The sequence below is a fragment of the Saccopteryx bilineata genome, chromosome 7, assembly GCF_036850765.1.
Source record: "Saccopteryx bilineata isolate mSacBil1 chromosome 7, mSacBil1_pri_phased_curated, whole genome shotgun sequence".
Classification (NCBI taxonomy): Eukaryota; Metazoa; Chordata; class Mammalia; order Chiroptera; family Emballonuridae; genus Saccopteryx; species Saccopteryx bilineata.
The window spans coordinates 98,717,837-98,861,544 of record NC_089496.1 but is presented as its reverse complement, the minus strand read 5'-3'; the positions used below and the strand labels follow the sequence as shown (position 1 = coordinate 98,861,544).

The window sequence follows — 143,708 nt, the reverse complement described above, 5'->3', positions numbered from 1 at the left end:
ATGTTTCTGAGTTTTGGGGATATATACCCAGTAGAGGGATTGCTGGGTCATAAGGTAGTTCTATTTTCAGCTTTTTGAGGAACCACCATACTTTCTTCCATAATGGTTGTACTACTTTACATTCCCACCAACAGTGTATGAGGGTTCCTTTTTCTCCACAGCCTCTCCAACATTTGCTATTACCTGACTTGCTAATAACAGCTAATCGAACAGGTATGAGGTGGTATCTCATTGCCGTTTTGATTTGCATTTCTCTAATAGCTAAAGAAGATGAGCATCTTTTCATATATCTGTTGGCCATTTGTATTTCTTCCTGGGAGAAGTGTCTATTCATATCCTCTTCCCATTTTTTTATTGGATTGTTTGTTTGTTTGTTGTTGAGTTTTATGAGTTCTTTGTATATTTTGGATATTAGGCCCTTATCTGAGCTGTTGTTTGAAAATATCATTTCCCATTTAGTTGGCTTTCTGTTTATTTTGTTATCAGTTTCTCTTGCTGAGCAAAAACTTCTTAGTCTGATGTAGTCCCATTCATTAATTTTTGCCTTCACTTCTCTTGCCTGTGGAGTCAAATTCATAAAATGCTCTTTAAAACCCAGGTCCATGAGTTGAGTACCTATGTCTTCTTCTATGTACTTAATTGTTTCAGGTCTTATGTTTAGATCTTTGATCCATTTTGAGTTAATTTTTGTACAGGGGGAGAGACTGTAGTCCAGTTTTATTCTTTTGCATGTGGCTTTCCAGTTTTCCCAGCACCATTTATTGAAGAGGCTTTCTTTTCTCCATTGTGTGTTGTTGGCTCCTTTATCAAAAATTATTTGACTGTATATATGTGGTTTTATTTCTGGACTTTCTATTCTGTTCCATTGGTCTGAGTGTCTATTTTTCTGCCAATACCATGCTGTTTTGATTGTCGTGGCCCTATAATAGAGTTTGAAGTCAGGTATTGTTATGCCCCCAGCTTCATTCTTTTTCTTTAGGATTGCTTTGGCTATTCGGGGTTTTTTATAGTTCCATATAAATCTGATGATTTTTTGCTCTATTTCTTTAAAAAATGTCATTGGAAGTTTGATGGGAATTGCATTAAATTTGTATATTGCTTTGGGTAATATAGCCATCTTGATTATATTTATTCTTCCTAGCCAAGAACAAGGTATATTCTTCCATCTCATTATATCTTTTTCGATTTCCCTTAACAATGGTTTATAGTTTTCATTATATAAGTCCTTTACATTCTTTGTTATGTTTATTCCTAAGTATTTTATTTTTTTTGTTGCAATCGTGAAGGGGATTATTCTTTTGAGTTCCTTCTCAGTTGTTTCATTGTTAAAAACTTGTTCTTACTATAGAAAATAATACTTGCTCATTGCAGAGTATCTAGAGAGTTTATAACATCTTTAAAAAAACAGAGTAAAACGCATAATGACATCCCTTTGAGGCAACCACGAAGACTGTGACCTAGTTCCTTTCCTTTGTTGTTGTTGTTACTGTTTTTTAACTTTTTAACTATACATTTGAAAACATCACCGAGAGCCTACTGCTCATGAGATTTTGGTATCCAGCCAACCCCCATTTCTGATTGCACCATAGTAGGACCTTGATGATCTCTAGGGATAGATCTCAGGACCTTGTTGAAGCTCCATATTTGCTGACATTTATTGGAACACAATTTTTTTTTTCCTGTATTTTTCTGAAGCCGGAAATGGGGAGAGACAGTCAGACAGACTCCCGCATGCGCCCGACTGGGATCCACCTGGCACGCCCACCAGGGGGCGACGCTCTGCCCACCAGGGGGCGATGCTCTGCCCCTCCGGGGCGTCACTCCGCCATGACCAGAGCCACTCTAGCGCCTGGGGCAGAGGCCAAGGAGCCATCCCCAGCGCCCAGGCCACCTTTGCTCCAATGGAGCCTTGGCTGCGGGAGGGGAAGAGAGAGACAGAGAGGAAGGAGGGGGGGGTGGTTGAGAAGCAAATGGGCGCCTCTCCCATGTGCCCTGGCCGGGAATCGAACCCGGGTCCCCCGCACGCCAGGCCGATGCTCTACCGCTGAGCCAACCGGCCAGGGCCAGAACACAATTTCTCCACTAAAACTTCTTTCCCTATCTCACCAGCAGTTGACTCCTGGTTCAGGGTTCCTTCCTGCTACTTTCTATGAGCTAGTACCTGGCTGGTAATAACTGCATTGTACCGTGTGGCCTGTTGACTGAACTCCATCACTAACTCTGAGACCTCATCCTGTAACCCAGTCTTCTGCTGCTTGAAATTCAACTTCACATGACCAAAAAGGACATATGACTCCATGTCTTGGATTTTCAGGATCAGCTGTGCACAGTTTAAACCTCAAATATTCAACTGTGACTGCCAAGGGTGTCCTGATCCCCGGGCTGCTGAGTCAGAGGAGCAGTCCAAGATTCTGTTTCTTGTCTATCCTTCTAATCTCCCCGGTGGAGTTTGAAGAATTGGAGCCTCAGAGAATCACCTCATGTAGCTTCATTGCCATCCATCCGGGGAGGGGTGACCTAGAGCAGAAGTCTCTATTTTCCAGCTGGTGAAAAGGATCAAGATGGGGATAACAGCAAGATGATCTTAAGACGCCCACCAGAACCTCTTATCAGGCCCAGTAAAAGTTCCCTATCCAATGGCCCCTGAAAAAATGAAACATGCAAATGTGACCTCTCCGCTCTCTACTTGAGCTTGTTCTGGGTGGAGCTGGAATTCTCTCTTCGATCTCACTCCAATCCATGACTTCACGCCAGGGCCTCCTTTTCCGAGCACACTGAAACCATTATCCTGTTGGGCAATCCTTGTATTTTTACGCTTGTGATTTCAAGGGCGCTGATAGCGTCATCCCTGTGGAGTGGCCGCATTGTCTCAGGCCTTTCGGAACCCATATTAAGTAACTTCACGGTGGCCTGTTAGAGGCCGCTTACGCATTGCAAGTGAGAGTGACAAGAAAGTGGCTTTAGGAAAAAAAGAACAAAGTCAAATCAGAGAGTCAGACAAGCAGATCTGGGCTTGGGTTTCAGCTGTCCCAGTACCACAAAAGGGCTGCTGCTGTCTTCATTGCTCCTCTATTGACTGTCGTCTACTAGTTTAGTTACAGGGAGGGACGTGGTTTCATCCTTAAGAAAAAGAACATGGACTAGTGGCTAATACTATATTTTGTAAAATCCACAGCCGTGTGTCAGTCACATGTCACTCCCTTGCTCAAACATATTTAATGGCTCCCTGTTAATTTAAGGATAAAATCAAATCCTCAGACATCAGTATTAGGGTCCTTCACTGATCTCCCTTAGGCTGTGCTTCCGGTTGGATTTCCTTCTGCTCCATCCATTTCTTTCCATTGTTTTTTTTTTTTTCTTTTTTTTTTTTAATAATTTTATTTTTTTAATGGGGTGACATCAATAAATCAGGATACATATATTCAAAGATAACAAGTCCAGGTTATCTTGTCGTTCAATTATGTTGCATACCCACCACCCAAAGTCAGATTGTCATCTGTCACCTTCTATCTTGTTTTCTTTGTGCCCCTCCCCACCCCCTATCCCTCTCCCATTCCCCCCTCCCCCCCCCCCCCGTAACCACCACACTCTTATCAATGTCTCTTAGTTTCACTATTATGTCCCACCTACGTATGGAATAATACAGTTCCTGTTTTTTTCTGATTTACTTATTTCGCTTAGTATCATGTTATCAAGATCCCACCATTTTGCATTTCCATCCATTTCTTTAGTAGATCAATCACAATGTCTCCATTGTGTTTCACTGATTAACAACAACTCTTGCTCAAGCCTTTCCACTCTGCTGATAATGGCTTTCTTCCTCCCTTCCTACTTCTAAGGTCATTTTTCAGTACTAACCTAATCTGTAACTATTGTATATTTACAAAAGAACATTCCCTTTGATCAAAAGTTATGAAGAGGCAGGTCACAGGCTGATTCAACCAGAAGGCAGTGTGACTTGTTTGGCCCCCACAGGGCCTGACGAATCCAGTCCATCATTTGAAAATTGGGAGATTTCACATAACGATTTAGCTTTCAGCTTAACCTGAAGAATAATCAGCTGTGGCAATACTGTGCCCACATTTCTGCACAATGGTAGCTGTGGTTGCAGAGTAACCCTGGTCCCCCGACAGGTCACACACTCGCCAGTTGTCACCGTCCCTACCACTCAGAGTTTGTATGTATGCTTCCACTGACTTCCGCTTCTCATATTCATAGTCTTGGTCTGGACTCTGGAGGCATTTGCGTTTGCAACTCCTGCTTTAAATAAAACAATAATAATTTAAAAACCAGAAACAAAACACAGACGCACAAAGTCTAAACACAAAACAAACTCAAGCGTTACCTAGAAAATGACAGTGCCAAGTAGGAGGGGATGTCTGGCTTGTGATCTTCTGGTAGAAACAAAGGGCCCCACCCAGGTCGGATTTCATCAGCACTTACATGAGCAGATAGTGAAGAATGAGAGGGGAGGGGTGGGGAGACAGAGAGAACTCAAGGATAATGACCAGGCTTTTCATTCTGAAATTAGGAGAATGGAGTTGCCACTTGCCAACATAGGGAAGATCATAGGAAAAATGAGCTAGGAGGAAACTCCTGAGCTTGGTTTCAAGCCTGTTAGATTTAATGTCTTTATTAGACATCTTTTGTGAGTTGAACTGTATCCCCAAGAAAGATATCTTGACATGCTAACCCCCAGTACTGCAGAATGTGACTTTATTTAGAAATAGAGTCCTTGAAGATGTCATTAGTTAGGACGAGGGCTCCTGATCCTACCTTTCTTTCTCTCTGTGCAGAATTAGTTCTAACCTCCCCCTCCCCCACTGGGGGTGAACCAGGGAAATCCCCAGGGCCTTCCTCCTACCCCACCCCCACCCCCACCCCCACCGCCCTCCAGTTTCCAGTGCTTTCCACAGCTACATGTTAGCAGGGTTTACGTGGGCTGTCTCATGAAAGGAAGAAATGTCACAGCGCGTCAACATGCTGCCCAAGTGGATTATGAATGTGAGTGTTTGGAGCAGGAGGCAGATGTCAGAGATGAAGACTTGGGGGTTCAGGGGAGGCGTGGAGAGCAAGGCTGCATCAGGCACTGCAGAGCCCTAAGCTCCCAAAAGTTCATGCTGTCCCCTCTCCTATTTGTCATTTAAAATAGAAATATAAAACAACACAGCAGATAGCAGGAATCCAAGGTAATTCTGAATTTTTAATGCTCTTTTCAAGTTATAAAATAAAAAATTTTAAAACTCTCTCTCTTGGGTTGGTGGGGGGGGCTGCTCGTGAATTCCTGGGGTCTCATCACAGCCCTGGCCTCCCCAACAGTTGGTGAGGAGGCCACCTTCCTTTCCTGGTCACGTACGTCCACGTGTGACCTAGGGCAGGCCACCTCTGTCTAAGTGTCAGGTGTCTCCTTTGTAAAACAAGCGGTTTGGCATGAAGTTTCTCTAAAGATGCTTCATAAAGCTGACATTTTATAAGTTTGCAAATAGAGCTGGTGCTTGGGTTTGTTTTTATACGCCTATCTATCCAGGAGCCTGGGCTAGTTCTTCCCGAAGACAAGCTAACAAACGCAGGCTAAAAACCCTGTAGTGTTTTGCATGAGAAACAAGCCTCACCAACCGGCTCCAGGTTTGGCGGATTGTAGACCAGGAAGTGTAGTGAACAGTGATACTCTCTGGTGCTTCCTCCCTCCTGCAAATGGATACACTTTTAGGGCAGAAATGTGTGAGATTATATGGAACATTCCATTCTGGTATCATCTGGCTCCTGTCCCAATATTATTAGAGGGATCTTGTTAACAGTGAAAGCATTGTTCCAAGAGGCTTTTTGCTGCCTTTTCAAAAAGTCTCCTTTTAATCTCCAAAGGTGGTGGTAGAGAGAAGGGCCCTGGGGGAGACCCCGACAGGTCTGGCTTGTTCCCTTGTCTCGCTCCAGCCAGCCCTCTCCCCGCCCCCTGCTTCTCAAGGCCAAAGTAGAGGTAGGTCTGCATTGACTTCCAACAGAAAAGCTCTTTTCAGGGCTGGGTGGGAGGGCAGGGGAGATTCAGGGGAAAAGTGGCCACTTTCCAGCTTCTGAAACAGCCCCTGTGTTAGGAGAAAACATGAGAAACTAGAAGGAAGAAAAATGGGATTTTTCTCGGATGTATAAAAGCAGCGGAGAGGTGGGGGAGGTGCAGAAATAGGGAAGCTGGAACAGCGTGAGGGCACCAGGCTGGCTTAGAAGCCCCGTGTACTGTATACAGACTTCTCCGTTGTCAGGGAGGCGGCAGGGGGCTGGAAGAAGCAGGGAGCTGTTGAGTTGGTTCAGTCACGGGAGTGTTGTCCTTGGGGAAAGCTCCGTGGCATGGTGAGAGTGACAGCTTCTCATTTCTTATAGATGACCCCATCCTAAGGCACTCTCTGGCTCCACCCTGCTGCCCAGGGGTAGTGGCTGCCCTCCCTCAGATGGTTGATTCTGGGGCTTTGAAAACTTCCAAGAAGAGTCTCTCTCCTTACTAGTTGGAAATAAAACCAAATGGTGTCTTTTTTTTTTTTTCCTCTAAAAGCAGAGTATGGCTGGGTATTTCTGGAGACCTTTGAGAAGGCATAGATCCCTGGTCGGCAAACTGCGGCTCACGAGCCACATGCAGCTTTTTGGCCCCTTGAGTGTGGCTCTTCCACAAAATACCATGTGCGGGCACTACCTCGATAAGGAGTGTATCTACCTATATATAGTTTAAGTTTAAAAAATTTGGCTCTCAAAAGAAATTTCAGTCGTTGTACTGTTGATATTTGGCTCTGTTGACTCATGAGTTTGCCGGCCACTGGCCTAGATCATGACTGGTGCTTGCTTGTCCCTAGTCTCACGCCCCCGGCCCAAGGCCTACTTGCCCCTTTGGAATCTACTGCAAGGACCTCCTCCTGGATCTGGGTGGAAGGCGCAAGGTCACCCTATGGGTCTGTGACTGTCTAGCCTGAGCTTATGGAGGGCAGAGAATCCATTCCCACAGATACCTCTTCTTCAAGGGAGGGCCTGATTGTCAAATATGGCCTGAAGCTTCTAGTGAAATCCTTTGCCAAGTCCCACCCAGTAACTGATAGAATTCTGGTGAGATTCCTGGTGTGACTTGAGTATAAATCCACTTTTGAAATTTGCTTGGATTTGCTTCTTCCTTCTAGAATACAGTGGTACCTTGAGATGTGAGCAGGCCAACATTTTTTTTAAGATACAAGCTGCGACTCGGTCTGTATTTTTGTTCGAGATCTGAGCAAAATTCCGAGATACGAGTCGTGATTCGGGAAGCTGCCACTAGTTGGCGCGTTGGCGCACGGGTCCAGTATCAGCAGTTTGATATACGAGTTGACTGACTTACGAGCTAGGTTACAGAACTAATTAAATTCGTATCTCAAGGTACCACTTTGTAATGGATATATCCATCCTCCTTTGTCAAGAGGCTTACTGATTGCAACTGCCTTGGGGAAGTTTGGGATTACATGGGCAAAAATGCTTCCACCAGAAGTCACTTCTAAGTGTTGCTAGTTGTGAAACAATGTCAGAGGCACTTGGCAGCCATCATCTCATGAATTTTTCAAAGCAATCCAGTGAAATAGTAGTCCTATCGTCCTCATTGCCCAGATGAAGAAACTAAGGCTTAAGAGTTTAGGCTGGTGGGTAGTAGAGCTAAGATTATGGGCTCAGAGAAGACTGACTTCAAAGTCTCTGCTTTTACCACTGTTGCATTTTCCCTAGTGACTAAATGGATTAAATGCTCTGTGTAGTTGGAAGGGACTGGACAGACCAGTGGGCCCAGCAGACTCCCTTTATTGAAGAAGATACGGAGATGGTCAGATTTCACGGTGGTTAAGAGGACGCCTGGGTTTCTGCCCTCATGAATGGTATTCATGCCCAGAGAGCTCTCTCAACCTTCACAGTGAGACAGTGGCTGTCTGTAAACCATGAAGTGGCCCATAACTTGACATCGAATGTGCTGAAGCCTTGATCTTGGACTTCCCAGCCTCCAGAACTGTCAGTACAGGCCAAGGGATAATTATGAGGCTGTCCAGATCCTCTTGGTCTGGACACACAGCCAGTGGCCCCTTCTCCGGAGCCTTGCAAACTTTCCAGGGGTTGCAAGCTGATCCAGGATAACTGGGTTGCACACAAGTCTTCTGACTCTCTTTCTCCTCCCCCATGACTGCACACTTTTTAGCAGAATGTAGTGGGAAGAGCAGAGGCTTGATCCAAAGTCACAGGATCAAGTTCAGGTCCTACCAACCTAACAGTGATCTTGGACAATTCCTGTCCCTCTCCTGAGCCTTGCTTTCCTTATGTGCAGTGTTACAGGGTTGAAGAGATAGCATGTACATTTCCCCCAAAAGTCCACTGGCCCTCTTGTCCTTGTGGGTGGAGCTTCTTCCAGCATCCACACAGAAGCTAGGCCATTTCGTATGCCAGATGATCACCACCATGCTTCCCCTCTCGGCCCCACCCCACTCCACCCCACTTACAGCAAACTTGAGGCTTCTCTAACACACTAAGGATGTTCCCATTTCAGTCTTTGCATGTTCTGTTTCTCTGCATGGAACGCTCTTCTAGATATATCCAGGGCTAGCTCCCTCATTTCCCTTGTTTTTTTTTGTTTTGTTTGTTTGTTTGTTTGTTTTTTTACAGAGACAGAGAGAGAGTCAGAGAGAGGGATAGGTAGGGACAGACAGACAGAAACGGAGAGAGATGAAAAGCATCAATCATTAGTTTTTCGTTGCGACACCTTAGTTCATTTGATTGCTTTCTCATATGTGCCTTGACTGCGGGCCTTCAGCAGACCGAGTAACCCCTTGCTCAAGCCAGCGACCTTGGGTCCAAGCTGGTGAGTTTGTTGTTGTTTTTATTTTTCTCAAACTAGATGAGCCCGCGCTCAAGCTGGCAACCTCGGGGTCTTGAACCTGGGTCCTCCGCATCCCAGTTCAACGCTCTATCCACTGAGCCACTGCCTGGTCAGACGGTCAGACTTTCCCTTGGTTTTGATGAGAACTTTCCTCCTCCATGAAGCCCTCTTTGGCTTGCCCAATCAGCACTCCTACTCCTCTTTCACTTACCACCCACTACATTTGTCTCCTTCCCTGACTTAGACTTCCTTCCAACACTTATCACATCCCACATCTGGTGTTTTTCCTAATCATCTGTCTACCCCCTCCCAATATCAGCCACATAAGAACAGATTTGGACCCGTGAGTTTGCTATTACAGTCTTAGCCCACAGAACACTTTAAAAGGTTTTTGGAATGAATGAATGAATGAAGATGGGGGTGGCTATATTTTCCAGCTCATATTCACTGTCTGCTCTCTGGGCTCCACCCCGGAGGGGATTTCCTATCTGGGGACTTTCCAGCCTCGGGGCCTCCAGTTTCCCCTCCCCTTCACCTCGTTCCTGCTTCTAGACTTGTATATGTTTCATCATTTACTTCTGCACAGAAATTCAGCGCCTTTGAATTTGCTTCGCATGAGGAGGTTGGTCAAAAATAGGGCCAAGAGTTTAAAAATCTTTTTTTTCCCTACCCTGTTCTGCATAAAGTGCTTCTCAGAGGCCTGATCGGAAGTGCATGTAGGTAAGTGCGCTGTGCCGCCTGCACACAGTAGGTGCTCAGGTGCCCGCTGAGGGGAACCACCACGACACTTCAGATGCAGAGTTCAAGATCACAGGAAGGAGGTACGATTCAAATGTCAGTCTCAGAATCTGAACATGCCCACTCCACCTTTTCTTAGTTACGGAAGCTAGTCAGCAAAGGGCGATATAGAGTCAGGAGGAATTGGGATGCATGCAGGGGCCGTGGGTCACTGCCTACCCATCGTCACTCCAGGCCAAACCCTGCGGTTTGTTTATACCGTGCAAGGGGTGGACCAGAGGTGCTGACACAACACAGGGTGACGGCTCTGTCATTTTCTACACTTGGCACCATTGCTAAGGTGACATAACTGAAGATGCTCCATCTATTTGGGGCCTGAGCAGCAAGTGGTCTAAGAAATCGGGAATGTTTGTGCCCAACTCTCTACTCTCCTGAGACTTGCTGTGTGTCCTTGAATAACATTCTTAGCCTCTCTGAGCCTTTGGATTATCCTACACAAAGATGGCACCAGCAAATTAAAATACCAAGTCATTTTCAAAAGTTGAGCTGCTGCTCCATTACAAATGAGATCCCCTGGATGTGGAGGCCTTTGTGTACAGTGTGCTGAGACTTAAAGTAGAAGTGAGAAACAGCTGCATGTCTGCTTGTCAAGTTCTCAGTAAAGATGTGGGCATCTTTCAGCAAGGCTCCGGGTGCCGACAGTTTCCCATGGGTATTTTAGATCTGAATGCACAGCTCGGCTGGGCTCGCCAGTTTTCATTTCTGTCTTGAAATGGGGATCTGAGGTCTCGTGTGGGGAAGCTGGACTCTAGTCTTGACTCTATTCTTTATCCTTATGTCTAATTAGCACTTTGTAGCATTTCCATGTCTTAATTTGCCTCGTAAGCCACTTGTCTCCATTCCCCCACACCCTTAGTCTAGTGCCCGCTGCCCACTCCTCCTGGTTCCTGCAATAGCTCCTAGCTTGTATCCTCCCTGGATTGCAGAGCGGCTAGGGGGATATTTGAGCTAGACTAGGATCACTCCCTCCCCTGCATGAGCCCTTTGAAGCCTCTCTACTGCCGTCTGGCAAAGTCCAAGCTCCTCTCATGGCTCCTACTGCCCTCTCAGATCACCTCTCCAGCCCACTCAGCCACCTGCCTTTTATAACCCTGGCCATATGGAACCACCTGACCCCCTTTCCCAACCTCCAGTCCTTCGCTCTGGCTGCCCTCCTGGCCAGAAGTACCGTCTTTACCATCTTCACTTTGGTAACTCCTCCTCAGTCTTTCAGTCTCTCCGTTTCCCTGGCCCACTGTCTCTGTCTGAGGCTGAGTCCCCCTGCTGTGCTAACTCTGCTTACTGGGAGGCATCTGTCTGGAATGTTTATTAGAGAAGGCTTTCGAGACCAAGGTTAGTGGGAAAGAGCAGTGCATGGTTAAAGATGTTTGCAACAGTGCACGGTTAAAGATGTTTGCAATGGTGCACGGTTAAAGGTGTTTGCAGTGGTGCATGGTTAAAGATGTTTGCAGTGGTGCATGGTTAAAGGTGTTTGCAGTGGTGCATGGTTAAAGATGTTTGCAATGGTGCATGGTTAAAGATGTTTGCAGTGGTGCATGGTTAAAGATGTTTGCAGTGGTGCATGGTTAAAGATGTTTGCAATGGTGCATGGTTAAAGGTGTTTGCAATGGTGCATGGTTAAAGGTGTTTGCAGTGGTGCATGGTTAAAGATGTTTGCAATGGTGCATGGTTAAAGATGTTTGCAGTGGTGCATGGTTAAAGATGTTTGCAGTGGTGCATGGTTAAAGATGTTTGCAGTGGTGCATGGTTAAAGGTGTTTGCAATGGTGCACAGTTAAAGGTGTTTTTGCAATGGTGCACAGTTAAAGGTGTTTTTGCAATGGTGCACAGTTAAAGGTGTTTTTGCAATGGTGCAGTTAAAGGTGTTTGCAATGGTACAGTTAAAGGTGTTTGCAATAGTGCAGTTAAAGGTGATTGCAATGGTGCACAGTTAAAGGTGTTTGCAATAGGAGGAGTGGGTATGTGGAGTGTGTCCTGTGCCATCCTAGGTCTGGCCCTTGCTTCCCCGTACAATCCTCTGACTGCTTCTGCTCACACTCGATCACACTCCCAATGCCTTTGTGTAGAATCACAACCACACAACTTAGCCCTGAATTTGTCGTCATTGTGTGTTAGGAGTGGTTTCTGTCTCCTGGCCTAGACTGGACACTCTTAGAAAAGAAGATTTTAATTAAATCCTCTATGTCCTCACTCAGCTAATGGCAGGATGGCTGCCCGCCCCCTTTGCTCTGGCTCCCTAGTACCTTGTGGATTTATGGCCACTTGTCCCCCTCCCTAGAGCCCTTGAGAGTCCATCCTTCTACCTCTGACCTCGTCTCCTGCTATTGCCTGTGGACACCGTGCTGGAGCTCCCTGCTGCCTATTAGTCAAGTCTCAGGTCACGGGTCTCCTCCTGGAAGACTCTTTCCTGGCTACCCACCCTGCTCCCCTGTGACTTTCTAGAACCTTACTCTGCTTTATACTTTTTGTGTTATGTGCCTGCTTTTTGAAAGTGTTTGTTGATTTTTTTTTCTTATTCTGTGACTACCCCCCCCCCCAGTATAAGCACCTTGAAGGCTGCATTTATTTTAGACTGTTGTTCTCACTGTATCCCCCAGCAAGTCACTGTAGCTAAATGCATAGATGAACAAGGGAATGAGTGAGTGAGTGAATGAATGAATGAATGAATGCCCAAGAAATGGGCTGTCTCTCTCTGAGACTGATCATGAGAACCCTTTCACAGGACTGTTCATTTCCTAGGCCTTTGGGGTGACAGCTCTAGTTCTGCAAATTGAGGAGAGTTGTAGAGAGCCTTTTGCTTTCTGGGGGAAAGGAGAGTGTTGATAGGAAAGAAATTTTTTTAAAAGCTACAAACAAACAAACAAACAAACAAACAAGAAGCAAGAGAAGGTGAATGGCTGCTGAATTGTACGTGGACAGAGCCACCTGGAAGGCCAAGGGACCACTGAGCGGCTCTCCAGCCTCCCGGAAAGAAGGGAGGCTGTGAACGCCCCTTCCAGGGGCCATATTGGCCAGAAAAACAACGGGCCATGTTTCACAGCTGACTCACCAGAAAGGAACAAATACCCCTCTATGGGGCTCGGAGCCTCAGACTTGAGAATCCCCTAAAGAATGCTAAGGGGGTTTAATGTTTCTCAGCTTTTGGGGAAAGGAAATAGGGAGTGAGGGGAGCATTTTCCTGTATTCTTTCTGGTTTTAACAAACAAGGCCTGTTCCTCAGTAGAATGCCCTGTGGTTGTTGGTTTTTTTTTTTCTAAAATTTTTATTCTCCAAGCCTGTTGTTCAGTTTATGCTCAAAAGCTGACTTTCCTCCCAGTCCAGGTGGAAAACTGCTTCCCCTGAGATTGCTATTGATTTCTATCAATAATATATTTTTTTACTGTGATCAACTTGGAAAATATAAAGTAGTAGAAGGAAGACAATTAAAACAGTCTCTATCCCTTGTACTAAAGGGGCAACTCTTCCAGCTTTTATTTCTCTCATACATCTATTGTTTACTTCTGTCATCAAGAACAATCAAGAACATTCTTATAGAAGAAAAATCTTTTGTTTTCTTATTACAAAAGCATACACTTTTGTTATAGAAAACTAGAAAACAAAATGAAATAGACAACATAGTACAGAGAAATAAAAAATACCTGCAATTTCACCAGAGATAATCACTAAAAATATATATCTAATTATTCTTTAAAAACATACTTTTAAAATATAATTATATTTTTAAGCCTTTTTTTTTTTTTAAATTTTTTATAATTTTATTTTTTTAATGGGATGACATCAATAAATCAGGATACATATATTCAAAGATAACAAGTCCAGGTTATCTTGTCGTTCAATTATGTTGCATACCCACCACCCAAAGTCAGATTGTCCTCTGTCACCTTCTATCTTGTTTTCTTTGTGCCCCTCCCACCCCCTATCCCTCTCCCATTCCCCCCTCCCCCCCGTAACCACCACACTCTTATCAATGTCTCTTAGTTTCACTATTATGTCCCACCTACGTATGGAATAATACAGTTCCTGTTTTTTTCTGATTTACTTATTTCGCTTCGTATCATGTTATCAAGATCCCACCATTTTGCTGTAAATGTTCCGATGTCATCATTTCTTATGGCTGAGTAGTATTCCATAGTGTATATGTGCCACATCTTCTTTATCCAGTCATCTATTGATGGGCTTTTTGGTTGTTTCCATGTCCTGGCCACTGTGAACAATGCTGCAATAAACATGGGGCTGCATGTGTCTTTACGTATCAATGTTTCTGAGTTTTGGGGATATATACCCAGTAGAGGAATTGCTGGGTCATAAGGTAGTTCTATTTTCAGTTTTTTGAGGAACCACCATACTTTCTTCCATAATGGTTGTACTACTTTACATTCCCACCAACAGTGTATGAGGGTTCCTTTTTCTCCACAGCCTCTCCAACATTTGCTATTACCTGACTTGCTAATAACAGCTAATCGAACAGGTGTGAGGTGGTATCTCATTGCCGTTTTGATTTGCATTTCTCTAATATTAAGCCTTTTTTTTAAAGATAAAAATAAGGTTATATTGTACATTCAGGGAGGACAAAGAGATAGTCTCTTATAATATGACTATTTGAAATCAAGTATACTTTATACAAGATTAGTATGTGATAAGTATATGGCTGATGCTGTTGGTCTAGTGAAATTTATTTAAATCAGCTTTCCCTTCCCTTTCTCTACTATGGAGCCTAGAAAATGAAAAATACCCAGCATCCCTTGCAGCTAGGAGCATGGCAATATGATTTGTTCTGGCCAATGAGATGAAGGCAGATACCAGGGAAAGCTGCTGTTCCCAAGTAAAAATACAGTAATTAAAAAAGAGAAGCCTGACCTGTGGTGGTGCAGTGGATAAAGCGTCGACCTGGAAATGCTGAGGTCACCAGTTCAAAACCCTGGGCTTGCCTGGTCAAGGCACATATGGGAGTTAATGCTTCCAGCTCCTCCCCCTTCTCTCTCTCTCTCTGTCTCTCTCTCCTCTCTCTCCCTCTCTGTCTCTCTCTCTTTCCTCTCTAAAAATGAATAAATAAAATAAAATAAATTAATTTAAAAATTTTAAAAAAAAGAGAAGATTTTGCTCTTCACACTTTTTTCTTTTTCCTTCGTGGGATGTGGACAACATGCACAAGGAGAGGACAGCAGAGCAGATAAATAGGAGCAACTATTGATGATTTGCATGACAAGCTCTTCAGCTCTGAGCTGTCTACTGTTGGAATTCATACTGAGTGAGAAAAATATGTCCCAAACTTGTTTAAGCCAGTATTTGTGAGTTTTATGTCACTTGGAGCTGAATGTTCTCGTAATGATTCAAGATGTGTGATATTTTATAAAGCCAGGGTTATTCATGTCTGTTCTGTATTTATTTCTGCTCTATGTAAAGTTACTAACTCATAACAGAGTTTGATGGGGCCATGTGCACAATTAATATGCCTAATCCAGGAAGGTACCTCTTTCACATGTCCATTTCAGTGGGACTTTATAACATCCAGCTATTTTTGCTCAATTATTTTTACATAGGTTTATAAATTTTCTTTCCTCAAACACTCTTCAGTGACCAGATAACCATTCCCAAGTCTAGGGCTAAGCTTCAGAATTTTGCATGTCAATCCATAGCATAGTGCTTTGAAAATAAATATTAGTGCTTTGGTTGTTTAATTTTAACTCTTTGCTTCCTTACAGAATGTTTAAAAATTTCTGAAACTATTGATGTAGACATTTTTACAAAAACTGCAAACACAAAATGTTTTTTAAAATGCTAAGCAAAGAGGTCAAAATGACACTGTTGTACTTTTTGGAGTGAGGAATATGTATAGCTGCCCATCATCCATTACTTAATTAGGGTCACTAGCAACATATCTTAACACAGTGGTAAAATAACACCTTTGAAAGAAAGGCTGTGTTTGGAAAGACCCAGAAATGCTTAGTGAGGAGGCTATGATTCTGTTCATGCTGTCTCATCATGATTGCAAATGGGATGTGGGTCAATTACCTGAACTGTTCTTAGTGCATCCCAGAACTTTGTAATCAAGGAGCTGCTGTTCTTGCTTGTCTGAGCAGGTGGTGGTCAGCAGGCAGCCTCATGGCCAGGCAGACAGAGAGAGAAGAGGGCAGTGTGGTTGCCCAATGAGCCTTTGGAACAAATTGATCCAGGCTGTTTATACTTCCCAAACCCACTATTTGTCAGATAGTTCTCCTTGGTGTGCAACTGGGCAATGGTTAAGGGTGGGGACAGAAACCTTGACCTCTGCCTATCCACTTGCAGCGGTAAGATGAGAGCTGATTGCTTAATGAGTGTCTTCAGCTCATGTATTCATTGCCTGGCTTAATCAGTCTTCTTTAGCCATGGGGACCAGCTTAATGGGGAAGACAAATCACTTAAGAGGCTTTTGGGCTCTGGCCTCACAGCCAATCAGATGAGAATCACTTGAGTAAGAGAAAAACCAGAACAAACAATGATAGGACTCTAGGATGGAGAGGTGCCAGAGGGCAGAGTGGAGCAGGAGAGAGGGCTAGAAGGGTAGCTGGAAAGAATGGAATAAAGAAACCACTGAACTCTGTTGTGACCCTTCATCCTTCAAACTGGTTTTCTTTAAGAAGTAAAAGTATAGGTTTAATGGGTCCTCCTCTATGCAATGACGACACTTATGGAAACACTGTAATCATTTTCTATACTGCTCACAAAAATTAGGGGATATTTCAAAATGAATATGAAGCGGTAAAATATCCCCTAATTTCTGTGAGCAGTGTGTAAGAAAGAGGTTCACAGGAGTAACGGAGGAAGATGCTGTGTGAATTAGAAAGAATCATAAACATTTGCACATAAAGAGATTTGGAGGTCATTTAGGCCACCAGTGGCCTTTTCTGATATGGAAACTTTCAAAAGGAGGAAAGTGCTGAGCCTAAGATCATATGGGTCCAGGAGAACAGCCTGGCTTCTTTACTCTGGGGCTGCTGATCCTTCCCACATCTTTTCTTTCCAATGGGAAATAGCTCCCCCCTCCCTTTCAACTTCTGGGTCTGATTGCCATGCTCTGTAAGTCCTTCCTATGTTCCTTCCCATCTTCTGTCCATTAATGACCTTCCTTTGAAGGGGAAGACCCACTTGGTTCCAGAAAAGCATGTATCATGTGACTTGGGCAATATCATATGATATTCCAATGTCAAAGTGATATGAACACATATCACCAGGTGCTCAGGCAGGCCTTGGACCATGACACAGGTGTGAGCCCTGTGGAAGGGAAAGGAGGAGGGTTGGGTAGGAAGAGCCCCAGACCACAGTGCAGCTGTGAGAACATCTCTGCTGGGCTGATGGAAGAATGCCATGTGGGGCAAGAGGGGACTTGCTCTAGTGCCCACATCATGCCCAGCCATTGGCCAGAGCAGCCTGGGGGAAGGGTGGCCTTGTAGAAAAGTGTGGTAGATCCAAAGGGGCCAAACTCAGAGGCTGACAGTCACCAATGTTCCTGCAGCAAGTTCTCTTGAAGGGAAGCTGAGCGATGTTCCGCTATGGCCAAGTGACATGCGCCATTGGCCTGCACACCTTGTACCTGGCCTTGTGCTAAGCCTGGGGCTACAGAGACCTGAGGAACATTGTTCCCATCCCCCGCAGCTCATCGTCAGGCTGGGAAGACCAAACGTGCACACCTGAACAAGCAAGTACGTGTGAAATAATGGCAAAGGCAATCTTCAAAGGAGAGTGATGGAACAATCCGACATTGGCAGTAACACCGTGTGCTGAAGATTCAAAGAGGGGTCCCTGGAGGCAGGTTTGGAATGTCCCCGTTGGGCATTGTGACAGGCGTCTGTGCTTGGGGTTCTGAGTCAGTTCAGCCTTCCACACTCCCACATGTTGCCTCCACCCGTTCGGCACCCACAGAGTACTTACCAAGTACTAGGTTCTACGCCTGGTGGTGATTACGTGGGTTGCTGGCTTATGATATTGAGGGGTCTTATTGACCGATAAATCATTTAAAAAAACAAATCTATAGTAGGTATGTGTCTATGTGGAACTCCTAATGACTGGAATCCCGCTAATATTCATGGTGCAGCACCCATGTACAAAACCATTCATATGGCTCCCATGTAATTGTTAAACTCAGAAATTCATAATGCAGTAATCAGAAGAAAGTCTTTCCATTTCACTCATTGTGAAACAATAGAAAGATTATAGAAAACAGGTGAATCATTTCAAAATCCCCACATTATGTAATTTTACTGATGAGTATTTTAGTATGTATTTCTGAGTAATAGGGTACTGTTTTTCTTTTAAAGCATATCCACAGTACTACTGTCAGACATTTGAACTTCCTGAGCCTCACTCAATGTTCTTATGTATAAAATGGGCATAATGATATCTATTCTGCAAGGTTATTAGCTACATTTTATATACAATGCTTAGCCCGGCCCAGCAGCTAGACAGAGCCATGGTCACATTATAATGTGTGTAATCTATGCTAGGCATTGGGGAGGATAAGAAAAGAACCTCAAAGCATGATTCTGCCCCCAATCTTTTCTGTTGAATTAGAAAATATAAGAAACGTTTAACCTGTGTGAGTTTTCTGCTTTCACAGAGCACTTGGCATGGGAAATGTATTTGGTGAACTGGATATCTTGCTATAACACAGAGTGACATCTTCATATGCTCAGAATCTATATCAAGGTAGAAATACTTAATTATCCTCAAAAGCAAAGGACTAAAGAAATTTTAATTCTCAAATTGCTTAATTATATTCCTTTTGGGTAGGAATAAATGACAATTACCTGAATTATTTTTAACACACACATAGATTCTTTCCTCCTTACACACATCTACACATAAACACCACACAAACATACAAAATCTGGCTCATACACACACGTCAGGCATTCTTTTCTGTGCTTTTGGTTGGGAGATGGCTAAGGCTTTTATAAGTTCCAATTATTGGCTTTTTGAGTTTAATTCTGTCAGTCTCATCAGTTCCTATTATTCCTAATGAGTTTATGCCTCAAGATCTGTGTTAATTCCCTCAGAGTATTAGCCATTTATATAAAATTCCTTGGACATCTATTCATCAACAAGGAGTGTTTTTGGCAAACACTATTTCATGCTAATACCATGGTCTCCAGGGTTTATACAAAGATGCATTTGAATCCAATAACTTGGCCTTTCCTTTCCTTTTCTGAGTGCAATTTTAAAAAGTGCCTCCACCCCCGCCAATATAAACCCTTTGGAAAACAAGCATTTTTACTCTCAGAATATTACCAGGCTTCAAATATTATGGATTATGGGGGTCAGTGCTTTAGAATTATGATGTAAACTCAAAGACAGGAACAAAAACAAACAACCTGACTTAAAAATGGGCAGAAAGCTTGAATAGACACTTCTCTAAAGAAGATATACAAGTGGCCAATAAGCACAGGGAAGGATGTATCAACACTAATCATTAGGAAAATGCAAATTGAAATCACAATGAGATACCACCTCACACCAATTAAGATGGCTATCATAGAAAAATAACAAATGTTGGCGAGAATGTAGAGGAAATAGAACCCTTATACATTGTTGAGGGGAACGTAAAATGGTGCAGCTGCTACGGAAAACAGGACAGCATTTCCTCAAAAAATTAAAAATAGAATTACTGTATGATCTAGCCATTCTCCTTCTGGAAATATACCCAAAAGAATGGAAAGCAGGAAGTCAAAGTGATACTTCTGCATTATGTTTGATCCTTCTGCACTATGTCTGATGTAGCATTATTCACAATATCCAAAAGGTGGAAGCCCCCCAAGGTTCCATGGATGGATACATGGATAGAGAAAATGTGGTGTGTGTGTACACTACTGTCCAGTCTTAAAGAGGAAGGAAGTTCTAACACATGCTATGATATGGATAAACCTTAAAGACCTTAATGCTAAGTGAAATAAGCCAGTTACAAAGGGACAAATACTGCATGATTCCACTTATATGAGGCACCTGGAGCAATCAAACTCGTAGAAGCAGAAAGGAGAATGATGGTTGCCAGCGGCTGTAGAGAGGGGAAGTGAGCTGTTGTTTAATGGGCACAGTTTCAGCTTTGCAAGACAGAGGATGTCCTGGGTCCGATGGCAGCACAACAATGTGAATGTACTTCATGGCACTGAACTGTGCACTTAAAATGGTTTCGCCGGCAAATTTTTTTTTTTTTTTTTTTTTCTGAAGCTGGAAATGGGGAGAGACAGACAGACTCCTGCATGTGCCCAACTGGGATCCACCCGGCACGCCCACCAGGTGCGACGCTCTGCCCACCAGGGGGCGATGTTCTGCCCCTCCGGGGTGTTGCTCTGCCGCGACCAGAGCCACTCTAGGGGCAGAGGCCAAGGAGCCATCCCCAGCGCCTGGGCCATCTTTGCTCCAATGGAGCCTTGGTTGCGGGAGGGGAAGAGAGAGACAGAGAGGAAGGAGGGGGGGTGGAGAAGCAAATGGGCGCTTCTCCTATGTGCCTTGGCCGGGAATCGAACCCGGGTCCCCCGCACGCCAGGCCGATGCTCTACCGCTGAGCCAACCGGCCAGGGTCTCGCCGGCAAATTTTATGTTGTGTGTATGTTACCACAGATAAAAATTTAAATATTCTGTAGTAAAAAAAAAAAATCACAATGATAATGCTAATATATATATAGCCCTTAAATATGCCAGAAGTTATTCTGAGAACTTCACATATTTGTTAACACTTTTGAGCCTCACAATAAGCACTATTCTTAGTTCCATTTTGCAGGTGAGAAAGCTGAGGCACAACAAGGTAGAGCAGTATGACCATGGTCACACAGCTTGTAAGTGGCAGTGCTGGGATTTGAAGACAGGCCATCTGGCTCCAGAATCTGTGTGTTCGGGGACCTGATTCCAGAGCAAGGACAAACCAATTAGGCACAAAAAGTTCATTTTAAAGGCAGGACCATTTAATCAACTGTTGAAATGCTAAGAGGCATTAAAATCATAGCGCAAACTCACTGATGTGAACAGAGAGTCTTCGGAAGTTGTTAAGTTGTTTGATCCCTTTCAGTGAAAAGCAGTTGACAATTGCTGGCCCTGGCAAGTTTGTCCACAGAGAAAACAAATAAGAAAGGACTTTGGAAACTAGGTCAACCTACCCAAATGGGGGCTGACATTTGTCTTTCTCTGGCTCCGGGCTCAGTCAGAAGTCCCGGAATCTTCTGATCTCCTCTCATATTTTTAAAATTCTATTTTGAGAACCTTCAGTCTGAGTGTTAGGTTCAGAGACCCTTCGGAATGCCCTCAGATAGTAACAAAACTATGTATTTAGGAAGATCATGAACAGTCAGTCCAGGCTGGGCTGGGGGGGGGGGATGGCAGGTGGGCAGCTGGTGCTGGGGGCCAAACTCTTGCGCCAATAGTTAGCCCCACTTCGAGGCCATACCTCCTCTGCCATTGCTGAAATGTGACCGTTCCATGAGATTCTAATGGCTGTGGGAAGCCTGCCTCCACAATGAGGCTGGAAAAGTGAGGCCTTCGGGCCATGGGAGTTCATGTCATAGAGTTCTGGCCGATGAGGTGTAAGCAGAAATCTGCTGGGGGTAGGGGAGGGATAGAGGTGTTGGGGGTCTGGGGTCGGTCTATAGCAGGGGTCCCCAAACTATAGCCCGCAGGCTGCATGCGGCCCCCTGAGGCCATTTATCCGGCCCCCACCGCACTTCCGGAAGGGGCACCTCTTTCATTGGTGGTCAGTGAAAGGAGCATAGTTCCCATAGAAATACTGGTCAGTTTGTTGATTTAAATTTACTTGTTCTTTATTTAAAATATTGTATTTGTTCCCGTTCTGTTTTTTTTACTTTAAAATAAGATATATGCAGTGTGCATAGGGATTTGTTCATAGTTTTCTTTATAGTCCAGCCCTCCAACAGTCTGAGGGACAGTGAACTGGCCCCCTGTGTAAAAAGTTTGGGGACCCCTGGTCTATAGGAATGCTTTTGCAGATGACAGGGACAGGAGCCTGGCACTGACTCTATTTATTCCTCGTCCCTCTCTTCTTTTTCTCGAACGTGGATGTGCTGTGTGAAATGGTGACAATCATCTTGCAAGCCTGAGGCCATGGGGTGATCATTAGTGCTATTTGCCAAATATGTTCAATGGTCCTTCTTGGGGTTGTAGAATAGAACTGTCTTTTCCCACCCCCTTCGAAAATAGGTTTGGTGGAGTGACGTCAGAGAAATGGCGCCGTGAGGAGCACTACCGATAAATCTCCCCAAAATTTCAACAAGTTCTTCAACCAGAGATAGAAAAATCTATCCTTGGAGCGTCTGGAAGTCCCATACACTGAAAATGAAGATATGATCGAGCGAAAAATTGACTAAATATATAATCAACCCTGTAGGAAAATAGGTTTGGTCATGTGACTATGTGGGCCAATGAACTCTGTGTATCTATCTGTCCTAAGTAAAAAACAATCACATCCATCTTTTTGTGCACCACAAACCCTTTCTCTCCTGCTTCAGGAACCGTGGAAACACGGGGCAAACTGGGGTGAGCGTCACTCTGGGTCTCTGAGTAACTATCAATGAGCAGAGATCTTCTGCGAATACGTGATGGACATGTGGCATGTATGGGAATTAAAAAAAAATCTCTGAAATTTGGGGGGTTGTTGCTGCAGCACAACTGAGCTTGTCCTAACTATGAAGACAATACATAAGAATAGAAGAATAGAAAGGTGTTGGGTTAACTAATCCAACGCCAGTAACTTCCTACCTCAAGACCTGTTATGTGAGAAAAAATAACTGTGTCATTATTTAAGCCAGACATCGAATGTACTTGCAAGTAAGAATCTTCTTCAGTATGAAGGTTGCTTAATGAAAACTTCTATTTTCTCTCAATCGCAATACTTCTGATATTAGATATGCTGTGCTTTTTTTTTTTTTAGATTTTATTTATCCTCTTTAGAGAGAGGAGACAGAGAAAGAGAGAAAGAAAGAGAGGGAAGGGGGGAGGAGCAGGAAGCATCAACTCCCATATGTGTTTTGATCAGACAAGCCCGGGGTTTCGAACCAGGAACCTCAGCATTCCAGGTCGACACTTTACCCACTGTGCCACAACAGGTCAGTCTGTGTGCTTACTTCTAACACCCACCAATTCTCTAACACCAGCTGGGTGCCCTGCCATTCAATTCAGTTCTGACACTGGAGTTAGCATCCCATCTGACAGGGTAAGGGCTCAGCCCCACAAGCCTGCCCCTCACATCAGAAGCCAACTGCAGATCCAGGCCCCTAGTGCTGCTGAGTGACCAGCCATACCCTGGGGCTTCCCATAACCCCTTCCTCGGGTTTAAGAATTGGCTAGAGAGGCTCACAGAACTACGAAAAACAGTTTACTCACCAGAGGACCAGTTTATTCTAAAGAATCCAACCCAGGAGGAGCCAGACGGAAGAGGTACCTAGGTCTGGGGAGGTGTGGGGAAGGGACAGGGAGCTTCTCTGCCTTCCCTGGGCGCGTCACCCTCCCAACATCTCCATGTGCTCCGCGATCAGGAGTCTTTCCTAATTATTTCGGTTAAGTCATTCATTCATTCATTCATTCATTCATTCATTCATTCATTCATTCAATGGAAGCTCCATTTCCTGGGCATGGATGATTAAATCATTGGTCATTGGTGATTAACTCAACCTCTGGGGTGGGGTGTGTGTGATGCAGCTGAAATTCCAACCTCTAATCACCTGGTTGGTTCCAGTGTCAACCAGCCCCATGCAAGTACTAGTCATCTCATTAGCATACAAAAAGACACTTGTCACCTGGGAGAGTCAAGGATTTTAGGAGCTGTGTGCCAGGAAAAGGGGACAAAGATCAAGTATAGGGTTCTTCTGACGTCACAGCCACCAGTACTGTGAGTTTCCCCACTCTCTAGCTCAGATTTCCTGTTTTTAAATTTCAGTTTTACTACAGTCACCTTTTGTGGCAGAAAGATCCATTTGATTCTGTATTTGCACAACTACTTCCCTCTTTGTTTTGATTGGCAGGAATTCAGGCACAAGAAGACTTACGGTACATTTTACCCACTTTGTTCAGGCTTACTTGTCCCAACAAGAAAATTATCTTCAGAATGCAGGGCAAGAGAGAAGCTATGTTTAAGAGGAAACCAGTGAGAACATATATGGTCCCACCTTGCATCTCAGAATTACCGAGGATCCTGTTAAAATGCAGATTCCTGGGTTCTGTCCCTAGGGCCTCTGTTGCCTAGAAGTCTGTGTTTAGTACGACCTTGGAGACTTCTAATGCAGAGGTCTTGTGACCACACCTTAATGTCTCTAAACTTGGGGAAGAAGAGAGAAAAACCCACAAGCCACTTGGAGGACTGGCCCTTACGTCTAGAACCTCTGGTCACCATGTTAGAGTTAGTAAGTACATGTATGTAAATGCATATTTTGCCTATAGTAGTGGCCAAATCTGACTGCCCATGGACTGAATTTATCTTGCACATTTGTATGGACTTTTTGGACTGAACAGTATTTGATTTTTTTGAATAGTTACCAATTTTTAAAGCATTTTACAGATTTCACATTAAATCTGTACTTCCAGATAAAAAGATCTGACAGCTGTGAGCCCACATTTCTCATGGCACTATTTGGCCAGAGTGATCGATGTCCTTAGAAGGGATACACACACAAGCCATTGGACCAACCACAGTCCCCAGTATTCCCTATCGTTACACCTAACCAAATTTTCTCATTAACGAATGAGAGGTATCAGAGATCAATATGTAAAGGACCTGAAGGAGAACCCTTTTGTTCCTGCTGGCGTGAAGATGCTTTTGAATTTGAGTTTGTGATGTATCAGATGGTATTCCCAATCAATTGACAGTGTGTGTGTGTGTGTGTGTGTGTGTGTGTGTGTGTGTGTGTGTTCTGTCCTTGGGCAGTGTGGATCAAGCCCAAATCAAAGAAGGTTTTTGATTATGACACAGACAGCCATGGTCCTCATCAATGGATACTTCCAGTAATGGAAGTTTGTACAGCTCTTCTGTGGGAGGGAAGACCCAGCCCGGGACGAGGTCCTCGAAGATGGCTGCAGTCGGGAAGCTGCCTGGCCACAGGAGCCAGCTTTTCTGCTCTCAGGTGCTGCTCCACCTGGCCTGTGCTCTTTGTTGGGGCTGGACAGGTGATGAGAACCTCGAGTGCTGTGGCCACACTCGCTGTCCCTGGCTGATGTTTTCCCACACTGTTCCACCCAGAACATCTGTTTCTATTGCTCATCAAGTGGCTGTTCTTACTGTTTATCAAATGACCTCAGTGATTTGGATGAAACATTCCTGGCCATGGGACAAACTGGGAAGTTGGCCAACCTTTCAACTGAACTCTTCCCCACGTTCTCTCTGTTTTCTTTCCTGCTCATCTTCTCTTCATAGCCATTTCCCCCCACTGTGCATCAGCAGACTTTCATGTTCCCCAGCTCCCTTCCATACCCCCTGCTGTGTACGGTGGCTTCTTCATTGAGACCTACGCTGCCTTGCAGTGCCCCCTGCAAGGCTACCCTTCCTCCCGCTGAACACCCAAGACCCCCGCTGTTCTCAGTTAGATGTTAGGAAGAACGCAGGCTGTGTTTGGGAACCACAGATCTGCCTTGAAATTGTCAATGGCTGCTTTACTGGATCTATGCCTTTATCTTGTTTTTATTTTTCAATTACAGTTGATATTCAATATTATTTTGTATTAGTTTCAGGTGTGCGGCATCGTGGTTAGACAAGCATGTACTTTGCAAAGTGCTTCCCCTGATATTTCTAGCATCCCCCTGGCCCCATATGTAGTTATTACAGCATTAGTGACTATATTCCCTTTGCTGTACTTTACATCCCCAATAGCTCTGTGCCTTTAGATAAGATATTTAATCTTTCTGAGCCTTATGTATAAGTTTTTAAAATGCAGACAATCACAACTATTTGTTGCCCTCATTGTCATGTTCTCTATAAATAACAATGAAGCTTCTTTTTTTTATTCTTTCCTCCCTTCCCTCCATGAACTATGCATCTTAGAAACCAAGACTGAGTATGTAAGGCAAGAATAAAGACCTGTTTTGTGTGTGGAGAGCCGGAGTAGAAAACACACAGGACTTAATTCTGGCTTTGCTTCTTGGCTGGGTGACTATTGGTGAGTTACTCAAACTTTCTTATTTCTTATGATCTCATCTTTAAAATGGCAATAAAAATAATACCTCCCTTATGCACAGGGTTGTAGGGTTACGTGAGAGGGAGTGTGTGACAGAGATTTCTGTATTGTGAAAACCTTCAAATACCATCCTCAGCCGTGGCTATGGTATTCTAGCTCCTGGCTGGAGAGAAGCCCTTCCAAGGCTGTTCTATCCTCTGCTCTGTTTCCTTCCTGTTTTCCTGCAATGGGCTGTAATTTTGTGCATAAAAGGGAGTGGACATTTGTACATGAATTTCATAGAAGCATTATTCATAGCCCCCAAAACATGGAAATGCAGCGGTAGAGCGTCGGCCTAGCGTGCGGAGGACCTGGGTTCGATTCCCAGCCAGGGCACACAGGAGAAGCGCCCATTTGCTTCTCCACCCCTCCACCGCGCTTTCCTCTCTGTCTCTCTCTTCCCCTCCCGCAGCCAAGGCTCCATTGGAGCAAAGATGGCCCGGGCGCTGGGGATGGCTCTGTGGCCTCTGCCCCAGGCGCTAGAGTGGCTCTGGTCACAACATGGTGATGCCCAGGATGGGCAAAGCATTGCCCCCTGGTAGGCAGAGTGTCGCCCCTGGTGGGCATGCCAGATGGATCCCGGTCGGGTGCATGCGGGAGTCTGTCTGACTGTCTCTCCCTGTTTCCAGCTTCAGAAAAATGAAAAAACAAAACAAAACATGGAAATGATCTAAATTTCCATCAATAGATAAATGGATACACAAATTATGGCATAATTCATACAATGGAATATTATTCAGCAATGAAAAAGGAATAAAGGGAACCTTGGAAACATTATGCTAACTGAAAGAAGCAAGTCACAAAGGCCACATAGTGTGTGACTCTATCTACACGACCTGTCCAGTGCAGGCAGAGCCACGGGACACGAAGTAGACTGGTGACTGCCTAGAGCTGGCAGAGGTGGGCTGGGGGTGGGGAATGGCTGCTAATGGGAAGGGGTTTCTTTTGGGGGGTGAGAAAATGTCCTAAAATTGATTCTGCTGATGGCTAAGTGTTACATCACAAAAGGGTTCTCCTTAAGGTCCTTTACATATTGACCTCTGATACCTCCATGCCGTGTACAGGTTTGTCTCCATCTCCTCAGGGCCTGTAATAACCTACTAACTAATAGCCTAATAGGGACGCCCAGAGTCCTTCCTTCTAATGCTTGTCGCAACTCGGAGAGGAAGGGGCTAAATGACATGTTCAAAGTCACAGGGCTAAGAGCACAGAGGGCCATTGTTCATTGCCAGATCTGTATAGCCCCTAGAACCCACCCTTTTTATGACCCTCCTGTGGCCCAGCAGCACTGATAGCATTGGAGGGGAGGGTGGCCGGAAAGATGAAGGATATAGAGAGGTTCGAGGACACTGCCAATTAAGGACCCATAGGAATATGTGTTAGGCATCTCCAACACGTGAGAGCAAGTCACTAGGGGCTCCACAACCTCTTCAGGGTCACAGTCAGTGAGTTGCACTTCGGGTGTCAGATGTGCTCACCCTCTGGTGACCCAGCCCTGCTCGGCCCCACTCAGGCCTGGCTTCCCGGCAGCAGCAAGAACTCTGGGCAAAGTGGAAGCCCCCGGGCTAAAAGCTGGGTGCCCCGTGGGATCACCCAGGATGCCCAGCTGTAGCCCCTGGGCCCTGCGTCTCCGCTGAGAACGAGATTCTTGAGCTCTGAGCCTCACTCCTCTGATAAGAAAGTCCCCACCATGCGCCGCCAGGAAGACACCACCTGCAGCAGCTGCATCATTAAATTCTAACAAGCCCTGAAACTCACTCCAGAAGCCTGCGTCTGTTTGTCCCTGCAGTCGGAAGGAAGCATGTGATTGGCTGGCTGAGCTCGGCCTAGCAGGCCTTATCTCTGGCTGGTTATTATTTGATTAAAGAGGCATCCTCCTGCCGGGATGTTTCAAAACTGACCTGGGAGAGTTCACTGCCGCCTAGGGGATTCTTGGGTGGTTGCTGCCAAGTACCCGGAGTCCTTGAGCCTGTGGCCACACCAACGGGCAGCCGGCGGGCTTGGGCTTTCCTCCCACGCGGCTGGGGCTGCCTTCGCCAGAGTTTGGAGCAGCTTTGCTACGCAACCAGTTGGAAATAGTTCCTCAGACACCACGGAGTCAAAGATACAGGTATTAAAAAAAAAAAACTTGGCTTGTTTGTTTGGAGGCTAATCAATTTCTTAGGATGTCCTGACATTAGAAACGGGTAGAGGGTAGGGGAGATTGGAGTAGCAAAGTGAAAAGCAGGAGAGGGAAAGAACGTGGAGGGAAGAAGTGGATGGAAGGAGAACTTAGAATCTTGGAATCCTTCAGAAAGACCAAGCCAAGGCATGAGTCATTTGCAGCTGCGAAGAGGCATAAGCTTGGCTTGTGGTGTGGTCATGTCTGCGTGCTTCTCCCGGTGAAACCCTTCCTGACGTCTAGCTAGTCTCTTGGCTGCCCTGGCGTCTTTCCCTCTGGCTCGGATCCCCCAAATCTGCAGAGGGTTTTGGACACTTTATGAGAAATCCAGCAGCTTTAGTTTGAAATGTCCTCAAGCCTGATTTGCAAGTGGGACATGGCCTTCAAAGGCTCTGCTTGGTGGCACCAAGCCTTGTGTTGTTGGATGCAGAGAAAGAAGTGAGTCCGGCACCTCCTTTGTGAGGAGCTGTTCCCACTTCGGCATCTGTGTTTGGTGAGCCTTGTTTGTTGGCACTCCTGTCATGTTCCCAACTCAGAGGTGGTGTCCGGGTTGGGCCTGAGCAGGCAGAGCGTATGTCCAAGGACTCCCTCACTGCAGAGGAGAGCTGGGACTCAGGGGTACCAGCAGGCTCAGACCTCCCGGAGTGCAGGTGCGATGAAGGGATGACCCTCGCCCTCTCTGCTTGTTAAGTTTGGCTGGAGGTGGCCAAGGAAGGAAGGACTTGATGCAAAAACAAGGACGACAGTTTCATTTTGATGTTAAATGGAAAAAAAATGCTTTTACGGCAAATCGGTATTCTTTAAACTGACCTTTCCCTGTGCATTTTAGGTTAAGAAATAACCATGTCCAACTGTATTTCCTTTCTCTAGTCTTAGTGGGTGTCTTAATTCCCAACGTTTCCAATCATATTGTTTTCATCCTCTAGTGCAGGGGTCTCAAACTCGCAGCCCACAGGCCGCATGCAGCCTGCCGAACAATTTTGTGCGGCCCGCAGACTAATCCACGAAGTTCAAAATATTTTGGATAAAATTAAGTAAGCCTAGGGGCCTACTTGTATTTTTCATTTCTCTAGCATCCTAGCTAGATATTAGCTTAGTTAATAGCAGTTGTGATGCGAATTACAGTTTCTGGTCGTTTTGTGACACTGAGTAAACTGCATGTACAATTGTGCTTGTTGTACTGATTTTTTTTTGTTTTCAACTGCAGTGAGAAAAGTGTTGCGTAACAGTTGCCTTTTGTAGACCTAGTGCGGCCCGCCGAACGGCTGTGATCTTGCTCTGTGGCCCACATGCTGAGTTGAGTTTGAGACCCCTGCTCTAGTGTTTGACTAAATCCTAGAACTGAGTCGCTCATTTCTGGTGTTTATGATTCTCTCTCTCTTTCTCTCTTTTTTATGATGTTCTTGACTCACAACAAGACAGAGCCAGATTAAACAAGGGCCTCCTGACTCGCTGTCCAGTGCTCTTCTTCCCAGTTGTCTCCATTGATGGCAAGAGGCCAAGGGCAGAATTGGCCGAGCCTGTCTTGCAGAACCCAGGAGTGTCCAGTACCTCCTTCCTGCCCTTCAGCCCAGCATCCTCATTCCCCGGGGGCCACTCTTCCCAAATGAAGGTCCCTGAGCCAGGGACTGAGGACAGAAAAGAGATTTCTCCGTGTCCTGATCCCCATGTCTAGCTTGGATGACTAGCCCTGTTGGGGGCAGTATTCTCTTTTTGTGAAATTCCAAGAGCAGGCAGGCTGGGCGGGGAGCAGGGAGCTGATCTGGGAATGAGGCCATTGTCTTCCTTGGCTGCCCATGAATGTGCCCAAGGCTGCCCCCTTCCCCACCCACCGGGCCTCCCGCAGGAGCACCATGTTCCTTTTGCGTTGCACTCAGTGTCTTTTGTGAGTTCTGGCCAAGATGTGCTAGTTAGCATTTTCCCAGACTAAGCCCAAAGCCTGGGAAGTGCTGAGGTGATGAGCAGGCTAGGCCCAAGGAGAACAGGGACAGACAGTGATCAGCCGCAAGGCTCTGAAAGCCTAGTGGTGCCAGCATCTCCAGTCCCCTCCCTCCGTCCTCTGTGGGTGACCCTGTCCCCTTGACCTCCATCTTTGTCTCTTCCTGTCCTTGTTCCTGCCTGGGCTCACTCTTGCCTTTAGCTGTTCTTGAGCCAATTCTCACCTGTGGCTTACTGGCCAGAGTGCTTAGTAGAACCTCCCAGGGACTACTGTCTTAGTCACTGGCTTAGTATCTTAGCCAGTGACTCCGAAGGGAGCGATCATGGGGGCGGGGGAGACAGTAAGATTGATGCTTCAAGGCACCTAACTGTCTTCACATGAGCTCAGGACTGAAAACCTCTGTTTGGTGGCAGAACCCTGGAGGACTGGAAGTTGAGAAAGGAACGGAGATTCCATGCAGTAAATAATACATTAGACCAAGAGCATTTCCAAAGAGAATTTGAATAACAAGTTAGGACCCTGGGCAAATTCCCCTAACAGCTCATAAGAGGAAAAATGAAAAGATATTTACAATGGGAAGCCCACCCTCACCATTCAGTTCCCAGAACCCGCAGCCTTGCTCACTCCACCAATGTGGAGCTGGTTGAGTAGCACTTCAGATACCTTACAGGGCTTCCCGTTGCACGCTAAGCCACTGCTAATGAAAACAGCCCATCATCGCTCCTGGGCTCAGAGCAGCATGGGGGGAGAACCGTGTCCCCGCTCATTCTCCCTGCCTCAGTGCACTTGCTCAGTGAGCTTTGCGTTTGACCTCCGCCCAGTGCCTGCTGGGGCTGGTGAGAAGTTTAGCTGAGACTGGCTCTATGGATTGGGCTTCAGCATTCGGCCAGAAATCAGGTTGGCTTAAAAAAAAAAGAAAAATTCCAAAATGAGTCTTGAAAGAAAGCGACATCCACTTCCCTGTGGTCTGGACTTTCTCTGCAGGGAGGGGCTGTGCTGTGGAACTTACCCCCGGCACTGCTGCTAACAGAGTGGATGGTGTTTTCTTTGAGTCAGTTCCAAAAAGTGACTCTGCGGAACAAGGGCCTGGGAAAACTGAAAACCTTGGACTGAGAGCTCTTGTCAGAGTTGGCAATGGGAAGACCAAAGGGGGTCAATCAGCAGGCGGGCAGGAGTCTGGCTGCTCCCCAGCCCAGCCCTGCTCCTGCTGGGACAGCCCCGGGAACCACAGGAGAGGAGCGGAGCCTTTGCTCAGCTGTCCCCTGGCACGTCCCCGGTACAGCAGCAGTCCTGACCCCATCACGCTCTCCTTGGGACACATTTTAGTTATCCTGTGGTATAATGGTCAGGGTGGGTCTGCCAGGTAGGATGGAGGTGGAGCCCCGTTCCCTACACCAGCCAGAAATGGTAGGCATGATTAGATAAAACCAAATGTGCCTTCTACTCCTCAGATTGCATGGGTTCAGGAAACAAGACTGTGTGTCCCTGGTGCTTTGCCATTGCCCCTTCAAATGTCTATGCCGCCATCCCCACCCCGCATCTAATTAGCTCCATGACTCAGGGCAACAGGGCACTTCTCTCAAGGAACTCAAAGCCCAGTGGAAGAGATGGATAATTGAACAAGCTACTCGGTGTAGCTTTACAGTGTGGAAAGTGCCACCACAGGGCAAAGAAGCTTCTTCTCGGGGCAACTCCTGTCCCCCCACTGCTGTCCCCTCCCCCATCCCTGTCCTTGCCCTGGGATACTTTCTGGGCCTCAAACCTAATTGTTTTCCAGGAGGCTGCAGTGGCTACTCACAGTGTCCACCTTCCAGACTGCACATGGGTGCCAGTCTATGATATGTTCTCCGGTCTGGGGTAATGTAAGAACTAGAACAAAGTAGCAAAGTCTTGAATCTACCTGTCTGTATTCGATTTTGAAGAACTTCCCTTTGTTCTGAGAGTCAATCTTTCCCACTTCTCGAAATGTTAAAGCCTTCTTTCTTTTATCAAATGATGGCGTTTTTGTTTTGTTTTGTTTTTTGATTGCCAGTGGAGCTTTAATTTTAGTATTATGGTTGGGCAGAATTAAAAAGTTAGCATCCCTTAGTCGACTGCACTGTGATAGCTCAAAGCATGGGAAGCGTTGCCCAACAAGCTGCTTGTCACCAAGGTTAACACCCATGTCCAAACCCAAGCGGGAGCCCCCAGGGTGTCTTTCTGAGTGTCTGGTTTCCCGGTCTGCAGCTGAGTGGCAGAGCTGATATATTCAAATTCCACTTACTTACCCAGGACACTAAGCCGGCTGTGGCAGCCAAATCCTTAAATAGACACTACTGTTTTCTTGGCGTCCCCAGCTCCTGTATGTTTAATGCCTTGAGTATCTGATTTCTGGGCCAAACTCATGAAAATCTAAAGGGGAATTATCCGTCTCAGAAAGCAGTTGCAGTGGAAATAAAAGCCATTAGTACTCAGTGTTATCAGGATGTTTAATTTTCCATTGAAATTTCAAGATAAAAGTCAATCTTCAGAGTTATGTTAACCCAGATCTCTGGCTTCTACTTAGATGCAGCCCAGAGGCCGCTGGCCTAGGCTAGCCCTTCAGGGGCCTCCATCCACCTGCTCAAGTTAAGGGATTTTGGGGTCAAATAATCTGCTATAATTCAATGAAGTCCCATATTGCAGTTGGTTATCCTGTCATTTTAGATATGGCCCAGGGCATTGGAGGTCCCCTAGGAAGCTTAATGGATAGGAAAGAAACATGGCCATCAGGCAGGCCACATCCCAATGAGACACGTGAGAAAGTCCAGATTCTTGGGCTGCGGTAAAGTATTTCTGTGTTCAAAGTTGTTTAAAATAAGAGAGTTGTGCCACACCTAGCTGTCCAGCTGCAAGGGGAGGTGGTTCCTACCCATGTTGCAATGTTGGCTTTGCTCTGGGATGTTCATCACAAAGGAGACTCTCACGTCTGAACTGAGTGCTTCTTGAGGTCAAGGGTCCTCTTCTCCCTCTACCCGTCTATTCCCTGGGACCCAACACTTCTCTCGGCACCTAGGCTGCCTAAATTTGTCATTGATGACAAGGATCGTGCAAATACTGCATATATTTTGGAATCAGCTGCTAGCCATTTCTTACCTTGACTGAATATGACCGCATGAGCATTCATATTTTTACTTTGCCTATTTAATTAGTAAAAGAAAGTTCTTTCCTTGACTCAATGATTGTGGTCATTGATTTGCAACCCAAAGAAAAGGAAAGAGTAGGAGTTCAGGGAACCTGGGGGCAGCCAAGGTCTCTAGGTGAGCCCTCTCAGCTCCAAAGGTTGGTCTCCTTATTTTCTGGGACCACCCTGGGCTGCTTATTGAGAAGATGACCAAACTGAGAAACAACAGGCTTGGTTCACTTGAATCCACCTAGTTATGTTCCGTTTGTCTGGGCTGTTGTGCCAACACTGTCTCTTCCACTGGACCTAGCTTTCTTGTTTGGTTTTTTTTTTTTTTTTTTCATTTTTCTGAAGCTGGAAACAGGGAGAGACAGTCAGACAGACTCCCGCATGCGCCCGACCGGGATCCACCCGGCACGCCCACCAGGGGCGACGCTCTGCCCACCAGGGGGTGATGCTCTGCCCATCCTGGGCGTCGCCATGTTGCGACCAGAGCCACTCTAGCGCCTGAGGCAGAGGCCACAGAGCCATTCCCAGCGCCCGGGCCATCTTTGCTCCAATGAAGCCTTGGCTGCGGGAGGGGAAGAGAGAGACAGAGAGGAAAGCGTGGCGGAGGGGTGGAGAAGCAAATGGGCGCTTCTCCTATGTGCCCTGGCCGGAATCGAACCCGGGTCCTCCACACGCTAGGCCGACGCTCTACCGCTGAGCCAACTGGCCAGGGTGGACCTAGCTTTCTTGTAGCAGGCAGCCCCCTGGCTGGCCAGGAGCCTGAGGTCTGGCAAGAACATTGCAGAAGGTTTCAGGGGATGTTTCTCATCACTGCTGTGCCATCCATCAATCAGTTGTATGGGTCTGGGAATATAAGTCTCTTTATCTCTCAGGGTCATAGTTGCCTTCCTCATCCGTAAGACATGTCGGTTTATCAGCATTGCTCAACCTCAGCACTATTGAGATTATGGGTCAGCTCCTTGCTTGTGTGGCTCTGTCCTGCTCATTGCTGAATGTTTAGTGGCATCCTGGCCTCTACCCACTAGATGCCAGCAGTAACCCTCCCTTCTTTTGTAGCAACTAAAAGTATCTGCAGACATTTCTAAAAGTTCCCTGTGGTGCAAAATCAACCCTAGTTGAGAACTATTGGATCAGGTGATATAGACCCACTTTGAAAAACCGGCATTATTAGTTGTTAATCCGTCCTGTTATACTGTGCTCCTACTATGTGCTAGGCACTGTATTAGGTTTAGCAGTCTAAATATTTTATCACAAACATTCAATTGAGAAAAAGCCATTTACATCATGAAAATCTGAGTTAGAGCTAGCCTGCTGTCTACACAAGCATTGAAGTAGAATGGAAAAAAAAAGAGATAGAATCCCTGTTTAGATTTTTTCCTAGCATCATCTGTAAAATGTCAACATTACCTGTTGTAAGCATGACCTAATGTCCAGTGTAAATAAAAGCACCTTGCTCATAGTAGACATTCAATAATTAAACTCATTCCCCTTCTTCTTGCCCCCATCCCTGAGAGAATCAGATCCATGCAAAACAATGTCATCAGCCTGGCTCTACTATATCTAGGAATCTACCTTTATCCCACCAGGAGTCTCCAAACCTCTCTCTGATCAGGCCAGCACTGATATGCCTTCTTAAAAATCTTGGTTTGTTTTAAGGAGAGCCCCCAGGATCTCTTGTATCTCCAGATTGTTGACTCAGTTCATCCTTAAAGGGATTGCCTCACCCTAGCAAAGAAAAAAGAATCTCCAATAACCAGAGAGTTGCAGATGCCATTGTTTCGTGTTTGCTAGTGCACAAAATGACAGTAGAAAAGAATCAAGGTTGAGGGAACTCAGACTCTGTGTATTATTGGCATTGCTCCTCCCAGGTCACTGATTGTGCAGTGGGTTTCTCTTGGGTTTTCAAGGGCAAAGACCATGAGACATCCATGGCAACTCCTGCACCACCTCTTCCAGTACAGCATCTTGGTACTGGGTAGCCTGATGTGATGGAGGCATCATGGAGTTCAAGACATGGAATCTGCATTTTCCTCGTGGTCAAACATTGACCAGCAGCTACAGGGTACATGAAGACGTGTAGTTCTTCTTCATTTCTTTTTTTAATTTTATGTATTCATTTTATTTATTTATTTATTTATTTTGTATTTTTCTGAAGCTGGAAACGGGGAGAGACAGTCAGACAGACTCCCGCATGTGCACGACCGGGATCCACCCGGCACGCCCACCAGGGGCGACGCTCTGCCCACCAGGGGGCGATGCTCTGCCCCTCCGGGGCGTCGCTCTGCCGCGACCAGAGCCACTCTAGCGCCTTGGGCAGAGGCCAAGGAGCCATCCCCAGCGCCCGGGCCATCTTTGCTCCAATGGAGCCTTGGCTGCGGGAGGGGAAGAGAGAGACAGAGAGGAAGGAGGGGGGGGTGGAGAAGCAAATGGGCGCTTCTCCTATGTGCCCTGGCCGGGAATCGAACCCTGGTCTCCCACACGCCAGGCCAACGCTCTACCGCTGAGCCAACTGGCCAGGGCCTATGTATTCATTTTAGAGAGGCAAAGGAGTAGAAAGCAACAGAGAGAGAGAGAGAGATTGAGAGAGAGAGAGAGAAGGGGGGAGAAGCAGGAAGGATCAACTCCCATATGTGCCTTGGCTGGGCAAGCCTGGGGTTTTGAACCAGTGACCTCAGTGTTCCAGGTGGATGCTCCATCCACTGCACCACCACAGGTCAGGCAACAGTGTAGTTCTTAAAAAGGAAAAAAAGGAAGGAAGAAAAGAAGAAAGGAAAGAAGGAAGGAAGGAAGGGAAGGAGGGAGGGAGGAAGGAAGGGAAAGAAGAAGGAAGGAAGGAAGGGAGGAAAGATGGATAGGAGGGAGGGAAGGAAGGAAGGAAGGAAAGAAGAGAGGGAGAGAAGAAAGAGAGAAAGAGAAAGATGGGGGGTTCAGGCTCAAATCCCAGCTCTGCCACTTACTCTCTGACCTTGGGAAAATTATATCACCTACCTGAACCCAGCTGACCTGTCTGTGAAGTCTGCGATCACAGGGTCCTTCCTCACAGGGAGAGTGTGAGAATTAAGTACTAGGGCACACAGAAAGCCTATGACACAATCCAGGTAAACATTAAGTGCTCAATAGAAATCCATTTTTATTAATAACACGAATCATCTTCAGTAGTAACTAGGAACAATTAGAAATATAACATATTAAACAGATCACAAAAAGATGAAAAAGGATAGATGTCTGGGTGGATGAGAAAGCACGAGATTGACTCATTCCTTTACGGTTAAGAAAACAGGTTCAGAAAGGGGAGGCCAGGGGACGGGGTGCCCAGGACGTCAATGCCGGTGAACGCGGGGCTGGGACAGGTCTTGCATCTCTCGATTTCCCTTTGGATGCTGGTTCTTCTGTGCTGGGGCTGCTTTACTGTGCTAGAGAAAAAAAGTTCAGCAATACTTGTTAGAGGTGGTAAGGCTGACTTTATTCAGAGCAATCACAATATGGTAGGAACCACCACCGTGGGACTTTATGGTCGGGGAGAGAGAATGGGTTCAAACACAAATATAGCATGAACGAGTGGGAGTAGATAGCCAAGGAGCAGGTGGGGAGGGTCAGTGGATGGAGAATTACTGAGAGGTAACCTTAGGGACAAGGGGATTCTGGCTAAACTGACCTAACAGGTTTCTTTGCTGAAGACCAGCTGGAGGGATCAGACGTCACCTGCGGGGATGGCAGAGAAGGAGGATCCTCATTAAACAGAGAAGGTGGCAGTTCCTGTTAAGCTGACTTAGCAGGGTTTTGCCAAAACTGGATGTGACAAGTACATAGTCCAAGTGCACAGATGGGCCTGGGAGCAGGTTCAGGAGCTGAACCAAAGTTTAATTTTTGTCACCTGCTCAAACATTTAGAGCCCATGTTTAGACAATTATCTATACATTGAGGAAATAACGCCAGTTGGCTTAAGAACCTTGTGCTGTTTCCAGAGGGGCTCTTTCTTCAGGGTACAAGAGAAATGAATGTTTTGTCTACTGTGTTTCTAATGACCTGGGAGAGAAAAACAGAGTGCCCAGAGGAAGCCACGCCCCCACAAGGCTCCAGCCCACAGCCTGTCACTTATACACAGACAAGCACCACAGACACTGTCGCCTTTGTCCCTGTCTCCCACCTTCTAATAGGGCTCAGCCTTGGCCTCCCAACCCAAACCCTAGGGACTGGGAGTTGATCTTTTGCTTTGGTTCTGATATTCATTGTCAAGAGCCACGCTGAATGACGGAGCAGCTGAACCCAACAGCGGTCACCTTCCAAGGGAGGCTGCAGGGATTTCTCCCACCTGTGATCCATATCTTGCCTTTTACCTCTTGCCAATAACTCATATGTTTGCTTGAGAAAGAAAGGCAACTTTTCAGGCTCAAAGTTTGAAAGAGGAAGCAACTAAGCAGTCAGAGTGACTTGGTATACTTTGTCCTTCAGCAGTGAGCCTTTGGGGCCTGCTGGGTGTGCAAGGTTGTGCACATCTGTGTAAGTGTTGGCGTGTCAAAGCATGTGTAATCACAACACGAATGGAACCTTGATTAAAACGGAATACCTTGTTTGAATTAAACTCTACCATGGTCCTAAGTGATGGTTATTATTCAGTCGAGAAGTTGAATCAGTAGAGTCAAAATTCCTACCAGAATCTGATTGCCGATTTTGCCTTTTTTTTTTTTTTTTTAATTTTTTCTGAAGCTGGAAACAGGGAGAGACAGACTCCCGCATGCGCCCGACCGGGATCCACCCGGCACGCCCACCAGGGGCGACGCTCTGCCCACCAGGGGCTATGCTCTGCCCACCAGGGGGTGATGCTCTGCCCATCCTGGGCGTCGCCATGTTGCGACCAGAGCCACTCTAGCGCCTGGGGCAGAGGCCTCAGAGCCATCCCCAGCGCCTGGGCCATCTTTGCTCCAATGGAGCCTTGGCTGTGGGAGGGGAAGAGAGAGACAGAGAGGAAAGTGCGGCGGAGGGGTGGAGAAGCAAATGGGCGCTTCTCCTGTGTGCCCTGGCTGGGAATCGAACCCGGGTTTCGCACGCTAGGCCGACGCTCTACCGCTGAGCCAACCGGCCAGGGCTGATTTTGCCTTTTTAAGCTTAGTTTATCCATCTCTGGCCTTCTTATCCACAGAGGGCTCACTAGGCGTCGAGCACATATTTTAATGCTTTTTTTGTTTTTACTCCCCTTATCCTTTTTTTAAAAAAAACACTCCTTTTAGTATGGCATATAGAATAATGATGAAAACCAGGGATCTGCTAATTATGGTCCCTGCGTCACATCCTGCCAACCACATTTTGTAAATAAAGTTTTATTGGCACATAGCCACACCCATGTGTTTACGTATTGTCTAAGGCTGCTTTCATAACACAGCAGAATCGTGTGGTTGCTACATGGAGAACCATATGGCCTGTGAAGCTTTAAACAGTTACTACCCTGTTTCTCCGAAAATAAGACATCCTCCGAAAATAAGACCTAGTGCAATTTTTTTCAAGCTTAGAAATATAAGGCCTCCCCTGAAAATAAGACCTAGCGCATCTTTAGGAGCAAAAATTAATATAAGACACTGTCTTAGTTTTGGGGAAACCGGGTAGATTGTTGTACATGGAAATAGAGTCACAAGAAATTCTTGATGGAGTTCAGTGTTTGGCTGGTTATGCTGTTGTTTGTGATGACATGACTACAGTATATTAATAAATGTTGATTTCTTGTTCAACAATAAATGTGAATTCTTTGTTCATGGAACAAATTCTTTGTTTATGGAAAAATAAGACATCCTTGAAAATAAGACATAGTGCGTCTTTAGGAGCAAAAATTAATATCATATAAGACACTATTTTATTTTCGGGGAAACACTGTATCTGGTCCTTTCTAGAAAAAGTGTGCTGTTCCCTGATTAAGAGCATGAGTGTTTCAGTCAAACATGCCTGGGTTTAAATCAGGTCCTGGTTACTTTCTAGCTTGCAGCAAGCTAGCTTTGACATTGGAAAAGCTGCAAAACCTCTCTGCAACCTAATCTGTATCGCAAGGACAACAGGTACAAACCTATCTTGGAGGGTCCCTGTGAGAATTCTGTGGGATATTATTTAGAAAAACCTACAGCTTTGTGCTGGGCACAGACTAAGTCAGGGGTCCCCAAACTACGGCGGGCCCCATGTGGCCCCCTGAGGCAATTTATCCAGCCCCCGCCGCACTTCCGGAAGGGGCACCTCTTTCATTGGTGGTCAGTGAAAGGAGCACAGGATGCGGATGCTGCAAAGCGTGGTGTTGCTCACATACAGTACTACTTCCGATTACGTGGGATGCACGCCTCACGGCTCCGGAAGCACGTCATATCACTTGTTATGGCTAGCAGTGACAAATATGGAACTGGACATTGACCATCTCATTAGCCAAAAGCAGGCCCATAGTTTCCATTGAAATACTGGGTCAGTTTGTTGATTTAAATTTACTTGTTCTTTATTTTAAATATTGTATTTGTTCCTGTTTTGTTTTTTTACTTTAAAATATGTGCAGTGTGCATAGGGATTTGTTCATAGTTTTTTTTATAGTCCGGCCCTCCAACGGTCTGAGGGACAGTATAAAAAGTTTTACACAGGACTGGTCCCCTGTGTAAAAAGTTTGGGGACCCCTGGACTAAGTGCTTAATAAATAGTAGCCATTATGGCCATCATTCATTCCTTTTATCCAACAGATGTATATCAGGTGCTTTCTTTGTGCTAAGCCTGGGGCTTACAGTAGTGATCAAGGCATAGAAGGTGCCTCCTCTTGGGAGCTTACACACTAATGGAGAATATCAACAACGTGAGGAAAACAAACCAAGAGATTATTTTCAGAGAGTGATAAGTGCTATAAATAAAATGAAATAGAATGATATGGAAGGATGTGACAAGGCAGGGGATAGAAAATTGCTAACTGAGCTAATACCGGAACCTAAGGAGCAGCCAGCCTTGCGAATATCTAGAGAAGAAGTGCTCCTGGCAGAGGGACAATAAATACAGAGCCTTTGCATCAGAGATGGACTTGGGATGGTCCAAGAACAGAGAGATGGCCTTGGACCTGGCGGCAGAGTGAGGGAGGGGAGATGCGGAGGATGAGGCCCCAGAGGGTAGTACGAGTCAGAGCATGTCGACACTTGCAGACCCTGAGAAGATGTCTGGCTCTTAGAGGCTGGGGTGCCATCCGAGGCCATAATGGGGCAGAAATGTAACTGGGTCCTTGGCCTCATCCTATGACAGTTATTGTAAATATGTTATTCTTCCTCTTTGGTCTCTGGCACTGGTGACTGTCAGAAACCGATGGTGAGTAGGGGTCTGGTGAGCCCCAATTATATAGATGACAACTTTTGATGCCAGCAAGCACATCACACCACCCTGGCCAGACACGGCCACCTCCGTTGGGCTCTTCTCCTCACAGGACCCCTGACTCACCCAAAAGATCTTCTGGCTGATGTCGTTACTTCTCTGAAATCAGTCCTTATCAGGAGCCTTTAATGCTTCTCCAGGTGGAGCACTTAAGGTGAAAATCAGTTAATATAATCTTACAACCCTCTAATAAATTTCCAGCAACATAAGACCACCAGATAATCATTTGGTCCCGAGGGTCACTCAGAATTCACAGCTCAGTTCCCATAATTAACATTTCTTTTGTGCCTGAATCCTTGAACAGGCGTGAAGAGCCCCAGTGATAATATTTTACCTGTTTGAGGTTGAAAAGAAAGCTTTAGATACAATCAGTTACTCGAACTGCCTCCAGAGTTGCTATAATAACAGCCGTCCAGTGCTCCCAGTTTGAAAGCTGTATACTTGGCTCACTCGGAGGTAAAAGTACACCTTTGGTTTACCCACCTTTTTCCATTGTGAAGGGCTCCTCCTCCTCCTCTTATTCCCTCCTTCATTCTCCTCCTCCTTCATCATCATCGAAACCCTTTATTGGAAAAGTACTTAGCTGGCTGAGAGTAATTCATACTTCCTTTACAATGTGCAAATATGTGTTTCTGTCTCATCTTTCTGTAGACCTTGTGAAAAGAACAAGACTCAGTTTGGCCATCTTTTAAGTCATGCTTTCCAACTAGGATTTTTAATCTGGGGTCCATAAATGACCTCAGAGGGACATTATGAACCCCCTGAACCTGAAGGTAAACTTTTACATGCACATCCTTCCCCACTCAGGAGAGAGTCTCGAGTTTTATCCGATTCCCTGACTCCAAAAAGTTAGGAGCTACTGCTTAAAAGGTTTTACTGATTAAATCAAGGTTTAGATGCTGCTCAACAGACGATGGGGTTACATTCTGATAAACGTATGGCGAGTAAAAATTGCATTGAATACACCTAACTTACTAAGCATCATAGTCCAGCCAGCCTACCTTAAACCTGTGCAGAATGCAATATCCAGAGAATGCTGGCGACACAGTGCACTGCAGAGCACTGGTTGTTTACCCTTGTGACCTCCTGCTTGTGGGCTGTGGCTTCCTGCCACAGCCCCATGTCATGGGAGAGTATCATACCACATACCGCTAGCCTGGAAAAAGAGCAACATTCAAACTCAAAGTATGGTTTCAACTGAATGCATATTGCTTTCCCAGCATCAAAAAGTCAAAATATTTTAAGTTGGACCATTGTAAATCTGGAACCATCTGTACAGTTATCAAAAGAAAATCACACAAATTTGTAACTAGAAAAGGAAAGCTTGTCGGTATTTGGAACTGAGGAAGCCTGTGGTTCTAAAATAATGCATTTATTGATTATGACCTGTGAAAGCAAGAAGGATCAATACCTGGATCAAATAAATAAAGGCTTCCTTTTCTAGGACTGGACGTTTTCCTAGGAACGCTTAGGATACCTGCAAACATTGCATAGTGCCCATCATGCGCCAGGCACTGTCCCAGTGCCTTAAGTATTTTAACTCTTAATCCTCACAACAACCCTATAAAGCAGATATTATTATTAGTCTTGTTTTACAGATGAGGAAAATGAGGCACAGAGAGATTAAAACCATAGATTAAGCTCACATGCACATAGTCCAAGACCCTTTAATAGTTCTGGGTAATATAGTTTATAAAGCTGTAATTAATGATTCAGAATAACTATCATTTTGGATGTGTCTGTGTGGCGGCCATGATTACAACATGGTGGCCTAGTTAATAACAGGATTCCTGTACATGCTGCCTCTGGTTTTGTAAATAGAAGCAGATTGCAGGTCACACTTAGAGGAGATGATTATGCTTAATTATAATTTGGCTGAGCCACTGTGGTTTATGGAATGGGGTTACTGACCAAGTGGAGAAGTTTATTATTATAACTATTACCACCATTATAAAATTCACACTCTATGTAATAAGACATATCATAGCCCTATAGAGTTTAACTAAACCTTATCTCTGGGAAGTTAAAATTCATTCATTCCAGGATTTGATCAATTGATGGGATGTTAGATATTATTCACCCTCTACCTAGATTATATTTATTTCATAGTTAATGACCAGGTGACCTAGAAATCTAGATAGACAATCCTCTAAAAATGTTATTTTGTAAATAGCCTAGAGAAAAGCCAACATTATGGATAGTAAGGTTTATTTAATCCCATCTTTACCTCTAGTGGTGACTAGGAATTCTACCATTCATGTATGTGTGTTAAATTTACATATGTGTTCCTGGGATAAATTAGGAACCCTGGATCAGAACAGAGAGCCTCTGGAAAAAGTAACAAATAATTATACAACAGGGACAGATGTTTTGCCATCTAAGCAGAAATGAATGTGCAACAGGAATAAGTCAAATATAAGTCACTCTGATTGACAGGTCAGGCTCCACGACCCACCCAATCAGCTGTATAACAAAGTAGGGTTACTTTGAGGGGAGTAGACCCTGTGACCCCAATGATGGAGAGCTTTTTATCCCATATCTTACTTTCATTCTGGAGGTCATCATTATAATAGATTTTAAATGCATGGAATAATATGATGACTGTCAGAAGATATTTGGTTAAAACCACAGTCAGTTGGGTTATACTTATTCAGGTTTTGCTTTATACCAGATAATTTAGACAAGTGCTAACTGGGTGGATAACACTCTTCACTTTGGAAACCTCTTCTTCGGAGAAATCTGTAAGTTATAGCCAAAGACAGTTATAAGGCGTATGTTTAGAACATCCAAGAAAATACATTTTCCAAAAGAAAATTTTAGCGCTCTGTGTCCTCAATAATGCTAACTATTTTTAAAAGTATTCTAAAAACTAGTCTTAACTGAACTTAGATTGAGTCTCCTCCCAATTAGACTATTAAATTGTAGCTTACTTGAAACTCATTAGGAAAAGGATAATCCAAATGCAAAGTAGGTTTGCTTTACTTTGTCCTTTTCATCAAATAACTTTTTGTTTTTTTAATTCTGAGGGAGGAAAAATAAACGTGAATCTGTCCCCAGCCATGGCTAGCTTTCCCTTCCAAGTATTTCCATACTCATTCCTTCAAACGCACTGGGCACGTGTGTGATTGCCTCCCAGCCCCTGCTCTGCCTTGTTCCCAATAGTGGCATTCAGTTCCACACTGGGCCACCGTCACCGCTGGAGAGCTGGGCCCCGAGTCTCCCTTGTTCCTTATGTTGCCCCCTTACTCTGGTCCAGAGAGTGTCCTGGGTGTCCTGTGGGTGGGGGATGGGTAATCTGCTTGTCCCTCTCTACCAAGCTTGCATACATGGCTCCCCCATGACCTACAGAGCCTAGGTAGATTGAAAGAAACCCAGGAGGGCATGGAGTTGTGAAAGCAAGAAGAGGCCCTGATCCTTCACACCAACAGCATGAACTTGCTCAACAAGCCGTCGGTACCCAATAATCTGGCATCAGTTTCCACAACAGTGGAAAGGCTCTGGATAACAGCAGGCATGCACTCTCTGGTTACACTCTGGTTCTGGTTAGGATCCCTCTTCCAGTAGACAGGAGGCTTCATTTCCAGCCAACATCTCAGCTCTGCAGAACATCTTGGACGATATCTTCCAAGAACCAACAGTGATTGTCAGGGACACGGTCTTACGCGATATTCAGGAACAAAAGTTTCTCCTAAAAGACCCATGCTGTCTGCAGAGATGCAGTTCTGGGTATGATAGAGACAGACTGTGGAGTGTCCTGCAGGGTGGTCCGGCCTGTTAGAAGGAACTAAACCTCTTCACTCCGTAGTGGGACTTTTGCTTTTTCCAGCCTCACCGGAAGGTTCATTGAGGTTGTCATGGGGGTTGTTCGGAAATGTTTAGCTATCTCGTTTGGAGCACATGATAGGATTATCCTTCTTCATCCACTTGCTTTAAATGGCACCTTAGCTGATGAAACAGGCATAGGAGTGATGTATAAATTAAGAGCCAGGGTGTGGCTCAGTGAATGCATGGTTCCCAGCCTCAGGAATTGTGGAAGCACGGGTCATGAGGGAGTTCTCCATCAGTGACCTTTATGAGCAGGGCCCCTAATAACTTCCACCAGAGATAAGAAATAAACTTTGTTGTCTTAAGACAATGAGACATTTGTTATTATTTGGTAACTTAGCTCATCATGACTGACTCAGAAACATTGGGACTTTAAGGGTTCTTATGAGTTCGAAAGATTTGGGGACAAGTTCTTTACCAGGATTCAAGCTCAAAGGCATAGGATCTCTCTTTTGTCCTCAGAGTCTCTGCAAAAAGAGGCTAACAACAATGACAGTAGCTCTTAGTAAATCTTACCATGTGGCAGGCATGTTGCTTATTGTTTTTTATACATTATTCCACTTTACTTCATAATAATGCAATAAGTAAGTGGATATTAGCAAATCCATTTTTAAAATGAGAGAATTAGGGCCCAGAGAGGTTAAATTACTTGCCCAGGGTCACACAGCCAGTATGTGAGAGAACCAAGGTTGGAACCCAGGGCATAGCCCTGATATATTCTGCTGAAAGGACTCAGGGTTATATCTACTGATATCCCGAGGAGTAACTCAGTTCTTAAGCCAACACCATCTGAGTACTTTATAGAACGGAGTTGAACAAAAACATGCTTTTTTGGACCTGGGATATGGTGGCCCAGTCCTAATTATCAGGCTAACATAAGCTGCCTGAAAAACTAATCAGTTGTGTGCCTCACTTTTCCCATGTGAGAAATGGGGTGAATGCCAGTTCCTAGCTCTTGGCGCTGTACAGAGGGTGGTGCCTTCCTTCCTGGTTTCCCCTCAGACCCACTCCCCATCCTTCCCTGCCCTACTTGCTGTTCTGTGGATGGGAGTGCCTAACCCATTTTTCAGGCTACCTTGTGGTTTGTTTTGGCAGGTGACTGGTTGGCAGGAAGAGGGAAAAGCCCGGGAGGGTGTCTTCTGTCTCAGGGACATCTCCAGCAGTGACAGTTCTGTCTCTCCAGCGCCTTCTAGGCAGCCCCCTCTCCCGGGTCCCAGCTGTCAGCTAGGCGCTCTGGCTCCTGGCTCTCTTAACAAGCTGACTTGTCACTCCAGCCCGACTGGAGGGTAGTGACCCCACTACTCCAGGGAGGCCGGTGATCTTCCAACCTGGCTCATCTCAGGGCTCCCTCACCATTCCCTTTCGTTCTTTCAGCTCTCACCAGACGTTCCTAAGGAGGTCTCAGAAATAAAATCTACTCCTGGCTGCCTGGCATGGGCTATGTTTTCTAGATTGTGGCAGGGACGATACAGAAGCTTGCTTAAGACGATGCCTATGAAGTACTTAGAACAGTGCATGGCACATAGTAAGTGCTCACTAAATGGTGGCTTATGAAATGGCTTACTTCACCTCAATCCTCTGCAGCCAATTGGTCTTAGGCAGGCCCCTGCCCACATCAGAGTTCCCAAGTCACTGCCCATTCCTCCTCAAGCCCACAGGCCTGAGCCTCTGTTTACACTCACCCATCTCTAATATTTACAGGGTAGAAGGCCTCTGAATTCCTCCACGGCATTTATGATACATGTCAGTTTATTGTTAATTTTCCAGACTTCTTACTCTAGCTTAAAAGCCCTCCTTTCTCTGGCCCCTCTGGCTTCCCTCTGGCTTCCCACCCTTCCCCCTGCCACTTGCTGCCTCCCCCACCTCAGCCCTCACCGTGAGCTTCTCTCTGCCAGCCTCTGTGCCCCCTCTGGACTTCTTCTATGGCAGGTGCATCTCACACCCCAGCCTCCACACACCTGCTTCTTTCTCCCTTAGTGAGCCCCTTCCCCCCACCACCTTCTCGAAGTCGGTCATCCTGTCTTATTCTCTGACAGATGAGGTTTGGATTGTCATTGTGCTTTTCATAATTTTTCGTAATTTCATATACTTGTCTATTACTTTCTCCCTACTGTCTCCCTCCCAGCGTGCCATAGGTCATTAGACTATTAATTCCCAAGTGCAGGATCTACGTGTGACATCTTCATCTATGTATTTTTAGTTCCAAAAAAGGTGCTCGGCACAAAACAGGCTATCAGTTCATAGTGCTCCATGAATCAGCCTCTAAGCTGCTCACGTCATGGGCCCTTAGAAGGTAGTCAGGCACCTGTTATAAAAGCAGAAACTCTGATATCTTGAAATACCACCCTGAAAACAAAAGGCAACTAGTTTGGGCAAAGCAAAAACTAAATTACTATATGCAGAACTTGTGGTGACATCACTTTTCTCATTCCCCATTATTGGTAATGTGTGTCTTCTCTCTCTCTCTCTTTTTTTAATCTTATTGATCTGGCTAGAGGTCTGTCAATGTTACTGATCTTTTCAGAGAACCAGCATTCAGTTTCAATAATTTTTTCTCTACTACTTTTCTATTTTATTGATTTCTGTCTTTTATTACTTTTTATTCTTGTTTTTGCTTACTTTGGGTTTTATTTGCTACTTTTTGAAGGTTAAAGCCGAGATCAGTGATTTGAGGCCTCTTCTGATATAGGTGTTTTACTTCTATAAATTTCTAAGTATTGCGTTAGCCCTCCCTCAACTTTTGATGCGTGTTTGTAATATTCAGTTTATACTACTTTCTCATTTCTTGTATTTCTTTTAACTTGTTATTCTAAATTATTTTCTTAGATTTTTAAAATTCATTTTTATAGAGAGGAGAGAGAGAGAGAGAGAGAGAGAGAACGAGAACAGGGGAGGAGCAGGAAGCAACAACTCCCATAAGTGCCTTGACCAGGCAAGCCCAGGGTGTTGAACCAGCGACATCAGTGCTCCAGGTCCACACTTTATCCCACTCCGCCACCACAGGCAAACCCATGTTATTTTTAGAAGTGTGCTTGTTGCCAAATATATGGATATTTTTCGGATACCCTTAAGTTATTGATTTCTAATTTCTATTGTGGTCAGGATATAAGTTTTATATGATTTGAATTCTTCGAAATCTACTGAGGCGTGTTTATAGCCCAGAATATGGTCTGTCTTGGGAAATGTTCTGTGCGCAGTTGAAAAGAAAGATACTCTCCTGTTGTTGGGCGCAGTGTTCCTATAGTGCACTGTACATTTATACTGTGTGGTATAGTGTTCTTAATGTCAATTAGGGAAAATTGGTTGACAAAATTGTGCCACTACTCTTGGACATCTTTACTGATTTTTGTCTACTTGCTCTGTCAGTTACTGAGAGAGGGGTATTGAAATTGCTGTTTATAATCATTATTGTTTTCTATTTCTCTTTGCAATTCTGCCAGTTTTAGATTCATTTATATGGAAGCTCTGTATTAGAGACATGAATGTTTAGAATTGGTTTTCCTTTTACAGATTGACTCCTTTATCATTATAAAAGGATCCCCTTTATTTCTTTTTTTTTTCTTTTCCAAGTGAGAAGAGGGGAGATAGACAGACTCTGCCTGTGCCCCGACCAGGATCCACCTGGCAACCCCCATTGAGGGCCGATGCTCTGCCCATCTTAGGCTATGCTCGTAAGTGAGCCATTTTTAGTGCCTTAGGTGGAGGATCCATGGAGCCATTCTCAGTGCCCAGGACCAACATGCTCAAATCAATCGAGCTGTGGCTGCAGAGGAAGAGAGAGAGAGAGAGAGAGAGAGAGAGAGAAAGAGAGAGAGAGAGAAAGATGAGGGGGGAGGAGTGAGAAGCAGATGGTCTCTTCTGTATGCCCTGACAGGGAATTGAACTGGGGACATCCACATACTGGGCCAATGCTCTACCTCTGAGCCAACTGGCCAGGGCCTGCGATAAAGTTTTTGTATTGAAATTTACTTTGTATGATATTCATATAACCACTTATATTTCTTTTTATTTGTTTGTTTGTTTTTATTTTTGTATTTTTCTGAAGGTGGAAACGGGGAGGCAGTCAGACAGACTCCTGCATGCGCCCCGGCACGCCCACCAGGGGGCGATGCTCTGCCCATCCGGGGCGTCACTCTGTTGAGACCAGCGCCTGGGGCAGAGGCCATGGAGCCATCCCCAGCGCCTGGGCCATCTTTGCTCCAATGGAGCCTTGGCTGCGGGAGGGGAAGAGAGAGACAGAGAGGAAGGAGAGGGGGAGGGGTGGAGAAGCAGATGGGCGCCTCTCCTGTGTGCTCTGGCCGGGAATCGAACCCGGGACTCCCGCACACCAGGCTGACGCTCTACCACTGAGCCAACCGGCCAGGGCTATATTTCTTTTAATTAACATTAGCATGGTACATTGGTTTTCAATCTTTGACTTTTATTCGCCTTTATATTTAAAGCAGTTTTTAAAATATGTAGGCAGCATAGAGTTGGTTCTTGCTTTTATTTTAATCTGCCTTTTAGTTGGGGTGATTGCTTATATGCTTGGATTTAAACCTACCATCTTGCTGTGTGTTTTCTATGTAACCCATATATTCTTTCTTTCCTTTATCCTTATTTACTCCCTTCTTTTAGATTCACGCAAGCCCTTTAAAAAATAATTCTGCTTTATTTTTTCTTTGCTGATGTATGACCTCTAGCTCTTTGTTTTGCTTTTATAGTAGCTGCTATAGGAGTTAGTGTGTACATCTTAACTTATCACAGTTTACCTTCAAGTACATTGGATCCTATTATGCTTAGTATAAGAATATTACAACAGAATATTTCCCCCTTTCTGGATGCTGTGCTGTTGTCATATACATTTTATTTCTACATATATATTATCAATTCCACAAAACACTGTTTTTATTTTTGCATCAAGCAGTTACCTTTTAAAAGATGTTTTTAAAGGAAGAAAAACTTTTCTTTGCATATGATTTCTTGAGATCTTAATTCTTTTGTGTAGAGCCAGATTTTTATTTGATTGTATTTTCTTTCTACTTAAAAGATTTTCTTTTAACATTTACTTTAGGAAGTGTCTGCTGATGGTGAATTCTTTCAGCTGTCATATGTCAGAATATGTCTTTATTTTGTCATTTTTGAAAAATGTATATTTGAAGGAAGAATTCTAGATTGAGTTTTTTTCCGGTACTTTAATACTGCTGCTTCACTGTATACTTATTTGCAACTTTCTAATGAGAAGTCTGATGTCATTCTCATCTTTGCTCCTTTGCACAGTAATGTCCATCCCCCCATGACTGCTTTTAAGATTTTCATTTTATCATTGGTTTTACAAAATGTAATTGTGATGTTTCTTGGTGTAGTTTTCTTCATGTTTCTATCGTATTTAGAGTTTGTTGAGTTTCTTGGATTTGTGAGTTTATAGTTTTTACTAAATTTGAAAAGCTTTCAGCCATTATTTCTAGAAATACTTTTTCCACCCTCCCTGAACTCTCATCACAGTCATATTTCTCCTTTACTGCAGGAACTCCAATTGCGTGTTTATTAAGCTCACTGATACTGTTTACTTTTACTTTTATTCTTTTCATCCCCTCTCTGTTTTATTTCGAATAGTTTCTATTGCAATATTTACAGGTTCTTTAGTGTTTTTATCAGTAGTGTTTAATCTGTTGTTAGTCCCCATAGTAGTGGGGTTTGTGTTTGTTAAAAACCTCAGGTGATGGCTTTATAATCTCTAGATGTTTGGTTTGGATCTTTTTAAAGATTTTCCACTTCTCTACTTAATATGCTCAGTTTTTCCTGTACTTTCTTGGACATATAGAATATAATTGTTTTTCAATGTTTTTGTTTACTAATTCTAGCACTTCAATCATTTCTGCATCTCTTTCAATTGATTTTTCTCCCCATTATGGGCCATTCTTTCCTGCTTCTCTTTTACATGCCTCATAATCTTTGATGGGATGTTAGGCGTTGTGAATTTTACCTTGTTGGGTGCTGGATATATTTGATTTCCTCTAAGTATTCTTGGGCTTTGTTTTGGGATGTTTTATTCTCGGAAAGGGTTTGATCCTTTTGGTACTGACTTTAAGATGTGTTAGGTAGGTTCAGAATAGCAAGACCTTCTGAGTCAGGAACTATGAGGTTTTCCAGTCTCGGTGCCAGGGTCAGGCTCTAGTCCTTGTCCTGTGTAATTACGCTGTACTTCTCCTCTGTTCTGTACTTTTTACTCTGGCTTGTTGGAACAGGAACAATTCCCTGCCTCCTGCAAGCTTTGGTGCTTTCCTCTCTCTATAGAGGCACTGCTTGCCCTGGCCTTGGGTACCTTCCTCACATTCCTCAGCTAATCAGCTGAAGACTGGAGCAAGACCTTCTGCAGGTCTCCAGAGCTCCCTCTTTCTCTGGCTAGTTCTTCTCTCTTGGGTCCTCTTCCCCAGCTTCATTTGCTCTGGCCTTCCTGGTCTCCTATTTCTATCCCCTCAACTCAGGGAGTCTGCCTAGTTCTTCTTGGATTCCCCCTCTTTGCATGCCATCCTGGCGACTCTCTCTCTAGACCAGGGGTCCCCAAACTTTTTACACAGGGGGCCAGTTCACTGTCCCTCAGACCGTTGGAAGGCCGGACTATTAAAAAAACTATGAACAAATTCCTATGCACACTGCACATATCTTATTTTAAAGTAAAAAAACAAAACGGAAACAAATACAATATTTAAAATAAAGAACAAGTAAATTTAAATCAACAAACTGACCAGTATTTCAATGGGAACTATGCTCCTCTCACTGACCACCAATGAAAGAGGTACCCTTCCAGAAGTGTGGCGGGGCCGGATAAATGGCCTCAGGGGGCCGCATGTGGCCCTCGGGCCGTAGTTTGGGGACCCCTGCTCTAGACGGTAAGCTGAACCAAGCATGATGCTCATCTCATTGGTTTCCTCCCCTAATGAATGAGTCTCCTGCACTGATGCCTGTTTTATTTATTTTGTCTGGTTTATTTTAGTTGTCTTAGCAGGAAAGAAAATTCAGTCCTTGTTACTCCATCTTGGCTGGCTGGACTGGGTTACTTGAAGTTATTGTGTTTATGTTGATAAGACAGATTGCCACCAAGGGTGTCCCTTGTTTCCAAAACAATTCTCATTAAGTAACCTGAAGATGTGCAATCCACATCTCCTGCAAGCAGAGTAAACCCTTGTGCAATGGGTGTTACAAAAGAGACCTACAAAGGAATGTCATGTAACAATCTAATTTTCCCCTCTGGTTTACCTTGTAATTCCTGTAATGTTTTCTCTGCTTCATTTCTCATTACTTTCTCTTTAGCAGAGACTCAAACCCTGAGGCTTTGCCTCACCCTCCCTTTTCTCTTTTCATTTTTTGGTCAGGTACCAGTAATCTGTACATAAAATTTAATGAAGTTTTGAGATTACAATTCATCTTATTCTAGTCAACATAGACCTTGAGTACTGAGGTATGTGCTTGGAGCTCAGGTGCACATGAATTGATAAAAACTGGGTCTTTAACTTCAAAAGGCATATAACCACAACCACTGTTTGGCCTTGTTTTAAAAAAGAGCTACACCTGCATTTTGGGATAAATGTGTAAACAGAAATAAAAAGTTCAACAGAAGGAATTCCTGTTTTTTTCTTGTTTCTCAGCTTCAACAAGTATTAATTGATTGTTTAATAGACTAGTACTGTGCTGCGACCTAAGAGCCTGAGGCAAGTCACCGACATTGATGATGGCTTCATTATCTTGTGGGAAAATGACACAATGGATAAAGACCCAAGGTGTGGTACCACGGTAAATCTGTGAGATTTTACAGGAGAGTAGGGTTATTGAGGGCAGGAGAGATTAAGGAAGGTTTGGAGACTTAGTTCAGGAAGGAGTGACATAATTCAGGGGAAAGTGGTGGAACGAGTACAGTTAGGAGTATGAGTGTCCCTGGCGTGGCTAGGGACAGTTGGAGAGGTTGAAGTAAGGGACTCCTGCTGGAGAAGGGTGGGGAAAGTGGTGGGTTCTCAGTGGATGGCTCATGTGCCAGGCTCAGGCATTTGGACTGTTAGGGATCTCTGGATGGTTTTTGATGGGTGGACATGAACAAAGATTTGTTTTGAGGAGAGGGTTGGGGTTAATGTGTGCACAGGAAATGAGGACTAGACTGGTGGCAAAGGTGTGTGGGCAGGGACTATTTCTTAATCATCTTTGTATTCCCACTTGCTAGTTCATACTTAATGCTTGCTGCTTTAGTGAATGTAAAAGGTTATCTTTTTCCAAGTTACTAATGTTCGGGATAACTACTGGCCTTGTCAACAGTACGACAAATATTGTGAAAGAACTCCTTTGTGCCCAGAGTTACTTTGAATGGCCGGAAGTAGACAAATTTGGGTACAGAGTCTTCCGAGCCTTATTTTTTTTTCTAAAAAACTGATTTGAGAGAGAGAGAGAGTGGAAGGGAGGGAGAGAGAAAGGGAGAAAGGCAAGGGGGAAGGAGAGGGGGTGAGAGAGAGAGAGAGATTTTGTTGTTCCACTCACTTATGCATTCACTGGTTGATTATGTGCCCTGACCGGGAATGCAATCCGCCACCTTGGCTTGTGGGAAGGACGCTTAGTCTAACCAACTGCTACCCGGCCAGGGCTCAAGCCTTGTTTCTTTTGTAATTCCTCATTTTCTTCAAGGAAAAGGCAGTCAGCCACTGTTACAGAAATTACACAACAGTGCCATTCCCCATTCCCACCTCCCCCATTACTAATAAACTCGACCGTCTTACAAATCTCGTGGCAAGGCAGACCCCACATGCACACGGAAACCCACGCCGTACACGCGCCTGGTGAAGATACAAACTCGCAGATGAACCGTTTACACAATGCAAACTCAGGCACACGCGCGCCCACGTGACTCAGGATAACCATTTGTGTGGGCACTCACACACCGCTTAGCCAGAGACCCACACGTGCGTGCACACATTCTACCCCGATCCACACGCGGTGCGCCAGGCCCCAAGCCGCCGGGAGCCGGCAGCTGCGTCATTCCCCGGCGCCGGTTGCGTCATCGGGCCGCGACATTGCAGCAAGCACTGGCGGAGACTTGGAAGTGCCGGCAGCTGCAGCCCCGAAGCCCGCGGAGCTGCGAGTGCGAGCCGCCGGGGCGGGAGCGGGCTGCGGGAGGTACTCCGGCCCGGAGCGCCGGGACAGGTGCGTGGTCACCCTCCGCGCTGCAGCCGGCGTGACTCCTGCAAGTTGTGTCCCCCGGCCCCTCCCGCGAGTTCCGGGGACCCCCTGAGAAGTGGGTTCCGCCCGGTGCCGGGGAGGGGGTCGGGATTGTGCTCTTCCGGGAGACCAGGTGGAGGCCGGGCTTCCTCTGTGTCCACAGTCCCCTGCGCCCCTGTATGGGACATGGGGGCGTTGGCTTTGGCATCGAGGCAGCGGGGGTGCTCTGAGAGCAGCTGGTGCTGGGGTATTCCGATGACGGACGACTACTGATTGATTGGACTGAGCGCTCGGTGTGTGTCAGACACTGTGCCAGGCGCTTTAGGGGTATTTTCCAGTCCTCCCAGCATCCGGGAGGTAAGAGCTATCATCCTGCACATTTTCCGGACGGAGAAACCAAGGCATAGAAGTTAACCAACTTGTCCAAAGTTTCATAAGACGGGGGTTGGGGGGATTTGAACTCGGGTGTGTTGGACTTCAGAGCTGCCTCCCTGCCTCCGTCCCTTTCAGAACCCCACGGTTGGCTCCCTTCAGCCCAGTCTGGCACCATCGGATTTTTTTTTTTTTTAAATTTCTCGACCTTGGATGAGCGGTAGGGAGGAGCGAAGCATGAACTTCCTATTGGCACAGGACTCTCTCTCTGGGGCCAGCGTGTTTTCATTTTCTTAGGGAGGCAACGGGCTCCCCCTGTTGTGGCTACAATTCTGCACCTGAAACCGAGAGCTGAGTTTTGTTCTGTAATACTGAACAGCTTTCATGCCACGTGCATTGCTTTACTGTTCTCCCCTCTTGCCTATTGCGTTAGATTGTTACTTATGTTAAATTGTTAAGGACGCGTGTAGTAATTATGCGGAGGATAAGCTACAGCAACAAACCCATGTGGAGACTGTGAAGAAATCAGAGAATGATCTCCAAGAAACACTGTTAACCTGGTATTGACATTTCAGGGTTTGAAAGGAATAATTTAAGGCCAGGTGAGATATAATAGTCTCAAAATAATTTGAAAGTTATGATAGAAAGTTTCTATGTTTCAGGTTAATATCTATTTTCTTAGCAGTTAGTTCACTGTTAGTAAACATTTTCCCTTAGGGTGGGAAAAGTCTTGTTGAAAAGGTTGAAAACTTAAAAGTCAGATATTTCAAATGGGGTGGTTTGTGTTTTAGAGCTTTGTGGATGTACTAAAATTGTCAATATTTTGTTTAAGTTATCACAAGAAAATTAAGAGCTGAATTTAGTTTAAGTAGGAACCTTTAGAGGTGCCCATTGCCTTTACCCTTTCCGCCTTATTGCACAGTATGTTGACCTAAAATTCCCAGCACGTAATTAAAAAAATTATCTTCTTGTATGTATACATGTAACGTTAATTAATTAAATAAACACATACTTCATCCTCTGAGGAACTATTCAATTATTAACACAGACAAAATAATCTGTTGTCCCGTACCTAGAATAAGATATTATTTAATCTTACAAATTCACAGCTATTTTGTTTAGGAAGTCTAAAGATACAAAGATTGGTTATTTTTAAATCAAGGCTTACTGAGTTCATATAAACAAAGTGCATTTTTATACTTTGAACTCGGTGGAAGTTGGTTAGTAGCCCATTTGATATTCTATTATGGAGCAAAATCATGTAGAAGTCAGAATTTTGAGTTCTGGTATTTACTCTCTGGATTTCTGATTAATTTAAGTGGTATATATTTTTTTCTAGCACATGATTAAGGAGTTACCTCTGTGACATGGATGAATCTGCACTGACCCTTGGCACGATAGATGTATCTTATCTGCCAAATTCATCAGAATATAATGTTGGCCAATGTAAGCATGCAAATGAGGAATGGGTAAGTGTAAGATTAAGATGTGGGTTAAAGTGGTCAGCCTAAAGATGTTCATTTCATTGTTGTTTATGAAGGTGGAAATGCTGGAGCCAACTTAATATCAATAACTGGAAAGAAAATATTGGGTAAGAAATTTAACTACAGATATTATGTTACAAAAGAAAAACAAAATACTTTTGCATAGAAAATAACCTACTAGGAGTTGTTTTGGTTGGTGTAATTATAAAGATAGTTTGAAAATGTTCCTGTTTCTATTTTTCATAATTATATTTAATTAAGTGTAAATTTTGTAATGGAAAAAAAGTTTATCTAAAAAGTTAAAAATAGAAAATAAATTTTAGTATGAACCCAATCTAAAGGGCATACATTATTTTGTATTGCTTTTCTTATTTCAATGTAACATGACATGTTTAAAATATTTATTGGACCCTAATGTGCTTTATATAAAAAATGATGAAGGACTTTTTTTTTTTTTTTTGAGAATGCTGTGTTAGTGGAATTTGAGCAACCAGTGAACTCAAAGTTAAAAGAAAAATGTTTAGAACAGAAGAGCAGAGTTTGACCCTAATTGTACGGTACAGCAATAATTTCAGTTTCAGCCTTTACACTCTCTTATTAGGATAAAGGAATGTTCTGTAAGTGTACCTTGTTTGTTATTTAAAGCAACATATTTTGAGTTATATTATAACCACATGCTTGCTATGTAAGGCCATGGTAGCTTTTTTTGTGGGTGTATGTGATTTAAGAGAGAGTAAATTACTTTTTCTTAAGGTAGGGATCCAGGAATCTGGTTTTATTCGTCCTGCTACTGTCAGAGGCTGTTTGACCTTTTCCAACTTTGTTTTAAACCTTGAATGCTGATTTGAGCGTACAGTAGTCTTTGCCAGCTATTACTATTCTTAGGTGCACAGCTTTTGCTCATGTTGCAAGTGTTGATCACGGAGGGAATACCCCGAATGACAATCCCTCTGAGAAACACATAATTATGCTACTACCCAAGGAAAAATATGTCCTAAGTTTCTCGTCTGTCTGAAATCTCTTAGTTTTAGCGATCATGTGGACAAGTATAATTTTCTTGCCATTTAGTGACCACTTTTTCCTTAATATTTATTAGGGTGAGTGTGGTTTCAGACCTACTGTCTTCAGATCTGCAACCTTAAAATGGAAAGAAAGCCTAATGAGCCGGAAAAGGCCATTTGTCGGAAGATGTTGTTATTCCTGTACTCCCCAGAGCTGGGTAAGAATGTTACAGCTTGTTGACCTTTAATAAACCCTTGAAATATGTGACATAGATTTCCAGTGTTGTGTGAATTTGGACTTCATTCATTTTTTAGAATTTAAAGCTATGCTTATCAACCAAATATTCCAAGTAAAGATGTTGATTGAGTTTTTCTTTCCATTCATGTATTCAGTAAATGTTGGTCGAGTAGTTGATAACTTGGCAAGAATTGAGTTGTTCAGTAGTTTTGGTATGACCTTAGGAGAAGAGTAGATCTTACTTTCAGCTAACTCTTTCAAAGAGCTGGTGGGAACCTTCATGTAGCTTCTAGATGTTCAACTTCAGCTCTGTGGCTTTGCTGTATACTCTTGCTAAGTTTCTGTTTTTAGGGGTGATGGGGGAAGGGTGTCTGTCGACTCCGGGATGGTGAAGAATGGTCACTAAAAGCGTAGGTGGTGACTTAAAAAGAAATGTGTACGGGCTTGTGTTTTGGTGGAAAAACACAAGCCACGCCCAGTCTTCCACATTACGGTGTCAGTGTGGATGCGTGAGAAGGGTTGATTGGATGAGAAGTATGCTTCTGATGGCTGCTTGCCAGAGGGATGAGTTAGCACAGGATAGTATAATCTAACGTGGCTGTGTCCTCACGCTGTAGAGTCACCTATTTAAAGTTATACCTGGATGTTAAGCTCTCTCTGAGATGGGTCAGTTATCAGGACATAGAAATTTTGCCATTCAAGGGCCTATCATTTATGGAGGTTGCTTATAACCTGTACAAATAGCTAACTGTGCTGTGTGAATTTTCTGCTCAGGGTTGGCTTGTAGGAAGTAGAATTTTGAGTCTTGAATAAAGGGATTTCTAGCCTGGGAGAGATTTGTGAGACCCAAGCCATTTATGTTAACTGTTCAGGTCTGCTGAAGAATGTTTTGATGTAAATACTGTCCCTTTCAAATAGTAAGTGCCTTGTTGTAAGAATTGGGTAGCATTGCTGAATCATGGAAATTTCTAGTCCAGAAGTAAGGCCAATTCAAGTAGTCCAATACGAATAAAGATTTAAATAGAAGGTCACGTGTCTTTTTTTAGATCTGGCATCTCATGCGGGGACTCTGCCTCACTATCTCCCCTCCTCTCACCTAGAAAAAGAAAAAAAAGAAATCTCTAGTATTTCTCTCAATGACTTAACTATTTGTAGCTTCAACTCTTTTGGGTTGGAGGGTGGGGAGTAGGGCAGGAGAGGGAGAGGCGCTGTTTCCTTTGCAAGATGTTAAGGGTTGAGACAGACAGAGAAGGACAATAGGGACAAACAGGAAGGGAGAGAGATGAGAAGCATCAGTTGTTTGTTGAGGCACCTTAGTTGTTCATTGATTGCTTTCTCATATGTGTCTTGGCGGGGGGGGGGGGGGCTATAGCAGAGCTGGAGACCCTGGGCTCAAGCTGTTGAGCCTTACTCAAATCAGATGAGCCCACTCTTAAGCTGGCGACCTCAGGGCCTCGAACCTGGGTCTTCTGCATCCCAGTCTGATGCTCTATCCACTGCACTACCGCCTGGTCAGGCTATGACCTTCTTTAAAGGCTAAAGGTACTTCTCAACAAAATGTAATTTTTCTTCATCACTTTAATTTTTGAAGCAATTTGTAACTTTATGATTGAATTTTGAAAGTTATCAAGTACTAGCCATGTGAGCCCTTCACAAGCAATCCAGTTGTATATTTATGTCTGTGTTTATTTTGTTTTGTTTTATGTAGGATAAATTTTTCAACCCCAGTATCCCGTCTCTGGGTTTACGGAATGTTATTTATATCAATGAAACTCACACAAGGTAAAAAGAAATTTCTTGTACTTCTACTATATCTCAGAAGAAAAACTATAATTATTACTGCGCTTTAAGATGAATCTCATTATATTTTTGAGAGTTAATAGACTATGAGCTTGTGATACAAGTGGCTTTATTTAAAATTAGGAAACAATATAGCCACTTGAGAGACCTATTATTAATACCATTGCTGTAATTATATAATAAATATTTTCTCTAAATTGTAGATATCACATAAAGCTTTCTCTTACTCATGTATTCATTTTGCATCTGAAATGTTCCAAATTGTGATAAAGATTTATCTGAGGAGAGGGGTAGGTTTGAATGTCTTATGATCTATTATGACTATTTTAGACTAAAAAAAAACGTATAGGTAATCTAGAGTTTTAGAAGATATTTTCCTCTATTGAACAAAACGTTCTTTGATTTATTATTAGCTTAAGCCTTTTCTTAGAATTCTTACTTCCAAATTCTAGGCAAATGGGGATAGTCTATTAGGCACCAGAGTGAGAGAAAAGAGGCTTTGTTTTATGTTAATCTAGGTTAGGCTACGAGGAAGGAGGGTAGGAGGGTTGTGTGAATGTCTTTGAGTCATGAGGGAAGGGCAGCCCAAAATGCTACCAGCTCTTACAATTCTAAGTGAAATGCCTAGAGTAGGGAAGCGCTAAGCTTAGGGGAGAAGTAACTACTTGAATTTCTATGAAAAACTGATCCAGTAAGTCAAATACTGTATTTCCCCATGTATAACATGCTCCCGTGTATAAAAGATGCACCTTAATTTTGGGGCCCAAAATTTGAAAAAAAACAATGTATTACATAAAGTCTTGAACTCAAGTTTTATTCATCATGAAATTCATACAGCTCCTCATCTGTGCAAAAGAGCGGGAAATGCAAGTAAAAATATCTACAAGCTGTATAAGACGCACCCAGTTTTGAGACCCTGAATTTTTTGAAAAAGGATACATTTTTATACATGGGGAAATATGGTAAATTTTAAGTCTTCCTGAATTACTGCTCATATTTTGATGCTGAGGTCATAAACTAGCATGACAATATCTGCACATGTATTAGCTAAGATATTTGTTTAAATAGAGCTGAAATCAAGGGATGTATTTTTCTCTGTTCCCATACTACTATTTCCTTTTCCTCTCTCCCTCCTTCCTTTCTTCCTCCACCTCTCTTAAGTTTAAAGGTGAGAGGAGAGATTCTGGTTTATTGATTTTTTTCCTTTTTCCTTGGTTGACATAATTAAGATCTTAGATAGAGAGAGATCTCATAGGGTCTCTTTATGTAAGTGCACATTTGATGTCTAAAGCCGAGGGGCCCGTTTGTTTCCCTCGATTGCTGGCAGGGCAGAGAAAAACGCTGTATTGGCAAGACAGAAGGAAACTATTCAATGTGCTAAGCTGCCTGTGCAGTTGAGTTGGCTATTTAGCTCTTCTGCGTGTTACATGAAACAAAGCCTAAACATTTTTATATATACACACACACACACACACACACACATACTTGTGCACGCGTACACAGCTTTCAGTCCATTGCAAAGGGATTTCCTAGGGTGTTTGGTCTTTGTACATTCCAGTAGTAACTATGAAAGTTTTCACTGAAGAAAGATTTTAGAATTAAACACTTAACATACTGGGTCAGGTTTTCAGAGAATTGAAACAAAGGAATGGAGGAAGAAAGAAAAAGGATGTTGGGAAGGAGAGATGGAGGAGATGTGATTCATAAACAGTTCCCTTTCAGATAACTCTCCCTCCTCTCGCTCGAGGGCTTTTTCGTTCTTTTCAGAATCGATGAATTTGTAATTGAAATCTTCTGTTTACATAACTGTTGTGGAAGCATTATATAATCACGAATGGCATCAAATCATTGCATAATGAAAGTTGGTAGCATTTTTATTCCCAGATGCCTGTCCCCAACCCCTTCATCCAAATCATACATAGTCACTGATAGGAATCTGTCCTATCTTTTAGGTATGTTGAGAATGTGTGTGTGTGTGTGTGTGTGTGTGTGTGTAAAGAGTAAAAACTTCTGGCTTTGTGAGCCTAGAACACAACCTTAGAGGAATTACTATAACAAAAAAATAATTAGTTCTGGATGGTAGGAAAGACTTCCAGATTATCTGTTAAAGCCCATAGCTATAGCTATAAGCTGTATAACATATAGATCTCATTCAACATATTTGCTTCATTTTATGGTCTTAATAAAATAAGATATTTTCTTTTGTTTTTGTGTTTGGGTTATTATTTGGCAAAGTAACACTATTTGGGCATTAACACACACATTCCAAGTTTGGATTTTAGCTAAGACTACATGAAAGAATTTGGGAATGACATTATCTGAAATTCGTTCTAGAATTTGCTATAGAACTCTTGTCTCAGGAGTAGGGGAGATGAGGCCTTGTTTTCACAGGAGAGAAGCCACTGTATAATCGAAGCAACTTGTTTTACATAGAGTACTTCTTTGCTAACTGATTTTCCTGTTGCAGGCACCGAGGATGGCTGGCAAGGCGTCTTTCTTACGTGCTTTTTGTTCAAGAACGAGACGTTCATAAAGGCATGTTTGCCACCAACGTGACAGAAAATGTACTGAACAGCAGTCGGTAAGGGTGGGGCCACTGTTGTAAAGAGGAGAGGCGGGGAAGGGTGCTAGGAGTGGGAGCCAGAAGTAGTCTCCTTTATTGACCTTCAGTGTCCCTGGGACTCTGTCTCCAAGGCGTTTGCATTTCTAAGTTAAATGGTAAGCTCCAAATGGAAACCAAGAGAAGGCTGAACAGATGGTTTTGGTGAGCAGTGCCCTGTGGGAATAAGCCTCCTTTTATGGGTTAACAAATGAATAGGTTTCTAATGCGTGAAAGGCAAGTTGGAGTCAGACATGTACATATTTCCAGAGTTCTGTTTTCTACAATACGAATGTTTAAGACATTACATTTTCTGTTGTGTAGCCAAAAGAGAAGCAAGTTTGATATTTCTAACAGTTACTGAGTACCTACAGTCATTGTTAGAAGTTTGAATAGAATAAGGTATTGTCCTTGCTCTTTGGGGAGCTTGCTCACAAATGGAAGAGACTGGCTTCAACTCCCATGGAGTGGGGAAATGAGTCATTCTGAAGGTTAGGCATTAGAAGGGGAGATGGGGAAGGTTGGCCTCTGTTTCACCTCATTGGTGTGGCCCATATTCGACATCTACCTCGATTTGGGTAGCTGGAGATGGGTGGGTTGAAATATGCTTAGTAATGCAGGCCTCTATGGTGTGGTTGTTAAGATCTGAACAGTGATGGCTCATAACAGGTACACAAATACTTACTGAATGAATGAATGAATGGATGAGTAGTTGATAATGGAGATGTGTAATAATCATGTCAATCACTTGTGAAAACATTCTTTGTTGCGACACTTTAGTTGTTCATTGATTGCTTTCTCATATGTGCCTTGACCATGGGCCTTCAGCAGATCAAGTAATCCCCTGCTCAAGCCAGAGAGCTTGGGCTCAAGCTGGCGACCTCGGGGTCTCGAACCTGGGTCCTCCGCATCCCAGTCCAACGCTCCATCCACTGCGCCACCGCCTGGTCGTGAAAACATTCTTGACCAGATTGAAATCAATACTGTTTAAAGAATGGACTTAGGGGTACATCAGTGTCCTGTGGGGCTGGTCTTCTTGTGTTAATGAATTGAGCTGTGTGGAGTTTTACTGTACAGTAGTCTAACCTCAGTAGCAACAGTGGGAGGAAACATAATTATTTGAAACTCCCTTGGATTATTATATATTCTGTTTTCTAGGTAAAACCCTTCAAGTATGTTTTATTTTATCCAGACATTTTGACTAGTAACTAGAATATTAGAAGTAACTTAAGGAGGTTTAACATCATGCATTCTTCTCTACTTCATGTGGAAGGTTTATTAAAATGGATAGAATATTCCCTTTTACCTCACCACTTATTGTTCTGTGCTGTTTTAAACTTGAGCTCTGCATTTTTTAAATTATTGGTTTGATTAGAAAACACTTGTGAATATTTATGTCCCTTTTACATCCTTCCTAGAGTTTTATATATCGTTCTAATAGAGTCACAATAGAAATGAATAGTTAGGTCTTCCAAAGTAAAGTTAGACATTCCTTTGACAGTGGGTTTTAGATGCCTCTGAATCATATGGCTGAATGGGTCATCTTCCTTTTCTCTCTTCTGCTCGAGTGCAGCCCTGTGTCTGCTGTAACTGGAGTATTCACATTTGCATAGCTGTATGCAGTGACTTTGAATTAAATTCCCAAATTGGCCTTTAAGAGTCCTTAAGGGGTTCGTTGCTTTAGGAATATGATATCCTTAATGTTTAATAGACAATCAAAGAAAACACTTCTAACTTGAGCTTGTTCGAGCTTGTTCTCTCGTGTGCCACGTATTGGAGAGAAGATGTATCTTGTGTTGTGATGTACAGCTATGGTTCACAAAGTACTGACCGCGGACGGCAGCACAGAGCCAGTCACGTTGTCTGTCTTTCCATTTTCAGAGTGCAGGATGCCATTGCAGAAGTGGCTGCTGAGTTAAACCCTGACGGTTCTGCTCAGCAGCAGTCAAAAGCCATCAGTAAAGTGAGAAAGAAAGCCAAAAGGATCCTTCAAGAAATGGTTGCCACCGTCTCACCAACAATGATCAGGTATTACAAGGCCAGGCAAAAAGTTTTCAGCGAGAGGCATCTTGTTTTAAGTAAACAGAACAGAGCCATTGGACTTTCCTTTCCTGGCACAGAGCTCTCGGTTCTGATGTTAAACCCGGTTCCTCTTTATATTCTCATTCACTGTCTTGGGAAGTAGCACTGTGGCCATGCTTTAAGGTTCCCTAACCTCTGTTCATTGATAACGGTCATTGTATTACAGCTGCTATTTGTTCTCTAGACTTGTTGTGAGCCAGATTTTACACGCCCATGTCTTAAAGGGAGAGGTTTTCTGTATTTTTGCTCATTGAAATTTTCTTTTTCTTTTTTTTTTTTGCATTTTCTTTTTCTGAAGCTGGAAACAGGGAGAGACAGTCAGACAGACTCCCGCATGCGCCCGACCGGGATCCACCCGGCACGCCCACCATGGGGCGATGCTCTGCCCACCAGGGGGTGATGCTCTGCCCATCCTGGGCGTCGCCATATTGCGACCAGAGCCACTCTAGCGCCTGGGGCAGAGGCCGAGGAGCCATCCCCAGCGCCCGGGCCATCTTTGCTCCAATGGAGCCTTGGCTGCGGGAGGGGAAGAGAGAGACAGAGAGGAAGGCACGGCGGAGGGGTGGAGAAGCAAATGGGCGCTTCTCCTATGTGCCCTGGCCAGGAATCGAACCCGGGTCCTCCGCACGCTAGGCCGATGCTCTACCGCTGAGCCCACCGGCCAGGGCCTCATTGAAATTTTCGCTTGGGTATTTACTTCAAAAGTTTAAGGTGTGCTATCAGAGTGAAATGTAGATTTTAGCCCGAAATAAGTGGGTACTTTTATAAGTATACATAGTATATATATACAGTTAGCTGTTTGCTTCCGCAGCTCAGACACATGCACACACGCATAGAGGCACTTACGTTACATGCAGTGAACTCTCTTCTGTCTTTGTTTCCACTTTCAGGCTGACCGGATGGGTGCTGCTGAAACTGTTCAACAGCTTCTTTTGGAACATCCAGATTCACAAGGGGCAACTGGAGATGGTCAAAGCTGCAGCCGAGGCAAGAACATGTGACTCTGTCATTCCTTTTCCTGCCATGGCCTTAGAACTCTTGGAAGAGGCCCTCTAGGATTCTGTTGTGAGCTCCCACCCATTTGGGAGATTCCCCCGTGGGAGAGAACTGCGGGGTCGCGTATGTGGGAGCCACAGTGGGGCGGGGGAGGGCCTCTCAGCGACAGGCGGGACCCCTTTAGTGAGTTACCTTGCAACAGTTCTGAAAATCAGGTAGACCAATCCCTATTTTGTAAGTGAGGAAATAAAGGTTCAGAGAGATTAACAAATTTTCCCAAGTCCCAGCTCGTAAGTGACTTGCCCAGGATTTCAAACCAAACCAGGCTTGACCCCGAAACCTGTGCTGTTTTGACATGACCAGAGCTGCCTCTCAGAGATATATAGGCTCACCTTGAACTCTCGATTACCCTCTACTTCCCTAATTATTATCATTTGTTTTGTAGTTGTTTTTAGCTAGATCAATATTAAAACAATTCATGTTACTGGAAAATGTTTTTAAAGCCTGCGTCACTGATAGCAAGTGTCTGAGTGACTCTAACCAAATAAGCAATTGCGAAGTGTGGTAGAACTTTGCATTTGAATTTTAAACTTGGCGTTTTTCCTTTTACTAGACGAATTTGCCGCTTCTGTTTCTCCCGGTTCATAGATCCCATATCGACTACCTGCTGCTCACATTCATCCTCTTCTGCCACAACATCAAAGCTCCCTACATCGCCTCCGGCAACAACCTCAACATCCCCGTCTTCAGGTGAGGCCGCCATTCTAGCTGAAGGTTTGGAAAGGGTTCCAGTCGGAACGTTTGCTTATTCTACCTTTTGGCACGTTGTTGGAAAGATGTTAGCCTTTTTTATTTTCATTATAGGAGCAATTCATAGTTATTAGGAAAAAATTTGAAAAGGACAAGAAAGCATTAAAGCTGTCTCCCCGTTTCTGTGTTTCATGTGGGATACATGGTGTACTGTGAGTGGCTAAGCTTTACGGGCAATTATGTACCAAATGGATACAAGGCAATTGGAAAGAAAAGATAGCCATCTACTGCATCAGGCCAGGCAGTAGGAGGTGGGGCAGTGGTGCTGGTGTAAAGGCAAGCAAGAGGAAACACGCCTGTTAACTTGGAACTCCCGTCTTACAATTTAGAAGAGCCGGAAACCTGTAACAGCTGCACTGTGGCGTGAAGGTGTGTGTTTTAGAGGTTCCCAGGGGACTGCAGTGCGTTCCATTCCAAGGACACTGTGTATGACAAGCACGTACATTCGGAAGCGTGGTCTGTTCAGGATGCAGACGCTTCATTTGGCTCGGGATGCTGAATGCATTGGGAAGGGTCGAGGCTGGAGGTGGTGACTGTAGGTAACGAGGACTAGATCAGAACAATTTCTAAGCCAAAAATTTGGACTGTATCCTGTACTTGAGAAATGACATGGCAGATTTGCATTTTGAAAAGTCATTGTGGATTAGAGTGAGTTAGAACAGTTCTGGCTCTATTGCAAGAGTTCAGACAAAAGGTAACGAAGGCCTAAATGAGAAGCACAGCAGTGTGTTGGAGAGGTGGGCATTGGTCTGAAAAGTGTGTAGTGAGTTGAATTTACAAGACCCAAGTCTAGTCCAGATAGGGACTCAACAGAGGGGAGAGGGGCGAGGCGGGAGGAAGACCCCGGGTGTTGAGCACCAGGGAGCTGGGTACCAGTGCAGCTGATCACCAGCGGGGAATTGGTGAGGGGCAGGTCTCATTGGTTAGGGACATTGCAGTTTCAAACTGCAGAGCTTACGGCCTCTGTGAGGTCAGCTCTGCGAGTAGTAAGTCGAACAGGAGGATGGATTTGGAGAGACTGGAAAGGAAGTGGGCTAGCAGGTCGGGCCTCAGAGAGAGGCAGTCATTACCTTTGCAGGCTGAGAAGTCAGACCCTCTCAGTCTCACAGTCCGAGGAGCTCCGTCATAACTGCTCACCTCAGAGTTCTGTGGCTATAAGCAGACTCACGTGAACAATTGACGAGAAGCGAAGCTATCCGTTCATAATGTCAGCTGATCCTTACTCAGCAGTGCTACACACAAGAGTGGACAGGACACATAGACCTTGCCTTCAAATAGCTCACAATCTAATGGGGAATAGAGACAAAGAGCCAGCCATCCTACAGTGTCATGTGACTCCACAGGGCAGACCTGCTTTTCCAGGGACTGAGTATCTGTGCCTGCTCTCCCGGGCACCTTTCCTGTATTGAGGAGCCTGGGACACCGGATCAGAAAGTCATCAAAAAGGTGCCGGTAGGCACAGATTAAGAGCAAAGTCTGGGTTCTACAGAGTTCTTGCCCCACACAGTTTGCCTCTTTTGTAAACAAACAACTCATGTCCTCATTCTCTCCAGGTTCTCAACTTGGATCCCTTGGAAATGCTTACTAAACACTGAGGATTTCTGTAACTCCACTGTCCTTGTCACATGACCGTGCCAGTCACTGCTTTAGGCTGTCATTCCTTCACACACGATATGCTGTAGATGACATGGCCTATTGATTGGCACCTTGTGTCACATGCTGGTCTACACATTCATAGACCACCTTTCAGGGTGGGTTATTTTTGGGGTTAGTTCATCTCATTTATTATGAACTTATTCTACAGAATTTTACTTTTGAAGAGTGATATTAAGTTCCAGGAACATCGTACTGTTGTCTTTTTGTACTGACTATAGAAGATACCAAATATACATATATATCATATAAACATTTATATTTATATGAAGATTGCTCTATTTGGAAAGAATATGAGAAGGCTCTGAGTTGAGAGAGGTTGACTTAATATAAGAAAATTTCAATTTTATTGCAGCAATAAATCAGTATTCTAAAAAGAGTCCTGAGGTTGTGAAAAAAATTGTTTTATTCCCTGTGTAGGTACACGAAGCAAATTCTTATTCCAACTTTTGAAAAGATGGTTTTGCTTGGTTTTAGTGTGATAAAATCATCCTTGTCTCACAAAGACACTCTGAACAACACTTATTTGAGAAAATTTCTCCAAAGTACCTTTTGCAACATTGCACTTTGTAGGAAATGTGCCATAGGCAAATTTTGAGATGTCTTATGGACAGTGTCTTGAGACCATGGACAGGGCTTTAAAATTTAGCATTATTTCATACTCCTCTTATACTCTACAGCAGGGGTCCCCAAACTTTTTACACAGGGGGCCAGTTCACTGTCCCTCAGACTGTTGGAGGGCCGCCACATACAGTGCTCCTCTCACTGACCACCAGTGAAAGAGGTGCCCCTTCCGGAAGTGCGGCGGGGGCCGGATAAATGGCCTCAGGGGGCCACATGCAGCCTGTGGGCCGTAGTTTGGGGACGCCTGCTCTACAGCATCGGATTGCAGAGTTGTATATCAGAGAGGCTCCCTTGGGCTGGAACAGCTGTAACAGAACCTCAGCCTATGAAGTGATGTTCTGAAGGCGATGAGTAGTGAGTGACTGAAACATGTCCACATCCTCGCTGTCAGCAACTCCAACAGCACGTTCACATTGCAGCTGTTTTGAAGTAACTTGAAATTTGAGGATTCTCTGTAAATAATTAATGCACTTTTGAATTTCTAGTACCTTGATTCATAAGCTTGGGGGCTTTTTCATACGGCGGAGGCTGGATGAAACGCCAGATGGGCGGAAGGACGTCCTCTACAGAGCGCTGCTCCACGGGGTGTGTATCCTGATTATTCCCAAAGACGTTCTTTACTTAGCTCAGTAGAAGGAAAAGGAGACTTGATTGCCACTGAAAAAAAACAAACCGTTGGCTGAGTAATTACTTGATTGATTATTGCGTGGGAATGGTTCGATGATGATTTTTTGTTACCACTGAAATATACCGTTAGAGGAGCTGTCTTGTTATTATTTATGTGAGTAAGATATTTTGTCAGTAGGGAAATTATATAGGTTTTGGGATTTTTTTTTAAAGATTGAACTTTGCTGAACCTTTCTTTTCTAAGTTGGGTGGTCTTGGATTCACATTTTACTTTCTCCTGATACCCCAGCATATAGTTGAACTACTTCGACAGCAGCAGTTCTTGGAGATTTTTCTGGAAGGCACACGCTCTCGGAGTGGAAAAACCTCCTGTGCTCGGGCAGGACTCTTGTCAGTGGTGGTAGATACTCTGTCAACCAACACCATCCCGGACATCTTGATCATACCTGTCGGAATCTCCTACGACCGTATTATCGAAGGTCACTACAATGGCGAACAGCTGGTGAGAGGGCTGCCTAACCTCGGACCTTCTTTGCTTTCAAGTCTGTTGCTTTTGGAATTAATTAGGATTTTTTTTTTTTGGCACCACCTAGTTTTAAAGTGCTGTAGGAAACGGCAGGGTGGGAAAGGTGAGTATCAGCCTGGTTGGGGGGCTGACGTGGTGCCCCCTGCAGCTGGGGCAGTGACATGAGCAGGTGGATCAGTGCTGGGGAATGGAAGCACACTTGGCACTGAGTTGCTGTCTCTACTGTGGTGGCGTTTGTGTGGTTTTTCTCCCCAGGCCTTACTGTTTATGTGTAGATTCTAGATTAAGCTGGTGAGATCACATCAACAAGGAAACTAAATTAATTTGAGAAAAGGCAGTATTACTGTTTTCTGTAAACGTTTTATTGAATAAAGTATAATAGTTATAGAAGAATGTACAAATTGTAAGCATGTAGCTTGAATTATCACAAAGTGCACACAGCCATGTAACCAGCACCAAACTCAAGGGTGACCACTTTTCTTGATGTAAGGCACACAGTAGTTTGCCTGTTTTGAACTCTGTACACTTGACGTTGTATAGTGTGTGGTCTTTCTGCATCTGGTTTCCTTTGTTCAAGCAATTGTGTGATTCATCTGTAGAAGAGTTGCTTATTCTCATAGCTGGGTGGTATTCCCGTTTATGACTGTACCATACGTTATCTTTTCTATTGTGGAAAGACAGTTTGGTTTCTTGTTTTTGACTGTGATCATTGTTGTACATTTCTCTTGATGACCATATGCATGCATTCTTTTGGGCACATGCCCAAGAATGGAATTGTTGGGTCATAAAGTATATGTATGTTCAGCTTTAGTAAATACTGCTAAACAGGTTTCCAAAATGCTTCTACCAACTTCCCAACCTGCCGGCATTGAGAGAATTCTAGAGAAATTTAGTTTTGTTCTATAGTGTGGAAGTCTTGGGCAATATACTTGTTTTAAGCCTACTGCCCAGCACACATCAGAAGCTCAAGGACACCTGATAATTGGAAGCTTTCAAAGTTAAGTGATAGGCCTGGATTTTTATCTGAATCTCTTATGAAATTATTCTTTGTGTTTATTGGGTGTCCTGCGTGTATATTCCACTCACGCTGTCTCGTGAGGTCATATCTGAGTCCTGTGTCCATGATATGGCTGTCGTTGTGCCTTACATATACTAAATGTTCAGTAAATGCTTATTGAATGAATCATTAGCTCCAAGACCACAGTGGGGCTGGGTCGGACACTCAGCTGTCTAATGTTAGGTATTTGGACTCTGGTGATCATCAGATCTTAGATTAGTGGCCTCTTTGACATCTTATTTTTATCTGAGAATTGAAGAATAATTTTTTAACATTGTATCATTTTTAACCTTCCTTCGTTAGCAATTGTATTTTTGTGAATTACGTAATTAAAGTACTGAATGAATTTATTTTAAATGTTTTGTTTTTCATTGACCAAATTACCTCTCCCAATGACATGGTTACATCTTTTAGAATCTTTGAATGCTCACTATTTTCTGACAGGTCTCAGTCAATGAATAGTTATTTTCTTCGTTCATCGTTGTTGTTTTTTTACAATATGAACCTCTAGCTTCCATAAAAATCCAACTTAAAGCTCTATTCTTTGGGTAACAGAGTGTTTGCATATGTGTGAGCTATATTTCTTACCATGTTATTCTTCCAAAATTGGAATTTAGGGAAAGCCTAAGAAGAACGAGAGCCTGTGGAGTGTAGCTAGAGGTGTTATCAGAATGTTACGGAAAAACTACGGGTGTGTCAGAGTGGACTTTGCTCAGCCGTTTTCCTTAAAGGTGAGTGCTGGGATGAAGATGTTTAAAGTGCTGGTATAGCTCGATGTCAGATCTGAGCTCCAGTCCCGCCTCAGTCCTGCTTCTATTGCCTCAGTTTCTTCTCTTGTAAAATGAGGACTGTGTCAGAAATGGTGTTTCCACCTGACCTGTGGTGGTGCAGTGGATGGAGCGTCGGCTTGGGATGCTGAGGGCCTCAGTTTAAAACCTCGAGGTCACCAGCTAGAGCTTGGGTTCATCAGCTGGAGTATGGGCTTGCCAGCTTGAGCACAGGATCATCAACGTGATCCCAAGGTTGCTGGCTTGAGCCCAAAGATCATGGGCTTGAAGCCCAAAGGTCGCTGGCTTGAACCCAAGATCACTGACTTGACCAAGTGGTTACTGGCTCCACTGAACCCCCCCTGCCCCCCCCCCCCCCCCGTCAAGGCATGTATGAGAAGCAGTCAGTGAACAACTAAAGTGACGCAACTACGAGTTGATGCTTCTCATGTCTCTCCTCGTTCTCTCTCCCTTCCTGTCTCTCTTAAAAAGAAAAATAAAAGACTAGGATTTCCTAAATTTTTCCACTAAAGTACACCTCTTAACAAAGGACAGTGAATATCTATCTTTGGGAGATATTAGGTTCTATTAGGTTCAACATTTATTGCTTTTTTATTTATTTATTTTTAATTCATGAGACTTTTACTTATTTTATAAGTGTTTTAAAATTGTCTTTAGGGGAAAATTTTTCAAAACATGTCTCCTAAAAGCTTGGTACAAGCGACAGCCTAGGATGATCTAACGCAGTGGTTTTCAACCCCGGACCACGGACTGGTGCTGGTCCGCCAGAAATTTCGTGCCTGTCTGTGAAAAAGTTAACCACCCTGATGCTCTGTGAAGACTGTTCCGTGGACTGGCCATTGGAAACCACTGCTCTCCCCTACTATTGACTGGAATCCAGGCCCCACACACTCTGAGGGATATGGCCAGTCTCACGGAGAAGCCTTGGTGGGTCCCCGAGGTCGTTGCAGTGCTGAGTTCCTAGGACTTGAAATTGGTTAAAGAGAAAGAGATGAGTGGGTAATGGAGTTGGGAGTCCCAGGGACTGGGGACAGAATTCCTGCTTCTCCTCTGTCTCATTTCCATTTTATTATAGAAGATTCTGTGCTAGGTGCTTGCTGGCCTCATGTGCTTCCAGCTTTCAGGGACCGCATCATCTCTTACCGTTTTATGGGAAAAGCTGCTGCTCAGCGTCTGCCTTGCTCTGTGCTTTGGGGTTGGGTGCTTCTGAGTCTCATGGGACCCTCAGGCTATCATCTTTCCTTTAAAAGCAAGTTTATGTCAGCACTAATAATAATACTGGGAATGTCAAATTGTTTCTTGAAGACGTGAGGAAAGTTCATTTTCTCCTGTAATTTATAAATGATTTTGCTTAAGCATCATCCCTTTCTTCGATGTTCAGTTCTGAGGGTTCGTCCTTGACAACTTTCCATGAGCCATTCGGGACTTCTGAAGAGAGATGGGGTATAAGAAGCATTTCTCACGCTCTTAGCGTGCTCATTTTATAAAACACCTCCCCTTTCACTTGTTGAAGATTGAGTGTGTTCTGTGTGTGTTGATGCAAGTGAGACAATGAGAGTAAATTTTTTCCCCCAGGAATACTTGGAAAGCCACAGTCAGAAACCTGTGTCTGCCCCACTTTCTCTGGAACAAGCTCTGTTACCAGCTATACTTCCTTCCAGGTGACGTTTGTGGAAGTTTTTAATACCAACTAAGCCATCAGTTAGCTGTTATTTTTTATATTGCACGGAAAAATGGGCTAACTTTCCTAAGAACGTGCATGTGGTTGCTTTTCCTTTCCCTTGGTCTTGTAAAGGATGTTGAAGGTGGGGTGCTTTCTGTGGGGAGGGCTTTGATTTATTTGACTTATACAGTCTATTTGATTTTGTGAATCAGGGAGGAGTTCTTACTTGATTTATGCTATTGAATGTTTGAACTGAATTCTTTTGGTAGAAGCTCAGATTATACACACTGTACATAAATGGTTCAACATACATGAGTTTTTCAGAATTCAAAATGAGTTGTGACTTAGAGGAATTGGGTATTAAGCCCTTCTTTTAATGTGTTCAAGTGTGAAATTTTCATAAAGGTTTTGAAACAAGGTACTTTGCTTTATGCATATTTTTCAGCCAATGGGTTTTAGACATGACTTAGCAGTAGACTGTTTAGTTACAACTAAATAATGTGTTTTGGCCGGAGAGTGTAGTAAACATAATGGAGGACAACAACCCCTAGAAGTAATCTTTTTGTGATTTAAATGTAGACTGTAGTCATGTTCAGTATCTAATACGCCTACGCCTCAGGCCCATGTGGTTCGCTTGGGAAGAGAGTGGGATTGTCAAAGTGTAATCTTAAAGAAACACTTTTCAGACCCAGCGAAGCTGCCAGTGAGGGCGCAGACACGTCCACCAGTGAGTCCAGAACCGCGGCAGACGAGTCGTTCCGGAGACGACTGATTGCCAATCTGGCAGAGCACATCCTCTTCAGTAAGTAGCGCGCCCGCCTCCGTGTTTCAGCGGCTCCGGGTCGCCCGGCGCGGGGCAGACCCTCCAAGTAGAGGAGTAAGACAGCTCACAGATGGCCTGCCGATCAGTGGGTGCTCTGGTTTTAAAAAGATAGGGCGTTGCCAAAGTGACTTGTTCTCTCTTTTGCTCAGGAATCTGTTCCCTTGAACTGACTCGCAGTACAGCATCCAGGTTCATGGTTATTGTCCCTTTCCTCCCTGACCCTATGATGATTCAGCCAATCGGAGGGGCTGTTATGTGTAAAGCTTTGTCTCAGCTGTGGGGAACACAGACTGAGAAGTTCATTGGTCAGCACTTAGAGAGCCTATGCTGTTCTCTGTGGGATAGCCGTACACAATTAATTTAAGTGGGAGGGACCCAGAGTGGAGTTGAGCGTAGAATTAGCCTTCCGTAAGTTCCAAGTCACAGTGCTGTGTGGTGTGCTTTATGGCCCCTGGCAGCATCCGGGTCCCTGCGTGTGCCGCCCAGTATGTGCAGCCGTGTTTCCTGTGCCCCCTACCCCAGCAGCTCAGAGTCTCAGCACTTCCGCCGACACTGGTGGAGCGTGGGGACACCTCACCTGCTGTGCTGCTCCCATGCCTGCCCCTGCTGGGCCGCGCACTCTTAAAAACATGGTGACTCCCCTGTGCTTCAGCTCTGGCTGCTGTAAATAATGCACCCTTCATGCTGGAAAGGCGGATAAAACCCACCACCCCAGTAACCAGGGGTGTTGCTGTCTAGGCTCTGCACATCATTTTTACTGTTTTGTGCTGTGCCATTTGTAACAGATATTTACTCACGTTTTTAAAACAACTCTTAATGAACATTCTTTTTAATGGTTATAAATATAGTACTGGGTACTGTTTTGTGTTTTAAACACTGGATACGACCTCTATAGTGAGTGAAGTATTCACGAATTCATTATCATCTCAGAAAACTCACAAGTGGTGTCTTTATTTCAGATTATTTCATAGATGCTCTCATATTTGACTTATACAATTACAATTTTCTACAAATTCAGGGTATTGGGTTATGAGCTGTAGTCATTCTCAGATGTATGTCTGCCACCTGCCGCCCCACCTCTGACCCACGTCTGGCCCGGGTGGAAAGAGGAAGCGAGCATGTGATGAGCAGCGACACTGGGCTGGTGGCTTCCTTCTCACTCAGCCCCAAGGACTGGGTGGCGGCCTCAGTCTACCAGTGGGGGAGCTCGGGCGGGAATTTGAGTGCTTTTCCCCAACTCACGAAATTAGTCAGTGTAGAAGTTAGCTTTTGAACCCAGATTTTCTGACTTTGAATCTGCCTCCCCCCCTCCCCCCGCACCTTTGTTTGAACGTGGTGGCGAACTCCTGTGGGAGCTGTATAGCATCACAGTTACAGTGGTCCGCAGCCAGGAGCAAGCCCAGAAAGGCGGCAGTGGGACATTCTGCAGCGCCTGCAGGGCGGGACCCTGCTCTGGGTCTCGGTGTTTCCATACTGGTGGCTCTTGGCCATTCGGTAACTAAATCCCAGTAGCCTGGATTGAAAGCAGACCTGCCTTGGACTGGACTCTAATACACCGTGTGATGAACAGCGACCTTTCCTGGCCCAGAACAGGGCATAATGTTGTAACTGCCTTTTGGTAAATCGCCTTTATGGGAAATGTGGTGGAGAACTTTTAGAGTTTTAAATGCTCCTATTTAAGATTGAGGTACTTTTCAAAGTTTCAGCTCTATTTAAAAAAAAAATAAGTGTGACTAAAGCTTTGTGTTTGCCTTGCAGCGGCCAGCAAGTCCTGTGCTATCATGTCGACACACATCGTGGCCTGCCTGCTCCTCTACCGCCACAGGCAGGTACGTCCGCGGTGTCGCCTGGGTAACGGTAAGCGGGGCGGTGCTTCGTCAGCTGTTTAAATCCTGAGTCGCCGGTGGAGCTGGCTCAGCTCTGGCCGGTCCTGTGAGGTCAACAGTAATATAAGCTAAGGGCCCTGCCCCCAGGAGCTCACAGACCTGCCTGGTGAAGAAATCTACATGAGAAAACTAGACCGCTTCATTTATTTATTTAGTATTGATTGATTGATAGATTTTTTTTTTTTTTTTAAGAGGAAGGGAGAGAGAGAGAGCGACATCGATTTGTTGCTCTACTTATTTGTGCATTCACTGGTTGGTTCTTGTATGTGTCCTGAGCAGAGATTGAACCTGTAACCTTGGTGTATTGGGGTGATGCTTTAACTCACTGAGCTGCCCAGCCAGGGGCCAAGGCAGCTTGGCCCCTGAGCTTTTTATATGTATATAAAATAGTAATATATCCTTTTGAGTGATCTAGTTAATGTCAATAAGGCCTATTTTGATTGACATGTGGATAGTGAATGGTTTTCCAGCTTTTTGATTTTTTTTTTTTTTTTTTTTTGTATTTTTCTGAAGCTGGAAACGGGGAGGCAGTCAGACAGACTCCCGCATGCGCCCGACCGGGATCTACCCGGCACGCCCACCAGGGGGCGATGCTCTGCCCATCCGGGGCGTCGCTCTGTCGCGATCAGAGCCACTCTAGCGCCTGGGGCGGAGGCCAAGGAGCCATCCCCAGCGCCTGGGCCATCTTTTGCTCCAATGGAGCCTCGGCTGCGGAAGGGGAAGAGAGAGACAGAGAGGAAGGAGAGGGGGAGGGGTGGAGAAGCAGATGGGCGCTTCTCCTATGTGCCCTGGCTGGGAATCGAACCCGGGACTTCCTCACACCAGGCCGATGCTCTACCACTGAGCCAACCGGCCAGGGCCATCCAGCTCTTTGATTTATATTTAGTGCCATACTCCACCCTCGTGCAATGCCCTTGTGCTGCAATGGGCTGTGTCTGTCTCGCTCAGCAAACATGTTCTCAACACCGAACATAGAGCCAGTATCTCTAGGCCCCCAATAAACATCTGTCAGATAGGTATTCAGTGTGAGGGGAATTCTTGCTAAAATTAAGCACTTCTCATTTTCAGATGGAGGCTTCCTCTCTTTCTGATCTTACATGCTCATATCGTGTGTGACTAGAGTGTCTCTCAGGGTGAAATACCAATTTCTTGACCTTTTGGGGGCCAGCTTTTTAGCCAGTGTTTTTGACTTTCTCTGCATTGGTGTCATGGCCCCTTTTCTGTGTGTGCCGACAGGAGCTACAGGAAAGCCAAGGCAAGGAGAAGTCCTCAGAACGGCCTCTGGCCTCTGGGACGTAGGCTTTTCTCTGTCACGAGACCATTCTGTCTGTTTCTCTAGGGAGTTGATCTGTCTACGTTGGTGGAGGACTTCTTTGTGATGAAGGAGGAAGTCCTGGCTCGTGACTTTGACCTGGGGTTCTCGGGAAATTCCGAAGATGTGGTCGTCCATGCCATACAGCTGCTGGGAAACTGTGTCACCATCACCCACACCAGCAGGAACGATGAGTTCTTCATTACTCCCAGCACAACCGTCCCGTCAGTCTTTGAGCTGAACTTCTACAGCAACGGGGTCCTGCACGTCTTCATCCTGGAGGCCATCATAGGTATGCTGGGCACCGAAGCATCTTTATGGAAACACAAGGGCCTAAGACACACAGTGGTGTCCACTTCAGTTTGAATGGTGGCCTCTTGTTTGAGGGAATGTGTTACTGTCTTTTTAGCTTTCACCTAAAAATACAGTCTGCTGTATTACGATAGCTTATTTTTCCATCTATTATTCAACAAGTAGCTCCTGAATTACTGCATAGTATTACACTTATGACTAAGGAAGAAAGATAAGGTGTCCGCTACCCCAGAGCTGAGAAGCTAAGGGAGAGGGGACACGCGCATGGCAGCGGGGAGAGACTAAGGGAGAGGGGACACGCACATGGCAGCGGGGAGAGACTAAGGGAGAGGGGACACGCACACGGCAGCGGGGAGAGACTAAGGGAGAGGGGACACGCGCACGGCAGCGGGGAGAGACTAAGGGAGAGGGGACACGCGCACGGCAGCGGGGAGAGACTAAGGGAGAGGGGACACGCACACGGCAGCGGGGAGAGGCTAAGGGAGAGGGGACACGCGCACGGCAGCGGGGAGAGTAAGGGAGAGGGGACACGCACACGGCAGCGGGGAGAGGCTAAGGGAGAGGGGACACGCACACGGCAGCGGGGAGAGACTAAGGGAGAGGGGACACGCGCACGGCAGCGGGGAGAGTAAGGGAGAGGGGACACGCACACGGCAGCGGGGAGAGACTAAGGGAGAGGGGACACGCGCACGGCAGCGGGGAGAGACTAAGGGAGAGGGGACACGCACATGGCAGCGGGGAGAGACTAAGGGAGAGGGGACACGCGCACGGCAGCGGGGAGAGACTAAGGGAGAGGACACGCACACGGCAGCGGGGAGAGTAAGGGAGAGGGGACACGCACACGGCAGCGGGGAGAGACTAAGGGAGAGGGGACACGCGCACGGCAGCGGGGAGAGATTAAGGGAGAGGGGACACGCGCACGGCAGCGGGGAGAGACTAAGGGAGAGGGGACACGCGCACGGCAGCGGGGAGAGACTAAGGGAGAGGGGACACGCGCACGGCAGCGGGGAGAGACTAAGGGAGAGGGGACACGCACACGGCAGCGGGGAGAGGCTAAGGGAGAGGGGACACGCGCACGGCAGCGGGGAGAGTAAGGGAGAGGGGACACGCACACGGCAGCGGGGAGAGGCTAAGGGAGAGGGGACACGCACACGGCAGCGGGGAGAGGCTAAGGGAGAGGGGACACGCGCACGGCAGCGGGGAGAGTAAGGGAGAGGGGACACGCACACGGCAGCGGGGAGAGACTAAGGGAGAGGGGACACGCGCACGGCAGCGGGGAGAGACTAAGGGAGAGGGGACACGCACACGGCAGCGGGGAGAGACTAAGGGAGAGGGGACACGCGCACGGCAGCGGGGAGAGACTAAGGGAGAGGGGACACGCACACGGCAGCGGGGAGAGACTAAGGGAGAGGGGACACGCGCACGGCAGCGGGGAGAGTAAGGGAGAGGGGACACGCACACGGCAGCGGGGAGAGACTAAGGGAGAGGGGACACGCGCACGGCAGCGGGGAGAGACTGCGGGAGAGGGGACACGCGCACGGCAGCGGGGAGAGACTAAGGGAGAGGGGACACGCGCACGGCAGCGGGGAGAGACTAAGGGAGAGGGGACACGCGCACGGCAGCGGGGAGAGACTAAGGGAGAGGGGACATGCACATGGCACATGGCAGCGGGGAGAGACTAAAGGAGAGGGGACACGCACATGGCAGCGGTGTGAGTGGTGGGGGCTCCAGTGTGACCCAGGGCAACACAGGAGGAGAGCAGGGGGCAGAAGCCCCCCAAGGAAGGCTTTGGGTGGAATTGGGGTCACATGGAATGCTGAGACATGAGTCCTGAGGGGATTTACTTACATTTCTCCAGTGAAATGCAGATGATTTTTAGCTGTGACAACCTACTAGGGCAGTCCAGGTGTCCCGAGCCAGGGGATATTTCTCTGGAGCCCTGGGGCGGCCGGCCTCATGGCAGCTTTCCTTCCCCAGCCTGCAGCCTCTACGCCGTCCTGAAGAAGAGGCCCGTGGGCGGGCCGGCCAGCGGGCCCCCCAGCACCGTCAGCCAGGAGCAGCTGGTGCGGAAGGCAGCCAGTCTGTGCTACCTGCTGTCTAATGAAGGCACCATCTCTCTCGTGAGTCAGCCCTTCTCCGCGTTGCCTGTTCTCCTCTTCTCCTTGAGCTTTTGTATGGGAGCAGAAAGCACCTCTGTGTTGCTCTTAGACGAGTCTTGGTCTGTTACCAAGGCTTTCTCTTCTCTCTTGGTGACCTCCAAACCAGTCTGTGGTTTGCTGTCTGGGTGCTGCTGGAGTCACCGCTCTAGTGAGCCCTAGTGCACACACGAGGTGTGTTAGGACAGGTGGTCAGCATTCTGCATTCATCTCGTTAAACTTACTGAGCTCTTAGTAGCATTTGGCACTGGGTCAGAGGTTTGTAAGTGATTAACACGCCCACTCGTGGATGACAGGTCCACAGAAAAGAGTCCGGAACAATCTTAAAAATCATCTGCTCAACCCTTTCTCACTTTCCAAATGGGGAAACGAAGGCCCAGCAGTCCTCATGAGCCTTTGTGTTAGATTCAAGCATGTGTTGACAGTTACAAGGAGGCATATGTATTAAGCAGTAGAGAAGTAATTTTTTCTAAAACTCATCAACAAATTTATTTAAAGTCGGGTATCCTCTCGCACCTACCTGAATGTGCCTCGGGATGTTTACGAGTGCGTGTGTTCTGAGTACAGCCTTCCTCCGCAGTGTTCTTTGCGCGTGACATACTGTGACCCTGTTGGAGAATCCATTTTGTCCCAGCCTTTTGGGGCAGAGTGGGAGGGGAGGAGGGAGATGAGGCCCCGAGGTGGCCGTAACCCTTTCCCTGGGTCTGTTTTGAGTTACTTGATTATTGCGTTTGCTTATCCACCACCCGTGCGAACGGTATTTACGGTGTGATAGCTTTTGCAGAGAAACTGTCTTATAGAGAAGAAACAGGAGGGGGCCTGACCGGCAGCCCCTCTGAGGGCTTGGTTCATGGAGGGCGGGGAGAGACTGTGCCTGGGAACACCTGTGGCAGGTGCTCTGCCAGCCGGGGAACAGGTCTCTTCTGTGGCCTTGCTCATGACCACACATATGTATCAGAAGGGTAGGTGTCAGAAATCTTAGGATTTGCCCAGCAGAGCGAGGTGGGGTATGTCATGGAAGTCTTTGGCTTTTCTGTGTTTAATAAAAGTGTGGGACCGTGACATTGACGTTGACATGTATTTTCCTTTCAGCCCTGCCAGACGTTTTACCAGATCTGCCACGAAACGGTGGGCAGGTTCGTCCAGTATGGCATCCTGGTCGTGGCGGAGGTGAGGCCGCGCTCCCGTTCGCCCTTGTTCTGTTTCTCGCTCTTCATTTCCTTGTCTTTTCCTACCAATTATTTTAACCTTTGTTACAACCACTTACTTTAAGCAGTGATTACATTTGACATGTAGTCCAGACCAGGTGAAGAGAAGAGAAAAATCAGAATGGGGAGAGTGAAGGCCTTTTGGGATTAAGATTTTGATTCCTTTTTTGCTGTGGCTTGCACACACGCGCTTTTCTCTTTTGAGATTTTGTTGTAATTTCGGTAGATTTAGTCGAGTGGGTGTGGCCTGCGAAAGGAGATGTCAGTTTGGAAGAGTGGCGGGTATTTTTACCTGATGTGTCTGGTGGCTTTCCCCCTCCTCTGGGCTGGGGGAGGGCAGTGGATTGAGGCCGTAAATCATGGGATGGAGAGGAGGGGCGCAGGCCATGAGAGAGGCTGCGGGGAGTGGTGGGGTGGGGTGGAGGCGGGGTCCGGCCTGCGGGGGTCTGGCCGGCGGGGGCTTGTGCGCCTGCGCGCCCACGTTCACTGTTGGTCCTCTCCTTGGCACAGCAAGATGATCAGGAAGACGTTAGCCCTGGTCTCGCCGAGCAGCAGTGGGACAAGAAGCTTCCTGACCCTTTGTCCTGGAGAAGCGACGAAGAGGATGAAGATAGCGATTTCGGCGAGGAGCAGCGAGATTGCTACCTGAAGGTACTTTGGGGAGGAATTCTGGTGGGCAGGACGGAGAGGAGGAGAGGTTTATGCTGCTGGTTAACGACTGGTTAACGAGGTCGCGATGAGCTGGGACTCGGGTGACCTAGCTGAAGGCCCCTCCACCCAGCATGACACTTCCACCTGGTGAATAAGGGCACCAACGCTGTTTGGGCTGAATACCTTCAGTTATTCCGTTTGAGTAGAATTAAATGGAAGAGAAAACAGGAGTGAACATTTGGGAACGGGACTGTCCCGGATGAGGTCGCTCGTGATCCTCACAGGAACGAGCAGGTGCAGCCGGGCGCCCACGGCGCACTCACTCCTGACGGGGCGGGGCTCGCGGCCAGCGGTCACCCGAGCAGGTGCAGCCGGGCCGGGCGCCCACAGCGCACTCACTCCTGACGGGGCGGGGCTCGCGGCCAGCGGTCACCCGAGCAGGTGCAGCCGGGCGCCCACGGCGCACTCACTCCTGACGGGGCGGGGCTCGCGGCCAGCGGTCACCCGAGCAGGTGCAGCCGGGCGCCCACGGCGCACTCACTCCTGACGGGGTGGGGCTTGCGGTCAGCGGTCACCCCAGTGGGGAGCACCCCGCCTCGCGGCGCCGCCCTGCCCACGGTCGCAATGCGTGTTCGCTGTCGTTGGCTTGCTTGCTCCATGTCAGTCCTGTTCGCCATCCCTTCCAGAATTTTATACATCCAGCTTCAGTTAAAACAGATCACAGGAGAAAATTTGGAGTTTTAAATTTGTCCCCGATTCAGAAAAGCCAATTTTGTCTAATTTGTAATTTTAGAAATTGGTAATAATGGCCTATGTTTTCTGAATACCCTAAGTGGATTACTCTCTCTGCAGGGGGGTGACACCCTAGTTCACATACAGACACCCCATCACACACACAGCACACACAGGATGATAGGTCTAAAAACAAATGACATTCAGGAGTGTTTCCATCTGGGTTGTGTTAGTGGCAAGGAGGGGCAGGGGTCTTGCTCCCGCACACAGAAGGCTTGTCTGTGTGCGCATGTTATGGGGCCCGTCACCCACCTCACCCTTCCTCTGCTGGGCCGTGGGCTGCAGGACAGCTGGGCGTGGCTGGAGGTGGGGCCTGGGCAGGACTGAGATGGCCTGTGGTCTTGTCCTGGGACCTGTTTGTGCACTTGAGTGGCTGTCGAGCTCCAGCCTGCAGAGTCCACCTCGGGGCCAGCTGTTTCCAGTGACAACAGTGTGTCATAACGAGCCACTCAGGTGCGACAGTTTCGTCCAGGCTGCTGCTCAGTGACCATACACCTCCAGTGACCTACAAGTCATTGGCGAGGAAGCGTGCCTTTCAAACCGGATAGGCATTCCAACAGGTTCTGTGCACAGGGCGCAGTAGGCCGCCTCCGCGTGGCGACAGGAAGGCCTCTCTCAGGTTCCTGGCCCTCCCGGGACGTGCCTCTGTCCGCGCGTCGCCCCGCCGTCCCTTCTCCATGACTGTGTCCCTGCTCCTGCGCAGGTGAGCCAGTCCAAGGAGCACCAGCAGTTCATCACCTTCCTGCAGAGGCTCCTGGGCCCCTTGCTGGAGGCCTACAGCTCCGCCGCCATCTTCATCCACAACTTCAGCGGCCCCGTCCCGGAGCCAGAGTTCCTGCAGAAGCTGCACAGATACCTCATCACCAGGACGGAGAGGAGTGTCGCCGTCTATGGTACACATGCCACTCGTCTGGCTGCTTTTAAATCTGCGACCTTTTGGATTATAGGAATCTGCTATTTGTAGGACATCGGGGGAAAAAAATTGCAAACTTTCCCTGACCCCTCACTGCATAGTCTCCTCATCTGTGAGGCTCGTGCACGCCCTCACCGCAGAGTCTCCTCATCTGTGAGGCTCGTGCACATCCTCACCGCATAGTCTCCTCATCTGTGAGGCTCGTGCACGTCCTCACCGCATAGTCTCCTCATCTGTGAGGCTCGTGCACATCCTCACCGCATAGTCTCCTCATCTGTGAGGCTCGTGCACGTCCTCACTGCATAGTCTCCTCATCTGTGAGGCTCATGCACGTCCTCACTGCATAGTCTCCTCATCTGTGAGGCTCGTGCACATCCTCACCGCATAGTCTCCTCATCTGTGAGGCTCGTGCACGTCCTCACCGCATAGTCTCCTCATCTGTGAGGCTCGTGCACGTCCTCACTGCATAGTCTCCTCATCTGTGAGGCTCATGCACGTCCTCACTGCAGAGTCTCCTCATCTGTGAGGCTCGTGCACGTCCTCACCGCATAGTCTCCTCATCTGTGAGGCTCGTGCACGCCCTCACCGCATAGTCTCCTCATCTGTGAGGCTCGTGCACGTCCTCACCGCATAGTCTCCTCATCTGTGAGGCTCATGCACGTCCTCACTGCAGAGTCTCCTCATCTGTGAGGCTCGTGCACATCCTCACTGCATAGTCTCCTCATCTGTGAGGCTCGTGCACATCCTCACCGCATAGTCTCCTCATCTGTGAGGCTCGTGCACGTCCTCACTGCATAGTCTCCTCATCTGTGAGGCTCGTGCACGTCCTCACCGCATAGTCTCCTCATCTGTGAGGCTCGTGCACGTCCTCACCGCAGAGTCTCCTCATCTGTGAGGCTCGTGCACGTCCTCACTGCATAGTCTCCTCATCTGTGAGGCTCGTGCACGCCCTCACTGCATAGTCTCCTCATCTGTGAGGCTCGTGCACGTCCTCACTGCATAGTCTCCTCATCTGTGAGGCTCGTGCACGTCCTCACCGCAGAGTCTCCTCATCTGTGAGGCTCGTGCACGTCCTCACTGCAGAGTCTCCTCATCTGTGAGGCTCGTGCACGTCCTCACCGCAGAGTCTCCTCATCTGTGAGGCTCGTGCACGTCCTCACTGCATAGTCTCCTCATCTGTGAGGCTCGTGCACGTCCTCACTGCAGAGTCTCCTCATCTGTGAGGCTCATGCACGTCCTCACTGCATAGTCTCCTCATCTGTGAGGCTCGTGCACGCCCTCACTGCATAGTCTCCTCATCTGTGAGGCTCGTGCACGTCCTCACTGCATAGTCTCCTCATCTGTGAGGCTCATGCACGTCCTCACTGCATAGTCTCCTCATCTGTGAGGCTTGTGCACGCCCTCACTGCATAGTCTCCTCATCTGTGAGGCTTGTGCACGCCCTCACTGCATAGTCTCCTCATCTGTGAGGCTCGTGCACGTTGTTGCACGTGGCTGTGTTTTCTCCTTGTTGCTTGGTAGTGGTCCACTGTAAAACATTTACCATGGTTTATTTATTCATTCTGCTGTCGACAGGTGTTTGGGCTGTTGCAGTTCAGAGCTGCTATGAATCGTGCTGCTCTGAACATCGTTGAGTGTGTCTTTGGGTTCGTATATGTGCACGTTATGTTGGGCACATATCTAGGAGTGGACTTGCCTCGTAACAGGGTGTGAGACCTCCCTCCTTCCCTTCCTCCGCCCCCCTCTCTCATTAATCTTCTCTCTTTTCTTTTCCTTGAAAGATGACAAAGTAGGTTTAGAGAAACAGCAAATCCTTTGGGACCTCATGGTCACCAGCAGCAGAGATGGAGCTTGACCCCAGGGTGCTGACTTGCTCCACCCATCTCTGTAGCCTTCACACTTTCTTACTGTGGGCTTTGGGGTTTTGCTGAGCAACACATGTGACAAGGTCTTATTCTCTCTCCGTAGCTGAGAGTGCCACATACTGTCTTGTGAAGAACGCTGTGAAAATGTTTAAGGATATTGGGGTAAGTGTCCACCGCTTATGAGGTAAAAGTTTGTGTTAAGCTCTGTTCCCTTCTCTATACATCTAGTCTGTGAGCCACCTCGTGTTGGGTGGGCCCTAAGCGGCGGTTCCTGCTGGAGTAACGTGAAGGCATTTCTGGGGACGGTGGGGGCATGGTGAAGAGGAGGCCCATCGGCAGATTGTTCCAGAATTTTGCTGGTTTTCACCGTCATTCCAAAACTGTTTATATATAATGTGTTGATGTGTTTCAAGAAGCCACTGCAGGTTGTCAGGGCTACTAACTAGGCCACGTGATTCTCAGTTGTTTCTACCAGTGTTGCTAGAAGTGTGCTCAGCCGTCCCTTCCATGTATGCTGTGGGACTTGAGTTCCATGGAGAGACTAGTGGTCTGAGTGGGGCCATATGTGACTTTATTCTAACATAAATCTGAGAAGCTAGCACACTGGTGGCAGTCCACCAAACAACGCCACACCTGTCCCCACAACCCCCCAGCCCACGCTCGTACACACGTGTGGTCCATGTACTTATAGCCAGGATGTGGTTTTGTAAGCCTTTCTGCTGTTTGGGGTCTGGACGCAGGTCGGGGTTGGTGACAGAAATGTCCCCCTTTTCTGTTTACATTTAATTTAACTTAAACTTTCTTTCTAGGTTTTCAAAGAGACCAAACAAAAGAGAGTGTCTGTTTTAGAACTCAGCAGCACTTTTCTACCTCAGTGCAACCGGCAGAAACTTCTAGAATATCTTCTGAGTTTTGTGGTGCTGTAGGCGACGCCAGGCACCTCTGGCATGTGAAGGGCCTGGGCCAGGGCCTCCCAGGCCCCCGCCGCCGGCTGGGCAGGTGAAGGTGCCGCTGCGTGGCCAGGCCTGACCTGTCCCGACGGGACCTCTGGGAAGACAAGTGCCTTCCCCCCCGTGGATCTGTGACCGCAAGCTCTGAGACGCCGTCGCAGCCCACAGATGACACGGGGGGCCTCCGCCTCCGTTTGCAATTCCTAATCAATAGATTACAGAGTGAAATCTCAAAAAATTATTTTGGAGTTAAAGATTTACGTTTTGACTATAACTGTTAAGGACTAATTACTATGAAGAACAAAAAAATGTAGTTGTAGTCCTGAACTGAATCTTGTGTACTTAATGCAGTTGGGGAATTCATTGAAGTTTTTTCTGATTAACTGTTTATCTTCCTTTAACAATAATTGAGTCATGCATTTACTGTTTTTTTTTCCCCAGTCTTTGTCAATAGAAGGTAAATTTTAAAATGGGAACAGCTTTCGTCCCACAGTGCTTTGCAGAAGAATGGGCTGGTGCACATCACGCCAGGTGTTGCCGCGCTGTCCTTTGCAGGCAGGTTTAGAAGGCGTCTCATGAGCTACATGAAAACACAACATCAGGTCAGGTCAGGTCAGGTCAGGTCAGTGCAGAGATCAGGTGGCCAGTATCTGACACCAGGAAGTACATTTGGCTGGCAAGACTCAAGGTAAACTGGGCCAGAACACTGACTTTGAAAACTTTTGCTTGTATGAAAAAGCAGCGCTTCGTTTTCCATGTCCAGCCAGTACTTAGGAACAACTTCTGTTTCGTGTCTGTATCCTCTCCCACCCTGGGGGGTACCTGCCTCTCGCAGGTACAGCTCTTTCTTAGAGATCCTCCAGCCAAGTGGCAGCTGTCCTGACTTGGTCAGCATGGCCTGACCGCCTGTCAGCAGGAGGGCCCCGGCGGTGGCTGACCTGGGCCCTGCTGTCCCGCACGGGCTGCGCTGGGCCTCGTCTGGCGACCGGCACCTGTCGGGGCGCAGTGGGTACCCTGTGCAGCGTTTGTGGTGGCCCTGCCGATGGGTACGTGGTCAGAGGCATTTTATAGAGTTTTAGCTTTGAGAAGAGTCATGGTTCTTTAAAAATGTGGTGGGTTATATATTTCAACCCTGATGCCACGTAGTGGCAAAGCATTGTCACAAGCCGTCTGTTCATCACAGGTAGGTGCCTTTTTGTGGGCGGGCAGCTTAGTGTTAGTTAATTGTGGTAATTACGGTGATTTCTCAAGGGTCATATGATATTAAAATGGTTTTCTAACAGCTCATTGCCCCTTCTCTCCATGGTATTGTGGAACGAGGAGCTTTTCCTAAGGAATACTGCGTCTAGTCGTTGAACCTGATGTAAAAGTCCTGGGAATGAAGTGTGTACTTTCCTAAGCTTGTATTTTAAACACTAATCGTGTCTCATGACTTCTGTGTGTTTGGGGAGGGAAGGGTCCTGATTTTTACTGCACTTTGTACGACATACTCTGTGTGGAACTCGTAGCAATAAGGCCGCGCCGTGGCGGCCTCCACTCTTTTTAGATTGCCCACGTGGGAAGTGTTCTTTCTGGATGGGAGCCCACGTAGCTCGAAGCCACTGTCAGTGTTGTAGCGGCTCTGGTGTGGAGTGAGGTCTTCGCCCTGCAGTGTTCTGTTTTACCAGGAGTTCTGCTTTTGGGGGACACACAGGAGGGCTAGTTTACCCCCTTGGGTGTCCCTTATCTAGGCCAGCAGACATTTCAGTAGTTTTCTTTCCTCATCCCCTGAATTAAAGATCAAGGATCGCTCAGACTGTCTCTTGGTCATCTGGAACGTCAGGGTGGGGACTGACTCCTAGTGGCCGCCGCTGCCCTGCTCGTGGGCTCTGCCAGGAGCTGCCGCTTTGCTGGCCCGAGCAGGAACACGGCTTCCGGGCTTCGTGCCCCTCCAGTCGGTCTGTCTGCCAGACTCGGCTCGGATGCTTTGGGGAACGCACCACAGCACTCCCTAGCTCTGGCCACTTCCCTCACTGTGAGAATCATAAGCATGCTTTTTTGTAATTAACTGGTGCCTTGAAAACCTTTTTTAAGAAAAAAAATCTCAACCAAAGTTACGCTCGTGCCGACAAGCCGACCCCGAGTTAACTTCAGCCCCGTCGTCCCTCAGTGCCTGTCCTCGAGAACTCACACGGCATCACACGGCAACACACAGCTCCCAGGGCGCAGTTCTGCTTCCAGGGCTTATTCTCATCGTTTCCCCAAAGCGAATGGCTTCCATGTAAGACTCAACAAACTAGGTGCTTGTACATAACTTACTCCAGCTCACTAGTGGCATTTCTCTGAACCGGAAATGCATGCCCTCCAGGGAAAGACTGTGAGTCCAGGTAAAGAAAATACCTGAATAACAAACAGTGTGACATTGCATGCTTTCACCAGAACATCCTGAGTAATTCAGAAGAGGGGAAGGAGTGTTTGCTGTCTTACATTGTAAGGAGAACAAAGGGAAAGACCGAGTGTGGAAGGTAGAACTAGGAACTAGTAAGGGAGGTGCCAGGGGCCTGCCTTCTCAGATCGGCGCAGTCCTGAGGGCAACTGCAGTGCCCCCTGAAGGGGAGAAGCACTGCCCGTAGTTCTCCGTGGGTGAGCGCTCTGTGTTCTGTAGAAGGAAGTCACTGGTAAAGTAAATCGGACGTCCACCCTCCTTTCTAGACACAGCATGTCTTGGCACAGCATGTGCTTAGGGGCTATGAATGCTAAGCCTGCTTCACCTGGAATTTACAAACCTGTGACCCCAGGACCTTTGCCCTGCTTTAGGACACCTCTGAATCTCTTGCTAGTTTCCCTTAGAAAACGTTTTGGGAAACACCAGGTTAGGAGTTCTCTAAGGGGACAAAACAGTCACTAACAGGTGGCATGGAGGCAGAATTTGCGTGAGTTTTGTACAATCAGATGTTACAGTTGATGGCTCTAGTCCCTCCTGCCGAGACAGTAAGCACAGAGAGTGTGTTTAGGCCCCTGAGCCCTTTGCTTCGACGGAAACATCAGCCATCAGTGACCCTGGGTTTTTCACTGAAAGAAAAATTAACAGATAAATGGGCAAATAATGAAGATTTTCATTCAGATTTAGAAAAAAAATATTGCACAACTGAATGTAGATTTTTACCCAGAGATAGTTCTAATGTTTAGAAGATAGGACCTATTACTGAAGTTTTTAAGACTTAATTTGGAGGTAAATCTGTTTTTTAAAACACTCTTTTTAGGAACTTGAGGCTTGATATCTGGCACTTTAGTTTAATAGAAACTAATGATTGCACTTGAAAGAGACTTTTGACTTCATTTCTAAACATCTAAAGCCCAGGAGTGCCTCGGTGGAAGGTGATAAACTACTAGCCTGTTGTATAAAGAAACATTAAATTCCTCTTACTGTGAAATAACACAGCATGATTTTGCAAGTGGCACTTATTTGGAAACATGGATTGATTTTTATGCCTGTTTATGTAAGAAGCACTGACTTGTAGTTTTGTTTTAATAAACCAAAAAATGAACATATTCTTGATGTCTTGCATTTGTAGTTACAAGTTCCCTACATACTCGATTATACAGTTGTTCTTGTTGGACTTTATGTAGAACTTTATTAAAAATGCTGGTGAGAAATAATCTTACATAAATTTATGAACCTGTAGTGTGTAATTTTATTACCGACTCAGAACTTTTGGAATGTGACCAGCATTTGGAAAGGACTGATTCTAGTCCCCCTTTTTAACACCTTGCTGTCTGTCTTGTACATGCGTATCTCGTAAAATTCTGGTGTTCCTCCTTGGAGATACAAAGGCGTTGTCAAAGGCGTTGTCTTAACTGTTGCCCGCAGCACCCATGCTGTCCGGCCCCCCGGGCCTCCCGTGGACATGCTGCTGCTGCTCCCAGTAGTGTCCCCGGCCCTCCTGTCTGCTGTCTGTTTCCTACACGGCTCCATTCTCCTCCAGCCCTTCCTTGCCTCCTGTTCTTTACAGGACGCTCCTGGTGGTGTTGCCGGATCCTCTCATCTTTTTAAAGTAAATTTTTGCCTGAAATTTGTGGTTTTTAAAATGAAACACCCTCATTTTTACATATTGGTACAACAAACTACATGGATCGTGTAAACTGCTTCTCTGGGCCATTTTTCTCTCCTCAGCTGCCTGTTCTCGCCTTCTGGCCCAGGGAGGCTAACGAGAGGGTTCTCCCGGGAGCCAGAGGCAATCGCTGTGCTCATCCGAGGAAAGCAGGGGTGCAGTGTCGAAGCAGGGCCTCGGCCCCCGGGTGGCGTTTTTTTTTTTTTATTTATTTTTCTTTTTGTATTTTTCTGAAGCTGGAAACGGGGAGAGACAGTCAGACAGACTCCCACATGCGCCCGACCGGGATCCACCCGGCACACCCACCAGGGGCGACGCTCTGCCCACCAGGGGGCGATGCTCTGCCCCTCCGGGGCGTTGCTCTGCCGGGACCCAGAGCCACTCTAGCTCCTGGGGCAGAGGCCAAGGAGCGCCCAGGCCATCTTTTGCTCCAATGGAGCCTTGGCTGCAGGAGGGGAAGAGAGAGACAGAGAGGAAGGAGGGGGGTGGAGAAGCAAATGGGCGCTTCTATGTGCCCTGGGCGGGAATCGAACCTGGGTCCCCTGCACGCCAGGCCAACGCTCTACCGCTGAGCCAACCGGCCAGGGCCCCGGGTGGCGTTTCACCATGCAGCAGCCCTTGGAGTTGGCCTAGGATGCCCAGCTCTTTGCCTCGCCCATTCCAAAGAGGGAGCTGTTGTTGCCGCTGCCTGTGGGCTTGGTACTGGTGTGAAATCTACTGCGACTCGAAGCGATTAGAATAAGTGAGCGAACAAAGCCTCCCAGCCTTCTGGGAGAATATCTTACCACTTCACATTGCAGGTTAGTTGAGAATTAGAAGGAAAAGAACCCACCCTCAAATGCCCACTGGAAGTCCTCAACCTGCAAAGCTAAATTAAAGCATAGAACTTAGTAGGTGGGGGGTGGGAGGGGGTGGCCTGCATCAGGCAAGAACAGACAGATGCCTTTCTCCTTGCTTGCCTCTGGGGTCTCTGTTGGTGGGCTGATCCTGCACCAGATCCTTGTTTGCCTGCAATGATCTCTTCATAATTTTTTATAATGCCCTTTGGCTCTCAAAAGAGTCTAGGTTTGGGTAATAGATTATGTATATCCATACACACACACACACACACACACGCATACACACATAACACTCTCATGTTGATCACCTGAGAACTTTAATCATCATCACATTTACTTGTAAGGAAATATTTAGCAACATCCCAGTTCCGTTTCTTGAACCAATCTAATCACTTATTGAGAGACAGCAGAGAAACAGCCCAGATGTTCCCCCCATAATCTCTCAACTTTCTAGAACCCCACAAAGCCCACCTCCTCTCATCCTTTCGGAAGATTTGAAGCCAAGTTCACATGCTTCAATCTTTCTCCACTGTTTCAATGGTAAGCAAAGCACCCCCACTTCTATGTGTGTGCATGGTGGGGAAGAGGAGGAAGAACAGCCACCATGAGGATCTGGGGCGGGTGGCATATGGCCACTCTTGGTAGACCAGCGGTTCTCAAGCGTGGTTGCCGGCCCAGCAGCTCAGCCCATCCTCGGAACCTGTTGGAAGAGCGAACACTTTGGGCCCCATCCCACTGCCCAGCGGTCTGTGTTAACAAGCGCCTAGTGATCCCACATTGCCTTGGCGAAACCTGGAGTGTCACCGTTCTGCACAGTGTACCAGGGAGTGAAAACAAGGGAGGGACATGGGTAGTAAACACCTCTCCCAAACTGGCTTTTCAGAGAGAAGTATTAAAGCCACCAAGTTAACTGGACCGGACCGAGCTTTAAAGTAGCGGTGCTTGGACCCTCCATGAATGCTGAGAGGCTTCTACCTTGGGGCACGGTGGTCTTGAACCTTGTCAGACTTCGCCATCCCTCTAGAAGACAGCATAGTGCCTGAATTGTGTGGCTTGTCATCTGGGTGCCTCAGCCCCCTCAATCTGTGGAAAGAAAGGCTAGCCCAAAGTTTTGTTCTGTGAGTTTTATAAAGTCTTTCAAATCAGTTTTTATTCTTTCTGATAAGAGGAATATAACAGGAAAGTATGGCTTTGGTGAGCAGTAAACCTAGAATGGAGTCTGGCTCCCTTGGGCATGCGGGAAGTCTGAGCGAGTCACATCGCCTCAGTGGACACGGGTGTCCTCTGTGTTGTAGAGATAGCGTCACAATGGAAGAAGGCATCAGGTGTAATGAATGTGTTTTGCAAGTATGAAAGAGTTGCAACCCTGTGGTATTGGGGTTTCACGATTTCCTGTTGAGGACAGAAAATTGAGCTCTGAAGGTGAAATGGGGAGTCACCCAGTATTCCACCCTCCAGGGTTAGAGAAGAGAAAAGCGCCATGCTCACTCAGTCAGCCGGGATCGTCTAGGATGGAGCGTGTGTCATAAACGCTCAGTGGAGGCGCCCCGCATCTCTGGTGGGTCCGTGACCGGAAGAGAGAACAAATATACTGACACAATCTGCCGATGGCACTCTCTGGGAGGTGTTCTGAGCACAAGCAAGCCTCCCTTGGGCTTGCTTTGAATTTAACCGTGTTCACTGTGGGTTAGAAAAGCCGCTGTCACCTGTAGGGAAGGAAGAGAGATGCCACCTCGTCCTCCCCCCTGCAGCCTGTGGTCCTGGCCCCTTCGGCTGGGGTGAGGAGGGACCCTCTCCCCTCCAACGCACTGAATGAATCACTTCTGAAACCCTATGACCGGGTGATAGTAATGGGTACAGCCACATTCTGCTCTAGGCTCTGAACGACGAGCCACCTGGCACAGAAGGTTGGCTCCACGTCCAGATGGGAAATTCTCATAGAATCTGTTTCCCTGGAGCCTTCCAGCCTCATCAACTTGTCCCCACACAAATTTCCTTTCACCGCAGGCACCGAGAGGGCAAGTTCATTTGCAAAGTTCTGTCTGAAACGGGCAACGGAGCACAGCCATTATCTCTGATCCAGATGAAGCCTACGTTTTATTGCCGTCAACCTCGCGTATGGGTCATTCTCCATGGACATTCCTTGTGCTTCTGTAATCTGTGGAACGAGGTGGGGGCTCAGCTTCTGTGGGTGTCCACGGTTGTTGTTGTAATTCAGTTCTACAAACAATAAAATCCTGTCAGTGCCCCAAAAATGATTTTACGTAAATAAAGGTGAAAATGTAGGAGCTGAAAGAGGAGAAATTGTCAGAAGGAGCATTGGGGTCTCACGACACTGTGAGGGGCCAGAAGGTGGCAGCCACTGCTTGTGGGGTCATGGCAGAGCCAGCCTCACCAGCACAGTGACAGGTGACAGCAACAACCAGAGGAATTCCCCAAAAGCTATGAGGACATCAACTTTAAAAAATGGCAAAATAATCTTAGAGGATGAAACGCTCTGTTACTGAACGGAAGTCTGAAATTCACTGAGTCTGCAAATTTGAGTTAGTACCTGGTTATGTGACTTTGGGCAAACGCTGGATTTGTAAACACAGGAGTGATGGGAAACCCAGCCGAGCCCACGGGAGGTGCTTTGAAAGTGCCATTGGTTCTCCGAGTGCAGAGAACAGGGCACGGTGCAGTGTTTTCTGGAGGCTGAGTTCTTGCCGTGGATTCTGGGGGGCCCGTGGCGCTCCTGCACCCCTGTCGGCCCGGGTCTCCCTGCTGACGGCGATCTCTGACCTGTGTGCACGGGTGAACTGTAGGCCAATTCCGACCACAGACGTACCTAATCCGGTAACGCTGAGCCATCGAAGAAATGAAGTCAACGCCTAAAATATCGGGAGACTTTTATAAAATCTACAATGCTAGTCAAAGTCTAGCTTGGGTTATAGCTGCTCAACCCAGCAGCACCGGCTCTGCATTCCACCCAGAACAAATGGGTTGGTAATGAAGAGAGGTCATGCAGATGGGGTGTGGGCCTCCCAGTTAGCTCCAGAACCCCCTGCCCCCTGTCACCGAGGCACTGAGGCCAAGGGTCGGGGGTCATGGATACATTGGGCTTGCACAGTTTTATTTTGTTTAGATATTTTTCAAAAGAAAGAGCAATATTTTTAAATACGTGTCTTTGTTTAAAATGGGATAAAAAGCCATCTGAGTCTGCAGATGGGCAGTTTGTTTTTGTAACATGCATTGAGCGTGAACTAATTGAGCTAACAGCTGTGCAGGCTCAATCAGCCACTCCCCACCTCACAGAGGAGGGCACGGAGGTGTGAGAATTTGGGGAGACCCCCAAGTTTCTTAAGGGAAGCATGGCCAGCGTGGCCCTCGAACCCCTGCACTTTCCCCTGAACCCTGGGGTGTCCTGGACCTTGAGCTTCTCCCGAGTGTTTGGATTTCAGGGTCTGAGCATGGTAAGTCCTCACGGTCACCATATTTGCAGGTGTGATAGGGATGAGGATGGAGGGAGAGATAAGGGGGGGTAGGACCTAGGCCAGGGGTCGGGAAACTTTTTGGCTGAGAGAGCCATGAACGCCACATATTTTAAAATGTAATTCCGTGACAGCCATACAACGACCCATGTACGTTATGCATTATCCAATAAAAATTTGGTGTTGTCCCGGAGGACAGCTGTGATTGGCTCCAGCCACCCGCAACCATGAACATGAGCGGTAGGAAATGAATGGATTGTAATACATGAGAATGTGTGTGTGTGTGTATATATATATATATATATATATATATATATATATATATATAATTTTTATTTATTCATTTTAGAGGAGAGAGAGAGAAAGAAGGGGGGAGGAGCAGGAAGCTTCAACTCCCATATGTGCCTTGACCGGGCAAGCCCAGGGTTTTGAACCAACAACCTCAGCATTTCCAGGTCAACGCTTTATCCACTGCGCCACCACAGGTCAGGCATGTTTTATATATATATATATATTTTTTTTTTTTCTTTTTCTGAAGCTGGAAACGGGGAGAGACAGTCAGACAGACTCCTGCATGCGCCTGACCGGGATCCACCCGGCACGCCCACCAGGGGCGATGCTCTGCCCACCATGGGGCGATGCTCTGCCCCTCCCGGGCGTCGCTCTGCTGAGACCAGAGCCACTCTAGCGCCTGGGGCAGAGGCCAAGGAGCCATCCCCAGCGCCCAGGCCATCTTTGCTCCAATGGAGCCTTGGCTGCGGGAGGGGAAGAGAGAGACAGAGAGGAAGGAGGGGGTGGGGGTGGAGAAGCAAATGGGCGCTTCTCCTATGTGCCCTGGCCGGGAATCAAACCCGGGTCCCCCGCACGCCAGGCCGACGCTCTACCGCTGAGCCAACTGGCCAGGGCCATGTTTTATATTTTTAACGTTATTTTTTTAATTAAAGATTTGTCTGCAAGCCAGATGCAGCCATCAAAAGAGCCACATCTGGCTCGCGAGCCATAGGTTCCCGACCCCTGACCTAGACAGTGGGGCTTTTGATTACCCCCATTATTAAGCCCACCTCCCAGGACCCACGTGCCTGCCTCTCGAGTGAATCCTGTCCAATCCCCGACGAAGAGGCCACAGCTGCGGAAGCCAGGGCGGCGTGCAGAGAGTGGTGGGTGGGTGGGCCATCCAGTGAGATTCCATGATACTGGGCTTCGGGATGGTGAAAGGAAGGCCGTGCCCTGGCAGTCAGGGGTGAGTCCATTTTCCTGGCTTTCTTAGGGTACAGAGCCCCACACTGCCAACAGGCTCGAGTGTTGGACAGGTAGGGTCATGCGCAGGACTCGGGGGTCTTTGGGTTAACTGTCTTTGTGCCGGGACCGCAGCCTAGGCGTTTGCTGCTTTGTGGTTCAGTTCCCAGAATCTGCCTGAGATTGCCCGGGTTCATACCCCAGTTCTGCCCGCACCAGGCAGGTGACCTTGTCCCTATGTTTCTTGATTAACTGCTTCCACATAATAGGGGCCTCAGTGAAGTAATGAACGTTCCCGGAACGCTTCGCACCAAGCCTGGTGCACAGTAAACGCTTTAGAAAGGTTAGCTCAGCTCCGGGTCTGCGTGTTTCCTGGTAACTCGGGAAAGTTTCCGCAGGGCCCTCTGCTTTTTCGGCCTCCACCTGCCCACTTGCTCCCTCGGCCAGGGTTTCTGGAATTCTCTGACAGACACTGTGCAAGCCGCGGTGGAGACAGGGGCAGCTGCGTCCCGGATGAGGACTTTGTGCTTCCCAGGTGGCCTCTGTCTTCCAGAGGTCGAGTTTCATAGGCCAGTTTGCTTGAATCTGGACCCACCCGCCCCAGAATGCAGGGTGTGGCCAGGCCGCGTGTCCCAGCTTCGTCCACGAGGTGGTGCTAGAGCTCCATCTAGGGCTCCTAGACCCAGGGTTGGAAACAAGTTTGGCCACCGTCCAGACCAGGGGACTCAAGTGCGCTTCCTAGGAGGGCCTTGGGATGCTCCTTAGCAATGGGGCTTCTCACAGACTAATGAGCGAATGAGGCCTTAGGGTGAAACCTCCTAGTGGAGGAAAGAGAAGGGAGAGACCAAACTGGGGATGGTGGGAATTAAGGGGCAGCCATGGAGCCCCAGGTCTCCTATCTTCCTGTCTCCATTTCCCGTCTGCGGTCCGGCTGAAACAAAGATGTGAGTTGATAGGGCCTAAGGCAGCCTCTGCCTCGGTCCCATCCCTGTGGACTTGCTTCTGCCCAGAGCCCTGTGCTGGTCCAGGCTCTGGCTGCTCTGTCACTCTCCCGGGGATGACTAGGTGAGCTCTGCTACGGTCCGGCTACCCACTTCTACCTAAATAGTCCATCTTCCACAAGCCTTTGTGCCCCTCTGTTAGTAACTCCCATTCCCTCCAAGATGACCTGTCCTTTCTTTGCAGTCACTGCCCACCACCATCAAACCTCACTGCTCAGGGCTTCTCAGACACACCCTCCTTCCTTCCTTCCTTCCTGGGTGCCTTTGGCCTCGAGTCACCTAGAAGTGATCCCTCCTTCTTCTGAACTCTCATTCCTCCGACCCTTTCTTTCATTCACTGCAGTATTCATTGGGCGCCGACTGTATGCAGGAAAGTGCTGGTATTACAATGGTGACTGATGCCGACCTCCTGCCTCTCCCGCAGCTCCCGTTCCAGGTGGAGAGACGGGTGGGTCTCAGCGGCAGACAGGAGTGCGCACAGAAGGCTGACTCTGATGGATGCAGCGACGGAGACCAGTGGGGTTGGGGCTGTAGGTGTGTGGTTGTGGGGTGTGGAGTGTGGGCTGGGGCATTCTTCTCCTAGCAAGTTGGCTGAAGCTGAGAGCCCGAAGGCTGAGAAGGAGCCAGCCTTGTGAAGGGGGCCAGGGAGCGAGGGTCGTTCCCACAGAGGTGACATCCTCTCCCGCTCCTGGACCGCAGGAAGAAGGCTGCAACCCCGCAGCGGGGCCTAGAGGGCGCCAGAGCACAGGCGGGCAGCCACGGAAGGGGTGCCGTACAGGTGTTAGCAGGTCCAGTTGCTGATCTGTGCGCAGTGCCCCGGCGTGGAGGAGACAAAACTGCAGTGCAGAGAGAACCGGTGGTGTCTGCGGTGAGGGTGGAGAGGTGGGTGGATTTGGGTATGTTCTGGAGTTTGAAATGGGCAAGTCTTTCAGTGTCAGGTTGAATACAAAATTGGCACTTCGCTCCGATCAAAGACTTTGCCAGCTGCAAACCGCCTTCCTCCCGATGAGGCCACCATATGAGTCTTGTTGGCAGTGTAACTTGGGTGCCTTAGCAAAACTGAGATCCGGGGACCCAGCTGGGAAGGGCAGTAGGGAGAACGTGTAGTTTTGTGCCTGGATCTGTGGGGAGATGGGAAACCGCTAAGGAGGGGTGAGGAAAGGGATGCTGGGGCTGGAAGGCAGGTGTCCTGTGCTTTACGGCCTTGCCCTCAGGGCACCTCTCTGGGAATAACCCTCCATCCCGTGCACAGCGCAGCAGGCCCTAACTAACCTGGAGGCTCCAGGCAGAGCCTGAGAGCCAGTGCGCTTCCATCCACTAGAGGGCGCCTGCACCCTCTCGTGCGCCCTGCCTTGCTGGTGCCTGATTCCAAGTTGCTGATAGCCGGAGACGTTTGGGGTGTCTCAGGAACCTCAGAAATACCGTAATGCCTGGAAATGGTGCCTTGCACCCCCTCCGCCCCCTCCTCCCTCTGCTGCTTAAACGTGGCTGCCGTTTCCTCGGGCATCTCACCTACCAGCTTACCACTGGTGGCGTGACCCTGGAGACTGGAGACCCCTAGCCAGGGCCCTGGGAACTGTGGCCCCCTGTGATAAACATCAGAGGGGCTCCCGGAGCTGGCCCCAGTGTGTGTAGTCAGGCCTGCCTGCTGGGAGCCTGTGGATGCCCACGGCCTCCTCCCTGGACGGTGAGTCTCCGGGGAGAGAGCCTGCCTTTGGCATATTTGTCACTGTCTGTCTGCCCTTTAGGGCTTAGCTGGATCCTGCACTCTCAGGAGCGGGTCACATCCACTGGACCTGTGTGCCTACTGGTGTCAGCTCCTGGCGAATGGCCAGACAGGTGGTGGTGCCGGAGGCTCAGCTGGTCCTGCAGAGTGGGGAGCAGGAGGAGGAGGAAGAAGAGGAAGAGGAAGAGGAAGGGGGGAGGAGGAGGAGGAGGAGGAGGAAGAGGAAGAGGAAGGGGAGAAGGAGCAAGGGGAGGGTGGACAGAGGGGATGTCCTGCAAAACTAATATATACCCTTAATAAGTGACATGCCAAATTGTACCTAGGTTAAACCCAAAACCGTTAGCACGTCCCACCAGGCCCTGCCAGGTCCTGCCCCCTCTTTCCTGTTGTCCCCGCCTGTGCCCTCCACCCAAGGTCTCGCTTCAAATGTCGCTTCCGAGAGGCCTTCCCAGATCACCCCTTTCCCCGCTGGCCCTGCTCTAATCAGGCTCAGGTCTCCCTCAGATCATCCTGTTTTAACTTCCTCCCCGAGCACTTGGTGTAAGTGATCATTTTAAATGGACTGGGGCCCGTTCCCTTCCCAGATCACGGGCTCCAGCTGGCCCTACACATCTGTCTTGTTTGTCCTGTATCCCCAGCTCATCACGGTGTGTCTGGGCCCTCACGGGCGCTTCATAACATTTGTGGGGTAGGTGAACCCAGCGTGCTCACGGGAGAATATTTCCCGAGACGAGGCTGTACAGGCTTAGTGGGGCGTGGAGGAGGGGGGTCCCGGGGTCTGGAAAGATCAGAAATGACTGGATCCAAGGTCTCCAGGGCAGGGTAGATTGATGCCGGAGGGTCTGTGCCAGCTCTCTGAATTGCATTGTAAACTCATGGGTGACAAATGCTTGTCACCATGTGCCAGACTCCTCTGCCAAATGGACAAAGCTTGGCTCTGCCTGCCGGTGACAAGTGGCCTGGGTTGAGCAGGAAAGGCCTGTCGCTGTCTGTGCTGTGATTGATGAGCCCCAGACAGAGGGAAGGGGGTCAGGATTTACACACCATGGACCCTCTGGGCCGGGGACTGTGGTGAGTTACATCACCCACAGAGGAGAGGGATGGCACAGGAAGATGCCAGGCCTTGGGGAGCATCGGCCCCAACCCCAGGTTGGCAGATGGGGCCCTGAGGCTCCGATAGGGGACATGACTTGCCTAGGGCCCAACGTGGCATCCTCTCTGGGGCAGCACGGGACTGTTCATGCCTCCTCCGAGGCCTGTCCTCTTAGTAAAACAGCAGAAACCGGCCCTGGCTGGTTGGCTCAGTGGTAGAGCATTGGCCTGGTGTGCGGGAGTTCCAGGTTCGATTCCGGCCAGGGCACACAGGAGAAGCGCCCATCTGCTTCTCCACCCCTCTCCCTTTCCTCCCTCTCTGTCTCTCTCTTCCCCTCCCGCAGCCAAGGCTCCATTGGAGCAAAGTTGGCCCGGGCGCTGAGGATGGCTCTATGGCCTCTGCCTCAGGCGCTAGAATGGCTCTGGTTATGGCAGAGCAACGCCCCAGATGGGCAGAGCATCGCCCCCTGGTGGGCATGCCGGGTGGATTCTGGTCGGGTGCATGCGGGAGTCTGTCTGACTGCCTCCCCATTTCCAACTTCAGAAAAATACAAAAAACAAAACATAACAAAAAAACAGCAGAAACCATGCAGAGAACTCCCTCATGCCCTTTGGCAGGCTGGCCTTTGAGTCACTTGATCTGACCCAGCTTTTATTTAATGATAATGAAGGTGACAGTTCTATTTTATTTGAAAGTTAAACTTTTCAAAACTTCCTAGCTTTCCCCCATCACAGCTGACGCTGGCACGTCACCGTCCCTGCAGCCTCTGTGTCCACCTCCGCCTTCACTGCCCTTCAGATTCTTTCCTTTCCGGGGACCCAAGTCGGCGGGGGCAGAGGAGGCCCGTGACCTTACTCACCTGTCCTGATGTCTCATAAGACTGCCACCCCATCCAAGTGAGGCCCAAGGACCCAGCCTTGTGCTGGGCACGCAGTGGGTGCCTCATTAAAGTTGACTGAGTGAACAGCCAGGGCTGGTGTGAGTACCTTCCATTTAGATGGTTCTTTTTGTCACTTACCCCACACGCTGTGTCACTATAGTCTCCCTCACTTACTGAAAAGAAGCATCTCAGAGCTGGGAGGACCCTGGAACCCGCCCCCACCCCCACCCCCACCCCCTGCCCTGTTCAGGTGGGAAACCTGACACCGTCCGTGAGTCTTTCCTTTCTTCTCCTTCACGTGCCCTGCACCTCCAAGAGGAAGCGTGGGCTTTCTCTCCACGTGTCAGAGTGCCCCCCCCTCCATTGCCTTGGCCACCACCTCACTGCAGGACCCTCCGTCACCCAGATGCTCAAAGCAGCCTATTTCCTGGTCTCTGCTGCCCCCTTGTCCCCCATGTTTCACAAAGCAACTTTAAATGGGGTGACACTTTCAAGATGGATGTCTCTCAAATCATGTCAGTTCTCCGCGTAAAACTGTCAATGGCTCTCCATTGCACTTGGAATAAACTATCGACTCCTTCCCAGGCCCGCAGGGCGGGGCTGCCTGCCTGGGTTTAATTGAGGCATCGGATGATGGTCAGATTAGTCTTTTTGAATTATCTTTTGCCTACTTGCCCCAAACACACATCACCACCCCTCCCCACCCTGTGGGACACATGAATGTTAATGTCACTTCTTGCTCCCGACAGTCACAGCTGGACATGGGCTCTTCAACCTGCTGGCTTCCTGGATAAGTGGGGAGAGTGAATTGGTTACACATGGTAAAAACGGGTAAAACCCTTCCCTTGCTGGGTTAGACAAGGTGGGGGGCAGACGGCAGCCTGGCAGCCTCAGGCACGACGTCTTGTCTTGGTGTCAGGGACCTGGTACGAATGGCCACGGTTTCTCTGGAAGTAGGTAGATTATAAATTATAATTAACTGTGAGAGCACGTTCTTTATCTGGAAAATGGTTTCCAAAGCGCACGGAGTTACTCCTGACTTTCCCGAGTTCTTGTTAAAGTGAGATGTCCCACTGAGAGTCGCAGCTGGACCCACCGGGTCCATGGCGCCTGGATTCTCCCCCCGTCCCATCTTCCTGATGCCAATTTCAGGTTCCAGTTCTTCCGCGAGCGTTCGCTCGGGGTCTTTGGGCAAGATGTGGCATGTCTCTGAGCTTGTCACCCTGTGGTAGGACCATACTTTTATTTTTAATTTGTAACTTATTGTGTTAACAAGTAGGATCATATTTTTAAAATAGCAGCTAATTGTTATGTTTCCTTTTCTTCTTCTTGGTCCTTCCTCCATCTGTCCGTGGGAGTCCTGTCTTTCTCCATATGCCTCCTGGTGGCAGCAGACAGGAGACAGGGAAGAAGTTCTTCCTGGTGTTGGCGTTTCAATATTGCTCAGCCCCTTGGGGCCCAGAGAGGGCTCGGATGCAGGCAGGGAGGCCGCTGGGAAGGCAGACGGGAGAGACCCCCGCGGGGCCTGGCCTGTGGCCCCAGAGCCGAGCCCCAGAGCGGCCACGCTGCCACATGTCTGTGGGGCCGCGGGCAGAGGAGGCGCCGGTCGTCTTTCCAGGGAAGCAGCAGGGCCACAGGGGGGTGAGCTTCCTAAGGAACGCCCTGGGTTGTCTCAGTCCATCTTCAGCCTAAATGCAAAAGGAGCCGCAGATGATTCTAGAAAGGTCCTGAGAGCAAGAGGGGCCTCGGGGGCAGAAGTGGGGACTGCTCTGCAGTGACCTGCTCACTAGTGACATCAACATCCAGGGCCCTTTCCTCCTCCCTCCCCCTGCCACACCGCAGCATTGCCCTGGCCTTCTGGAACCTGTGCAACCTCAGGAGAAAAGGAGGGTGGGCCCGAATAACCTGATGTCAACCCACCACCCTAATTAGACAAAAAAGAGTATCTTTACACTCCTGGCAAATTTGAGGTTGGGCTTAAAACCAAGGACAAAATGGGGTATGGGGTTTTGAATTAATGAGAAAGGAGGCTTGGAACAACAATGCGGAGAGGGAGAAGGAGGAGAGAGAGAGGGATGGAAGTCAACCCCTCCGCTGCCAGCAGCCCAGCTGGTGGGCGGCAGGTGGGAACACGATGGTCCACAGATCAGTCTTGTTAACAAGGCTGACGGCGGCCACGAGAACCACCTGCGACTCTGCCAAACCCTGGCACCCGAGCACGGGCCTCGGGTGATCCATCTCGGCGAACGCTGAGCCATGACCTTGTTAAACGGTATCCACCGGAGACCCGTTCTGCTGGCGCACACCGTGAACGGCAGCATCGGTGCCCCTGGAAGGCCAGATGGCGCACACGGTGGCGGTGGTCCCACGGTCCCATAGCTGCAAACACGCACTGCGCCAGATGCCTGGGTTGGCAGCTCCTGGGTCAGCTGCACCCACGTGGCTGGCACTCCGAGAGCATTCGGGAGAGGCATCTGCTCCTGCTTGCTCTGTGTGAGCCATTGTCCACTCCCAATGTCCGCTCTCCGTGGCCAGCGTCTGCCCTCCACTCCCAGGGAGCCTGGTACTCCGCTCCCCGCCACCTGCAAGGACCCACTAGGAACTGAGGCTGTTCCAGTCATGGGGTAGACAGTGGGGCATAATGGATGCGAGAGCTCTGGGTCCCAGTGGACTTGAACTTCAGTCCTGGCTCCCCTCTTTCTGTGGGACTATGGACAAGGGACTCAAAGCACTTTTTTTTTAGTGAGAGAAACAGGGAGAGAGGGACAGACAGAGACAGACAGACAGCAAGGGAGAGAGATGAGAAGCATCAATTCTTCGTTGTGGCACCTTAGTTGTTCTTTGATTGCTTTCTCATACGTACCTTGACCGGGGGCTCCAGTCGAGCCGGTGACCCCTTGCCCAAGCCAGCAACCTTGGGCTCAACCCAGCGACCATGGGGTCAATGTCTATGATCCCATGCTCAAGCCAGCGACCCCGTGCTCAAGCTGGTGATCCCATACTCAAGCTGGGAACCTTCTGCTCAAGCTGGGGACTTTGGGGTTTTGAACCTGGGTCCTCAGTGTCCCAAGCTGATGCTCTATCCACTGCACCACCACCTGGTCAGGTGGGACTCAAAGCACTTTAAGCCTCAGTTTCCTCCTCTGTCAAAGGGGGGTGCCTACCTTATGGAATGGATGCAAGGATTAAATGGGGTAAAAAAGTTTCAGTAGCTGGTACGTAGTACCTAGTACCTACCTAGTCATACATGTAAGTTTATACATGTAAGTTCGAGACCACATGCAACCCACCACACCCTTGAGGGGTGTGCACAACCCTTGATGTATTAACAGTCCCGGGAGCACTGCCACCAACCACCCAGGGTCCCCACAGCACCGGAGCCCAGAGTGTGGCTTTCCTGGTGGGACCACAACTCTCTCAGACCTCCGTGACCTTGTCTTTTAGACCCATTCCCCCCACGCTGCCTCACGGAACGCGCCTTTGCTTCCTCCTCCCAGGGCGGACCTGTGAGCGTCCCCGCAGCACGGGGTGCTGGAAGCTGGCCCTTCCCAGGCAGAATGGTAGAATTGTATTAAGGTCTCCATTTCCTGAAGCCATGCTCATCGGATAGAGCCTGTTTCCAATTACTGCACCTACCCATAATTAGATGAGAACACACTGAAAAATGGCTTTGTTGGGAGCCACGGGCACGGGATTGGCTTTGAAGCTTTTAGCCTCATTATTCATGGTAACCACTCGGGGATGAACTTTTGACCATGCACTCACCCAGAGTCCTTTGCACGTCGTCACCGGAGGCCCCGGGCGGGCGGTGGGGAGGGACTGCCGGAAGTCGGAAGGTTGGACTTCAGGTTGTCGGTTTTGCTGGAAAACACAGTTCCTCTCCGTGTGCCTCAGTTTCCTCACCCGTAAAATGAGAGAGTTAGACCCTATGGCCTCTGGGGTCCCTTTTACTGCTTTTTTGAATGTGAATGCTTTAGGGGGGAAAAAAATTAAACCACCAAGATCTAGAGTAAGTAGCTCAGAGTGGCAGTTACCAACCAGTACCCTTAGGCTTTTAAAATGGCTTCTCCGGAATGGACCTGTAGCGGGTCCTGTTGGGAGAGAGAGAGGCTGAGAACTGTCTCCCTAGGCTGACAGTTTTCCTAAGGATATCTGTTCATTCCAGGGTGCTCTGGCTTGGACTTCATCATGCCTTCCTAAGTATGCTTGACCTTGGCTTTTCATTAAAGTTTTATCTGGGGAGCTTTTCCAAATTTTGATGACCAGACCACACCTAGAAACAATGATAACAAAATCTCTGGGCATGGGATGAGGCATTAGTGCTTTGTATAAACTGCCCATGTGATTCCTGTGTGCGAGCGAGTATGAGAATCACTGTGCAAGAACACTGCATGTTAAGTGTTCACGTGGATGTAAATCACTCTGGCTTTTTCTAAAAGGCAGATTCTGGTTCAGTAGGGCAGCAATGGACTGAGAGCCTGTGCATCTAGCAGGCCCCTCGGTAATGTTGCCACTGGTCCCAGGACCACACTGTGGAGTAAGACTAGGAAGGCTCGGCTGTCTGGCTCTGCTGTCAGAAACGACAGGGTCCCGGGAAACCCAGGCTGCAGACAGCCATCCGGGACACTTCTCTGCTCACCCTCAATGGCAGAAGCTAACTAAAAAGTGTGGGTGTCTGCATCAGCCTCATTGTTTCCCCCTCTTCAAATAGATAGCCTTTAAACATCTGTTTCTTAGTGAGGTGGCATTGGCATTGGCAAGGATTTTTAAAAGTTGTCACTTGAATATTCTGTCTGTCCCTGAGAGGGGGCATTCGCTCCTTTTAGGGCTCGATAGCATCAGAGGCTCCATCGTGTGCAGTGGGAACTGCCATGGCGTGTCTCACTACACAGCCTTATCACCACTCATGGAGGCTGATGTGGCCAGGTGACATCCTGCCCCCCTCATGGAGGCTGATGTGGCCAGGTGACATCCCGCCCTCCTCATGGAGGCTGATGTGGCCAGGTGACATCCTGCCCCCTCACAGAGGTTGATGGGGCCAGGTGACATCCCACCCCCCTCACGGAGGTTGATGGGGCCAGGTGACATCCCGCCCCCCTCACGGAGGTTGATGTGGCCAGGTGGCATCCCGCCCCAGTCATGGACGCTGATGTGGCCAGTGACATCCTGCCCCCCTCACGGACGCTGATGTGGCCAGGTGACATCCCGCCTCCCTCACAGAGGTTGATGTGGCCAGGTGACATCCTGCCCCCCTCACGGATGCTGATGTGGCCAGGTGACATCCTGCCTCCCTCACGGAGGTTGATGTGGCCAGGTGACATTCCCGCCCCAGGGCCACCGAGGAAGCTGAATGGCCTGAGCTTGGGAAGTTGAATGCCTCTGTCCAAGGCTGACTTGAGCAAGGAAGTGCCTCAAAGGAGCAAGCACACTTAGAGTTGACAGAGGCAGCAGTGAGCATACCCAGGTCCAAGGGTAATGGTGACAAGTGGTGACCTGTGTCCAGCAGTGGTGACAGTTGTTCTGAGCCAGGCCCTGGATGATACTCTGGTCACCCAGTCTTGCCTGGCTCCAGGTGCCCCAATGAGTTTGTGAGCTTCTGTAGAACCACTCAGTAGATACATTTCCTGCCGAAATAGGCTTGATTTCTGTTGTGTGAAATCGAGATTCCTGATTGGTACCTAGGATTGTTGTTGGATTAAATGAGACAATCCAAATAGTGGCTTTAGAGTTCTATCTAACACAGGAAATAACCAGTCAGTGTTAGCTGTGGACGGGACATGTTACAAGTTGTTACAGGAGACTGGAGGAGGGGCCATTAAAGCCTGCCAGTGGCAAGAAAGTTGGCACATATAGGGGATGTGAAAGTGACTTGCCTTGTCTGCATATACAAGGGGGTTGTCACGTTACAAACAGGAGTGTGTGTTTAAATAGCAGCCCTGGCACGGAAGGGGTCCACATGGATAGGATGGTGAAACATTTTTAAAAAGACTAAGTTATGAGTTTATTGGGACTTTGTTTTCAACTGACTGAAACCCAGTTTTAAACTGATTTAAGCAAGACACAAAACAAAGTGGAACAGAAACAAAAATGTGTCTGTGTGCATGTGTGGGAGGGTCCTTCGTTAACCCGATGGAAAATTCCAGTGATAACTTGTTTCAGGCAGGGGTGTATCTAGAAACTCAAAGAATGTCAACAGGGCTTTGCTTTGTCTTTTGACATCACTTTCTTCTCTTGGGCACTCCTATGGGCAGGATTTTTCACATGATGGTTCCCAAATGTGCCTGGGTTCGAGTCTAGCAGACAGAGGAGTCCTCTCGTCCACACTGGTCTGAGGTAAAGTCGCCAGTTGTCACATTGGCCAGTCCTGGATGCTGTGCTTTCCCCAAACTGGGGCTCAGGTCAGGCCCACCCAAACCCATGAGAGGAAGCAGGGGGCCTCCCTCAGGGAGGACAGACCTCATGGGCTCATGATGGATGCAGAAGGGCCACCTGGTCTCTCTGTTCCATGTTGAACAGGGATGCGGGCCTGGTCATGCGTGTCCGTGCAGACCCCCTGCCCCTGAGCCCCCCTCTCTGTAACAGCTTGAGCCGCCCGTCCCACTTGTTCAGTAGTCACACCCTAACTGGTGACTTTTGATCTTTTTAAAAAAGTTAGCTCCAGGGTTGTGTTTACTGATAAATATCACAGAGTCCTAAAGGAACTTAAAACATCTTCCTATTTTCTTTTTTAATGTATAAGCTAAAAAACATTTTATTTGTTGAGTTTTAGAGAGAGAGGAAGGGAGGGAGGGAGAAAGAGAGAGAGAGAGAGAGAGAGAGAGAGAAATTAATTTTGTTCCACACATTTATTCATTGGTTGATTCTTGTATGTGCCCTGGCTGGGGATCGAACGCACAACCTTGGCACATTGGGGCAGCGCTCTAACCAACTGAGCTACTCGGCCAAGGCCAATATGTAAGCTTCTTAAATGGATGCCAAGACTTTGCATATCTTCTAAGTCTTCCATCACTCAACCCAGTGCAGTGACTTGTGTAATTAAAAAAAAATAATTTATTACTATTGAATTTATTGGGGTGACATTGGTTAATAAAACTATATAGGTTTCAGATGTACAATTCTATAATACATACCTGTATATTGAATTGTGTGATCAACACTCCACATCAAGTCTCCTTCCATCACCATTTATTCCCCTCTACTCTCTTCTCTGGTAATCGCCATATTGTTTTCTGTGTCTATGAGGATTTTTTTTTTATTACTTCACCTTTTTCAGCCGGCCACCCAACACCCGTCTCCTCTGACAGCTGTCAGTCTTTTCTCGGTATGTGTGTCTGCTTCTATTTTGTTAGCTTATCTTCTTCATTAGCTTCCACATATAAGTGAACTCATACGGCACTTGTCGCTCTCTGGCTGGCTTGTTTCACATGTACGGACTTGGAGAGAATTATCCTGTAGTATCTTGTATCACAAGCTGATGCACACGAACTTCAGCAATGAGAGCACTCTGCCTCCCCCTAAGCCGTGCTGTTTTCACAGCAGAGAGGCCACCAGGTAGAAGAGAGAGGGGAGGTGAGAGCATGCACATTTCGCTTATTTACGAATAATGTGGCTATGGTCATGGTTCTGGCGGCAACTAGTTTGCATTCCAAAAATTTCTGATTGAAAGGCTCAGTACAGCCTTTCCCCATTGGGTTGGATAGCCTTGGAGTATCTTATGATCCCATCTTTGGTCCAAAGACCCTTTAGGAGAAGAAAAAAAGGCCCTACACTGGCTCTGTGTAAGCCTCTGCCAAACTCCACTCCCTCTGAGTCAAGCCAGCCTGACCACATGCTGCTGTACCCCGATCTTCCATTTATCTTACTGGGGTATAACGTTGCCCTCATGTGATCATTCACACGCGTGCCTGCCTGAAGGATGGGGGTAGTGCCTTCTTGGGGTAGCCTTGGCCTGACCCTCCCTGCTGGGGGGGCTCTAATGGGACTCCCAGTCCCTTCTTTATGGAGGCCCAAGAACATAAACATTTTCCATCCACAACTTATCATGACTGCATCTTCCAGGGCCTCCCCTGAAATCACGGATGATACTTTCAGCTTTTCTTGCTATTATAGGACTCTCAGAGATTCCAAGGCTTTATATGGTTAAGTTCTCAGAAAACAGATTTTCATTTTATTGTAGGAAAAAAAAAAGGATCTGAATCATATTCCAGAACTCTAGGCTTCAAAAAGCCATGGGCATCATTAGTCATTAGGGAAATACAAATCAAAACCATGAAATACAACCTCATATGCACTGGAGTGGCTACAGTAAAAAGGCAGCTGATATAAGTGTTGACAAGGATGTGGACAAAGTGAAACCCTCACATACTTCCGGTGGGGATTTAAAATGCTGCAGTGACCTAGAAAATAGTCTTGCTGTTTCTCAAAGCATTAAACATGGACCTATATGTGGCCAGGTGATTGCACACCTAGGTGTATATTGAAGAGAAATGAAGACATCCATGCAAATACTTGTACATGTATATTCATATAATCATAATAGCCAAAGAGTGAAAACAATCTAAATGCTCATCCACTAGGAATATACTAATCAACTGTGGTCTATTCAGTCATAGAATATTGTTTGGCAACAAAAGGGGATGAACTATTGCCAGGTGCTACAATATAAACGAAACTTAACATTACACTAAGTGAAAGAAGCTAGTCACAAAAGACCTCTTATTGTTATGGTATGTTCTCATTTCAAGGAAATGTCCAGAATAGGCAAAGCCGTAGACACAGGCAGTAGATCAGTGGTTTCCAGTGGCGAGGGGAAAGGGGAAATGGAGGGACTGCCTATGGATGGGCTTTCTTTTTAGGGTGATAAAACTTGTAATTTTATAGTGGTGATGGTTGTACAACCAAGTGAACTGACCACTGACTAGCCCACTTTCAGTGAATAGAAGTACAGTATGTGAATTATATTTCAATAAAAGGGACCTATTAGAGGGAGGAGGAGAGAGGGAATTGTGGAAATTAGCTGAAGAAAAAAAAAACTAAGGGTTAAATTTACTTCATAAATTATAATTGTAGAATGTCTCTTTTTTCTTCCCCCCAAGCTATTTACTTCTGATCATTTGTTAGGTCTCTAATCCTTTATATTAATTCATGGCAGTTCTTGTTTTTGAGCAGAAAGGTTTAAAACTCTCCATTTCAAAGACAAATAATGTCAGTGTTAATTTCGAGGGTCCAGTTCCCGGAGTCTGTTTGCTGTGGGAGGTGGATGGTGCCTTTCGATTATGAAGACCTGGGAGCCACTACGCAGCGCGACACGGAGGCGGGCAGACAGATGAGACTCTTCAAGGAAGTCCAATTTCTCTCTCACTTAAGAATTGAAAATGTTATCATTTATAAGAGCAATTTAAAGTGTTTTATTAATCTCAGCTCTCGCCTCGTGTGATGACTTATAAGAGCTCCACTCTGCCAGGGCTGAGCTGTCTTTGGCTTTAATGTTAGGGCTGAATCCAGCCTGACCCAGCCAGACCCAGCCAGACCCAGCTCAACCCAGATAGACCCAGCCTGGCCCAGCCAGGTCCAGCCAGGCCCAGCCAGACCCAGTCAGACCTAAATAGACCCAACCTGGCCCAGCCAGGCCCAGCTAAACCCAGCCTGACCCAGATAGACCCAGCTCGGCCCAGCCAGGTCCAGCCAGGCCCAGCCAGCCCCAGCCCGGCCCAGCCAGGCTCAGCTAAGCCCAGCCAGGCCCAGCTAAACCCAGCCTGACCCAGATAGATCCAGCCCGGCCCAGCCAGGTCCAGCCCCAGCCAGCCCCAGCCCCACCCAAATAGACCCAGCCCAGCCCAGCCAGGCCCAGCCAGGCCCAGCCTGACCCAGCCTGACCCAGCCCGACCCAGCCCGACCCAGCCCAACCCAGCTCGACCCAGAGGGCCATTTCCGAGGCTGGTGCAGGGAGACCAGAGGGGGATGCTTTTCAACACAGTCAGAATCAATGTCCATAGCTAATCAAGAAGACAGTATCATCTACATTGGCTAGAAGCAACTTGATGCTGGAGACAGGGTCCCAGTCCATTAGGTATCCTTAGGACCCCTCAATGCGTATGACACGTGGTAAGCTTTTCATATTACTTTCTTGAATGTCAAATGTTAGCTAGGAGACAGTGAGTGACACCATCAGACCTGGAAATAGAATCAGACTCTTACAGAAATAGTAAGGGAGATGTTAATCAGACAATCACAAACAGATGTAACTACAAACTAAGATGTCGTAAGGGAAACATATGTGGGGGCATGTGGAATTGTTGATGACTGCATGGCTACATGAACCCCCCGTGAATTGTACCTCTGGGACAGTTTAGGTCTTTATAAGGGAATGTATTTAGGGACAGAGGAGAAAGTTCACCTTAGCTGCCACCAGGGCTCAGATGGGCAGGACTGATTTGCTGAAAGTAATGCTGCTTTCTCCCAGCCCGCCTCCTTGTTGGAGGAGGGAATGCCAAATGGGCAGGGTCTTCTTGGGAGCTGTCTTTCAGGAGAACATTGCTATCCTGGGCCACCAATTAGGGACTGAATGGAGCCAAGAAGCAGGAGAATAAGGGATGCCTTGAGGAGCGGACTCTGTGCTTCCCCCGTGTGGTGAAAGTGGAGCATGCTCCTACCCGCTGCCTTTTGGGGTTCTAGTGTTCTGTTATATATCAGTCCTTTCCCATTGCTTATTACCTTTATTGTTTTGATATGTGCCTGTTGTAAGGAGCTCTGACCCCATATCCATCAGCCTACTGGATATGGCTCTTCTCAGAAGCTCCCTAGTAGCCTGATATTTAAAATATCTGAAAATGAGCTCATTACTATCTCCCCAGCTGTGTCTCCTGCTTATACCCTCTGACCTAGTGAATGGCATCCTCCGGTCCTCTGGGATGGAATCGAGTGGTTCCCGTACTACCTCCCTCTCCCTCTCTTCCTACAGCTAATCAATCACGATCCTATTCACCATGACAGTGTATATTGCTGAATTTATCCTCTTTTTTCTATTCCCAGTGCTGCTGCATTAGTGATTTTTATCTCATATCAATAAAATTATTTCCTATGGGTCGTCTTGCCTGCCATCTGGTGTTCCTTAATCCATGTTCCACTTTGTCACCAGATCACTCTAAAGTGCCGATAGAACCACACTAATGCATCTGCTGCAAACCCTTTGGCGGCTCCCAGTGGCGCATGGACTAAGTTCAGGCTCCTTAATGTGGACTTAAGGCCCTCCCTGTGGACGTCACCAGAGCCTTGCGTGCTCCTGCGCCAGCCCTCCGCCTGCTGCTCTCTGAGAGTGAGGATGCTTGCTCCTCTGTTTTGCTCATGCTGCCCTCTCCTGGTCTGCCTACCTGTGTACACCTCATCTTTTTGACTTGGCTCATGAGTCATCTCTTCTATGAAACCTTTCCTGCTTTCTTCTGCCAGTTCCCATCCAAATGAAACTCACCACCTCTACTTGGTGGCGTGATATTTCAGGGACGCCAAGAGCAGAGGGGTTGGAAGCATAAAATCTCAGTCCGCACCTTGATGCCGCCGTTGCTTCTCCATGTGACCCAGGGCAGGTTCCTGAACTTCTCTGGGCCTCGGTTTTTCTCTCTTTAAAAGGTGGAGATTATTTAGGGCCCTTCTCATCAAATTCTTTTCTAGATTAAATGAAATCATCCATGTAAAGTGCCTGGAACATGAGAAGCCCTCAGCAAACACGCACTATGATTTAACCCCAACCTATTGTGAGCAAGTTGTCATCCTTGGACGGTAATGCCTTGCTTGCTAACACCTGTGAATGACAGCTAGGTTAGGTCTGATAAAGACAGGTGGGCCTTTGTTTCCTGCATTCCTAGGACAGTGCTGAGGAAATAGTAGACTCTTAACAATAGACTTTTAGTCACTGTTGATGAACAAACAGAATTAAAGTTGCAAAGGAAGGTGTGAATCATTTCATAGCTTCCTGTTGTGTCTCTTGGGTCTCAGGAAATCAATGAGCAACAGCCTTTTTATTTTTTTATTTTTTTATTTTTTACAGAGAGAGAGAGAGAGAGAGTCAGAGAGAGGGATAGATAGGGACAGACAGACAGGAATGGAGAGAGATGAGAAGCATCAATCATTAGTTTTTTCATTGCGACACCTTAGTTGTTCATTGATTGCTTCCTTATATGAGCCTTGACTGTGGGGCTACAGCAGACCGAGTAACCCCTTGCTCGAGCCAGCAACCTTGGGTCCAAGCTGGTGAACTTTGCCTAAACCAGATGAGCCCGCGCACAAGCTGGTGACCTCGGGGTCTCGAACCTGGGTCCTCCGTATCGCATTCCGACGCTCTATCCACTGCGCCACCATCTGGTCAGGCAACAGCCCTTTGATGGTATGTTTGAGAGTGGGTCTTCCAAGGGGGCACCTAGGGCTTGGGACAAAAAGGAAGATGAAAGCATAAGGAGTCCTATGTGCTCCCTAATTCCCAATTCCTCAGGGTGCCATGCCAGTGGTGATCTTGTTGAAAACATATTTCAAATAGTGAAATTATTGGACATTAAAAAAATAAAAAAAACAAACATTTAAAAATTAAGTTGTTCATTCAAGAAACATATACACGGGATATAGGGTTGTTGTTTTACTAAAAAGTTATTATTCAATTTGCTGTTTGTTGGGTTAATTGTTCTCATCTATGGCAACAAACTGTCCCGGGTGTAAGGGACATTGGCCTGTTTGGTTGGAGATGGGCGCCTTTCAGAACTGTTAGCAGTTGTCAGCTTTGTTTAGCTATAAATAAAACTTGAACCAAAGGACCCCACCATCTATTCGTTTTCTGGTGAAGCTGTAAATTTAATCATAAAAAGACAAAATGCCCCATTGTCTGGAAATTGTGCGTGCCTTCTGTAAATGTCAGCTGCATCCGTCTTTGAGCTTTAGAGAAGTATCTATTAAAGGGAAAGCCGACAGTGCGAATGCACATCTTGCAGAAATCCATAACCACATGGTATTTTGCATTTTCCTGGTTAATGGTTCAAGTCGCAACTTGTCATATAAATTAAAATGCCTTGTGTATCATTCACCATTAATCATTTAATTGGTAAAAAAATAATAAAAAAAACCCCCAATTCCTAGGAAATATTTATTACATTTTTTTTCCTGGCATGGAGACAATTTTATTATTTGGTTTGTGATACCGTAATCTATGATTTTAATAGTGACTGGACCCTTTGTAACTCTCAAGTGCATGTCCTTTGAGTGGAAAAGGTGGGCTGTGCTGAAGAGAGAAATCTGTGTCACTGGAGGAGTTTGGTTTATCAGTGACTATAGATTACTGGGTTACTAAAAGGTTCCTACTGCTTTGATTTTTACAAAGAATTGAAATAAAAAAAAATAAGAATAGGTCTTTCTCTTGGTGAAAATAATCTAAGTTCCCTTGCATCTACATGGCCTGTGCACTCTCCTTTGCCTTGTTTCTCTTCATGTTGGATAGCTGGTGTCATGCGCTCATGGATTGTAGCGCCGTGTAGTACTTTGAGATTACCCTCAATTGGAAACTTCTGGAAAGATTTGCAGCCGATTTTGATCTTCTGTGTCAAAGTTGGAGGCACCTGAAATTGACTCTGACCCAAAAGCCAGATGCATTCTTTTCTTCCTTTCCTTTGTCCCTCCCTCCCTTCCTTCTGTAAGCAATCCCAAGGGAACTACTGGTCACCGCTCACTCATTTTGCAGTGACTCTGACCAGGAGCCACAGTCGTAAATTCTGCTGAGACACCCTGCGTCCCCCAGACGTCTCCACTGAGCAGTGCTCGGTGTGTGCGGTGAAGTGGAAGCCATTGAGTAATCTGCTGGCATAGAGCTGAATGCATGAAACTAGTTTTGTTGTATTGAATTAGCTGCACTGCTTAGCAAAGTAAATTGCGTTGAAATACTTCCCAATTCTTTGCCTGCCTTCTTTTTAGTTTAAAATTTTCATCTTTTTAAAAATTGTTTTTGGTGTTTAGATAATCCGTCATGTTCATTTTGGTTTAATTGCCTGTTTTGTATCATCATGGAGCAAGTCAGTAGGAGACTATGTCCTTTGTTTGTTAGTATTATGTTCCGGTATCTCCCGTAACTTCATAAATTATTTGTAATTCCAGGCAATATTGTGACTACAAAGTTCAGACACTAATTCCTTTGCTAGTCCCTTTGAAATTACTTAAAAACCTAACATCTCTCTACATAGCTGGAGAGTCTGATGTTTGGTTCAATTTTCCTTTTTCTTGTTTTGATTGTTGCTGTGCTGTGTCGTGTATCTAATTTTTGCCTTGGCATTGCTGTCTCTAAATACAGTAGATCCTTGGCATGTGCAAATTTCCAAACTCATGATATTGACTATATTCTAGAGGCCCTGATGTTATTCCTTTGCCAAGACAAGAATTAGAATCATACATACTATAGACTGGTAGTCTAGAGAGAGATCCATTGCTAACAAAGACTCTAGTCCTTAGCATGGAATCACTTCTCCATCAATGGAAGATTCTAGCTGCCCCTGGGGAACTTAATTTTTACTCATCCTCAGGCATCTATTTATGGGCTAAATCAGGGGTTGGGAACCTATGGCTCGTGAGCCAGATGTGGCTCTTTTGATGGCTGCATCTGGCTCACAGACAAATCTTTAATTAAAAAAATAATGTTAAAAATATAAAACATTCTCGTGCATTACAATCCATTCATTTCCTACCGCTCATGTTCATGGTTGCGGGTGGCTGGAGCTGATCACAGCTGTCCTCCAGGACAACACCAAATTTTTATTGGATAATGAATAATGTACACAGGTCATTGTATGGCTCTCATGGAATTACATTTTAAAATATGTGGTGTTCATGGCTCTCTCAGCCAAAAAGGTTCCCGACCCCTGGGCTAAATTATAAAGTATGAAGTATACAAATTTGTATATTCATAATGGTTTAGGACACTGTTTCTCAATCTTTTAAAAATTACTGATTCCTGGGAGATACACCTAGACATTCTGATTCAATTGGTTGGGGGTGGGGCCTAAATGTATATATTTTTGAAAAGCTCTCCAGGAATTTTCACGTGTTAACAGTTTTGGGAGCCGATGGACTGGGACAGTGATTTTCAACCTTTTCACCTCATGGCACACATAAACTAATTTCTGTGACACACCAAAAAAAAAAAATATATATATAGTTTTTGTTGATCTCACAATAAAAGAAAAGGTATAATTTTGATTCATTCACTCTGGATGGCTGTTGTGTTGGCCATTGTCATTTTTTTTTAATCTGGCCATTTAAATAGAGAGGTCAGTGTCCCCAACTAAATAGTCAGCTATTGCATATTTAACAATTTTTGCAGCGCACCAGCTGACGATTGCTGGAGTAAGAGGTGCCTCAGTTCTACCTAACCCCCTCTCCAGTTGAAAAGACTCGAATGATTTCCTGTTGCCATTAAGAGCAAGGCCAACCCGTGCAATGTCCCCTAAACCAAAGCTTCTCCTGACCTGGGCTCTCCACTCCCACTTCAGCCTCTTCTGGGGCTGCTCTCGTTTTCTCTGTATACACCTCAGACCCTTGGGATTTACCGCCCTCTTCGTTTCCCTGACCTTGGGATTTTATTTTTCCTTTTCTGGAAAGTTCTGTTCACCTTCCTTGCCCCCAGTGAATTCCTATGTATCCTACAGATCTTAGCACGACCATTGTTTCCTCAGGAAAGAGTGTCTTGACGGCCCCTTCCACTCTGGACACATGCACACACACACCTCTAGATGAAGTCCCACCATTGCTCACTCTCGCTGTTTTTATAGTGCATTTTCACCCCGGTTTAATGGTGAGATCATTTTGCCTGGTGTCCATCTCTCCAACAACGCCATCAGCTCCGCAATGGCAGGGACCCTATCTTCCTCGCTCAATACCCCTCTTTCCAGCATGATGCTTGCAGGTTGTTGGTATTTAAGAAAGTCATTGCGTGAATGAATAAAAGGTTGGCAGCATTCTATATCTGTCACATGGACTACTCCACCATCAGAATACAAAAGTGTTTTGATTGAGTTAGAACTAAATGCAATTCAGAACGTTGTCTAAGCCAGGGTTTCTCAACCTGGGTGCTGCTGACATTTTGGGTAGAAAATTCTTTGTCATGGGGACTGTCCTGTGCATTGGAGGGTGTTGGGCAGCATCCCTAACCACTACCCACTAGATACAAGTATAACCCCAGTTAAGCTAGACAAAAATGTCCCTAGATGCTGCCAAATGTCCCCTGATCAACCTTGGTTGTTCAAGGCAACGTGGGGATAGAAAGCAGGGTCAGAAGTTACCATGACTCCCCGTGGTGGTGGGACAGCATCACAGTTCTCTGTTCGCCTTTGGACTCCTGGGGAAGGAGGGACTGGGTCATACTCAGTTTATCATGGACTAATTCCTTAAAAAAAACAACAACAATGGGAAATGTTGAGTCCTCTCTGGAAGCTTTCTTCTATGGGCCCCTGACATTTAGGATCTAAGATGAACAAATAAAGGTAGTGGCAATCGATAACAACTGGGTTTTGTGGGCCACTTCACAAGGGAGTTTGGGGCAGCAGTAGGTGCAGGGGACAGTGCGCCCCCTGGAGCCTTCCCAGGGCACAGCCCCTATTTTGTGTTATTTTTGCAATGTCTGGTTCCTCAAAGGTTTTTGGCTTCACTTGTTTCTGATCTCAGCCAATCGTCAAAGATACTCAGATAAGGAGAGCCTTTAAAAGTCGGGGTGCTCAGCCCTCTCGCGTGGGGACTCTGATGAGTTGGGACAGGAATCTGAACTTGTGAGGGGCTCCCTCAGCGATGCTGATGACCCTCTGCCTTCGGGAGACTCTGACCCGGGCCGCAGATGCTGCCTGCCGAGCCCTCGCTGGTCCTTCTACACCGTCCCGGGTCACAGTGAGTCATTAGGTGGTGAGCTCTGTGCTGATGGGTCAGGGTTTGGGGTGTATGTGTGACGGGCTCCCTAAAGGCTGTGACATGGGCTAGCATTTTGTAAAAAGACACTGAGATATTTGAGTATCTAAATCAGTGGTCCCCAAACCCCGGGCCACAGACTGGTACTGGTCCATGGGCCATTTGGTACTGGTCTGCAGAGAAAGAATAAATAACTTACATTATTTCCGTTTTATTTATATTTAAGTCTAAACGATGTTTTATTTTTTTATTTTTTATTTTGGATGTTTTATTTTTAATAAATGACCAGAATCCCTCTGTTACATCTGTCTAAGACTCACTCTTGATGCTTGTCTCAGTCACGTGATACATTTATCTGTTCCACCCTAAAGGCCGGTCCATGAAAATATTTTGACATTAAACCGGTCCGTGGCCCAAAAAAGGTTGGGGACCACTGCTCTAAATGATATTTAGATCAGGGACAATGCCTGTAGCACCAGAGACCTTTTATTACCAACATCCATTTGAAATCCTTTGGCTGCTATGAGGAGTTCTCATTTTTAGTACCTCTGTCTTTCAAAGCTCTAGTGCTTTCTTGATATTTTTATTTGGAGGAAAGAGAAGAAAGATGTGAGGAACATAATCTAGGTGTTCTGCACCAGGCAAAGTTTCCCTCTACAATGAAGACTTTGAAAAGTGTAGGAAGCACTCTTCTGGCCTATGGACCCCTTGGGCACTGCCAGTGGGTGCAGAGGTGCGCATGGGGGCTCTGGGTGTGCCCAGCTTTGCCCTGGACCTTCAGTATGGTGAAGAGGGGAGAGGTCAGTGGGAGGACCAAAGCTCACGTTCTCTGGGTTTACGCAGCAAAGATTTCTCCCCACCTTCCGAGTAGCGTAGCACTTCCTGACTGCGTAGCAAGTTCAATTTGTAAGAATCTGTTTGAAAGATGTCAGCACACGTGTCCAAAAAAAAAAAAAAAAAAGTCTCATAGGAGATTTTGGAAGGAGTTTGTCCTATTTCTTATTGCAAACAATTTGAAAGAGTCGGGTTTGGATTACAGGACACGAGTATATTACAAATGGAATTGTTTGGAGGTAAATTGAACAGAAATGAAGTGAGCTTGTGCTGGGAGTTCAAGGACATCACGCAGGGTTTATAGGATGGAGTCTTGGGTGAAAGCTTTCTTGGAAATTACAGTCGGAGTCCTGAGCTCTTTCCAGGGACTGGTCCTTAACTCTGGACAAACTCGCAGAACTTCAAAAGCAGCTGTCCTAAAAACCTGTCACCATTCCAGGAGTTCTCTTCTAGTTTTATGGAAATGGGCACTTCATGGCTTAATGCATCTTGTTGGTGCTTGAAGTTTTAGCAATGACAATGTTTACTTGGGTGGAATGGAGGTTGGCTTTAAAAAGGTTGACGTTTCCTCTTCTGTTGGCCCCAGTTTTGGGGATGGCTGACCACGGTGTAAATTATTGCTTGTTGATGTGGCAGTGAACAGATCTTTGCCTAGTGCCTGGGGAGTGTAACTTGGATGGGAAATTCTTAGGGAGCTCAACCCAGAACCACAGAACCTGGATACCTGGGCGTGTGAGAAGCTACTTGATGATGTGGTGGTTCGAGTTCAGGGCCCGAAACCACACTGCCAGGCTCCACGCTAGTCCCATCACTTTCAGCTGTGATTGATTAGTGGCCTTCCCCAAATCCATGCCTTTGCAGTGGGTCTTTGCTCCCACCTGCAAGGAGTAGAGTCTGTTTTTTCACCCCATGAATATGGGCTAGCCTGTGACCTGCTCCAGTTGACAGCATGCAGGAAATGACAGTGTGTGATTCCAAGGCTAGGTTTCAAGAGCTCGCACATACTTCTGTGTTCACCATGAACACTGCTTCTAACTTCCGGCCAGGCCAGTGCTGACCTGTTCCGACATCCAGATGCCCCGACCTATTGTTGATGGCAAGAGCGGGAGGAACCTGGGGTCCTCTCTCGGTGTGGGCTCCATCTCACCACAGGACGAGGGCGAGAATGACAGCAGAGGTGTCTATTTTAATTTCCTCAACCCAGATGTAACACCCTTAACTTCTGGTCATTGTCCGTTGACCAGAACTCACCTGGCTCTGACTCCACAGGAGCCTGGGCAGTGTAGGGGGCACACGGAGACTTTCATGAGCACTGCTCGTCTTTGCCACAGCACGCAACGCATCTGGCGGAGAGGCAGGAGATGCAAAACTGAGTTTAGAGAAGGAAGAGGGCGTTGGGTCAAAATGTGCACATCGGTTGTATGCCCCAGTTTGTGCTTCCAACCTTGTTGGACTCTCGTTATCTCTACAACGGAGATGGACCTACCAGTCCTCACTTGTACTGAGGCATCAGGCATTAAAAAAAAAAATAACCTTAAAAATATTTGTAAAGGGCCCCTGAGTACTTTCGCGGCAGGAAATGCGTCGCTATTTGGTATCATTACCAGCTGTTTGATGGCCCCAGAAGCTTGGGCATTACTCAGCTGTGTGTCTGCCTCCCGACGTGACTGAGAGCGACAATACTTATATTTAGAGAGTGAAATGATGCTCCACACTTGGCTCAGCTTCCTCGGGCCTCGGTTTTATAGCCCTAAAGACCCGTTTCTCAGCATGATTAGTCATTTCCCAAGTCCTCGAATTAGATTCCGAGAGCCAGTGTACTGACTTGTCTGCTTTTCCGGAAGACGGTGGGTCATGTGCGTGAACGCAGGTGCGTCTGTATAGCTGTCAGGCCATGGACTGGATTTTGAGGGTTCGGGTTCAGAGCTTTTTTACTTTAAACATCTCATCCTTAAAAGAGACTCTAAATACGTCCAGAGGGAAAAAAGTACGAGTTATCCTCTGTAGAGTACCTGGCATGGTCCTGGGCTGACAAGACAAGCTCTGTGAATCCAATTTGACAGAAAAGAGTGCAGCATCTCGGGCGGAGTGGGCACTGTCCCTAGAGGACTTCCGGGAATGCACAGGAAAGGTCAACGGTACTTTGTCACCGTGCGGCTTTTCTATGTCATGGTCTCTTCCAGGCAAAGCATTTATCTCAGGATGGCATCTTTCCCCCAGGCTGACATCGCTAAATAGCAGTTCACAGATACTCAGAAAGTAGGAAGTGTTTTATAACAATGTTGCTTCCCTTCTCTGAAGGTCATGAATCTGGGGACATTTGACTGTCCAAATGCAGCTCAGACATGGGATAGAAGCAACAAAAGACCTTTGGAGCAGACGGAAGGCCTAAGAAAACTCTTGCATTAAATTTCTTCAGATCAGAGCTTCTTAGATCCTTACAGCCCAGTGACACCTATTTTACCCAAAGTTCTGAAAGAAATGACCATCTGGCCCCACAGAATGTCATAGCAACAGTCAATATAAGCCTGGTTAAAGAAATTACGATTTCCATGCCATGGAATGCAGTCATTTTCAATGACAATAGAGCTCCATTTTGACTAACAAAAAATATGACCACTATCTGTCTCTGAAGACCAAGGAAATTTATAGAACAGCTTGTAGAGTTGTCCTTTGAGTAGAGAGACTCCTGCCCTCACAGAGTTTACAGAATGGTGGAAGAAAGAGAAGAATCAATAGTAATCACACTATTATAGGGTGAACAGTACTCTAACTGGTGCTATGAGAGTACAAAGGAGAACCAACTACCCCAGTCTTGGACAGTCAGGGAGGGCTTCCTGGAAGAGACTATGTCCAATAATTATTATATCATATTGTATTGTTTTGCAGGTACTTTTTCCCCCTTCTTTTCCAAGTGAGAGGAGAGGAGATAAAGAGACAGACTCCCACATGCCCCCTTACCAGGATCCTCTCAGCAACCCCTGCCTGGGGCAGATGCTCTGCCCATCTGGGGCCATGCTCACAACCAAGCTATTTTTAGAGCCTAAGGCAGAGGCTCATAGAGCCATCCTCAGTGTCTAGGCCTCTGCACTTGAATCAATGAAACCATGCTGTGCAAGGGGAAGAGAGAGAGAGATAAGGGGGAGGGAGAGGGATGGAGAAGCAGATGGTTGCTTCTCTTGTGTTCCCTGATCAGAAATTGAATCCAGAACATCCACATGTTGGACTGACACTCTAATACTGAGCCAACTGGTCAGGGCCTACTTTACTGAATTTTATTGCATGGCATAATATCATTAATTACTAATTAATTATCATTATTAATAATAATAGTAATGTTTAAACTAGGACTAGGGAAGGAGGTTGCAGGTTTGGAGGAAGGAGAAAATTCTTTGGGACAAAGAGATTACTTTTGAAAGGTTTCAGAGAGGCCATGATTGGAAAAAATGAACGAAGTTCATCTTGGCTTGCAGCTTTTTTAAAAAAGTACTTCTAAGTGTTGAAAATTTGAATTATATTTATCCTTTTCTGTATACATATCTATATTTTTGAATATGTATAATAAGCCCACTTTATTTTCCAATAGGAAAAGTTTTATCATTTTTGTTTGTTTTGTTTTGAAAATAAAGAAAGACATGTTTGCTGTCTGGGATGTTGACTTAGGCAATTCAGAGCTTATGTTCTGAAAATTGCATGTAAATCTTACTGAAGCACCATGATTCGAACATAAGGAGAGATTACAGAATCAACAAGGCTTTATTTAGATGCTAAAGGAAGAACGATTGTCCACAATCTGTGTTATTTTGGATTGTCTGCAGAATGTTCTATTTTAATATAAAGAAGGATCCTGGCAAGGACCAATGTCAGACTAATTGTGTCTTTTCCCTTTCATGAAAATGTGAGAACTGCATTGTTTTTCAAAGATCCCCTCCCCCACCCCCACCATGGAAGCTGATGGGTTCTGGGAATTCATGAGAGTCCTCTGTATTGCAAGCCCTTAAAAGAGAAACATATGAACATTCCTTTTACTTTTTTCTAACAGCTGGGATGGATCCCATTCTTCAGTCCTTAAAGACATGCCAGTCTGGTCATGTCCTGCTCAAATGATGGTGAGAATGAGAACTGGGGTGAGTTGAGGAAATTGATGGAAAGTGCCTTTGTGGGTCCTGTCATCTCAGCATTTGTCACAGACATATCCAAAAGAGTCAGCCAAAAAGGAGACTGTTCTCTGGGGACAATAGCATCTATACCTCATGCATGAGCACCATTCACTTGAATCAGTTCTTCCTGTCTTCTTGCTCTGTCACATATTGTAGGACCCATTGAAGATGAGCAGATATGACCGGGTGTGATTAGAGCTGTGATTGGGGAATGGTAAACGGCTATGGGAACATCCAGGTGGGAAACCTTGTCCAGGCCTGTGGCAGTCAGGGCCCTTCCTTGGGGAACCAGATGGCCAGGATGCGGCATAAGCAGAAGCAAGAGTTGGCCAGGTAAAGGGGGCCGGGGAAAGGCTGATGCTGATAGATTCAAGGAACTGGAGGTGGTCAGATAGGGTCCAGCTTGTGCCACAAGACAGGGTCCACAGCAGCGGATGAGTGGGGTGAGGAGGGACAGCTCGTGAAGCGCCTCTTCTACTGGGATTCCCCAAGGCCAGTGGGGAACTGGAAAGGGAACAGTCAGACTTGCTGTTAGACTTGTTTGTCCTGATTGCAGACGGACAAGAGACTGGAGGGGTAGGGAGGTCCTTAGGAGGCTTCTAACGGATGGGGAGCATGATGGTGAGACCTAAACTTAGAGATGGAGGTGCAAGTCACTCCAAAAAAGAAAAAAGAACCTACCTTAATTTATTTGCTTCTTTCTTTCAAGTAGTTGCAATTAATTCAAATAGATCAGATTTATTTTTCAAGAGTGAGTGATTCAGAAAAATGTGGACAGTCATCAAGGGGCCTTTCCTAGACACCACAGGACAGCCTGGTGTGGGACGAGCAGCTCTGGGTCTCGGTCTGGTGGTGGATGGGAGAGTTGCACAGAACACCCCAGCACAAAGCAGCTGCTGATATCCAGGATCCCTGCTCCAGTGATGGGGTCCCTGCCTACAAGGCCGGGAGTGCTCTGGGGCTGTCACGTGACCGCAGTGGGTGGACCCTGGAATCCAGTTACGCCTCAAGCATTGCCTCAAGAGTGAGCAAAGAAATGTTTAGTACACAGATAGGAACCTTCAAAGTCATGGGATCTTTATCTACAACACTAATTTATTTATAAGAGCAATAAATTCAGGGTCATTTTCTTTGTGGATTTTCTCAAGTCAACAAAGTTGAAAGCATGATTATCATTAGGTGGGGCTCTGAGGAAGTATTTTGTCATTAAAAATATTCTCATGCTGAAAGGTAAGGGCCACTGTTTGGAAGGGACCCAGGGCATAGTCTCAGTCCCACCACGTCACCTGGCCCTGAGTGATAAGATTTGGATCCAACCCAAACAGGGCTTCCATGAAGAACAGGATCATGGCGGGTGGACCAAGCTGAGGTTCGACTGTCCTGGAGCTTCGGCTCCTCCTGCCTCTCCTTTCTGAAATCAGCACGGCACTTCCTTCCCTTGCAAAGGGCACGCCTCCCTTCCAGACAGCATATGTGACTTTGCCTAATTAGGACTTCAGCTCTAGTGGCAGATATCCGGAGACAGTTGCACAGCAAGCCTGTAAAATCTCCTGATTCGATTTGATGATGATATTAACAACTGTAACTAATGCAGAAACACTGTGAATAACAAGAAGCTTGACGTTTATGGAGCCTTTGAGAACGAGGGTTCGCCAGGCCTGCCCAGTCAGTCCTGCAGGGCCTGAACATAGAGACCAAGTGTGGAAGGAGCCACCCACGTGTCGGAAAGCCAGACAGGTGGGAGGAGAAAGCGAATGGAATGTAGCTCTGTCTCCAAGCAGAGTGGCAGGACTTGGCACCCCGAGGCAGTGCCTCTCAATAGAAGCTGACTGTTCGGAATTTGTAAAATACAGAAGCCCAGGTAACAGCGAGGCCCGGCCCAAGCAGAATCTTTGGACTGGGGAGTGAACGTCAGAATTTTCTAAAGCTCCCCTTGCAGTCACTTTAATAGGCATTAGTGTCCTTGGGTGGCTTGCGAAGACACAGATTGAGAGGCTCCGCTACCAGAGTCGTTGACTCGGTAGATCTGGGTGGTGCCTGAGAACACGCGTTTCTAACACGTTCTTCGGCGACGCCGTTGCTGCTGCTGTTCTGGAGACTCCACTTTGATTTCCATCCACTGCTCTAAGCTTTCAGGACATTGATCCCAGATGGGTTTGGGACTAAATCTCCATCTGGTGCGGCCCCGACGCTTTCCTTCCATTAAACGTGGCGACCGGAAGCAGGTGCCTGTGGACTGTCCCGGCACCTCCTGGAGAAATGCGGGAATCGGAAACCCGGAGAACAGAATCCGGGGCCACATCGCCACTGGCAGGTTAGGTGACCTTCAGTTTCCTATTCTGTGAGAGGAGGAAGCTGAAAAAAGCAAGGTGTTTACCAATGCCTGTTCCAGGGCTAGTTCCTAAAGCTGTTTATCTTCCTTTTCTTTAAGGAATGGAGGTTGGAGTTTGCTTTCCTTTGTGTGGTGGCCTCCAGTACAAGCTCTAGCTCTTCCCTTTTTGCCTCTGTCTCTGACATCTGGCCGCTCCAGTCCCTCCTTCCTCTGGGGCTGTGACCCTCCGGACAGCCAGCCGAGCCCAGGACCAGCTCGACTCCCAAACCTGCGTGGTCCGCCGTCAGCATCGCAGAAGAGCTCCTGTGTCCAATCCTCGGATGGGAGGCCAAGTCTAGACTCATCCGCCCTCCTCCCAGCCTCACGAAATTACCAAGCTGCTGAGACCTCACTAACGATTTCATCGAACTCTGAGGGAGTGGTCTGCTTCAGAGAGCTGGCCTTTCCCAACTGGGTCAAGTTCACTCACCCCCGCGCCTGTGCTCTCCTCATCCCTTGCCCAGCACACCTTCCTTTCACACCCAAGTCCTGGGAAGTACCCAGGCTTCCCAATGCTGTGAAGATGTTAAGATGTTCCATGCCCCAGGCTCGCTCAGCCAGGCTGAGCTGCTCTCGCCTTGTTCTGTCCCTAATGCTCTGTGTCTCTCCAGCAGTCTTTATTTTTCTCTGGGTTACAGGTTTGTGTCTTTTTCTTTAGCACAGAGCACTCCCTCCAGGGTAGAGGTCTGGGTCAGGCCTCTCTGAGACCCGAGTGTCTAGCACAGGGTGCTCACTCAAGAAACAGTTGCTGGGTACAATCCGTAAGGTCCGGTGAGGGCGTTTGTGAGAGTGTCCCGGCCAGAGCTCCCCGGGCCTGATGCTGAATGCATCTTCCGCGGGAGTCCTCTTCCAAACACAGAGAGGCTGGGATGAACTCTCCTAAGAATGCTGATATTATTGACTCATTTAGCCTCATGCAGTCAATAGTTTTGAAACCCATCAAACCTTGGACAGTACAGTATATTGAAGTCAGGTGATTTAATGAGCCTTCCTAGGCTAATGAGATACATCCTGATGACACTAGTTTACCTTTGGAGGGATGGTCAGATGAGGGTATGGACTGGGGTGAGGGATGATTTGTGCCAGAAGCTGACATGCTTATAAGGTTGTGTCATATACATTAGAAGAGAAAACAGGGACAAAGCTCAATGTGTTTCATGCTATGTCCTTGCGTGCATCGGAGCCAGAATTGTGCTTGAAGCAGTTATATTTGACCTAAAATCAAGCCACAGGCTGCTGAAACCAGAGGTTTAATATCCTGAAATGTGTTGGAATAGCACTGCTTATTTTAGGGGCTTGCAAGGGGGCTGGTGGTGGCAGGTATGTGTCTTGGCCACTATGTGCTGAAGGTTCCCTGTTCCATATCAGAGACAACCCACACTCACGATTTTTCTAGACCCCTGCACCTTGAGGTTGGCATTTTGAGCACATCTCATCACTGCCAAAGGGAACATTGGTGAGACACATCTTCCTGTCACCTGCATGCATCTTCATTACCAAGATGGAAGGCGGGTCCCTGAGTGTGAGAGCATGCATGCGTACCCCTCAGATCCGTCACTCTTGCCTCCTTCCACACAGCCTACCCTCCGCCCTAATCAAGCCACCTGTGCCCCAAAGGGATCGGTTTGCGGGGTAGGAGAGGATCTCTGTTTTGGCTTTCCGTGCTGGGGCTCCCAAGGGTGCCTGCCTTGGAAAGAGAAGCCGACACAGACGAGGGAGGCAGGTAGGGAGATGAATGACTCCATTCGGAGGCCAGTGAACCTGCAGGTAGGGAGAGAGAACGAAGAACCAGGCTGCTGTGAGGACATAGGCAAGTGACATCTGCTAGGAAAATGAGTCCCGTTATTTCTTTTTCTTTTCTTTTCTTTTTTTTTTTTTACTTTTCTGAAGCTGGAACCGGGAGAGACAGTCAGACAGACTCCCGCATGCGCCTGACCAGGATCTACCTGGCACGCCCACCAGGGGCAATGCTCTGCCCACCAGGGGGCGATGCTCTGCCCATCCTGGGCGTCGCCATGTTGCGACCCTCCTGGGTGTCACCATATTGCGACCAGAGCCACTCTAGCGCCTGGGGCAGAGGCCAAGGAGCCATCCCCAGCGCCCGGGCCATCTTTGCTCCAATGGAGCCTTGGCTGCGGGAGGGGAAGAGAGAGACAGAGAGGAAGGAGAGGGGGGTGGAGAAGCAAATGGGCGCTTCTCCTATGTGCCCTGGCCGGGAATTGAACCCGGGTCCTCCCGCACGCCAGGCCGCTGCTCTACCGCTGAGCCAATCGGCCAGGGCCAGTCCCGTTATTTCTAACTTGGCAAAGCCAAGGGCCGAGAACTTCAAGAGGCCAGTGTTCTTGTTTTCCATCGTTAAGCAGAAAAATTTCCCTTTGAAATAAAATTAGGCACAACGTGAATGTCTTGGTTCTGCAGATGCTCCCGCCTTCACGATGGGCAAGGAAGTTCCACGAGGCCCCGTGGAGCATTGAGGGTTGAATGAGATGGAAAAGGAAGTTGTTGATTTCTTTTTTTCAAAGAAGTAGTTTAAGTTTCTCTTTTTTTTTTCTTTTAATAATTTTATTTTTTTAATGGGGTGACATCAATAAATCAGGAGTACTTGAGTGTGGGCTCATCTGGTTTGAGCAAAGCTCACCAGCTTGGACCCAAGGTTGCTGGCTCGAGCAAGGGGTTACTACAGTACTCCCCCTCCCCCTTTCCCTCTTCCTCTCACCCCTCCCCATGTAACCACCACACTCTTTATCAATGTCTCTTAGTCTCACTTTTATGTCCCACCTACGTATGGAATAATGCAGTTCTTGGTTTTTTCTGATTTACTTATTTCACTCTGTATAATGTTATCAAGATCCCACCATTTTGTTGTAAATGATCCGATGTCATCATTTCTTATGGCTGAGTAGTATTCCATAGTGTATATGTGCCACATCTTCTTTATCCAGTCATCTCTTGATGGGCTTTTTGGTTGTTTCCATGTCCTGGCCACTGTGAACAATGCTGCAATGAACATGGGGCTGCATGTGTCTTTACATATCAATGTTTCTGAGTTTTGGGGGTATATACCCAGTAGAGGGATTTCTGGGTCATAAGGTAGTTCTATTTTCAGTTTTTTGAGGAACCACCATACTTTCTTCCATAATGGTTGTACTACTTTACATTCCCACCAACAATGAATGAGGGTTCCTTTTTCTCCACAGCCTCTCCAACATTTGCTATTACCTGTCTTGTTAATAATAGCTAATCGAACAGGTGTGAGGTGGTATCTCATTGCAGTTTTGATTTGCATTTCTCTAATAACTAAAGAAGCTGAGCATCTTTTCATATATCTGTTGGCCATTTGTATTTCTAGTTTAAGTTTCTTAGGTCTTCCAGGTCTGCTTCTCTACGGCACCTCCCCGCTAGCTCTATTTCCTTTAATGACACAAACCTGCTTCCAAACCCTGCTCTCACGGGAACCCTGAAAACTGAGAGTTGTAAATAATTATGGGGGAGCTCAGCCAGCTCCAGCAGTGTCGGGGATGCGTAATCTTGATACTGGGCACAAATGTGAAAGAATGAGTAGTCTCCTCCCATAAAAGATGAGGGAAGAGAGTTTATATTTAGAGCAAGAGTGATCCATGTATGACATTTGGAATTCAAATTCAACTCATTTTACATATAGTGTCCAAAAAACCCACTTGGAAACTCAGGGAGCTGCAGATGGGCAAATCCAACTGTTCCTGTATTAGATTTCTAACAAAAAGAGGCAATGCCCTGTCACACTTCTTTCTCCCATAATTCTTTACTGGTTCTCCCACCCAATTACTTTTATATTTCTAAGTACCATGCATATATACTCTTAATTTTGATTTTTCAATGTTAGGTATTATCTATTGTCTTTCTACTAATAAAGATCATGATTAACTGTCTTCCCATGAGATTTTCCCTTCTACTTTATCTCACAGTACTTAAAATTTTTTTTTTTTGTTAATTTAAAAAAAAAAATTTTTTTTCCCTAAGTTTATTTCCCCGAAGCTGGAAACGGGGAGAAACAGTCAGACAGACTCCCGCATGCGCCCGACCGGGATCCACCCGGCACGCCCACCAGGGGTGGCGCTCCGCCCACCAGGGGGCGATGCTCTGCCCCTCTGGGGGCATAGCTCCGCCGCAATCAGAGCCACTCCAGCGCCTGGGGCAGAGGCCAAGGAGCCATCCCCAGTGCCCGGGCCATCTTTGCTCCAATGGAGCCCTGGCTGCGGGAGGGGAAGAGAGAGAGAAGAAGGAGGAGGGGAGGTGGAGAAGCAAATGGGCGCCTCTCCTATGTGCCCTGGCCGGGAATCGAACCGGGGTCCCCCCGCACGCCAGGCCGACACTCTACCGCCGAGCCAACCGGCCAGGGCCTTTTTTTTGTTAATTTAATATCCAGTGTTTTATTTATTGTGAATATATATAGTCCCAACTGATAAGTAATACATGCACACACGTGTGTAGAGTCTGTCATTCTGGAATCTCGACACTATCTTAGTGATTCTTCTTGTCTTCCATATTGACTCCCCCGCTGCTAACTGCCGTGTCTTCCCATTGGTTATTTTTTTTATCTGGGTGAGGGTTGTTCTCCTGTTGCTTCCTGATAAAGGATGCATGGTAAACGTGCCTTTGAAAACACGTGTGACTGAAACTACGTTATTCTAGCCTCGCATTTGATCAATAATTTGACTCGGTGTAGAATGCTGGGTAGTAAGTAATTTCCTTCAGGGTTTTAAAGACACTTTCTTCTTCTCTTCTCATCCCCTTCGTTGTCACCGTCGAGAAACGTGATTGAATTTTCATTCCCACTCCTGCAACTGACCTGTTGTTGTCCTCTCCGGAAAGGAAAAGAGTCCACACTTTATTCGCAGTGTTGTAAAACATGATGATGTATCTTGGTGTGAGTCATTTTTATTTTTCTTTGAATTGTACTTTGTGGGCCTTTTAAATCTGGAATTCAAACCTCTGGTTCCGGGACATTTCTTTCTTTCTTTCTTTCTTTCTTTCTTTCTTTCTTTCTTTCTTTCTTTCTTTCTTTCTTTCTTTCTTTCTTTCTTCCTTTCTTTCACAAAGACAGAGAGAGAGTCGGAGAGAGGGATAGATAGGGACAGACAGACAGGAAGGGAGAGAGATGAGAAGCATCAATCATCAGTTTTTCGTTGCGACACCTTAGTTGTTCATTGATTGCTTTCTCATATGTGCCTTGACTGTGGGGCTACAGCAGACCGAGTAACCCCTTGCTCGAGCCAGCAACCTTGGGTCCAAGCTGGTGAGCTTTGCTCAAACCAGATGAGCCCGCGCTCAAGCTGGCGACCTCGGGGTCTCGAACCTGGGTCCTCCACATCCCAGTCTGACGCTCTATCCACTGCACCACCGCCTGGTAAGGCCGGGACATTTCTTTCATTAATTGTTTTGGTAATTTCCTTTCTTCCTGTCTTCCTGCTTTCTCTTTCTGAAGCACTTATTAGTTGGTTATCCTAGATTGATATGTTGATTTTTTAATCTTTTTTTTCTGTCTTATTTACCAGCTTTTTAAGCTTCACTTTATGTGAGATTTTCTTAACTTTGTTTTCCAGACCTTCACCGAGTTTTTCATTTTTGCTGTTGCATTTTAAATTTTTCAATAATTTTTTTTATATCTGCAAGTTCCTTTTTTTCTTTTTTTTTGACAGAGAGAGAGAGAGAGAGAGAGAGAGACAGACAGACAGGAAGGGAGAGAGATGAGAAGCATCAGTTTTTTTGTTGCGGCACCTTAGATGTTCATTGATTGCTTTCTCATATGTGCCTTGACCGTGGGGCTACAGGAGACCGAGTAACCCCTTGCTGGAGCTAACGACCGTGGGTCCAAGATGGTGAGCTTTGCTCAAACCAGATGATCACGCACTCAAGCTGGCGACCTCAGGGTCTTGAACCTGGGTCCTTTGCGTCCCAGTCTGACGCTCTATCCACTGCGCCACTGCCTGGTCAGGCTGCAGGATCCTTTTTTAAAAAATAATATCACATTCTCGTTTCATGGTAGCAATGACTTTTCTTATCACCTGAGAATGTTAACTATAGCTTACTTTGGATTTTACCCCCCTGCTCCCTAGACACGGCTTTCTTGGAGTTTATCTGTTTATTATTTTGATTTCTATCTTTCACAGTCTTTTCCTCAGATGTTTGGGGATCGCTGGCTCTCTAGAGTGACTAAAAGCTGTGGTCATCGGCTAGCCTTCACTTTGAAGGATTCTGGAAGTCTGTTTCAGTGGAGAATTTCTGACTGTTCCAATAGCCATAGGTCACTTTTCTCGGGCTTTTGATTTTTCCCAGAGAACAATGTCCCAATTTTCTGCCTGGAGGGTATAGAGAAGACTGAGCATCAATAGAGCGAATGGGGAAGGAGAGGGGTTACGCCAGCCACGTGCACTGTGCAGGCTTTCACCCAGGGGCCCCGTGTTCAGTATTGTATTCTCACCCAGAGGGTGCCAGGAGTCCCGCGTTCAGAGTCCCTTTGGTCCTAAGCAGCTAACTTTCCAGTCTTCTGCTTTTGCCTGCCAGGGTGGTGTAGAGATTTGTGAGTCTAATTATTCCTTAGACCTTTCGGCCCCTCCAGCCCCACCCATGTCCCCATGATCAGAGGAACCTTGTGCCTCCAAATTGCAGAGGTGACCTGATCAGCTACAGAATGAACAGGCTTAGTCCCCGACCTCGCCCACTGCTCGCTTAGCTTTCAGGGTTTCATTTTCTGTCCACAAGTTTATTACCATAATTGCTTTTTCTTCTCTAAGTTGTCTTGCTCTCCTCTGCCATGTCTTTGTACATCTGAATACTGCTTTGTCTGCCAGGGCTAGAGATATAGAGAATTTTAAATTTGTAGAACTGATTCTGGCTTGTCAGGGAAGGAATTATAAATATGTAAACATAGAAATGTCTTTTAAATATAAAATGAAAACAAATAACCCCAGGAGATAGGTGTCTTATGTTTGCATTTCCCTAGAAGGAGAACTATGTGAGGCAATAAAAGATCAGAAGGAACTTGCTAGAAGAGAGCCAAGAAGTGAAGCATCACCAGGTCCCACCCTGCCTCCTCCAACCCCCTCCTCGGTGTCACCCGAAGATGGATGGGTGATTATTTTATACATGGCGTGGGCAAAAGGAGGCTTACAGTGGTAAGTACGTGGAAGACAGAGTTTACTCTTGCATTATTAGAATATAACCTACATGTCTTTTTCCATTTGAAAAACTGCAAACCTACCTTTCCCACCCCTGTGTGTTTTAACCATGACTGTCATGGCCACTCCTCTTAAACCATTGACCCGGGCCACCCTTTTCCTTGTAAGTGAACATTGCCAAGGCTTTAACCTATCAGAGTGAAGTGAATTTATTGGGAAATACAAATGCTAAACTTAAAAAAAAAGAAAAGCACACACCTCACAATCATGGTTCCTTCTGCGGATGGAGGAGAGGTGGGGGAGAGAGAGAGGAGGGCCCTTTGGGCCAGGAGCAGACAGGTGGGACTTTGTGGGACAGATGGGATTCTGTGCCTCCTTCCCAGCAAGGTTATTGTAGAAAATGACTTGAGTTCCTCCAAATCTTCTATGGATTGACCACTGATATGCTTTCCCAAGAGAGGCATGGGTTACTTATTTAATGCCAATCAAAGCCCAGATCTGGATTCTTAGGCCTCCAGCTCTTAGTTCTCAGGGGATGCTCTGGTGCCAGAGACATATCTGGGGCAGAACTGAGAAGTCTCAGGTTCCAGTTCCTTCATCTTCCAGCAACAAGAATGACCACATACAAGACCATGGCCTTTGGGGTCAGAGAGTTTGGGGTGCACATACCAGCTGAGCTACTTCCTGAGTTGTCATTGGGACAACTAACCTCTCAGACCCTGACTTAGCTTATTGTCACAATAGACACAATGGTACCTGGGCCGGAGGGGTGTTCTGAGAAAGAGAGCTAGGTGGTGCTCAGTTGTCGCTATGAGTGAGAATGATACCTAGTTCTATCGGCCTTGCTTGGGAAGCCTACATGGAATTATTGATTCCTGATAGGGCTGACCAGGCTTTAGTGAGCAGTGCTGCCTTTGTGAGAAGCAGATCACGTACACAGCACCGTCTGCAATCTGGGGTGTCCACCCAGGCGACCTTGATTTAGGGCCTTTTCTTTTCCACGATGACTTATTACTGATGGCTTGTATTTCTTGATGAACAGTCCTTTTAGTGTGTTTTCATTTAGGCTGTGAAATTTAGAGTGAATTTCAATTCGAGGTTTTAAAGTTGAATTGTCCCAAACACGTCCTACACATTGGTGGAAATTCAGTCCAGGTATTTTTCATTTGATGAGATAACAGCTACAGCTAGACATCTAGTTTTATTCCTCTGCATGCCATAGTTTTTTTTTTTTTTGTAATTTTCTGAAGCTGGAAACGGGGAGAGACAGTCAGACAGACTCCCACATGCGCCCAACTGGGATCCACCCGGCACGCCCACCAGGGGGCGACGCTCTGCCCACCAGGGGGCGATGCTCTGCCCCTCCGGGGCGTCGCTCTGTTGCGACCAGAGCCACTCTAGCGCCTGGGGCAGAGGCCAAGGAGCCATCCCCAGCGCCCGGGCCATCTTTGCTCCAATGGAGCCTCGCTGCGGGAGGGGAAGAGAGAGACAGGGAGGAAGAAGGAGGGGAGGGGTGGAGAAGCAGATGGGCACTTCTCCTGTGTGCCCTGGTCGGGAATCGAACCCGGGACTTCTGCACGCCAGGCCGACGCTCTACCACTGAGCCAACCGGCCAGGGCCTGCATGCCATAGATTTTAACAATGACATCTGCATGCATCGCTGTCATTCTCAGGATCTAGAGAATCCCTTAATGTCAGGGGATCCTGTCTTATACATTTTAGGCTCCCAGTGTCAGCATGGAGGTATCCTGACTTGAATTATTTAGTCATTTATTCAGGCATATTCAGAGCTATTTAATGCTAGGTATGTATAGAATCTGACCCTGAACAAGACAGATGTGAACTTACCACCTAGGGAGAGACAGACATTGAACAATTGGGCAAATAATCAATTACTGATATAGAGTGATAACAACGGACTTAGTGCCATGAGAACGTGAAATGGCCATGGGACAGTGACAGGGTATTTCTGGTCCAGGGATTTGGAGGCTGGTCGAGTTGTCAGGTGAGCCTGACCATAATGTATCCCCTGATCTGAGTTGGATTTATGGGTCTCTTGTTACCTGCCTGGTCTAGACACCCTGAAGGCCAGAACTGCAGTGACTGTACACACCCTCGATGACAATGAGCTTGCTCTTTTCTCCTGTAATATATTTCAGGTGCCTTCCCTGCGCCTTGGGCTTTCACACGTGTTGCCTGATTCAGTCTTCAAGATAAAGCAGTGAGTGGGTTTGGTGGAAGCCACATCTCTATCTGAAGGTTCAGGAGAATTACAGTGGGGCTAGAATCCCACAGGCAATAATTGGCTGAGCCTGGAAAAGATCTTGTCTTCTGATTCCAAGCAGTCTTTTGTCTGTAGGACTTTTCTTTTTTCTTTAAACACATATATTTTTTAGAAACAGAACGTTGTTCTCAAGCAAAGCTCTTCGAAGAGAGCTGCCCTGGTTGATTTGGGGATGAAGGGTCATATCCCCACTTGCTAGTCTCCCCTCTGTCCCTCAGGCAGCCTCTGAATCTCCTTGGAAGGACCTAAGAGTTGTTTGAAGCTTGGTTTGAAAACCATTAGTCTGCATACATTGTGCTTGTCAACTCACACAACTCTGCAGCTTTGTTACTACTGGATGAGCACAGTTCACTGGCAGCAGTTATTAGAGCTCCGTGACTGTAAGGGAGACCCCTCTGAACCCAGTGAACGAGCCACCCTGCGTTACTATTGGCCAGGTCTCCCTAATCTCAGACTCATTTGAATTTTCACCCGTGATGCTTTTATGTGAACAGGGGACTGAAATGGTCAGGGAGAAGGGCTTTGCTTCCAGCCAGTGCACAGCAAGTAAGTATTGATTGGACTCCCTAGGTTAGCACTGGAGGAGGAAATACTCGAGCGCCTACAATGGGGACCGTGGGCCTCCCTCTGGGACTAGCGAGGACTCAGCCCTTGTGGGCTGTAGCCTAGAAGCCCTCAGTCTGCTCGCAGACAGACATGGGTGCTGAAACAATTAGACAGCCCTATTGGTTGGCAAGTCATTAAGTGCTAAATCATGTGTCACAGCCACTGGTGCTATGAGAGGACAGAGGAGAAAGAAATTAATGAGAGAAAAGTAGGGTAATGAAGGTTAACTGCAGAGCCAAGTGGTCCTTTTGCTGGGTCTTGATAAACTGCTGGGAATTAGAAGGGAGAGGGCACTGAGGCCGGGGCAGCCGGGAGGAGACACAGAGGCAGGAGCCGGGAGGGTTGTGCGAGGAGAAAGAAAGGGGATCGAGTGAGCGGGGAGCATGCTGGGGGGGGGGGTAATAGGACAGACATCGAGGGGTCAGTTGGAGAATTAGAACGATATCCCCTGCAATGCACAACGCAGTGACAGGAACACAAGAGAACAAATGGCATCTGAGATCTAGTGACTTTGCCCCAGCTCCTGTGATTAATCATTGTAGATGGGGTAGAACCAAGGTATATACAAAGGAGCTGCTGCTTGATCTTGTGGACAATAGGGAGCCATTGCAGGCTCTTAAGAGAGAGAGTCACATTTTAGAGAGCTTGCTGTTCAGTATGCTTTTGAAGGATCTGCTACCCCTCCCCTCAGCAAACATTCCAGTCTTGAGTTTTCAATGCTTGCAAGCCTCCAGTGATGACCCAACTTGGGGTTGTTTTGATAAAAATTTTTTTTTTATTCAGTGTGTGGGGGAGAGGCAGAGAGAGACTTCCTCATGTGCCCCAATGGGGATCCAATGATCAAGCCCACTAGGAGGCAATGCTTTGCCTATCTGGGGCGTTGCTCTGTTGCTCAGCAATTGAGCTCTTCTTAGCTCAGAAGAAGAGGCCATGGAGCCGTCCTCAGCGCCTGTGGCCAACTTGCTTTGATTGAGCCATGGCTGCAGGAGGGGAAGAGAGAGAGAGAGAGACAGAGACAGAGAGAGAAGTGAGAGGGGGAGGGGTAGAAAAGCAGATGATCACTTTCCTGTGTGCCCTGGCTGGGAATCAAACCTGGGACATCCACACGCCGGGCCGATGCTTTACCACTGAGCCAACCGGCTAGGGCAATAAAATTCTTTTTTTTTTTTTTTTTTTTTTTTTTTTTTTCCATTTTTCTGAAGCTGGAAACAGGGAGAGACAGTCAGACAGACTCCCGCATGCGCCCGACCGGGATCCACCCGGCACGCCCACCAGGGGCGACGCTCTGCCCACCAGGGGGCGATGCTCTGCCCATCCTGGGCGTCGCCATATTGCGACCAGAGCCACTCTAGCGCCTGAGGCAGAGGCCACAGAGCCATCCCCAGCGCCCGGGCCATCTTTGCTCCAATGGAGCCTTGGCTGCGGGAGGGGAAGAGAGAGACAGAGAGGAAAGCGCGGCGGAGGGGTGGAGAAGCAAATGGGCGCTTCTCCTGTGTGCCCTGGCCGGGAATCAAACCCGGGTCCTCCGCACGCTAGGCCAACGAATAAAATTCTTGATAACTGCTTTTAGTTTCAGTTCCAAATAAACTGTGGATGTTAACCAATCTAAACGCTCTTGTGAACAATAATTTGGTGAACAAATACAGTTTAATGAAGTGCTAACAATGAAACACAAAGAGCTTCACTTAGGTAAACTACATATTTGATAATATAATATGCTTCTGACAATATTTCTGCATTGACATTTTGCAAACACAGAAAGTACACTCAATAGGTCAGACTGTTATATCACCCAAGTGCCAAGCCGGACCTCTGTAACAATGATGTCATCTGTGTGTTGATTTCTGTGAGTCAAGAACTGAAGTATTGCCTCCGTCTTTAAATTTATTTTATGACCTGAGTGCTGGGTCTCCACAAATCAGAGGGAAAACAAGATTGGGTCCTTCAGATTAAAGTATAGAGAGTGACTGGAAACTTGACAGTGATTAGGTGTCTCAGAGTTAGCTAATTATTGTGCTTCAAAATGATGATGATATATGCACACCATTTATCAACTGCCCAGCATTCAATGAATGAAAATGTTTTACCTTATTAATTAAATATTTAAAACACTGCAGTCATGTATGTCTTTTCATTACCTCTGTTTTCTAGAAGTGGCAACCAGGACTTGGCAGTTAAGTAACTCACTAGTACACAGAGAGGTGATGGAATGGTGGAGCTAGGGGTGTGACTCCATATCTTCCTGACCAGATTCTACTTTGTAAACCACCTCATTATCCTCCTCCTCCATTATGATGATGAAGATGGAGATTATAATTTTTTTGGCAGACATTTTAGTTGCTTACCCAGCAGCTAATCTTGCTTTCTCCATTACCAATAGATTTTGTTTGAATAGGCACTTTGCCCAGATAAAAGACTCACCCAGACTCCCTTGCACCTAAGAGTTGCCATGTGATATAATTCTGACCAATGGGAGATGAGTTGAATGTTTTTTGCTTATTTCCCATAATAGGCATAGATCCTTCAAGTAACTTCTTTACTTCAGTTCCTGTCTTGAATGTGGATGCAGTGACTTGAGCTGTAACAGCTATCTCAACCACGTGGGCAAAAGCCAGATGCAAATCTAGTAGAGCAGGAACACAGAGATGACTGACCCTTTGGTGACTCTCCTGAGCAGCTGCATGGGTCTTGACCTACTTACATCCTAACTACTTATTGTGTGATAAAAACAAATCTGTTACTATTTAATCTACTTTTATTACGTGCAGCTTAATGCAATCCTAACTGATAAACTTGTTATGCCTTTATAGCTTTTGACATGCATCAAGGTTTTTTAATTGTGACATTTGGGGGCTGAATTCTTCTTTGTTGTTGGGGCTGTTCTGTGCATTGTGGGACATTTAGCAGCATTGTTGGCCTCTCCACCCAACAGTTGTGACAACCAAAAACATCTCCAGACATTACTAAATGTCCTGAGGGGCAAAGTAGCCAAATTGAGAACCATTGTCATCCATCATCTTATTTGACCTTGGACATGGGTAGAAATGTTTAGTTGATTTAAAAGATGAGGAAGGTAAATCTAAGACATTAAGCGACCTGTCAAGACCTACATCATTAATAAGTGGATTGGAACTCAGGACTTTTGGCTCCAGGGTCAGTGAAGTTTCCGTTGCAGTGCTTGAGTTACTTGTTTTGTTTAAGGCCACTGACCTAATTAGGTCAATGGACTTTAGATTCTTCCTGATTATTGTAAAGAAGTAGTACTACCGCTGGACAAGGCAGAGTGTCTCACAAGCAGAAGACAGTATGTCTAATTCCCCCTCTTGCTCTCTTAACAGAAATGTGTTACTTAGTGTTTCAAAAAAGAATCCACAAATCAGGGCTTCCTAAGATGCTAACATCATCTGGCTGCATTTGGATTACCTTCTCTTGGTCCCACCCCCTCAAATACTGGCATAGGCAAGTAGATTCTAAATATTTCCTTGGGTTTTTGATGTCCCCAGTAATACCTTGCTGTCAGTCAACTTTTTGGGAAGTTAAAAAAAAAAGTTGAAAAGATTTGATTTGATTTGATTACTTCTGCCCCCTCCTTCATTTATTATGAAAACAAATCCTAGAAAACAACAACCACTTACATACTCAGGCCTCTCTCCGAGTCAGAGGCCTCATCTGGCTTCATCAGTGTTTCTAGATTTCTTGGCTGGGATTGCCCACTAGGGTGTGATCTAAGGAGCATCATCCTGACTTCCAATTCTGGGCCTATAAGAAAAAGAACACAGACTCTCTGAGCCCATTACTAACTGCCAAGCCATCCGCTCTTCAATGGGAATAGGGAACAGGAAGTACCTCTTCTGGGAAGTGGGTATCTTCGAGAGAACAGTGCTTTTATCGACCCATGGCAGTCTTGACCTTCGGCTTTTCCTCCTTTTTTTTTTTTAATGCTTTCAGACTAAAAGCCATTTTGTTTTTAAGAACATCTCTGTCTGGTGTCTTTAGAGAATCCCTGTGAAGTCTGCTAGACTTGCTAATAGCTACCTGGGCTGAATCATGTTATCTACTTACTACTAACCTCTGTCAACATTGTCTGAGCTTATTTTGAAAAGTTATTGGGTTGTTTATGAATAAACGGTGACACATTCCTCTTGAAAAGTTGTTTGCCATGTTATCTTGACACCAAAGTAGAGAGATGAGCTCTCCCTATAAGAACTTTATAAGTAAAGTGAAAAATTATTGGTAGCTTTGCCTCATTTTTCTTACTTAATTTTAATAGATTTCTGTATGACTGTATTTTATGCTCTTTTAAATTCCTTTCATTTTTTTGAAGAAGGGCATAATTAAATGAATTGCAAATTTATGAACCCAGTTTTGTGAAATAAGAACCCATCACATCGATGGGGAATTAAAAAGGGTTTTAAGGACACAGCTATGGATCTAGTTTAACCTGTTAGCAGACAGGTAAATGGAGAAGATGGAATCATCTTCAATAAGATGCATCAATATGAGTATGTTTTGTAATTGGAAGACCATCCACTTGATGGAGTTTTGGTGTAAATATGCCAGTTGGACCTATTCATTTATTGACCAAACAGGTATTAACTTCATGCCTACTATGCGATAGGCATGGTATTAGACATGGGTATTTCAAGTTGAATTAAAAACTAATTTGTATGAAGACATTTAGTCTGATAGAAAAGTCAGATAAGAAATAGCTAATTATCTAGCACTCTACGTCACACTGTGTAACGCGCAACAGGGGCAGTAGCGGAGCAGTGATGGGAAGACGACAACTTAAACATTTGCATGGCCTTTCCATCTTCACTGTGAGGGACTCTGATTTTCTCTCCATGTGGTTCTACTGGAAGCACTTTCTGCTTTCTTCCAAATGACAGGAAAATGCTGAAGGGGACATATTCTCTAATCCCCCATCCATTTTCCTGAAAGGAGTGAGTGTCCGGTGGATTGCGGAGAGCCTGGTTCCTGTTAGATCAGTGTCTCCCCTCGGAGTGCCTAGTCACTGTGTTGAAAAGGTAACAAAGGTCCCTCTCTGATTCTCTCAAGTTCTCGTTCTTCTGCTCTCTGGGTTTTAGAGAAAGGCTGATATGGCCTTTGACGTCAACTCAGTGTATGTTTGCTGAGTCTGCCGTAGACAGATCCCTGGCTTAGATTTAGGGAGAGACATTAGTAAGAATCCCCCCGTTTTAACCTTGGGTCCCAGTAACATTCTGCAATGCCTCTTTACTAGAGAACCCTAGTTCTCAGATGATGCTTAACAAAGCTGACCCGCTGGTCTCCATTAGGCTTTGGATCTCTCTCTCTCTCCTAGTGAGAACTCAGAAGGCAGGAGAAATGAGTAATCAGCACTGTTTATAATCAACAATCTCACTTGATAATCATAACCTTATGAGACAGTTATATGGGGATTATTTTTCTGATTTCGCATGTGAAGAAGTAGAGATGAAGGATATGTAGAATAACAGATGACTGGCATTAAAGGCATGGGTTCAAATCCTGGCACTGCCACCTGTGAGTGGACTGACCTGGGGATAAATTCTGGAATTTGAGGGACCTCGGTTTCCTCCTCTATGAAATAGAGATACAGAGCATCCTCCCCTTTGTAAGTTGTTTGGAAACCAGACATTGTGTATATAGAGCACTAAGCACAATGCCTGATGTATAGCAGGTACTCAGTAGATATCTGACCTCAGTTGGAGTCAAGTTACAAAGTCAAAGCAGAGAATTGGGGGATCCAGGAGAGCTGAGACCAAGAACTAACTGAATGAGCAAATCCAAGGTCATCTGAAGGAATTCCAATATGAAGTGTAACTATCTCGGGCAACCTTATGGAGGTATCAGCATTAACTAATGTAGGAATATTGATTTCATTTATAGAAGCTAAAATAAGATGAGTATTATAAGTCTTAGACTATGTTAAACCAGCTGAGGAACATCTACTTTCTCAGGAGAGATTCCAATTTTTCTTTTTTGGTGGCAGCCATTAGTTGGGCTGTGAATTGTGTGGTACAGATACAGAGTACTCCGGGAGGGAAGGGACCAGCCGGTCTTTTTCTCCATGGTACCTTTACTGCCTGGAGCAGGGCTGTGCATACTGCATTGCTCAATAAATATCTGGCGAACCTGTGATAAATGAACTTAGAGGTAGGAGAGTGCTGTGAACTTGAATCAGTAAGAAAGACCTTATGAAAGGTGGCACTTGAAAAACAGCTGGAAAAATGAGTAGACTTTGTAAGGAAAGGGGAAGTGAAGACTTTGGAAGGGTTGACAACTTTAGAAATGGATTTTTTTTTATACTGAAGGACTAGGAGAGAGCTGATTATTCACATGGGTAATCTTGCAACATGATATATTCAGCTACAGCATTTACATCTCTTAGGAAGATGGCAGAGATAACTGATGACTCTGCAATTTGTTATCGGCCATATAAAGTCATGTTTTACATTTGGGATTTTCCAGGTTGCTGGGGCCAATATTCTTTAGAGCATGCCATTTAGAATTACTTCACCCTTCCCCAGGAAGGGGGGGTGCAAGTGGGAGGAAAAATGGCAAAATACAGGACAAGCTTGGATGCATACAACCCCCTCTACAAATGCATCCGAGTTATAACTGAGCAGTCATGACACTCTCCATTAATTTAATGAAATTAATTTTTTTTCATTCACCACTTTCAGTGTACAAAGTACTTTGCAGTGAGAGGCAAAATGAGATAATGAGATAATGTTTTATGGAATGACGGAGCAGCAAGTTTCCTATCATTAGCAAGACAGAGGATAGATTTAAAATGGCATGGAGAGAAGAAAACTCCGAACTAGCAACCAGAGAAGAAAGGGCAGAAGTGATATGTGGCTCACAAAGCTCTTAATCCTTTACTGTAAAAATAGCTCAACACAGGGAGTGAGCCTAGGACAAGTGAGCCCAGAGGCTGAGCGCTGGCCCCTTCTGTAGCCCTTAGTCCAAAGAAGATGTGTTCATCGCTCCTAGTAGCTGATTCATGACATAGCCTGGTGGAGTAGAAACATGATGATATTTGGAGTCAGCCAAATCTCCCTGCTTTGCTGACTGCATGACTCAGTTTTGTCATCCATAAAATGAGTGTAAACTCTGTCTCATAGGGTTTTATAAAAATTAGCCTTGTAAATTGATTTAGCATATGGGTCAGCATGTGTTATAGTAGATGCTCAACAAGTACTACTTGCATCTCTTTTTGTAAAAGTAATACAAAGTCAGACTAGCACACGATTTGGATAGTCCTTATAGCAGCTGTGTGTGTGTGTGTGTGTGTGTGTGTGTGTGTGTGGCAAGTGGAGTGGCAGAAGTGGGGTTGTTCACCAGATGACTTATATTGGCAATCCAACACCTATTGTTCATGTGTTTCCTGTCGGCAGAGCTCTGGTTTGTTTTTGTTTTTTTAATTTATTCATTTTAGAGAGGAGAGAGGGAGAGAGAGAGAAGGGGGTTGAGGGGGGGGGAGCAGGCAGCATCAACTCCCATATGTGCCTTGACCAGCAAAGCCCAGGGTTTCAAACTGGTGACCTCAGTGCTCTAGGTCGATGCTTTATCCACTGTGTCACCACAGGTCAGGCTGAGCTCTGGTTTTGTTGCATCCTCCCTTAAGCGACTTGGACAAATTTGGATTGGACTAAGCCAATAATAATGTTTCCATTTTCTTGACAAATTTAAGTTTTGGTTAATGAGTCAAAAAGAAAGTTTTGCTGGGAGACTTTTGGGGAAATTTATTTACTTTTCAAAACAGATGTGTACAGGCCCTGGCTGGGTTGCTCAGTGGCAGAGCGTTGGCCCGGCATGTGGCAGTTCCGGATTTGATTTCTGGTCAGGGAACACAGGAGAAGTGCCCACCTACTTCTCCACCCTTCTCCCTCTCCTCTCTACCTCTCTTTTCCCGTCCTGTAACCAAGGCTCCATTGGAGCAAAGTTGGCTCGGATCCTGAGGATGGCTCTATGGCCTCTGTCTCAGGCACTAGAATGGCTCTGGTTGCGACAGAGCAACGGCCCAGATGGGCAGAGCATTGCCCCCTGGTGGGTATGCCAGGTGGATTCTGGTTGGGCACATGCAGGAGTCTGTCTCTCTGTCTCCCCACTTCTCACTTCAGAAAAAAAAAAAAAAGATGTGTTCAGAAAAAGCAGTTCTTTTTCATCTATTGGATATTAACACACCTACCCAAGATACATGGAATTACAGCTGCCATCTTGGACCGGGAGTAAAATTATTCCCAAGTCTTTCTCCAGGAGAGCCTGCTATAGAAAGAGAGGAGAGGAGGAATCTGGGTGTGGCTTTGTGGTATTACCAGCTAAATTAGCCGAGTCTGTGGTGGCCTTACCATTAGACATTTATTGGGAGTTATTATATCCCTTAGCTGGGGCTGCTGCTCTGGGCGCATCACAAATGGGACAAGTGAGTTAATTGCCAAGACTGGTCTAGAATCCAGGTTTCTTGATGTCTTGTCTTGAATTTCTTTAAATTACTGTTCCTAACCAAGATCTTCTGATGCCAGCAATGAGTAGGTTATTAGAGATTTGCCTATTGAGTTTATTTATTCATTAAAAATATTTATTGTGGACCTGCTAAATACCCAGTACTGCGCTAGGTCTTGGGTACACGGTGGTGGACAAAGCGGTGGGTCCTGCTCACTTCCTTAGCTGGGGCTGCCCCCCGGGGTATGTCATGAACGGGACTGAGATGGTTGGCATGTGGCCCGAGGAGGCCAGGGCTGCAGCGGCAATCAGGGCTTGGCAGGGAAACCGGAGGGCAGGGCGTGGGCCTGGGAGAAACCACTGGCAGGCGAGAGTGATGTCTAGGGATCTCAGAACACACTGCCTCTGAGAGGGCCAACACATGTGCCTCAGGACCCAGTGGGGATGGACGAGGACCGAAGAATTAGAAAAGTCTGGCTCCCAGGAATAGTCTGCTGGTGGGCCTGCTTTGTCCTGACTCCTCCAGGAAGCATTTAGGTGTGACCTGGCGTATATACAGCCGGTATCTCAGTTAGTGGAAAGCTTCCAGAAGGTGGCAACTGCTTTTCTCTCTTCAGTGTGAGTGTGCATTGGGGATGCTCCCCGTCCTGGGCCTCTCCCAGGGTAAGCCCCTGGAAGGCTGAGAAAGAAGTGGAGGTGGGTGGTCGAGGCTTAGCAGCTGGCTCCCTGGAGGAAGAAAGTCCTGATTTATTGCATTAGCTATTTTCTTTGTAAAGCCCACCATCAGGGCTGATTTTAAGCTACTAATTGGACGTCAACTGATTCTCAAAATTCCTAAAAATGTTACAGTACCCTCTCAGGAGCCGGTCTGAGCGGCTGCAGGACACCGGCGCTGGCAGCCCCGGAAGCAGGCATGCTGGACCACCCGGGAAGTTGTCAGCTCCCTTTTCCCATACTCTTCCTTTGTAGTGTTTTTTGTTCTTTTACTTATGATTTTAAAAATTGTTAAGAAAGAATCTGGAACAAAAACCTTACTTTCTGTTGAAACAGGAGATACTTTTCATGCTTGTTATTCCATGACATAATGCATCAAGTTAGAAAGAAGAGGTTGGTTTCATTTTTTTGTGCAAGGATAAACACATACCTTATGGGCTTTTCCTAATGGTGCAGACCCATGCCTTTGGAAGTGCATTCAGAATATAGTATTGTATACTGACTATACCTAAATTTCAAAAAATAAAAATAAAAGGAAAAAGAAGTGAAATGTTATGCACCAGGATTGTGGGGCTGCCCGAGGTAGGTCTCCCGTTTCCAACAGACTCTCAGTTTCAAAGCCACTCCTGTCCTCAGCATGATCTGGGATTTTATTTAGCCTGTAAAGTAGAGCTGGGAATATTACGGACTTGAGATGTGAATCCTATTCATGAAACAGCATTTAGAAACCAGAGCATGCCGTTTTCTGCTGTTGCACTGTCTGCAGATTACTTATAATGTTCAGAGGACCTGTCTGATCAGAAGCTTATTTTTAAATAGCAAATTTCATTTAACAAAAGAATGCAATTATTGCTTGCTATCTTCAGAGGACAGTTAACAGGGAAGATTTTAAAAAAATGAATATATTTTTTAAAGCAATTAGAGGGGCGGGAGACAAATTCTGAAGATAGAAGGAGGCCCAGAAAAAAATAATGAACTGAAATAGAACAGGATCTGAAAATTAAAAAAGCAAGTGAATGTGTCATTGTAGGGGAGAAAAGCCCCCCTGCTGGTGAGGTGATTACCTGGGCTGAACTTCTGATATGTCAAAGCCATGCATTGTAGACGGACGTCTGTTCTTTTTGTCTTGTCCGAATAAATAGGAAGCATTTATTGGGAATCAGAACAGTGACGGGTGAGAAGTAGCCTCCTTATTTCACTGATGTCAGATATCTTTGCTGACAAC

The 143,708-nt window shown here is 46.6% G+C and overlaps 1 protein-coding gene across 3 annotated transcripts; it reads left to right on the top strand.

The window, feature by feature from the left end:
- Window positions 1-27,721: 27,721 nt before the first annotated feature.
- GPAM (glycerol-3-phosphate acyltransferase, mitochondrial) lies at window positions 27,722-88,184 on the top strand. 3 transcript variants are annotated; one of them, XM_066240553.1, is made up of 21 exons: window positions 27,722-27,948; window positions 55,177-55,306; window positions 56,418-56,540; window positions 58,269-58,342; window positions 60,828-60,941; window positions 62,841-62,987; window positions 63,932-64,028; window positions 64,651-64,787; window positions 67,610-67,709; window positions 68,041-68,253; window positions 69,952-70,065; window positions 71,698-71,783; window positions 72,472-72,587; window positions 74,367-74,437; window positions 75,834-76,098; window positions 78,096-78,238; window positions 79,367-79,444; window positions 79,993-80,133; window positions 81,629-81,818; window positions 83,807-83,865; window positions 84,513-88,184. In XM_066240553.1, exons 2-21 carry the CDS (start codon window positions 55,205-55,207, stop codon window positions 84,627-84,629), a joined length of 2,487 nt encoding a protein of 828 aa, XP_066096650.1. In that variant the 5' UTR covers window positions 27,722-27,948; window positions 55,177-55,204; the 3' UTR covers window positions 84,630-88,184. The 3 variants fall into 3 exon arrangements, with proteins under 3 accessions (XP_066096650.1, XP_066096649.1, XP_066096651.1); XM_066240552.1 differs by lacking the exon at window positions 27,722-27,948 and adding an exon at window positions 53,280-53,450; XM_066240554.1 differs by lacking the exon at window positions 27,722-27,948 and adding an exon at window positions 54,330-54,439.
- Window positions 88,185-143,708: the final 55,524 nt, after the last annotated feature.

What these genes read in the sequence shown, in the direction of transcription:
- GPAM (XM_066240553.1), top strand. Translation starts at nt 55,205, where the DNA reads ATGGATGAATCTGCACTGACCCTTGGCACGATAGATGTATCTTATCTG. An exon ending in AGCGAGATTGCTACCTGAAG is followed by an intron (nt 80,134 to 81,628) that starts GTACTTTGGGGA and finishes GCTCCTGCGCAG; the next exon opens with GTGAGCCAGTCCAAGGAGCA. An exon ending in AAATGTTTAAGGATATTGGG is followed by an intron (nt 83,866 to 84,512) that starts GTAAGTGTCCAC and finishes CTTTCTTTCTAG; the next exon opens with GTTTTCAAAGAGACCAAACA.